The 144,179-nt window shown below is 43.8% G+C and overlaps 4 protein-coding genes across 6 annotated transcripts in view; 1 reads left to right on the top strand and 3 right to left on the bottom strand.

Annotated features, from left to right (window-relative positions):
• The window catches only part of VDAC3 (voltage dependent anion channel 3), a 13,214-nt gene extending 5,144 nt beyond the window's left edge, over positions 1-8,070 (bottom strand). The window contains exons 1-6 of one of the 2 annotated variants that reach the window (XM_032837984.1): positions 7,965-8,070; positions 5,381-5,449; positions 4,215-4,264; positions 3,215-3,217; positions 1,188-1,340; positions 385-437 (exon numbers count right to left, since the gene is read on the bottom strand). In XM_032837984.1, coding sequence (XP_032693875.1) covers positions 385-437; positions 1,188-1,340; positions 3,215-3,217; positions 4,215-4,264; positions 5,381-5,447 — 326 coding nt within the window. In that variant the 5' untranslated portion in view covers positions 5,448-5,449; positions 7,965-8,070. The remainder of the gene's footprint in view (positions 1-384; positions 438-1,187; positions 1,341-3,214; positions 3,218-4,214; positions 4,265-5,380; positions 5,450-7,964) is intronic. The other variant, XM_032837985.1, reaches the window with a different exon arrangement.
• A 13,821-nt stretch (positions 8,071-21,891) lies between these two features.
• Positions 21,892-24,816, top strand: DKK4 (dickkopf WNT signaling pathway inhibitor 4). Its single transcript, XM_032837963.1, has 4 exons — positions 21,892-22,002; positions 22,497-22,647; positions 23,116-23,268; positions 24,522-24,816. Exons 1-4 carry the CDS (start codon positions 21,892-21,894, stop codon positions 24,770-24,772), a joined length of 666 nt encoding a protein of 221 aa, XP_032693854.1. The 3' UTR covers positions 24,773-24,816.
• A 1,624-nt stretch (positions 24,817-26,440) lies between these two features.
• On the bottom strand, positions 26,441-52,776 carry POLB (DNA polymerase beta). The gene is made up of 14 exons (XM_032837962.1): positions 52,551-52,776; positions 52,154-52,211; positions 49,346-49,412; positions 45,891-45,965; positions 45,232-45,290; positions 43,175-43,224; positions 41,024-41,075; positions 39,502-39,556; positions 39,326-39,398; positions 34,686-34,756; positions 33,920-34,006; positions 28,491-28,555; positions 27,852-27,991; positions 26,441-26,684 (listed from the first exon to the last, which is right to left on the bottom strand). The coding sequence occupies exons 1-14, from the start codon at positions 52,609-52,611 to the stop codon at positions 26,590-26,592; spliced, it is 1,008 nt and encodes a 335-aa protein (XP_032693853.1). The 5' UTR covers positions 52,612-52,776; the 3' UTR covers positions 26,441-26,589.
• A 16,149-nt stretch (positions 52,777-68,925) lies between these two features.
• Positions 68,926-128,357, bottom strand: IKBKB (inhibitor of nuclear factor kappa B kinase subunit beta). 2 transcript variants are annotated; one of them, XM_032838082.1, is made up of 22 exons: positions 128,197-128,357; positions 127,436-127,558; positions 113,819-113,913; positions 112,788-112,905; positions 110,116-110,185; positions 92,261-92,349; positions 91,101-91,190; positions 88,639-88,763; positions 85,072-85,179; positions 83,775-83,904; positions 83,217-83,411; positions 82,451-82,565; positions 80,573-80,696; positions 79,858-80,009; positions 79,613-79,674; positions 78,430-78,539; positions 76,788-76,837; positions 76,600-76,699; positions 76,244-76,391; positions 72,994-73,121; positions 70,673-70,763; positions 68,926-69,615 (listed from the first exon to the last, which is right to left on the bottom strand). In XM_032838082.1, the coding sequence occupies exons 2-22, from the start codon at positions 127,538-127,540 to the stop codon at positions 69,550-69,552; spliced, it is 2,271 nt and encodes a 756-aa protein (XP_032693973.1). In that variant the 5' UTR covers positions 127,541-127,558; positions 128,197-128,357; the 3' UTR covers positions 68,926-69,549. The 2 variants fall into 2 exon arrangements, with proteins under 2 accessions (XP_032693973.1, XP_032693974.1); XM_032838083.1 differs by lacking the exon at positions 91,101-91,190.
• Positions 128,358-144,179: the final 15,822 nt, after the last annotated feature.

Here is a 144,179-nt window from a genome sequence, read left to right as displayed (position 1 = left end):
AGGGTGTAAGTTTGAGCCCCACAATGAATGTAGAGATTACTTAAACAGAAAATCTTAAAAAAAAAAAAAAAAAAAAAAGAAAGAAAGAAAGAAAGAAAAAGAAATATCTAGTCTCAAACCCCTCTAGCTCCTGAACTTTTCCTATAATGTGCCTCTGTTCTAGCTTTGTATTTTTGTTCATCTGTTCAATTTTCAAATCAAAACTTTACCCTACTTCAAAGGAATCCGATCTCTTTACTGTACACACAAGGTCCTCTGGTGTTCCTAACAGCAACCTCCTAAGTTTTCCCTGGATCTAAACGTTTCATTGCAATTCCCCAGTCTAAAGTGCTCTCTCCCCACAGTCTACAAAAACATTTCAGAAAATGGGGTTTGGATAATTACCCTGTGTTCGGTACAAATATGGTATCAAGAGTCAGTTTCAACCCTTCAGCCAACTGAAAAACAAAGATTTAAAATAAACAATTAGTAATTTTCTGGTTTTTTGACCAAATATTAAGTTACTTACTAAATTATGTCTTTATCCTTCCCCTCCCCCTTACCTCCAGGTTTCATCAGATTCTGTCACCAAAAACCAGGTTTAAATGTATAGGTCAAATTCTATCACAGCCAATAACATTAATTACAGTAAAAAAAAAAAAAAAAAAATTCCAATACAACCAAGTAATCTTGATACTCTCTTAAAATTACTGTAATGAGATAACCCAACATTTAACAAGTCAACCTAAGGAATTTATTCAGTTACTCATATGTCATCTATGGTAGTGTGCATGTAGACATACCTCAAAAAACAGTGCCCTGTACATAGCAAATACTTAACGAGTATCTGCTGATAAATTTTTCTCTGTGAAGACATGATAGAATTTAGAAACAGTTTTCTATGGAGCCAATTTTGCAACAATTACAAAATAAAATCAAACTACCTCACTATGAATAGTTTGGTTTACCCAGGAGAGGCTCAGTTATAAACAGAACTGGTCAGAACAAAGATTCAATGTGCTAATTATGCACTCACAAAGATGTATTTCTAGAAATCTAAGACATATCAAAGATGGCCACATGCAGAGAAAAAAATATGGCTATTATCTAGGTTATAAGATCTCATTCACACTGTATTTGGGGTTTACGGATCATTTTATCTGCAAGATAAATTTAACCTACAAATAACTCCTAATGCTTTCTCTTACCTTATTCTCCAAAGAGATTTCTGTTCCAAGAGTATTGTCTGTATTCCATTTCTGGGTGAAGGTAAGTCCATAGTTACAGATCTTATATTTGGTCTCTAGGTTGCCTGATGCTTTCCCTGTATCAGTATAGGCATGACCAGAAGTGGAAAATTCCTGATAAGCAAGAAAAATAATTACTTTAAAATCAACTCATCAAACAGGAAATATTTCAGAAAGTAGTGGTGAATGCATCACAAACCATTATAGTTTGTTACCCAAAGTATTTCCTGTTTTATTTCTAAAGTTTAATCAGTTTCAGATCTTTCCATTGTTCCACCACCTCTCTTACTGATACTTCTTGTTCCATAAACTCTCTTACTAAAATGGGAATCTTAAATTCTTTCCTTTAGAAGAGAAATATCTTTACTGAAAATAAATGCCTTTACTAAAAAAGACAAAAATATCGAATCTTAAACATTTTACTTTCATGACTTGAAAGAAGATTACTTATTCTCTATCATATCTTTCAAACTGCTGGTTAATTTTAAAGTCCTTAAAAATCCCCAAACACCAGAAAGGATTACCCACCCTCTTTTTTTTTTTTTTTTTAAGATTTTATTTATTTATTTGAGAGGGGAGAGAGAGAGTGAGTGAGCATGCAAGAGCAGGGGGAGGGAGAAGCAAACTCCCTGCTGAGCAGGGAGCCCCACGTGGGGCTCAATTCCAAGGCGCTGGGATCATGACCTGCACCAAAGGCAGACCCTTAACTGACTGATCCACCCAGGTGTTCCAGCCCTACCCTCTTTTAAGAGAACTTCGGTGCATTAAATTTTTTTTTATTTTTATTGTGGTAAAATACATCTAACATAAAATTTACCATTTTTAAGTATGCAGTTCAGTGGCATGAAGTACAGTTACACCGTCACAAAAACTTTATTGCTTTGGTCCACAAAACTATCGGGAAAACTTCTGGTATAAACAATCTCAATACTTCAAAGTATGGACCCATTTTTCACAACATAACGGAATGACATAACTTGTCTTTCTCCCTTCTCCGCTATCTACCTTTTAAAGTGCTTTCTATCAAATAGTTACTATGAACACCTCAAAATATACCCTCCTCCTAGGTAGGTGTCATTTTAGTCATATGACAATGAGCAATAGGAAACAGATCTCCCTCTAAAAGGAAGCAAACAGTCAACACCTGTCACTGACAATCTATGAACTGTCAAGAAATAAACCTTCTAATTGGCCCTGTTTTCAGAGAACATTTCTGAAATGCTGCCAGCCCTGAGCAGGTCTGTGTCACTGCCCGCAATATGAATCCTCCCTTTACCAAATAGCCTGTTGCCCAGCTCTAGCTCTAAGGCTGATGAAACAACTGGAAAACTATGATCTGTTTATCAACAGGAAATTTTCCAAGAGAGTATCATGCTGCACACTTTAGGGCAAGGCCTCAGCACAAAATGACAAAATGCGAGTCATGTTTAATAGTCCACACAATGCAAGCACTACTTTCTTCAGTAAATCCAACCATCCAGTGTTTTATTTTTCATATATGTCCCTCATAAACTTGAAAGTATAGCATAGATAAACCTCAATTTCAGTGTTAGGAAAACTTCACACACAAAACTAAGGTAGAAGTGTATTTAGGCTACCATTATTTCTTAGTTTGAAGTTCTCTCAAAAGTCTAAAATACCTGAAGAACAAATCTTAAAGAAAAGGCCAGAATTTTTCTAAATTAAAAAGTTTAAGTGGCTCACAATTGCTTTAGTTTTTCTCTAACTTCTTCATTAAATCAAACAGTGCAAAATACATTTATAACATGCACATACTATCTATAGCTCTACAGTAAAGGCTAGTACACAACAAAACCACCACAAAAATGTTATGTGAAGTAGATGGTATATGATACAAACATTAAGTGCGATCTAAGAACTGACTGCAATGGATGAATGGAGCAATGAGTGAAATTTATCCTAAATCAATACCAGAGACCAAAAGCAGCCATAAAAGCAAGCACACAAATATGCTCGGTTTTTCTTACCATCTGAATGAACAGTCCCACACCACAGCAGCATGGAAAGGAGATAAAATTTTAGTCGATTTTTGCAACACAAACCTAACTTGACCAAATTCTGAAACCCTATTCAAAGTTAGTATAATTTTTCTCTTTTAACAGAACCATGTAACAATATGCCATCCAGCAGTAGCTGCATATGTATTTATTTACCACAAGAAAAACCCAGGAAGAAAATGATAGTGACAAACCAGGAGTATGAGACAAAGTATCGTAAGAATTCCACATTCCTTTAGCTCCTCTAATGAAATTATTGTATCTGGAAATAAAATTAGCACTGGTTTAAACAGGTAAATACTAAAAAGATACGCTATATGCTATCAGTGAGCAGAAACCAGAGAATACGGTGAATGTAAAGTTAATCTATTTGCCAGATTTACTGAATAAAAGTTCTGGTTATTCTGGTTAATGATACTTTGAAAATATGCCTCTATCCTTTACTATATTCTTAACTTCCAGTAAAAAAGACCTTATGAACATCCAATAAAAACTGTAGATTAAGCCTTTGTATGAATTTAGTTCTACATTTGTTTTGACCAATCATGAAGGGACAGACTATAATTTGTTTTTTTAAGAGGGCAATAAAACCTACTTGAACCCATCATAATGGAAGTAAGGTTTTTAGTACCCACATATGTATTCATAAAAGTATAAAGATATGATATGGGTCAAAAAAATACATATATTTTATATCTCCTGAGAGTAAAACTCAGCATATTCTTATTATGAGGGGGAGAATTCTTATTATTATTCTTATTATGAGAACATTTGTTCTCCCCCAAAATTCAACCTGATTGTCTAAGGCGAAGGCAAAGACGCTCACTGAAATCTGAGAGTGTGATGAAACTGCAGGGAGGACAGCATAGTGCCAAATGTAGACTGACTCACAGAACTAGACTAAACAATTTTTAACAGGTTCCTTTAAGTTAATTATGCTACATCTATTAAAATTATATTGGGTACTCACCACTCCACTACAGGACTTGGTTTTCAGATCTATTTTGACCATGCCAAATCCTAGGCAAAAAGAAAAATACAGTAATGTACAAAATGTGATATTCACTCCAGTTTTGTTTTTTTTTTTTAAATTTTTATTTTATTTGACAGAGAGAGAGATCACAAGTAGGCAGAGAGGCAGGCAAAGAGAGGGGTAAGCAGGCTCCCTGCTGAACAGAGAGCCAGATGCGAGGCTTGATCCCAGGACCCTGAGACTATGACCATGAAGGCAGAGGCTTAACCCATTGAGCCACCCAGACGCCCCTTCACTCCAGTTTTTACAACTTAGAGATTATGAAAATAGTCCATATACCCTCTATATGGAAAATACACAGTATCCTCATTAGGTGAGAGTTCCATTAAAAACTGAATTATGAAATAAGTATAATTTTTAAGCTCTCAAAGAAAAAAATTATCAGAAAATATCATGCTTATGTAAGTATAGACTTAATTATACTAGTTAATAAGAAAAATCAAATGTATATAGCACAAAAATTGAAAGACTATGTTTTAAAAATAAAAAACAGAAACACCTGGGTGGCTCAGTCATTAAGCATCTGCCTTGGCTCAGGTCATGATCCCAGGGTCTGGGATCAAGCCACATATTGGGCTCCCTGCTCAGTGGGAAGCGTGCTTTTCCCACTCCCACTCCCCCTGCTTGTGTTTCCTCTCTTGCTGTGTCTCTCTCGTCAAATAAATAAATAAAATTAAAAATATATATCTATCCATTTGGGATCAAGAATATGTTACTCCAAAGAAGTCAAAAGTTCTATCTTCATGCTCATAAAAATACCCATTATTTGGAGGAGGAAAAATGTACCCCCCACTTTAACTGTCTCCAGGGCTGGCCAGAAGGGACAAAAGTATTAAAAATTTCTATTATTTCATCTTACAGATAACATTAAATATGCAAATGTATATGCACACATATTTGTATATAATTGCTTTTAACGCTTATAAGGCACTCTACCTCTAGAGAGTTGAGTCTAGTATCTGTTGATAGTTATCCCCTTAAATCTTGTGAAGTAGATTAATATTAACTTAACCTCATTTTACTAGCACTGCATCTTGCATATAGTAAGAAGCATTCAACACTAACCCTTACCCCAAACTGGAAATGTACAATAGCACACTTACCATATCCTTTATTGAAGACATCCTTCGCGGCCTTTCCTAGGTCACAGTAAGTTGGCGTGTTACACATATCTTATGAAGAAAAATAAGGACAAAGGAACAAAAAGAGCCATTTAGTATTTGCTCACCCAAAGTCTTAGTATTTAGTCCTGTGAGAAGAGGTATATGGTTTTCTCTGCCTTTGCATCATTAATGCTTACACCCTAATGCAAGCAAAGTTAGAAGAAGGCATTCTGCTTCTTTATGAAGAACTTTCCAGGGGCGCCAGGGTGTCTCAGTGGGTTAAGCATCTGCCTTGGCTCAGGGCATGACCCCAGGGTCTGGGACTGAGCCCCACATTGGCTCCCTGCTCAGTGGAGAGCCTGCTTCTCCCTCTCCCTCTGCCTGCCACTGTGCCTACTTGTGCTCTATCTCTCTGTCAGATATAAAGAACTTTCCAGAATATGGGATAATAAAAGGATTTTTTCATGAGATTCACAGAGATCATCTTTCTGACTGCATTTCAAAGAAAAATTTCTCAGAAGCTGAAGGAGAAGCTTTGTTAAATTGGACTTTTTACTTTAAAAAATATATATATATATATAAAATATATATATATATACATATGCAAACTTTGCATTGGAAAAACATTTCTTGCGCTGTTATAAAGCCAAGAGCAACTAAAGTGACAAAGTAAAACTGTTTTGAAGAACTGTAAGAATAGATGCATTAAAAATCTTCAGGGTTAACATTTTTGCCACTGTGAAACTCAGCTCTTAAAATAATTACCATACTAATTGGAATGCATTCATTCAGAATATGTTCTCTCTCAAAGCTCTTTTAAAAATAAAATTGTATAATCTTACCCATTAACCACAAACAGGATAAATTCTACCTGCAGCAATTCTGCTTACCAAAAACTGGTGTATACTCTGAAGTTAAAGCCTTCAAAAATCAAAGGTGCCTTCAGTTTTCACCTTACCTACTTGGTACTCACAAAGCTTTTCTACTGCCGATATGGCTCTCATGTTGAAGTTCTCAGAAGCTCTGTCTACACAGATAAACATACCACCCCTCTGCCCTCTTGTCCTGCAACAGCCTCAAGAGCCACGTCTAGCCAACTGTAGAACCATCTCAAGCAGTCCCATTAGTCCAATACCAGAAAAATAGCAGAAAAATCCAGAGCACCAGCTATCCCATGAAATTACTGTCTGAATTATCTACACAATCAAACTAATAATTACATATATTCAGCCTGGCTCTTAACCTGTCCCTCTACTAAGTTTCTGTCTATACCATCATATCTGAACACAACATACACTTATGATGCACTTTTTAATTGTGATTTAAAATTTGTTCCTAATCTAAACCTGTCAAATATGACAGACATAGGTTAAGAGGGTGGAGTATAATACAAAATATATATATAAAGAGAAAAGAGTATATAGTAAAGGTGAAAGAGAAAGTAACGACACACGGCAATAAAACTTTGTCCTAAGCCAGGGTTTCAGAGTTCACTTCCAGGTCAATTGTTTTACAATTCAATTTCCTGCATTCAAATTATCAATTCTAGACTATTTACACATTGCCAACTGCAATTTGATACTACTCTTTTATTATTTCAGCTGATGCTGGTATCTGATGAAATCTGCCAGAAGTCTAAACATGAGGAGGTTGGTATAGAAAGGCAAGCCCTATATAGTCAAATAAAAATGTTATGTCTTTACAGTCGATTTTCATCTACTAACAAGAGAAAAGATACACTTAACTGTTTAGAAACATCCATCTGACGACAGTCTTTTAGCATTTTGCTCTATTTTTTCAAAACCACTGCTAAAGACACTTTGCAGAAGTGTAGCCGGTTTAGTTTACTAAGTGATCGCAATTCTGCCTAGTTCAAGCTTACTTTTTCAGGCCCGTGATTCTGATGGGAAATGCACTGCTGGTATGATCAAGCAAAAAACATGTCACTGGGGAGGTCAAGCTATCATCGCACATTTCTATCAGCTCTACAAAATGCACCCGTTGCTCGTTGGCATGCACAACGCACGAGGATGCTTTAGATGCAGACAGCCGGGGAAGGGTTAATTAGGTAACACTGCTTTACACCATTACTAACTTGACAGTCAAGAGCCCCTTTTGTTCCCCGTTTCGCCGCCTTCAGCTGCACACACAGCAACCTCCCCTTGGCGATAAGGAGTGCCACAGGGCTCCCCTGATACTGGACAACAATTCCAGAGAGGAAGCTGGGGGCGGGGGGGGGGGGGGGTGGGTTTAGGGTTCGAGGACGCAACTTCCCTAGAAACCAACCTCCTTTCTGGCCTGACGCCTACAAAGTCCTGTGGGCCCACCAGCAAGGGAGAGGGCGCTCCGAGCGCCGCTCCCCACGCCAGCATCGCGGCTCCATCCCCTGAGGCGATCAGGGGAGCAAGGTCCCCTCTGCCGTCCGCAGCCAGCCGGGGCCCGCGTCCCGTGAGGCTCCTCTCTCGCTTCCGAGCCCCCCGTTAGGCTCGCCTCCCGCTGGGTCCCCTGGTCGGTGGCGGGCCGCTACCCACCCCGGCCCCACCGGGCTGCCGGCCGCCCGGCCCACGGTCTCGAGTCCCCTCACCTCCAACTAGAGGGCCTGGCTCCGCTCTGCCAGGGCAACGCTGAAGGTCTTCTTCAAACCAACGCCGTCCGCGCCTGCGCGGCCTCACGCTCCCCGCGGCGCCTGCGCGCCCCTACCCGCCCCTCCCGCGCACGGCGTTTGCGCCGCAGTGTCGCGCCGGGGTCGCGCGCCGCGGGTCTGAGCGCCGAGAGGAACTTGGGACCCAACTGTCCGGCTCCGTGTGCGCGCCTGCGCGGGAGAGCCCGGCGAGCAGGTGGCAGGAGCGGGAGTCGACGCAGGCGAAGAGGCCCGGGGGACCGCACCTCCGTCCGTGAAGGGGCCCGCTCTCGCGAGAACGCCCGGAGGTTACTAGTTACTGTTGCCATGGGAGGGGTTGCGGGGTCGGAGAGGACCTGGGACGCCCCTGACGGATGCTGTGGCCTGGCCTGTTTCGTCAGACGCCGAGAAGATCTTCATGGGAATTTCGTCTCCGGCTGACTAAAATTCAAGAATGCGACCCTTAGGTCATCTCAGCTTGAGGATGCGTCAACGGGGCCCCGAGGGGTAAGTGACGTGACTTATCCAAGATCACACAGGTAGCGACAGATTGTAATTCAAAGGGAGAGAGACGAAGGAGAAAGCTCTTCTTTAGAGAAGAAATTATAGAGAAAATCATCACTCCGGATCCACCAATTTCAGGAAAAAAGTTATCAACAGATGGTAGACATTTGAAGACAGTCACACAGTTCCAAAGCGTCAGCCTACAGACTCCTTACTAAAGAGAAAAAGAGACCTTCACATGGGAAAAGTCACCCTTCACCAAGCAATCAAACTGAACAGGACCAGGGATGGTACAGGCCATGTCACGTGCTCCCCATGTGATGCACAGAAGTCACAAAGGTATTATTCTCGCTTAAGTTGTGACTCTATTCATGGAACAATCAGACAAATCCAAATTGAGGGACATTCTGCAAAACAACCGCTGAGTCTCTTCTAAAATGTAAATTTCAGGAAGATTAAGAAAAAGGCTAATGAACTATTCTAGATTAAAAAGAAAGGTATGGCACTGCAAGCAATGTGATCCTCAATTGAAACCTGGATGATAAAAAAAAAAAAAAAAAAAAAAAAAAAAACAGGGGCGCCTGGGTGGCTCAGTGGGTTAAAGCCACTGCCGTCGGCTCAGGTCATGATCCCAGGATTCTGGGATGGAGCCCCGCATGGGGCTCTCTGCTCAGCAGGGAGCCTGCTTCCCTTCTTCTCTCTCTCTCTGCCTGCCTCTCTGCCTATTTGTGATCTCTGTCTGTCAAATAAATAAATAAAATCTTTAAAAAAAAAAAACAGCTATTGAGAACCATTATTGGCATAATTGGGAAAATTTGACTATAATGTTAGTAGTACAACAATGTATAGTTTTCTGATGTTCATAATTGCATCTGGTTATGCAGAAATGGCCTTGATTTTAGGAGATGTATGCTAAAGTATTTAGGAGTGAAATAGCATGTATCTGCATGTAGCTCAAATGGTTAAGGGGAAAAAAAAAAACAGAAACAAAAAATGTACACTTTCGGGGCGCCTGGGTGGCTCAGTGGCTTAAAGCCTCTGCCTTCGGCTCAGGTCATGATCTCAGGGTCCTGGGATCGAGCCCCGCATCGGGCTCTCTGCTCAGTGGGGATCCTGCTTCCTCTTCTCTCTCTGCCTGCCTCTCTGCCTACTTGTGCTCTCTGTCTCTCAAATAAATAAATAAAATCTTTTAAAAAAAATGTACACTTTCCTGTAAGTTTTAAATTTTTCAAAATAAAAAGTTGGGGAGAAAAAAGCCCCCCCCCAAAAGTTATTGATGTTCAGTCTACAAGTTGCCGCTTGAATCGGTAGGAAGATAATCATTATTTGCCTGGTGTGTGTAAGGAAGGCATTTCAGGCTAATAGATAAGTAAGATAAATGCTCCCAAAGGGCTCATAATGTAGGACTTGGACCAATACCTGCTGAATGAGGCAAAATATGATAAATATCATAAGCAAAGCAGTATTACTTAGCAGGCTAAATAAAATGAGCTTTGGAGTCCAAAGAGGCTGAGTTTGTATCCTAGATGGGCCAGCTCTTTGGTCTTAGGCAAGCAGCTTAACCTCTCTGCGACTCAGTCTCTACCTTTGTGTAATAGAAATAAATAGTATCTACTTCAAAGAATTGAGTGGATAAGAAATAGAATAACGTATCTATGGCATATAGATACCTGGCATGTGGGAGATGTTCATTAGTTAATAACAGATGAAAAGGAATATGCTGTAAAAGTTTAAAAGCTGTACAAAGATTGGCTCTAATATACGTGTGTGTGCGTATATGTGTATATGTGTGTGTGCCTTGGTCAGCTATGGAAGGCCATTAAAGGCTATTAAAAAGAGCACTTGAATGGGAATTTGGCAACACTCCTTCATTCAGCTTCTGTTATCCAAAGATCTTTCTTCTGAAAGGACTTGACCTCACCAGCCCTAGGCGTCTGGAGAGACTTCCTTAGGAAGGCGATGAAAGAAGGTGTTAAGGAAAACGGCTGCCACCCAGGAAATCCTTCCTTTGCTTCATGTCTCTCCGGCCCGGTCAACTTAGCCGGATCCGGGTTCATGCTCCATGCCCATACCAAGACCCTGGCCTCAACCACCTTGAAACTACGGCCAGTTCTCTTTCCCCCATTGCACTTGGGTTCTAAAGCCTTGGGAACTCCAAATCCTAGTAACATGGTGTTCTTCTCCTATAAAGTCTTTAGAAATGGGATTTTAGAGCAGGAAAGGGATTTTAGACTCCTTCATGGGTAAGACATTTGCTAAGTACTTGTTATGTGCAGGGCACCATGCTTAGAGCTGATGAGGAGGAAACAGCCCTACGTGTCAAGTGCTCTCTGGGTTCAGAGGCCCACGTCAACTCGAGGGTAAGCAGTTTCCCAGTACAGGTCACCTGCTCTAGTCAAGACAGCCTGCTGATCTGCCTCCATTACCTTTTTGAGAGAAAAATCTCAGAAGGTTAGTATAATTTTACCCTCAGAAATGAAAAACAACTGAAGAGCGGAGGCCCCACCATGAAGATTTGGTAGTTCAATTACACTAAATGTAAAAAAGATTCTGAAGCCAGTGGTATTATTTAATTCTTTTCATTAAAGCAAAAGGGCTCACTTGTTTGTTTTCAGAGACTCCAAAAGGCTGATGAGGAGTGAGGGTCCCCCAGTCTCTGAGCAACTAAAGGCATCTTTGAAGAGGAAGAGGTACAAACCATGTCCCTTGGCCTTCTATAGGGAGGCTGCAGGGCACAGAGGGACCCAGTGGTGAAAGGGCCTCAGTATGCTGGGGGAGGAGACTAAAGGCTGCTCCGAGGAAGGGATATCTCAGAATGGCTCAGGTGGATGACAGGGGAATGGCTTCCAGTACAGAGGGACAGAGTGATCAAAGATGTCAATATACTGGGGCGCCTGGGTGGCTCAGTGGGTTAAAGCCTCTGCCTTTGGCTCAGGTCATGATCTCAGGGTCCTGGGATAGAGCCCCATTTCAGGCTCTCTGCTCAGCAGGGAGCCTGCTTCCTCCTCTCTCTCTCTGCCTGCCTCTCTGCCTACTTGTGATCTTTGTCTGTCAAATAAATAAATAAAATCTTTAAAAAAAAAAAAGATGTCAATATACCATACCCCAAAATTCCGTGTGCAAAGACTTCTCTTAAAAAGCTTGAATGATTTAGAATAGCAAAAATTTTAAAACAAACAATGGTCAACATTTAGAGGATTAATTAAATAAACTATGATATACCCATGTTCCAGATTGTGGTACGGCCAAATGTTCTGATTAGCATTTGATGATCTAAGGGAAAGGTTCAGTGAAAAACAAAGAAGAGGAAGCAAAAGTAAATACAGTGTAACCCCAAACTGTGTATGTGTGTATGTGTGTGTGTTGTAATTTTACTTTAAGAAGAAGCAGTGGAGGGACACCTGGGTGGCTCAGGTAAGCGTCTGTTTTCGGCTCAGATCATGATCCTGGGATGGAGCCCCATGTCTGACTCCTTGCTCAGCGGGGGAGTCTGCTTCTCCCTCTCTTTCTGCCTCTCCCCCTGCTTGTGCACTCTCTCTCTCTCTAAATACTTTTTCAATTTTTTTTTAAAGATTTTATCTATTTGTCAGAGGGAGAAAGAACGCAAGAACCAGAGGGAGCGGAATGCTCCCGGCTGAGCAAGGAACCCAGTGAAGGACTCGAACCTGGACCCAGTAAATAAAATCTTTAAAAGAAGAAGCAACGGAATGCTGACCGTAAACATCAGTGCTGGAGAGACAGGCGGCGTGACTGACTAGAGGAGATACACATGTGGACGTGTAGGCATTAGTGATGGCTAGTTCTGGAGCTGGTGTTAGATTAATTATATTGTATATTAAACAGATAAATGCTATATGTATATGTTCATCTGTACCTGCATAGAAAGAAATTGGGAGAATTTACCAAAATTTTTATAGTGACTGTCTGCTGGGTTAGAGTATATGTGACTTTTGTTTTCTTCTTTACACTTTTCTGTATTTCACAAAATTTTTAAATTGGGAAACATGTTTTTCAGTTATAATTAGAAAGCTTAAGGTCACTCTCATAAAGTGGGGAAGTACTGAGGTTTCCAAGAAAAGAATTAGTGTTCCATGGGGAATTTCCACCAAAAATTGGGAAACGCCTCTGGAAGGGAGTACGTGGAACTTCAGCAGCGGCCTTCTGAGAGCCCACTTCACTTGACCACGAGAGGGCGCCAGGAACCAGCGTAAAAGCGAAGCTAAACCGGCCCGCGCGCCGGGGCTTGGGTTTATGAGTCCCGCGAGGAACCCTGTCCTCCTCCTGCTCCCGGGGCTTCATCCAAATTCTTCACAAGGCTTGAGCGCAGGTATGAATCCTACAGGATTGGATGGTGTGTCTCAGGGCTGCCCCACCAAAGCCAGAGGCTCCGTTGAGTGTCAAAAGGGCACCCTTAAGTCTTCGTGAGTTTTCTGAGGAAATGGGTTTTGTCAGTGTACCCCATGTAGAGTAGGGTGTAGCTGGACCCTCACAACCGGCAAGGTTTCTAATCTCAACCGCTGTATTCACACTTCCAGGAAACATAATTTAGGGGAGAGGTGACATAGTCCTACAGTTGTATGTAACCCAAATACGGCAACAGGCAGTGTTCTCTGATTTTTCTTTTCTTTCTTTCTTTCTTTCTTTCTTTCTTTCTTTCTTTCTTTCTTTTCTTTCTTTCTTTCTTTTTTCTTTTTTACGATTTTATTTATTTATTTGACAGACAGAGATGCAAGTAGGCAGAGAGGCAGGCAGAGAGAGACGGGGAAGCAGGCTCCCTGCTGAGAGCTCCATCCCAGGATGCTGGGATCATGACCTGAGCTGCAGGCAGAGGCCTAACCCCCTGAGCCACCCAGGCGCCCCACTGTGATTTTATTTCTTAGTGAATATGCAGGTGCTTTTCAAGTGATTTGGTGTTTGGGGGCTTCTGGTAGCAAGCAGTGTAGTGTGGTGTAGAGGAAAAAATAAACTTTGGAACCAGAAACCTGTTGTTCAAATTCTACCATCTATCTGCAATTCACTAGCTGTGAGGCTGGGGCAAATTACTTCAACTCTCTGAGCCTCAGTGTCTTCATTTTTAAAATGGGGACTGTGAGAAGTAAACTCCTGGTCAAATGGGGCCTACCCAGAGGGCTCCAGGCATAGATCGCTTTCTTTGGCCAAAGTTGTGAGGAGGCTTGGGCCACCTCCAGGGGACATCCAGGGCAGGATCCTGGCCAGAGAAGGCTGCATCACACCCTGAGTCAGATACACCACAACACCTGGGCACATGGAATAACCAGACGAAGAATTCCCCTGGAAGGGTGACTCTCGGGGGGAATGGATACTAGAGCTAGGCGGGCCCCCTGGAGAACACGCCAGGGAAATTCAAAGCAAGTGGCTTCCCCTCTCCACAAGGGATTCCAGAGCTCATGTGTGCAGAGCTCATGGGTGGGCATTCTTTTATTTTCTAGTGTCACTAAAGAAATAACTGACATCCAACCCTGTGTAAGTTTAAGTACAGTGTGATGATTTGATACACGTGCATACGGCAAATGTTTACCACAATCAGGTTAGTCAACACATCCTTTATCTCATATAATTTCCATGCTGCCGTTGTTATGGTGAGGACATTACAGCTCTCCAAGTACACGGCACAGTATTGTTAGCTATAAATTCGTGATAGCCATTCATTTTTTAAAATGTGCTTCTTCGGGATTGGACTCCAGGCAGGTTTGGGGTCTCCTCTTGCAGTGGGAGTCACCCCCTCCTTTTGAGGGAAGAGAATCGGACCTGGTTTGGTCTGCATTTTAGGGTCTTGATCCAAAGATGGCAGAACCTGGTTTGTCCTGGGAAGAGGTTGTAGGCAACCAAAAGGGTAAAATGGCTCAAGAAGTCAGCTGTAAACTACTCTAGAAACGTAAATATCATTCAGTTAAAAATTTTTTTTTGTTTTACACATTCTCAGTAGGCTGCAGCTGGGGAACACGGTGGCATGGATGAAAGGACGTGGCCCCCACAGGGCCAGAGCGACACTGCCACAGGTCACCGAAGTACGCACACGTCCTCTTAGCTTGCTGACTCCTTCACTGACCCGGGAAGGGCCCTGTTACCTTTTCCAACTGATATACATTGAGACAGGGTCAGCTTTTTCATTTTTTCTGGGCTTTTCATAGTAGTGTATGTTGTCACACTCGCCTGCTCCCCTCCCCCCCACCCCGTTTTGTGCAACATGGTCTGTCGGCGATGGCAGGGCATGGAGGAAGGAGAGTATGAAGAGTCCGGTCTGCCTGCACCCCTCCAAACTCCTCCACTGATAGCCCAATGCCTGATGTGGTAGATTCAGAAGGTGGAGCCTTTGGGATCGTGAGGGGGAAGCCCTCGTGAATGGGATTCATGCCCTTACAAAAGAGACCTCAGAGGGCTTCCTCTCTCCTTCTCTGGTGGGGAGACAGCCACTTGGGAGCCCGGAAGCAGGCCTGAACCCGCCCACTTGGGCTGCCTGATGTTGGCCTTCCCGCCTCACGGATTTCTGTTGTTCATCGGCCACCCCAGGCTCTGGTTAATTTCACTGCAGCAGCCGGAACGGACTAGGACAAGTTGTGAAAGTGCCCGGGGAACAAGGTAGGGTGGAGAGGCATTTGGGTTTGCGAAGTCACACACAACCTCATCTAATTTTTTTTTTTAAAGATTATTTATTTGACAGACAGAGACCACAAGTAGGCAGAGAGGCAGGCAGAGAGAGAGGAGGAAGCAGGCTTCCCGCTGAGCAGACAGCCCGATGCAGGGCTCGATCCCAGGACCCTGAGATCATGACCTGAGCCGAAGGCAGAGGCTTAACCCACTGAGCCACTCAGGCGCCCCTCATCTAATTTTGTAAGTAAAAGGAAGGCAGAGCCTATCCTTGAGGAAGGAAGCTCGTGGATGCCTGGTTAGTTAGAACTGCTCCTGGCTGGATGCCGGAGCCGAGTCAGGAGAGCTCTGAGGCTGTTGCTGCTGGGAAAGGGAGCTCCGCAGCCCCACTTCACGGGGCGGCTCCAACATGGGGGGCGATTCACAGAGACTAGCATCTGGACGGTGTCTCTGGGGGCTCTGGGTGCCCACCCTCCACTCCCACGATGCTGGCCTGTAGGAGGCCTTCGAGAACATGAGGACCTAGGCTGAGCCGAGACGTGACCAAGCCAAGGCCACACAGTCAGGAAAGAGGCCATCTCCCCGGCCTCCCCCGCTCTGCCCCCAGCGGGGGGGCTGCCCCCACACTGAGTTGCAAGCCAGCTGCCAGAGGCCTCCTAGCCTCCCGAGCCGTTGCGGGCGGTTTGCTTTACCTCCTGACCTCACAGAACCAAACCATAACATTTACAGCCGCTCTGCATTTATATCCTGCAGTCTTTGTCTTTTCTCGACATGCCCTTCTCCTCTTTTATTTTCCTGAACATTTCCTGTGAGATTCTGCCAAAGACCTGCTTGTTTCAGCTGCTTTGATTTTCTTTTAAGGAAAGCAAAATTTATGGAAATCAAACTGGTTTTGACACAGGAGCCGTAACAAATAGCAATTCCCATTCCTAAGTGCGTATAAATCACGGGCTCTGACACTCTGCCTTTGACCTGAACCAGAGCAGCTGTCACTCGAGAGGCTGCAGGTGGGGGCCTCACTCGCCAGCCTGCCCTGCTTCCTGGAGAAGCCCCGTGGGTTCCCGCCGAGGGGCAGCAGAGCGACAGAGCGGAGGCTGGGGGGGGCCCTTTGGGAATTTCTCTGGGAATTTTCACTTCTTCTGAGCTCTGTCTAAATGTTCCTTTGGCCCTGATGCTTAGTGTGGAACTAAGAGGATCAGCCTGAGATTTTCAGGGAACCCCTAATCCCTGCCAGGGGACGTGGAGATGGCAGCATCTGGGCCAAAACTGCGGGTGAGGAGGGTTGCCCTGTTCTGCGGCTGACAGAGCTCCTAGGGTCTCCTGGGAGGCTCTGGGGGGCACATCGGGTGCCCTGTGCAAGACCTTGGCCTCCGAGGCCTGCCTTTGTGAGCTTTGGTGCCCTGACTAGGAGCAAAGAGAATGCCTTTGACACAGACGCATTTGTAAAGCTGTCCTCTCCCGGCCACCCTCTGCTACCATGGCCATCTCTAATCCCCAAATAATGCAGATGCAGCTCCAGGGTAAATGCTGTCAAAGGGACATCTCCTTTCTCATTTTGGTTGCTGGTATCCTAACTGAGTAATGCCACGATTCTTAAGGAGCCAGCAGCCTTGGCAGATCTGAAAATCTACCAAAAGCCATTTTCCAGGGAGATCTCACATTCTCGTTTTTTAAAATTTATTTTGTTTAAATCCAATTCATTAACATGTAGTGTATTTTTCAGAGGTGGAGTTCAGTGATTCATAGATGTATAGAACACCCAGTGCTCATGCCGTCACATGCCCTCCTTAATGCCCACCACCCAGGGGCACCTGGGTGGCTCAGTCAGTTAAGTGTCTGACTTTGGCTCGGGTCATGACCCCAGGGTCCTGGGATCGAGCCCCACTTCGGGCTCCCTGCTCGGCAGGAAGCCTGCTTCTCCCTCTCCTACTCCCCCTGCTGTGTTCCCTCTCTGTGTCTCTCTCTGTCAAATAATAAATAAAATCTTAAAAAACAATGCCCATCACTCAGTTATCCCATCCCCCCACCTGCTTCCCCTCCAGCAACCCTGTTTGTTTCCTGGAGTTAAGAGTTTCTTATGGTTTATCTCCCTCTCTGATTTCATCTTATTTTATTTTTCCCTCCCTTCCCCTATGATCCTCTGTTTTGTTTTTTTGTGTGTGTTTTTTTTTTAAGATTTTATTTATTTCTTTGACAGAGAGAGAGAGATGACAAGTAGGCAGAGAGGCAGGCAGAGAGAGGGGGGAAGCAGTCTCCCCACTGATCAGAGAGGCCGATATGGGACTCGATCCCAGGACCCTGAAATCATGACCTGAGCCAAAGACAGAGGCTTAACCCACTGAGCCAACCGGCCACCCTGTCTCTGTTTTGTTTCTTAAACTCTACATGAGACTTCATATTCTCACTTTCCTCAAAACTGCTCTGGCTTTTTAGGAGACCTAGAAACAGTGACCCCATTGCCAAATAAGGCCTCAATTTAGGGGAGAGTTAACCTTGGTGAGTTGGCTTGAACAAAGGTCTACGGAGGGCCTGCCATGGAAGGGCCCTGTGTTGTGTTGGGTATTGAAGTTTATGGACAGTTCTGGCCTAGAAAAGAGGTAAAAGACACCTGTTTAGAGTGTTACGAGTGCCAGCTGCTCTACTAGGCCCTACACACATATTCCCACACTGAACCCTAGAAATGTAGTCATTATGGAGAAAAGGAGTGTCAGCTACTGGTTGGGACGTTGTAGCCCAGAAAGGTGAAGTAACTTGCCCAACACTCTGAAGTTACTACACATTTTTTTGTGCATCCATTTATCACATCAAAATTGTATGGAAATTCTACTGAGGGCCAGAAATTCGACACATGAGCTTATCAAGATGAATCAGCGATGGCCTTGCCCTCACGGTGTTTGTCATCTAGCGATGGAGACAACTAAGTAGACAATCACAACAGAGCTTTGCAAATACCGAGACCAGTAGGTGGATAGATGTGTAGGGGAGGTGGGTGTTGTGCGGACGTATGATAAGCCAGTCTTGGGATCCAACCAGGCCAGCCCAACCCCAAATCCTGTACTCCCTCAGTGCAGAGAGAGACAGAGACAGAGGCTTCTGCTTTTCCATCTTGTTCCACGCCCTATTTGTGACCCTCTGGGGTCTGATGTCTGTATCTTCTCATCCCCTTTGTCTGTGGGAGGCAAGAGGGAGAGCATCACTCATGGAAAATATCTCAGTGTTAGGTAGTTAGCCAGAACTTGATGATCTAGATGGCTTTCCTCATCGCCACCTGTCACCCTGTCCCTACAACCTGTTCTTCATCCCGAAATCTCTGCTTTCCTAACACCTCAGTCCACGAAGCGTGGGAAATTAGAAAGGGCCACGTTCTCTCAGCTGCTCCCCACTCACTCTCCACCTCCCACATCAACTGATAGAGTTCCACTTTCAAATCCCACCCCTTGGGGTGCCTGGGTGGCTCAGTGGGTTAAAGCCTCTGCCTTTGACTCAGGTCATGATCTCAGGGTCCTGGGATCGAGCCCTGTATCAGGCTGTCTGCTCAGGGGGGAGTCTGCACCCCCTCCACCTGCCTCTCTGCCTACTTGTAATCTCTGTCAAATAAATAAAATCTTAAAAAAAAAAAAATCCCACCTCTTGCTTGTCTCTTCTCATGGCTTCTGTGCCAAGGCCTGATGTTTGACCTCCTCCTCCCCATCTGGGCAGTTAGAACCAAGACCTGAGGGATGGCCCAGCATCCCCTTTCACCCAGCACAACCCCAGCCCCACACTGCCACCAGTCCCACTTTCTGAAGAAGCAGTTTAGGTCATGCCATTTTCAAGCTTCAATGCCTCTGCTGACTTTACACTGCACTTAGAATAGAATCCAGTTTTCTTGGCATGGCGCATCAGGTTCCTCATCGTCAAACCTCATCTCGTCTGTCCACCACCTGCCCCAGCCGCACAGAATCTCTCCCTAGAGCTGAAATGCTCTGCTCAGGACTTGAGCTGATTCCAGGTGCTTCACCCTCTGAGCCTGGGGTGAGACCATTCCCTACTTCTCAATCCAGGAAACTCCTAATCATCCCACAAAACCTAGTTCAAATAGCACCTCCTCTGTAGATGCATTTCTTTACTTCTCCAGAAGGTCTAGTTATGCCCTCCTCTGTGGTCCTCCAGCCCCGCATTTATGCCTTTATCTTAGCGCTTGTTATAATATATTGGAATCCTCCCTAGATACATTGTGTGTCTTCTGACTGGATGCTAGCTCTTCAGGGCCAAGGACTGTGTTTAATTTGTTCTCCCCAACATCTAACCACAGGTTCTATTACATACAAAGTGCCAATGAATGTTTCTGCTGTGTTACAGGATTTCCCATCAGTCCTTTTGTCTGTGTTTATTGCCAGAGGGCTTTGGTGCCCTGATATTCTCTCTTCAGTTAGGAAACAGGAAACAAAGATCCCCAGCAGAGAGGGAACCCTGGGGCTCTCTCCTTTATCCTTGGTCATAATTGTCCAACTTCAAAATAAATCCTGTAACACACCTAGTCACCAGGCTTATCATACTATCAAAGGGTGTTTGATGTTTTCAACTGAAGCAGGGGGAAAAAAAAAAAAGGAGTACTTGCAGAAGTAGCTCCCATGCACCATTTGAGTGGTGGACAAGCGGCCCCAGCCCGAGAGAGGGAACCAAGGGAAGGAAGTCTCAGGTTGCCTGTTTCTGAATGGCACCAGCTATTACTCAGGACCCAGAAGGTTCCTATGGCACAGAGGGTTGAGATGCATTTCAGTGGGATGATGTTCTGGAGGAAAACCCAGTTATACCAAGAGTGCCATTTATGGCTTAGAAACTATGCATTTTTAGATTTTATTTATTTGCTTGTTTATTATTTAAGTAATATCTACAAGCAATATGTGGCTCAACTCATGACCCCGAGATGAAGAGTTGCATGCCTTTTCCCCTGAGCCAGCCAGACATGCGGCCCACCACCAAGTATATTTAGATTTTCTTTTTGAGATTCTATTTATTTATTTGACAGAGAGAGAGACAGCAAGAGAGGGAACACAAGCAGGGGGAGTGGGAGAGGGAAAAGCAGGCTCCCCGCTGAGCAGGGAGCCCGATGTGGGGCTAGATCCCAGGACCCTGGGATCATGACCTGAGCCAAAGGCAGAAGCTTAACGACTGAGCCACCCAGGCGCCACTATTTTTAGACTTTATTTATTTGACAGACAGAGATCACAAGTAGGCAGAGAGGCAGGCAGAGAGAGAATGGAGGAAGCAGTCTCCCTGCTGAGCAGAGAGCCCGATCCCAGGATCCCAGGATCATTACCTGAGCTGAAGGCAGAGGCTTTAACCCACTGAGCCACCCAGGCACCGCTATTTTTAGATTTTTTTTTTTTAAAGATTTTATTTATTTATTTGAGAGAGAGACAGTGAGAGAGAGCATGAGCGAGGAGAAGGTCAGAGGGAGAAGCAGACTCCCAATGGAGCTGGGAGCCTGATGTGGGACTCGATCCCGGGACCCCGGAATCATGACCTGAACCGAAGGCCGTCGTCCAACCAACTGAGCCACCCAGGCGTCCCTATTTTTAGATTTTAAACAGCAGCTCACACCTGAGATACAGGTTGAGTCTATGCTGAGAACAATGAAACCAACAAGTGAGGGGGGAAAACATATTTTGACCGAGATCTAGATTGTTCTGCTAAAATACTTTGGCAGTGATAAGCATGGGTCTAAATGATTTGACTTCTCTAACAGTCTGGCTGAAAATCAAGGAGACAAAATGGGACGAAGCAGATGTTTTAAAAAATTCAAATTAGGAAAATGGAAAATGAATGAAATCCCACCTGGAATCAGCTCAAGTCCATTTAACATGATGCGATACAAATACATTACACATAAAATGCATCTGACGCTTCGTATTGAATTGTGTGAATCTGCATAAGATGGGCTTTCTGCGGTTGTCCCCACCATCAAGAAAGGGGGGGGAATTGTTATAAACCTCATTATTTTCCTAATTAAATAACCCTGGCTTCAAACAGTTCAATTTGCAGTTTAGGAAGGATTATTTGCCCATTGACACTGAATTGGAACAGGTGCTATTATGTTCCCAGCTTTTAAGCTGTTGGGATTTTTACATCTGGATGCCAGAGCTAATCAGAAGGCATTTTCTCTCTTTTCTATCTGTCTTCACGATCTGAAGCTGAGTTTAAAGCTTCCCGGGATATTTTGTAACTCATTAGTTTTTGGCATCCTCTACAGCCATTTTGGCCAGTATGATTCATTCATTCTTTGAGCACGATTAGCTGTGAAAACAGATCTTAGAACAGACTCCCTCCACCCGAGAAGGATTACTGAAGGTAGGAAATGCAGGTGATTAGCAGAGTTCGCCTTTGATACAGACATCCTGCTCTTCTGCTAACCCTTTGAACTAACTTTGATATGCAATAATTAAGAGGGATTCAACCCCTGGAGGAGAAGCCGTTGTGGCCCTGCCCCTTCTCTCTCTCTCTTGAATCCTTGTTTTGAACTATTGATCAAACAGATTTAAAGGGATTTGTTGAAGCCTGTGTGGGGTAAGGAGGAAGGAAATGAAGGGGGGTGGGGGAGAGAGATGAGGAGGCACATCTGGTATAAATAGTTCCAGAAGGAACCTGCTCATTTGGAGTTCACACACCTTACACAGACGAAGATTTGCTTCCCCTTCGAGAAAAGCAGTTCCAGACGATCTTGCGGGGTTTCTGTTTTGCTCTCTTGTGGGGTTGGAGCAGCCCAGTTTGAAGGGCGCGGAGAGGCGATTAGAGGATGGCGGTGGTGGTCTTGCTGGGGCTCAGCTGGTTGTGCGCCCCCCTGGGAGCTCTGGTTCTGGATTTCAACAACATCAAGAACTCTGCTGATGTGCACGGGGCTCGGAAGGTAAAGCACCCGTAAGGCAGCAGGGGGCAATTCACGGGGGTAAGGCTCACGGAGGGGCAGTTGGCAAAGGGATGGGACTCCCTAGAGGAAAAACATCAAATGGGAATGGCACAAACACCAACATTACAGGTACTCAACCTGTAGCTCAGCTTCTCAAGGATGTAGACCAACAATCTCACCATCTCTGAAACACACATCAGAAGGCATTTTTCTTCCATTGTCAAAAGGGCACAAGACAATGAAATCCTGAGTTTTAAAAGTAGGACGATTTTTTCGAATGCAACCTTTGCAGCACATAGGTTTCTTCATCGGAGATTTGATTTCCCCTTTGTGGGAGAAAACCAATTATATTGAAAAATTTTGGCGCCCCCAAAGGCCTTTCACCACATGCGAGGCGCCACTATGATGCGGCTTCCTCCACCTCCCACTTTGAATTCAAAGTCCTCTTCCACCTTGTTGGGTTCCCCAGCCCTGTGACAAGTTCTTCCTTACAGGGTTCACAGTGCCTGTCTGACAAGGACTGCAGTTCTAGAAAATTCTGCCTCAAACCTCAAGATGAGAAGCCATTCTGTGCTACTTGTCGTGGGTTACGAAGGAGGTGCCACCGTCACGCCGTGTGCTGCCCTGGGACGCTCTGCGTGAACGGTAAGCTATTGTAAACCCCTGCAGGATGGTGTCGCCCCAAGGAACAGTGGTTTTCGATTGAAGATAGCAGATGAGTCTCGTAGGCTAGAATATTCCAAGATGGGCACTCTCCGAAGGTCTCCTGGATTCATGCTTGAAGTCATTCATGCAGCTGCCTTTTCTTAATGCAATAAAATTTATTTCCTGGAGATAATTTTTGTCAACAACTTAGAGATAATGATTTTAAAGGAAGGGGCTCAAGAGGGGATCTTTCAAATTCTTTTGTTTTCACTTGGATTCCACTACTTAACTGCTTTCTTTGCCGTATGTGCACGTAAATATTTAGTGCATGTGTCCCAGAAATCGTGCAAGCTATATATAAACGGAAGGCAGAGGTACTGCCAAACTATGTAACAGTGTAATAATCAGCGTGTCTGTGGTCCTAATCCTTGAAGTTAATAACTCCAACCACACCTGGTTGTCCCTCAGATGTTTGCACGACAATGGAGGATGCAGCCCCAATACTGGAGAGGCAGATCGATGTGCAAGATGATGCGGACACGAAAGCAACGACTGAGCATCCAATTCAGGAAAACAAACCCCAAAGGAAGCCAAATATTAAGAAACCACAAGGCAGTAAGGGTAAGAGAAGCATTCTAGCACTTTTTTCTTTTTCTTTCTTTTTTTTTTTTCTTTAAGAGAAAAACATTTCCTGGGGCACTTGGGTGGCTCAGTCCATTAAGCATCTGCCTTCAGTCCATGGATCCTGGGATCAGAGCCACTGCTCAGCAGGAAGCCTGCTTCTCCTTCTCCCTTTGCCCCTCCTCTTGTTTGTGCTTGTGCTCTCTTAATAATAATAATTAATAATTAATAATAATTATAATAAATAAATAAATAAATAAATAAAATTCTTTTAAAAAAAAAGAAAAGAAAAACATTTTTCCCCCTCGGCTTTCAAGGATAGGCTGAACCTGACTTGATTCCTCCCCACTCCAGAGACACAGAGGGATCATGTCCTTCTAATCTCTCTCCATCCACGGCTTGGAAGATCATGTAGGGAGTAGCATAAGGCAGTCAGCCACTGAAGAGGCCAGGGGACTAGCCATGATCATGAACTGGTTGGCAGGAAAATCTTTAAGTGAATTTTGAACACATATGTTTTTATAGTCTGTAATTTAATAAATGGAGGTTTCCCTAAGTCCTGAGGATAAAAAATAAAAGAGAAATGAAAGTTGATGAATCAACTTTTTATTCTTAAAATACAAACTTCACTAAGATGAAGCTAATTCCTATCTTGGACATAAAATAACTGGAATATTTGAAGGCAGTGGATTGGCCAGTCTGTGTCTCCAAGGCTAAGCAGCCCCTTTATGAGTCATGGGCTGTGTCCATATAAATCCCATTTAATAAAACACTGATGGGGGTATTGATTTCATTCCTCAATACTGGAAATCTCATCTTTTTTTTTTTTTTAAAGATTTTATTTATTTATTTGACAGAGAGAGATCACAAGTAGAGAGGCAGGCAGAGAGAGAGGGGGAAGCAGGCTCCCTGCTGAGCAGAGAGAGCCCGATCCGGGGGCTCGATCCCAGGACCCTGAGACCATGACCTGACCCGAAGGCAGAGGCTTTAACCCACTGAGCCACCCAGGTGCCCCTGGAAATCTCATCTTTCTCTGAAAATGTTTGAACTTTATAAAACAAATTCTATTAGGTAGGGCTAAAATTCCCATGTCCTCTATTTTTGGCGTAAGAGCTAGCCCTGGGAGATCTGCGTCCTGCTTTTTTTTTTTTTTACTTTGTGGCTCTAGATCCTATACCTTCATCCCAGCTACAAGCCCCCCACATTCCACTTTGCCCCATTTATTGTGACAGCCCACACGAATCTTATTACAGGACAAGAGGGAGAAAGATGTCTTCGAACTTTTGACTGCGGAGCTGGACTTTGCTGTGCTCGTCATTTCTGGACTAAAATTTGCAAGCCAGTCCTCCTGGAGGGACAGGTGTGCTCTAGGAGAGGTCAGAAAGATACGGCTCAAGCTCCAGAAATCTTCCAGCGCTGTGAGTGTGGCCCTGGACTATTATGTCGAAATCAAGTGACTGGCAACCGACAGCATGCAAGGTTAAGAGTATGCCAAAAAATCTAAAAAGCTGTAAAGATTTCAAAATAAAGACAACTCCTTATTGTATTCAAACAAATCTCAGACATTAATTTAAAAATCTTTCGATAATATCTCTGTAAATCAAGTCTTGTGGCAACTGGGATAGACTGACCTAGAGCGCTGTGAGGTCTATTTCTGCAAAGTAATGTGACTCCTCAGAAAAGCTTAATTTGATCTACTGACTCAATTAGTTCAAATAAATCTTTACATAATTTCTGGTGAAATTCTGGTACGTGACAGTAGCTTGGGGGGAAAAAAGTGATGGTCTGTAGCTAGTTCTTATCTTACCAGTGAAAATTATCACAGTAAATTAAGGGAAAAAATTTTTCCTTAAAATCCCTCATTTATTTTCTTTCATTTCCCTCTTGTAAGGGAAATGCCCCTTCACTACAAAATAATTTGGTTAATAAAGAAATAAAATTCAAAAAGTAGTATTTTATGTGTATTATAGTCCTTTGCAAGTTATAAAGCATTTCCACGTATTTTGTTTTCAACAGCTTTAATCATTTGATAACTTTTTACATTTTATATAACTTTTAATTATATAAATTAATATCATTTATATTATATACATATGCTTTATATTTTAAATTACATATACTTATATAATTATGTGTAATTTATATATTATTAAATTATATTAATCTAGTTATATTAATTACACGGATTATATAATTTCAAAGCTAGGGTCTTCAAGGAGTGTTTTTACTTTCAATAGCTTTACTTAACCATTTTATAACTTTTTTTTTTTAAGATTTTTATATATTCATTTGAAAGGGAGGGAGACAGAGCACAGGCATGGTGAGAGGCAGTGGCAGAAGGAGAATGAGACTTCCTGCTGAGCTGGGAGCCTGCCCTGGGGCTGGATCCAGGACCTGGATATCTCACCTGAGCCGAAGGCAGATGCTTAATCATCTGAGCCATCCAAGCCCCCCATTTGATAACTTTTTCTTTTACATTTATACTTTTATTTTACATTTATACTTATACTTAATATAAGTATACAAATTTACATATAAAACCAATGATATAGAATATATAATGTATATAATTAACATAATCTATTTTATATAATTTCAAAGCTCGGGCTTTCAAGGAACATTTTTATTTATATGCTTGACCATTTGAACTTAAAAATTACCTTGGAGGAAAACTAGGGCAAATAAGTGAAAATTCTGTTTGAAGTTGAAGAGGCCATATTTTGTACATATGGGTGCATATTATAAGTGCTTTTGCTTAGGGAAGCGTTTTCTCATGAATTACAACCACTTTCAGATTTCATTTAAGAGATAAACCACACACCTAGTCTTAGGTTTTAAGTATATATGACAAAATTGAATATGGGGTCCAAGACAACCCAAGAAAAAAATTAAATTTATGAAGGTCACTAATTTCTAAAGAATACTGAATCATCGTTCAGTTCATGCCCAGTCACTGACTAATGTGTAATAAATGGGAGGAAAAGTAGTAGGGTAATATGGTTTATAGCAGAAGGGCAGAAAATGAGAAAATAAAAATTCCCATTGAACATTGCTAACATCTCAGCTTTTCTCTCCACTAAATCCTTAGTAAAGTGTGATCATGAACATATATGATGTGTTATTTGCTAATAAAATAAAACTTATTTGCTAATAAAATAAGAAGAACATCTGATAATATTATGAGAGGCTTTATTGACTACAATGCAAGCTAAGGTATGAAGAAGAAACAATCATTTAAAAACACCGAAGACCCTTACATAGCAAAGGTTAAGAAATAAATTAAGACTCCTGCTGAGCTGAGCTGCCTGAGAAGGACGGGCCTCATTCACTCCGATCCTTGGGTTCTCGGTATTTCCACTGGATGTAGTCAAAGATGTCTTTCTCGCTATCCACTGGCAGAGGCTCTCCAGCGACTCCTGCCAAGTACAGTGAGAAAAGAAATTTACAAACTGGTTTTGGAATTTAGTTATGAGGGTTTAGCGACAACAGTTGTATGGGACTCACTTTCAGAAGGAAAAGAAAATGGTAACTAAAACCACTAAACTAAACTAACTAAAGCCACTAAAACATGATATTGACCTCCCTCTCCCCTATCCTCGAACATGAGCTTGTGTTCAAGCTTTGTCACATATATTACCAGTACTACGAAAGGAACCTGAATATCCCAACGGGCCACTGAAGTGATCCTAATCCACAATTTCCCTCTCTGCTGGATCTCCACCATAGCCACCGCGGATCACAGGAAATACTCTAGTTAGTTTCCTCTGCAACTCAAAATGTGGCCCCTAGACTAGCAGTATGGACATCACCTGGAAACTTCCTAGAAATGCAGAATCTCGGGCCCCCCTCCAATTAGCTTCTGCATTTAATGAGGTCCCCATGTGGCGCACACACATATTTACATGTGAGAACCACTGCCCTCATCTACCCAGGAAGAAAGCCCTATTTTATACTTTCAGGACAAAATGACAAAATCTTTATTTTCCTAGTAGAGAATAATAAACAAACAGTACACTGTGAAATGTTAAAAAGCATAGATTAAGCAATTCTTACTCTTTAAGCTTTTTGTATTTTTAAAAAAAATTTTAAGTAAACTCTGTCATAAGCTTGAACTCATGACCCGGAGATCAAGAGTCACATGCTTACTACTGACTGAGACAGCCAGGTGCCCTAACTCCTAAACTGCGGAAGGCATGCGGCTGAAGCTACCAGGTTTGTCCTGGCACTAAAAGCAATGATACCTAGGTTCTTCAGAAGTCTTGGAGATACATGAAAAACAAAACAAACAAAAAAAACCACTTTAGACTAATAAGATTTTTTTTACTGGCCATCATTAATTCAGTCTAATAGAGCTAGAAAGAACTCTTGCCATCAAAGCTTCTAATTGAGGGCCTGAGAGGATGTATGGATTTAAAGACCCTTTTGTTGCCTGAGGGACTCACAATACAAAGAAACTACAATTAACTGGCAGAATTACTTAAAGGCTTTTGAGAGAAACCAAAGCTGCTAAACCAAAGTAGCCTTGAAAATAACTTTCTCTCAAGATGACCAGGATTATCTCTAATGCAGACACAAATACCCACCAGTGACTCCCAAGGGACGGATTGTGTACTCATTGATTGTGAAGCCCTTTTCTAGGGCATGAGCTCTCATATTCTTATTGAAAATATCACTCCCGGTGAAATAGAGAACACCGCAGTAATACTGATCCTTGGGTATCAACCTAAAATAAATAGATAAACAAATAAATCTCTCACCACACATTTCGAAATTTGGCAAAAATAGGACTCTTATAATCAATAAGGCACAAAATACCTACAATAAGTCTATGTGGTCTAATAACCTCGGGAGGAGACTATCATCAAGTAGACTGTTGAAATTACTCCAAGCTTGCAGTTAGTCTAGCTTTCAGTAAACTATGTCCTGCAAGACGTGTGGGGAAAAGAAAAGCAGGAGCACATATTACAGCTAACTTTCCTGCAGTTAACTACTTTTGAGCTGTGGAAGGCATCACGATGAGATGCAAATCTAGAGAAAATAGATGATATTCTGTAGACAGTCATTATTCTTTGCATATTTTCAGGCTAAGCATTGTCTATACCACGAACACACAGCATTTCAGAATGAAAGGGAATTCTAGACATTTAGGTGAACTCCAAGATACACAGAGGACAAGGAAAAAGGGAAAAATTAATAGGTCAGCAATAAATTTCTAGTAATACCTTATATCAATTCTCCTGTGTGGATACTCCTTTTCATCATTTTTACTGGGAAGCTGGCAAACACCCTAAAATGGATATTTCAAAGAATGCTTAAAAAGACGTTTTTAAACTTCAGGCTTAACTTTAACCGAATGTCATTAAATGTGAGGTTTTTGCTTTGAATGCAAGCAGTTTTAGACTTCTGGGAACTTTTAACTTAGTGGCTTTTCTATGCAGTATGTCTTGTCGCCACCTTCCTCTTGTACTTTGTGGTAATTAAAGAACTACAGGAAACAGCAGGCAAGGATTCTAGGTATGAGGGTTTGGCCTTGTGTGATTCCAAACAAGAGCTAATCAGGGAAAGCATCACACATGAAAGACGCAGACCAAAACAAACAGAAAAGCAATCTGGAAGAAACAATTATGATGGAGGGAGGACAATCAGCTATTGGTAATATTCTAAGATAACAGAAAATATCCCATACATGAAGGGCAGAATACTACAAAAAAAGAACACTTAAGAAAAAGGTTTAAATCAAAATTAAAAGTAGGATAGCGGAAGTAGAAGAGTTTAAAATTGAGGAAATCTCCCAGAAACGGAAAAGACAGATGAAAAATAGGAAAACTGTAAAAGAAAAGAAAATTACAGGATCATTTTCTTTCTTCTTTACAGGTGAGTTTTCATTATAGTTCTACAGTTTTCAAACAAACGTTATCAAGGTCTATTTAGTAATCTTGTTCCTTTTACAGAAAAATGGGCCAAAATTCTGGACTGGGGAGCAACCCATAAATACATAAAAAGAGCCATAAGTATCAAAAACTTCCAATTAAAAAAGTTTCAAATGCCACACTCAAAGAAAAGCACACATGTGACAGGCTTCTGGTCCTAAAGAACAGTCAACTTAGTACACAGATCACTAAACGCTATACTTTTTCACTTAGTAACAGAGAAAAATTAAAACCTAGAATCTAAAATGGGTATTTTCTTTAGCTGTTGCTATGTCTGAAAGATTGAATGAAACCTGTTTATCTTCAAAATACGAAACCTACCTTCTTAGGCATCAACAAGTTCCAACTCAGCCTTCAAATGGATCAGAAATGCTTTCCATCTGGAATTACCATGAGGGATTACCTTGCGGATATGGATGTGATCTCCCCGTTTGTCACATCAGTAATAGGATTTTGTCTAATGGCTTTGTTCCTTTCCTAAAGGCTCATTTTATTTCCTGCACTTTTTCTGAAGTGTTAATGTTAAGGAATTCCTCTGTATTATTGTAAATTCTTTATTAGATTGAGTGGATTAGTGTTGTTTGGCATTTCAATTGAGTAGCTTCATGCGGAGCGTCTGAAATAAAGCCTCTTTTGTCGCCTCAGGGTAGTCAAGGGATCTTCTATTGTCCCTTGAATCCTTACTGTAGATAGATATTACACAGAAAATCATCCTGGGCCAAACTTGCACAAAATGCTAAAATCTGAAAGGTACTCACCATATATGAGGAAAACAGGCATCTAAATGCAGAGGAAAATTTTATTCTCCTTCCAAAAGCTGTTTTATTCATAGGAAGGATACTCAATTACCTAAAATCATGGCTTTACAAGAATATCTGAAACATTAACCCTGGCTTTCCTGAGGTTTGGGGACTATTAGTTTACAGGAATTCATGTTTTGAAGAGTACTTGAAAAACACATGAATGGTCATGTTTTAAACAACAGTCAATAGTTACGTTAATAAGAGGTTTTGAAACCAAGTGGATATAGAACAAGAATGGTTTATTCCACTCTGATATTTCTGTTTTTTGTAATCTCTATGCCCAACATGGGGTTTGAAATCACAACCCCAAGATCAAGAGTCCCATGCTCCACTGACTGAGCCAGGCAGGCGCCCAGGTTTATTCCACGTTGTAAGCTGAATTCATTTTGTGGCCAATTTCCTTTCAGAAACTGAGATCCCAACTTCTTGGGCTATCTCTGCTAATGATCTCACCCCCTCATCACTGCTCTGACTCCTGCCATGCTCCCTGATAGGCTAACTCTCTTACCTCAAGTCCTTCCCCAAGGCTCCGCCCCTCAAATAGGCAGTTTCCAACCATCCTAGTCAATGGGTTTCCTGTACATCCATCTCCCCAAACCCTGCTCTTCCTCTTTTAAAATAGTACTTGTTATCTTAACCTAACATGCAATTTACTTATTTATTATGTTCATTGTTAACTACCAGTCCCTTCTCAAACCCCCAAATATAAATAAAGTTGAAATTCACTGGTACATCCCAAGCTCCTAGAATAGTGCTGGGAACGTAAGAGAAGCTTGATACATAGTTGATGAACTAGCCGAACACACCTCCTCATCCCACTGGTGCTCACTCTCCCTGTCTTGTTCTTCCACCCCGCCATTCTCCCTCACTTTCTGACCCTTTCTGTTTCCCAATTTACTCCTTACCAGTCGCTTTCACGGACCTGCTTCCAAACAAATATTACATCTACATTATATTATATCATATTATATTAGCACAGCACCGTACAATTCTTTGGGGATCCAGTCATATGAAGATACATGTACAAACCGTTTCAAGTTTCCATGTATATTAGTTAATTTGATCTGCATAATAGTCCCTTGACACAGGAGAAGTGTATCATTTTAGATGAATTTATTAAGGCCTTGAAGAAGCAAAGCAACTTGCCTAACATCATACAATTAGTAATGGAGACAAAGATTTGATAGCTTCCGTATGCAAGTCTATTCCTTCATAATGCAACACAGCAATACACACTCTTTCCTCTGCAACTAGATATAAATCATCTCTTATTGCCTCTACAATAAATTGATTTGAGAGCTAATCTGGACTGCTCCTCATCCCAACAAATACTAATTATAAATGTCAAAACTGCAGGCTCAAACACGGCATTTTTTAAGCTTCAGAGACTATATGAGCCACACGCACAGTACCTGAACTTTATACACAAACCATCCATCCACTGAGATGGATTCCTGCATCACAACATAAAGGCCTTAGTTTCCAGCTCAGTCAAGTTGTCTTGCTCAATTGTCAAATCAAAAACAAAAACTGCTTTCTATTTTTTTAACCTGCTTTCTTCTGGAAATAGATGTGAGGGATTCTCTTTCTGGCAATAGCTGTCTATGTGCTGCTAGGAATATGAGTAAGAGATTGGGAAGGCCAGATAGTGCAAAGCTTTCCACAAGTCCAGCCCTGTCCTAGGACTGGTGAGTGGCTCTAGTCTTTCAAGCATCACACACACAGTAAGGTCTGCATCAGCCTGGTTGCAGCAGTCACTGGAATCTAACTGTGAGACAAAGGTCTTCTCTGCTAAACTGAGCAGCTACTACTGGGATAACCCCATTCCACCACTGCCAGCAACTCTGCATGTTCACATTCACAGGGCTACCCACCTTTCCCTTTCAGCTTATATGCAGCCCACCAGCTTGCAATGTTTCTTTGTATTCTTGCTAGCTGGATTAATAGCCTCTGATGTGTAAGGCTAATATACCTCTGGATTATTAGCCTCTGTGTTTCTTCTGGATCTCTCTTTGAGCACAGCACAATACTATTCAAACTGCAAAAAAAAAAAAAAGCTTCTGCTACCACATCGCATAAATACCTTCCTGGTTGTTGACTCTGGAAAGAGCTGATGGGCTTCTCCAGTATGAAGACTGAAGGCCTTTCGCAGAGATGACTATTGGAGGTAGACAGGGCAGAAGAGGTACCCAGAATATGCTCAGGCATACCAGGACACTTTGTTAACAATGAAAAAATTTTTTCAACTTGTCTAGCATGTGTTATTTTTAGGATTTTATCTGAGTGTTCTTTAAATGTAAGATTTGTGCACATTAATTTTAAGAATTGAAAAAATCAATCTCAGTTTAAAAGGGATACTCCTAGAACATATATCAACCCTATTTTGAATAACATCTCATGTGTCTAGGGGCGCCTAGGTGGCTCAGTTGTTAACCCTCTGCCTTCACCTCAGGTCATGATCCCAGGGTCTTGGGATCGAGCCCCACATCGGGCTCCCTACTTGGCGGGGAGTCTGCTTCTCCCTCTGCTTCTGCCTGCTGCTCCCCCTGCTGTGCTCTCTCTATCTGTGTGTGTGTGTGTGTGTGTGTGTGTGTGTCAAATAAATAAATAAAATCTTCAGAGTTTAAACAACAACAAACATCTCATGTGTCTATTTCTGGGCATAGAGTAAAAGCTCTGAATCTGATAGATTTGGGAGAACAGTTCATAGATTTGATTCCCAAAGACTGACTAGAATTTTTATTTTTACTTTCCCCAAAGTTCTTTTGAAAACATTATAAAATGTGGTTAACTTGGGCGATACAGTTTCACAGCCAATTAAAATCACCATATTGAATTTAATGACATCATTTTTTGGGTGTCTCATAAATATACACAACATAAAGTCTGCCATTTTAACCATGTTTAAGTGTGCGGTTCTACAGCGTTAAGTATATTCACATTGTTGTGCAACTACCACCAGCATCGGCCTCCAGAACTTCTCATCCTCCCCAAATGAAACTCTGTATCTGTTATATAGTAACTACCTCTTCCCCTTCCCCATAGGCCCCTGGCAGGCACTATATTCTACTTTCTGAAAGACATGATATTTCAATCATCTATATCAACCATCTTCTACTTTTAAGTCATAAGCACTGTCAAATCCATGCAGTAAGACTCAGGCTAATATTAGCATGTCCGTTCAACAAAGCACAGTCTCTTTCTATTTCATGCAAAGAACTTGGGAAAATGGGGACTCAAAGTATCAATTTCAGTGAGCGGTAGAAGAAAGGTAACTATTAGCCATAGTCCTAGATTGCCATTTGCCTTCCTGTCAGTTTTTATGCAGGGACATTTATTAACCTTTTTTAATGCATTTGGCATTTGTCTTGAATCTTTGAAGCTTTATTTCCTAGGAAGATTACAGGATTTTAACAGTTCATCATGACATGTGTCACTGGGAAAATCTCGGTGAGCATCCCCCTTCTATTAATTCCTCTGCTTACCGTGCCACAGAACTCGTCTGTATCACATACCCCGATTTCTTTTCTTTGGTGTTGTAACAGATTAATAGTCTTCAGACAATTCTAACCTCGTGTACTGAAGAATTCTGAGTCAGAGAATATGACAACATTTGCTATTTTAAGGAAAACTTATGATGCATCAAAGTCATTTATAGAAATTTTAAAAAAGTAGATTATGCCTAATTATGTATTCCAATGGCACAGATTATTTACAAAGTGGGGCATTTAAAACAAAATTCTTTACTAAAGTATTCTGAGATTAGCATCCTGTTAAGTCTTCTTTCTATAAATTCTCATGGATATCCTATTTATTGACTGTAACGCTAAGATGTGGTGAGGTCACATACTCAGAATAGGTACTGACCAGTTTCCAAGGTTTTTTTTCCCAGAAGTGTTAACTCAAACGAGTACTTACCATGAACTTTGTTTCACCTTTTGACAGGGTATCTGTAATAAAATGGACCTTCTGTAACTGCTCCACAACACGATGTAACAGCTTTGGCTGTGGAAAAATAAATAGGAAATAAGAAAAAGAACAATTACTCTTTTATACCAAGAAAACATTTTTAACAGGAGTTTTCTGATTATCTATGGAGAAATGCCTAGTTTCCCTGTAAGTACTTTTTTCTTTTAACACAAAATTCACTTATCAAATGAAACATCTTTTTAGGAACCATCCTTTTTCACCAATATCATGATACCCCCAAATATACATCATCTGTGTTTATCTGTGTCATTAAATCAAAAAGTTAGCTGCTTCATCTTTAAAAGATATATATTCTAAAATCAAAAATGTTTTGCCTGCATGGGTTTTTTAATAGGAATAAAGTTTCTTAATATATTGTTTAATAGAAAAATATCCCCTTAATGAAAACCTGAATATTATACTGGATATTTCTAAAATATCCATGAAAGACAATAAATACTTCTGGAAATGTTTTACTAAATCTCATTTTGTTTTTCCAAAATCAGACTACTCCCTCCATTCCTTGTAGAACACCATTGTATATCCCTGTCAACCACTACTTTGCCTTTTACAAAATTCAGTCAGTACAAAGCACTTACAATGACTTCAGAAAGATTAAAACAAAAATTCACTCGAAAATATCCAATTATCATTTTGAAAATGATATTCACTGCTGTGTAACACTTGGCACATTTGATTATAAATTCTGTGGTACCTGTTTGGTTGATTCAGAGGTAAAGCTTGGATGGGTCAGAAGAACGTCCATGTCACCACTGGACTCTGCGCCTATGATAATAAAACATATGAATGGAATTCCCTCCACATAAATCTATCAGTTAGGCAAACGGAGCCAAAGTGATGTCACATTGAGAAGCCTTACTTCTTATAGCCTAACTTTTTCACTGTACTTCATATTCACAATTAGTTACAAGATTTCAATTTCCTGTCCAACTATTCAGGTATACTGATGTCAACAGAAGAATCTGGGATAATAACAGTGATTGGCATTAGATATGCATTATATACAATTGCTAAATGTATTAAAAATGCACCTAAATAATTACTCAATAACGGAATAAAACATTTAAAAACAACATTCTTGCAAAGATGACATTCAAATGGCCAATAGACACATGAAAAAATGCTCATCATCACGGAAATGCAAATTAAAACCACAATGAGCTACCACCTTACACCCGTCAGAACAGCTAAATCAACAACACTAGAGCCAACAGGTGTTGGTGATGAGGCTATGGAGAAAGGAGGGCCCTTCTCGTGCTGTTGGTGAGAATGCAAACTGCTGCAGCCACTCTGGAATACAGTATGGAGGTTCCCCCAAAATTAAAAATAGAACTACCATATGATCCTGGAATTCCACTACTCCATATTTACCCAAAGAAAATAAAAACACTAATTCAAAAAGATACATGCACTCCTATGTTTATTGCAGCATGATTTACAATAGCAAGACAGGTGACCATCTATCCATGGATAGATGAATGGATAAAGATGATGTGGTACATATACACACAACGGAATATTACCCAGCCATTAAAAAAAAGATGAATCTTACCATCTGCAACAACATGGACGGATGTAGAGTGTATTATGCTGACTGAAATAAGTCAGCCACAAAAAGACAAATACCATATGATTTCACTCTTATGCGGAACTTAAGAAGCAAGACAGACAAAGAAAAAAACCAGACTCTTAAATATAGAGAACTAACTAGTGGTTGCCAGAGAGGACGTGGGTAGGTGGGGATGGGTGAGACAGGTGAAGGGAATCATGATGAGGTCTGAGAAGTGTATGGAATTGTTGAATCATTAAATTGTACACCTGAAAATAACTGTATATTATACTTGGACAATATAACATTTAGTTTTATTATATAATATTTAAATATTAAATATAAATATTTGAATAACATTAAATATAATAATAATATAATAAAATATAAATTTAAAACACTTTTTTAAAAAATACACCTATGAACACTATATATATGAAAACTTCAAATTAAACAATATGTCCTAACTCTGTGAAGATTCATCAGAAAATCCATTTCAATTCTTACGACCGAATTCATTTAATGAATACTGGTAAAAAATTACTATTATGGTATCATGGATAAGAATATAGTATTTGAGGGGCACCTGAGTGGCTCAGTCAGTTAAGCATCTACTTTCAATTCTGGTCATGATCTCAGGGTCCTGGAATGGAGCCCCACATCAGACTCCCTGCTTAGTGGGGAGTCTGTTCTCCCTCTCCATCTCCCTCTGTCCCTAGCTCTATCTCAAATAAATAAATAAAATCTTACAAAAAAAGAATATAGCATTTTATAATGACAGATTTTTGTTCTGATCCCCCACTCTACAATCACATAACTTTAGGAAGATTATATAAAATTGTTTATACTTTCTTTTATTATAATATTATGAAATTTTGTCTCCATTTTAATAGATCTTTTTCACTTTAAATTTTTTTTCAACACTGCAAATAAGGACTGTATATTCCTCTAGATCTCAGTTTTTCTGTCTATAAACTAGTAAAAACCATTCTATAGGCCATTGTGCAACTAAAAACATATGTGAAAGCATCTAGAATAGGACCTGCCGCACAGCTGGCATAAAATAATACTATTTCCTTTCTTTGTATTTTTAGAAGTACAATACATGTAAAACATTTTTTTTTTCCTTCCAAGATTTTACTTAATTCAAGTTAGCTGGGGTGCCTGTGTGGCTCAGTTGTTAAGCGTCTGCCTTTGGGTCAGATCATTATCCTGGGTCCTGGGATCAAGCCCTGCATCAGGTTCCCTGCTCAGTGGGAACCTGCTTCTTCCTCTCCCACTCCCCCTGCTTGTGTTCCTTCTCTCGCTGTGTCTGTCAAATAAATATATAAAATCTTTAAAATAAATAAATAAATTCAAGTTAGTTAACATAAAGTATAGTCTTAGTTTCAGGAGTAGAATTTAGTGATTCGTCACTTACATATAAGTAAAACATGTTTTTGGTCACCGAAGTCATGGCAGTGTCTCTAGACCACCATCTTATGCATCAATAATGTTTAACCAGATATTTAAACATAAAGAAGACTAGATTCAATGTGTACTGATCCCAGCACATTCATGGAAGCTATTTTAAGAAAAAAAATTTTGTCTTCTTTTCATTTCTTTCTCTTAAAAGTTGTGTCTTTTACCATCTACCTATCACCAAAAATGTATTACTCTATCCATTTAAAAAGCAAAACAATTATTCAGCAAAAAAGGGAAAATAATCCAAGAATCTATTAACAAAGGAACAGATAAAGAAAGTATGGAACATCCATATAACCAAATATCATGTAGCTATAAAAAAGAATAAGGATGCTCTCTACATACTCATGTGGAAAGATCTCTAAGATGTATTTTTAAGTGAAAGAAATAAAGTACAGTACTGTGTTTATATTATGTTACTTTTGTGAAAGAAAGGGGGAAGAGGACAACAAGAATGTATATGCTATATGCACTGGATAAAGAAGATGTGCTACAAATTTACAATGGAGTATTACTCAGCCATAAAAAGGGATGAAATCTTGTCATTTGTGACAACATTTAGGGCAGGGGGGTACCTAGAAGGTATATTGCTAAGTGAAATAAGTCTGACAGAGAAAAAAAATAACACATGACTCACCTATCTGTGGAACCTAAAAAACAAACCAAATATAAACAAAACAGAAACTGGCTTACAAGTACAGAGAACTAGTCGTTGCCAGAGGTGGGGGTAGGTGGGGAATGGATAAAACAGGTGAAGGGGTTAGGAAATACACACTTCCAATCATAAAATAAGTAAGTCATGGGGATGAAAAGTACATCATAGTTAACACAATATCACATTAACATTGTATGATGACGGATGGTAACTACATTTATTGTGGTGGGCACGGTGTAGTGTACCGAATTGTCATCCCTATGCTGTACGCCTGAAACTAATGTAACACTAAGTGTCAACGATATTTGAATAATAAAAATTTTTTAAATAAATAAAAATTTAAAAATGGGAAAAAACAATGTATATTCACATTTATTTATGTTTACATGTAAAACCACTGAAAGAACACACAGGAAAGTGATCCTTCATAGGACAGTGGTGGGAGGGAGTGGGGAGAGTGAACTAGGACAGGGGAGAAGGCAGATTCTTTGTGTATACCTTTTTTATATTAAAACATGCAACCATATAATAATAAATAATAAAAGTAATAATACAGTAATAAAATAATAATAAAAGTAAAAATGATAATAACAAAATAATAAAAGTAAAAATGAAACAGAAATATGGAAATCCAGAAAGGCAGTCATCTTCAACTGAGCATGCTTTTGGCTTGCTGTATATCCAAGTCTGTGTTTTGAAAAATTTAGATTCCAAGGCCCTACCCTAAGAAGATTCTTATTTAGTAGGTTTGTAGCAGGATATAACAATGTGTATTTTTTTTTTTAACTTTCTAGGAATTTCTGATGCACAGAAAAACTTGACAACTGGTTAACTTTAATCCTCTCTTTTGCAAATATGTAAAACAGGATGATATGGAGAGAGAGCGTCAATCTACAGTGACAGTAGATTTGGCCTCAGGACCCAGTTCCTTAAGCCCCAGTTCAATGTTCTTTCTACTTATCAGCAATTATGGATTTAGCACTTTTTCTCCCTAACTCCAGATTCTTACAGCAGCTACCCCGGGAATTTGTGATAGCTCATCATCTACTGCCTAAGTGAAACTCCAAAGGTGGCCAGAGATTCAGTCAGATATCTATGCCAAAAGTTTTAAATCAAGTTTTTGTATTTCAATTTTTAAAGTTAATATTTTAAAATTATTTTACCCTTCCAAATTTTGAGCCAGTAAGAAACCAGGATTCTCTTGGTTCTCACTTAGCTTGTATTTACATATGAAAAGGATATCTTCCGAAGGACCTGGTTGTTGAGAGAACTGGTTTGGAACTAGGGTTTCAGTGACATTATTTTTAGATGCATTACAGAAAACTCAGAAAATAAAAGAAGTTAAAGAAAACCACAAAACATCCCACCACCTACCCACAGCTCACTAGCATCTAGCCAGATAGTCACTCTTAGGATTTTAATATACATAAAATTATTCTATAAAATTTATTAAAACTAGCCATTAAAATATCCTATAATAAAATCAGGATGAATTTCCTTTCATTTCTAATACATATTCCTATCTATAGACAAATAAACTTAACACGCTACTGGGTCTTAGAAATACGAAGTAACACAAATTACATCTCTTTGATCCATTTTTTGGTACACATTAGGCAATTTTAACATCAAGGCATGAATAACCTAAGATTAAGAAGTATGTTACCTCTTCTGAAACTGCCACAGACTGTAGCAATGTATTCAGAATCCACTTTTTTAACTTCATTTAGTACAATATCCTAATAGAAAAAAAATTAAGTCAGTATTCTAAAAATGGCTTTTCACAAAGTGACATTCTCAATTCTAATCAGAGAATACAATTTAAATTTAGCACACTCTTACTTGCATTTGTAACATCTCTTCCCGAGGAATTCTTTTCTCAAAGTCCTCAAAATATCTATAAAGACAGAATAAGTAGACAAAAGATTTTTGTGAAATTTAAATCTTCTTAAAAAGTAAATTGCCTACTGTATCAAGTGCCCTTATACCAGCAGATCATTCAAAAATCAAGACTGAAGTTCAGCAAGAAGATAACAGTAAAACTGGGGGATGGGAATAGGTTTATTTCTTAACTTAGAACAAAATTTTTAAGTGTCATCCTTTATGATATTCCACATACTCCATCTAAACTTATTTTCAGTAAACTTCACCTTCATATACCAAGAGTAAATAAATATATTTAAATTAGTATCTTTCCAAATTTAGTCTGCTCCCTACTGGCAAGTCAAGGGCTTACAGTTTATTGCTCTTATATCCTGCAAAATTTTATTTTAAAACATTATCCAGATAACATTAGGCCAAGTCAAACAAGCCAGTCAAAAGACTATATATTGTATGATTTCATTTATATGAAATGTCCAGAAAAGGCAAGTCTATATTGATAAAAAGTACATTAGTGCGTTGTCAGAAGCAGACAGGGGCAGAGAAGGGCAGCTGGGGAGAAATGGGGAGTAAAGGCCAACAGATATGACCTTTTTGGGATAAACAAAGATGTTCTAAAATCAACTCCAGTAATGGTTGTACAGCTCTATGAATATACTAAAAACCATGGAACTGTACACGTTAAATGGGTGAATCGTATGATATATGAATATTTCAATAAGGCTATTGTAAAAATATCTCAGTATGAAATAACTAAAATGATAAAGCATTGGATCAAAAGTCATTCTCACAACAACCAAGTTCTTCAGAAGATCTCTATTACGTAAAATGCAAGGACAGTGAGAACATCCTAGTCCCCTACTGGTTCCATGTCTTAGAAGAGTAGTGTCTTAAGTTTAAGGTACATGTTTATGTACAATGCATTAGAAAAAATCAATTAGAAAAGGCGTTCCAGATGGCATCCAACACATGAGATAATTATAGATGCTGAGATACAACATTCCTACTAGTTATTCCCACACTGTTATTTAGATGTTTGGGTTTTTTTTTTTCTTTTTCTGTTTTTAATTTAGCATTCCATGTTCATGTCCTAGCTTCTCAGGGAGACTCTAAACTTAAGAGCTTTATTGACCCTGTTTATTTCCTTACCCTGGATCTAATGCAGTGCTTTCTACAATGTTTAAGCACAAAATAAACACCCGCTGAATGACTGATGTACTCAGCCCTATATGCTTTAAGAGGAAGTTCTTCAATAAAATCAAGAGAATGAGGGAAACACTCAAGAAAACAAACAGAAGGTAGTAACAAAACGTGTGAAAATAGGCATATCATCTATCAAAGTCTGCAACAAATCTTAGCATTCCTAAATAGAGAAAAGGTCATGTTTAATTAAATTTGAAGAATTATTGTGGTGTATGGAAGAATGGCTATAAGGAATTTTACTTTTACGTCTCAGGCGTCAAAAGAAAATTTGCTATCTTACTTCAACCCAATTCGTTGATGATGGTTCAACTTTTCTTCATTTTTTCTGAGATCTGTACAGAAGACACATAAAGTTGAGGTGCTAATTTAAATATTTTTGGGAAAAAGTAACTGAATTTTGTGATTCTTTTTACAAAGAACTACTAGGAAAATACGCTGAAATGACTTTGAAAAGATAAGAAAAAAAAAGAAAAAATTCAGATATTAAGAACTAGATAAAATGTTCTTCAAATCAATGTAGTTAAAATTGAACAGTTGATTTCATGATCATTTTTACTTACTGAATCAAAATTTCAATTACAGTTACACAGAATAATAGATAAAACATACCAGGATCATACCACACTACACTAACTATAGTAAAAGGCAGCCTTGTAAGAACTCACATTGCTAACTTAGTGACAGCAGCAGTAGCAACCACAACTTTTGAATGTTTTATGAATAAGTATTTATATTGCCCATCTGCTGTTCATTCACTCCTTCATTCGATTAGTATTTATTGAGTAATAACTTGTGCAGGCACTGTGCTTAACATTCTGTTGAAAGGAGAGGTATTATTTTCATTATTTAAAAACCATTCATATCAAAACATAATATCTTAAATCTAAAAGTGACTTAAGGATGCCTGTATGGCTCAGTCGGTTAAGCCCCCAACTCTTGCTTTCGGCTCAGGTCATGATCTCAGGGTGCTGAGATGAAGCCCCATTTGGGGGCTCTGTGCTCAGTAGGGATCTGCTTCTCTCCCTCTGCATGTGCCCCTCCCCCGTTTGTGTGCACTTACTACCTCTCATTCTCTCTCAAATAAATAAAAATACAAATCTTTAAAAATAAATAAACAAAAGTTACTTAATTCCACTTGGATGTTCCTTTACTGGGCATGAGTATGGGAGTAGCCTGTATGCTCCCGAAACAATTCCTATCTGTGGTCACCTTTACATATTCACAAACATAAATTCTCTCTGGAGATATAAAATGGAGAGAAATAAGCATCTTTATGATACATGGAGCACTTAATATTTCTCAGAGCTGTATATACACAGTAAACACTAAAAATGCAATGGAAATAATGACATAGATGTTGATGGTTATATTATGTATCCGTGAATTGTTAAATAATGTAAAAACCGTTACAGCAGATCTCTGACACTTCCAAGGTATGCAACTTTTGGGAAACAAATTCTTGACCCCTTTGGCCAGTATTTCACTCAGATAAACCAAATATGCAACAGGCAGAAAAGACACAAACCCTTTCTGAGACACAAACACAGTATAGAGCTCATTCTTTCTTATAGGACTCATACAAATTCTTAACTTTAAGTATTACTAATTAATCACTCCTCTTAAGGGTCAGTTACTATTTGTAAGTACTTACTAGGTACTTTGTAGTACATTGTCCACTAAGTGCTTCTCATACATTACTGCATTAAGCCACGTGAGGCAGAAATTATGATAGCATTTTGTAGCTAAGAAACCAAAGCATCCTAGTCATCCATTCTAATCAAGTGTGGTGGAGAATGGATTCAAACCCAGATCAGTCCCTAGAATCTGTCCACTTAACCATGTGGGTACAAATAATTCACAAATAAACCTCAAATGTCACAGATATACTGCAACAAGTCTCTATTTCTATCTCCATCTATAGTAGACCCTTAAAATTATGAAGAAATAACTTATATTCAAAGGATTGCTCGGTTTAAGGAAAAGGTTTTATAATTACTTGACTTAGACTCTACTTTTATCACTTTTTTGAAAGCAAAAATTCCTTTAATAAAAATTGCAAGCCTCTTACAGAATCTTTTTCAATATGTATCACTTGGCCTTTAGGCTCAATGTGTAGGATTCTGTTGTCCAAAATTTTACTGGAGAAATGAACACAATTCAAATCTAAAAATCTGCAAATGAAGTCATTCTAAACCAAGAAGCCACATCTTGCTCTTCTTGATTTTCTTCTAAGTTATAAACATAAACATGTTAAACACAGGAATAAAAACTACACTTTATACCTATTCTCTACGGTAGAGTTAAAAAGAAAATCTTAGCATCCTTTTTTATTAGTTGAGAAAAGGTTTCTCAAGTTCTAGTTTGCTAGAGCATTAACCGTCCTTCAGGAGCATATCTGACTTGGAATTGATGACCTATTGTACATACTCACCTTCTAATGTTTTAATTCCTTCATCTACAAACTTCCTTGCAGCAGATGGACTACAATGAAAGAAAAGCATTATCTCAATATCAAGTGAAACTCAGTATCAATGAAACTCAATATTATTACTGTCTTCTCTTGTCAAAGAGTTACTATGGAGCTAAACAAGACCTGCTAAAGTGTTGTGGTTATTTTGGTGACTTTATCCAAAAAGAAGAATTCTTGAAGCCCCAATCTAGGAAGACAACCATAAACCTGGACATGAAAAAGACATCTAAGCAGCTAGGTGTCATAATGTACATGTACTTTATTCATAAAACAGACATACACAGGAAAACAGATCATCCATTCAAGTGAGTTTAACTGAGGGCCTGTTATGGGCCAGAAACTCTTCTAGGCATTGAAAATACAGCAGAAATAAGACGAATAAGTGCCTTGGTCTTACCTACTTACATTTTAGTGAGTAGAGAGAAAAAAATAAATAGGTATATAAACAAACAAAAAAATATCAGGTAAATGAATTAAAATAGGGTAATGTGACAGAGTGGATGGGTAGCAAGGGAAGGCCTGTAAAATGGTATTTAAACTGAAATTTTATTTTTATTTATTTATTTATCTTTAAATATTTATTTATTTGACAGATAGAGAGAGAGAGAGGGAGAGACAGCAAGAGAGGGAACACAAGCAGGAGGAGTGTGAGATGGAGAAGCAGGCTCCCCACCAAGCGGGGAGCCCGATGCGGAATTCAATCCCAGGACCCTGGGATCACGACCTGAGCCGAAGGCAGATGCTTAACGACTGAGCCACCCAGCACCCCTAAACTGAAATTTTAATGGCAAAGTATCTTTGTACAGAAACTGTGATACAAAAGCAGATACTCATAGCAGAAAGGCAATGTGGCACAAAAGAAGTAGAACTGAATTGGGAGTCAGCAAATATGGGTTCTAATTCTGACTCTGACAGTTATCCCACTTTCTGTATTCAGTGTTCTTGCTAGAAAAGAAGGATAATAACACAGAGGCTCTCTGAAACAACTTCTAACACTTTAGAATGGCCTTAAGTCCCTAAGGAGTCATGCTCATTTTTAGTATACGAAGTTTAAAAATTTAGTATATTTTAGAATAACTTTCATCAAAATGTTGCCATTTAAATGAAAAATCACCACATATCTAAAAGACTGCCTCGGGGTGCCTGGGTGGCTCAGTCATTAAGCATCTGCCTTCAGCTCAGGTCATGATCCTGGGGTGGGTCCTGGGGTCGAACCCCACTCAGCGGGAAGCCTGCTTCTCCCTCTCCCACACCCCCTGCTTGTGTTCCCTCCCTCTCTCTGTGTCTCTCTCAAATAAATACATAAAATCTAAAAAAAAAAAAAAGACTGCCTCATTCCATAAAGATAAGACTTAAGTAAAGCATTATAACCTTAATGGTTTTTTTCTAAGATTTTATTTTTTAAGTAATCTCTACACCCAACGCGGGGCTCAAACTTACAACTCCAAGATCAAGAGTTGCATGCTCCACTGACTGAATCTGCCAGGTGCCCCACAGCCTTAATGTTTGAATATTAATCTTTATGTTGTCAAGAAGTCTCCAAGAAGCCTGCTTTGGTGCTAACTCAAATTTTAAGATAAAGATTCCTTCATTAAAAAAAAATGCTTGGGTACTTGTTCCAAAACTATAAGGCACTATGTGAGGCGCTATGAAAAAACAGTTTAAATGCTTAAGATAAATGTCATGCTCAGAGAGGCAAAAGAGGCATAATCTGCAGGGAGTGAGAAGCTGTACATGTTAGTGGAGTTCAGAAGGAGATTATTTCTGGCTGGGGAATCAAACTGGTTTTATGAAGGAGGTAACATTTGCCTTGAATGGGCTTTTCAAGTAGAGGTAGCACCAGAAAGACCAGCCTCAGACACATAAGACATGGAAGAGTGAACTATATGGTCAAGGACAAAGACAAAGACAAAGAAAAGGTACAGGTCTTGAAGAGAAATAGCACGTACTTATTTTGGCTCACATAAAAAAAATAAAACCAACCCTACTACTGTGTCTGCTTAGAAAATATTTCTTACCCAATGCCACTAACTCGAGTCAGAAAATTGATAGATGAACTTGTGTCATCCTGCCGAATCTTTAAGAAAAAAAAAAGTCTAGTAATGATTTAGGAATGCTTTGAGGGCTTAAATGATCTTATTGGAAATGTACCCGTCTGCGAAGAGACATGAAGAGCCATTTACATTTGCCTGGATAAACATCAATGGTTCTAGATAAGTAACAAAGCAGATGAAGATGTCTCATCTCTACCTTATCCCATACTTTAAAAAGGCTTATTTATAAAAGACTGTAAGTAGTAGAATTTATTATTAGAATTATTTATTAGGATGAAATAAAACCATAAAAATGCTTCAGAGAGTATAAGAATAGCAATTCTAAAATATAACAATGTCTTATCAAAGCTTATAATTTATCTTCTGAATGATACTGAATATAAGGAGCTAATTCTAGCACAGATGTTAACAATCTCTAAAATGCCACATAAAATAACTAAGTATTTTACAGGAACAATATTCAAAGTTTTTTAAATAGAACACTTAAAGCCATAAACTCCACTCTTCTTTTCCCTCCTAGTCTCACCAGGTAAATAACATCAGTCACCCTGCAATGATGCTACATGACAGCTGCTATAAAGGCAGACACTATAATTGAATAAGCAAACAAGTTAAAACTTTACCTTTTCCAGCTTACGCAATTTTCCAGTCGCTAAAAATTCATCAATCTTTTCAGCAATCTTTGTTCCTACTCCAGGCTAATGGAAAATTAAAAATATAAAACTTATATAAATATATGCTTACCAAATCACTCAAAGATAAAGTAAAAAATAAGAAATGATTAAAAAAAAAATGATAGTCACATGACCAGTTTTAAAACAAAGGACACAGAAAATTGAACTATGGTGAAAATACATATTCTCCCAACAAAATCTTTAAATGATGACAAAAGAGAAGGCCTAATAAAACAATTCTAAATGACTTACTTTTTAAAAAATTAATTTTTGTTGTAGAAAAATTAGAAAAAAGTTGCATATAGAAAAAATATAAATCATTTGATAATTTCATTGCCCTGAAAATTAAAATAAACTGTAATCTCATCACCTAACATCTGCTATATACACTTCTTTTCTGCTTATATACATAAGCAGTTATATGTGCATATACATATATATTTGTATATAAACCTATTTTATTTTTCTTACAAAAATAGAATCATTCTGCTTTGTACATTTTTTTAACTTAAAATACATCACAAATTTCCATATCAATATATAAATACAACTTCAATATCTTTAATGGCTGCGTGGTATATCATTGTATGACTATACCATAATTTACTTAACACATACCCTACTACCAGAGACATTTAGATAGTTTACAAGTTCTAATATAACAATATCATGAACTTCCTCTAGAGCAGAGGTTCTTAAGCTTTTGCAGTGTCATCACCTAGGGGATGTGTTAAAACACAGAATGCCTAGAATTTCTGGCTTAATAGGTTGCATTCATTCATTCATTTATTCATCCATTTATTTATTTATTTTAGGTAAACTCTACACCCAGCATGGGGCTTGAACTCATGACCCTGAAATCAAGAGTCACATGCTCTACTGACAGTCAGCCAAGTGCCCCAATAGGCTACATCCCAGGTGATGCTGCTACTGTCTAGGTAGGGCACTTTGAGAATACTGCTCTAGAACTGCACAAACATGACAGCCACCTCATGGGACATTTTAAGTTTACATTATTAAAATTAAAAAAAAAATCATTCCTCAGTCCCTTTAACCACACTTCAAGAGCTCACTGGCCAAATGTCACTCATGGTTACTGTTAATTGTCAGCACTGCTCCAGAATATAGGCCCTATGAGAGCAGAGATCATGTTTTTACTGGTTTACCCCCAGCACCTTGGCATATTGGTGCTCAAAAATTATGAACTAATGAATCATTGTATACATATATCTCTACTGGTTTCCTCAAAATAAATTCCTCAAGATAAAGTGGAATTGCTAGGACAAAGGATATATACATTTTGCCAACATTCTGCTAGATTATCCTTCAGCAAAGCTAGAAATAACCAAGATTTCCATCATTAGTAACTGAATGTCTTTTTCCACATCTTTATCCATACTGTATACTGTATTTGATACTTTGATAGCACCATACAGCATCTTGTTTTAATTTGCAATTCTGATTATTAGTGAAGTTGAACTCTTTTTCACGTTTTTGACTTTTTATTTCCTTTTTATTTTTACTCTTCTCCTTTAAATAAGGGCTTTTTTAGAGTAGTTACAGGTTCACAGCAAAATTGACCACAAGTACACAGTTCCCATATACCCGCAGCCCCCACACATGCACAGCCTAGCCAATTATCAACATTTCTCACTAGAGTGCTACATTTGGTATAACTGATGAATGTACACTGAAATATCATCATCAAAGTTTACATTAGGGTTCGTTCTTGGTGGTGCTGGCACTCTCTAAATGTTCAAATGCATCAATATGTCCTACTATCTCTTAGTCCTAAGTTCACCCTTCTATATTCTTGATTTATTTAATGTTTAAGTGTTCCAAGACTACTTAATGCACATTCAAGTTCTAAAAATAGCAATTACCAGACAGAAATGAACAAGACTTAGCAAGAAAAATCGAGTAGAAAATGGAAACTGCTCAGGTTTCTCATTTCCTGTATCAGAAGATACATACTGACCTAAAGCAATTTAGGCCCAGGCTATTTTCTATAACCTAACATTAAAGATTAAAACACAAACACTCATTCCGGAAATATCAGATTTCTAGAATTATTGAAAAGCACTCTCATGTGCCAAAGAGTAGGTCAGTGATTCTTAATAAAATAGTAGAAAGGAATAATGATGAGATTTTTCATATTAAGTACAGTGTTGTGCAAAAGGAATTTTGGATATTTTTGTGTTCTTTTTAGGGATATACCATAGGCTCAGATTTGCATAAAGTGCATCAGAGCTTGTAAAAGTTTGACTCTAATAAGTGCGTATGCTACCTGCAATTAACACAAAAAGAAAATCCAATTATTGATAAAAGGAGAACAGAATGGAAGCAGAAGTGGCTCTGGAGGTTAATAATGCATGAGTTCACCAAGCTCAGTAATCTGGTGACACAAGACAAAAACTCAGAATTAAAATCCCATGTATTTATATCTTCCTTGGCTAGTCTATTTGGAGAGGATATACTGATGTTGAGAACTGTTTATAGCACAAAGGATTTAAAACCTATATACCAGGGCATGATTAGCATCGAGTAATAAATTCAAGATGAAGATGTGACACATGATTAATGTGGATAACCTGTACAAGATTTATGGTAATTTTAAGATCCTGAAAGGTGAAAATACAAGGATATTTAGGGTTCATACTCTGAAGTATACATACATACCCACTTGTGAACACAAATGGCTAAAGAAAAACAGAAGAAGGCAGTAACTATCAGGACCTAGACTAATCAAAAGCCACATCAGTTTGACATGTTTAACAAAAGATAAATAAGACACAATCCACAATTTTAAGGAACTTAGAATCTTTTAGTGAGATTTAGATGAAAGAGAATAATCTATCAATAGATAGGCTTTTCTAGGATATCCTTAGCAATATTAATGTAAATTACCAAGACATGTGACCCTCTAGGAACCATGACACTGTGACACAGCATACAGGGCTTTAAAAAAATTACAAAGAAGAGGGCTACATGCAGTAATATACAAAGGGGCTTAATTATGTGATTAGTAGGTAAGATTTCTTTGGGAACACCAATTCTCATTAACTCACATAAATTCCTACACCTGGGGATCAGAAAAAGAAAGCTAGAGACCAGACATGCCAATACCATTCTGTCACTATACGGTTCTTGAGGACTAACACTCAAGCTGAAATTCAATGTGAGTATATGTATATATGGCAAGATATAGAAAAAAATTGTAATTACATATACTTAAAGCAAATTTCAATCCATATCCTTCCCAGCGGTAGGTGTGGTGAAAACAGGAGTGGTGAAATCTGCCTGTGTGGGTCCAAGCAGCTTCAGAGAGGCAAATTGAGTTTTGTGGGAATCCACCAAATTTGTGCATGTGTGAACTCTTCCATCACCTTGCTCACTCAACTTACCAATTTCTTAGCTTCTGCTCCACTTTTTATTTTGTGTGGGTACTTCGCTATCACAGATGCTGCTTTTCTATAAAGAGAATAAAAAAAGAAACCCAGGGAGGTCTTAATTTTTCTTAAACTAGAATACACACGAGCAACTACGCAGCTTCAATTTTTATCACGATCACTAATGTTCCACATTTGTGTCAAACTTAAAAAAACTCAAGAGGAGCTGGCAGACCACTTGCACAACTTTCAGAAGTATCTTGAAAATCCTCACATGTGAGGATAACATAACTTTACCTGCATGTTTAAAACCAGGGAGATTCAGCAAACCAGTAGCCTTTCCTTTTTGGGATGAAGCCAGTTTTTAGATTGTTCCTAACTCTCATAAAAAATGTGCCACCTAGTGATATTTGGACTACTAGATACCAAGCTGGCTTAAGGATGGTGTTTTTTAAGATTTAGTTCTTTATTTTAGAGAGGGGAGAGAGAGCAAGAGACAGAGAGAGAGCAGCGAGTGGAGAGGGGCAGTGGACAAGAGAGAATCCCAAGCAGACACCCCTCTAAGCTTGGATCCCTAAGCAAGGCTTGATCCCATGACCAAGACCAGAACCTGAGCAGAAACCAAGAGTCAGACACTCAACTGACTGTGCCACCCAGCTGACCCTGGATGGCTGTTTTTAAATTTATGGCTTAAAACTGCAACTGCACTCCCCTGCGTCCTTATACTTATGTTCTTTTTCTTCCTTGCTCTCATTTCCGTGCCACATAAAGCACTGACCTGATTCTTGCCCATCTCCACACACAACCAGTTCAGTAATCTGGTGACACACTAGGCACACCCTGGGAGCTCATTATGGTCTCCTGTCTATAATTTCCACACTAAATGTAGTTCAGCAGTGATGCTGATAAAAGCCAGGGCACATCTAAGTCTCAAGCATAAATACTGGGTAGTCTGTTCTAATATATATAAACCTTTAGATTTGGATTTCAACTTCTCATATTACCATTGATGAGTCTGGAAAAGTAGGTTGAGGGCAGTTTGTTGAGGGAATTGTTTCAGTAAAGACAAGTAGTTCCAGACAAATGGTATCATGAGGCAAAGCCTAAAGGAAAGAATTAAAGCAGGAAGGCTTTCTGGATGTCACAATGCATTTGGGCTTTACCATGGTAAAGAGGAAATATTTAGTTATCTGACATGGAAGAATGACAGGATCAGATAACTATTTTCAAAAGAATACTTCGGCCAAAATTAAGAGAAATGTATAATCAGGGTACATGTAGGCAACACCTGCTTTTCCAGACTTATTTCCCACTCAGGCAAAGTGAATTACTGATTTCCAGGAAAATGTTATACTCCTTCAGGTCTCAATGCCTTTTGGCACATTTTGTTTCCTTTGTCTAGACTGTTCTTCCTTTCACTTATCCCCTGACAGCTTCCTTCAAACGAAATACCTCCTCTCTGAACTTTTTTTTTTATAGGTTACCTTTTTTTTTTTTTTAAGATCTTATTTATTTATTTGACAGACAGAGATCACAAGTAGGCAGAGAGGCAGGCAGAAAGAGAGGAGGAAGTAGGCTCCCTGCTGAGCAGAGAGCCAGATGCGGGGCTTGATCCCAGGACCCTGGGATCAGGGCCTGAGCCCAAGACAGAGGCTTAACCCACTGAGCACCCCTCCTCTCTGAACTTAAATAGGATACAGAGTTGACTATCTCTCTTATTTCTAAATCAAATGTGTGGATGAACAGTACAATTACTTTAAACAGGCAGTCAAGACAGACAAAGAAAGGAACATAATCAGTTTTTAATTATGTTGAATGGGAAGGGAAGGGGAGAGTTGAGCTCAATTTTGAAAAGATTAAGATAAAGGTAACATTGGCCTAAAAATCTTGAGAAAAGCCCAATGAGATACAGATTTGGAGTCAATGACATAACCAGTATCCAAAGCCAAGAACGGTAAGATTGCCAAGGAAACTATGAAAACAAGAGGGGGGGGAAGGACTAAGGGCAGACTTCCAGGAACTACCAACATTGAAAGGAAGATATAAGAGGTCAAAAAACAGATATGAGTGCCATCACGGGATTCAAGAGTAAGACTTGAATGGAATGAGCTAATGGTAAATGCCAGTGAGAGTCCAATAAGGTGAGATGTAGGTGAGAGCATTTTCAGAAGAATGGCAGGATGGAAATTATACCACAGTGAGATAATGAACAACTAGGGCCGAGGAAACCGAAGCAAGAAACAGATAATTCAAGCAGTTTAACTGTAAAGTGGAGGAAACAGACAGGAGCTAGCTAGAGGGCAGAGGGAAGTTAAGACTGCTTTGTTTTTGCTTTCAAGAGCTGAGGGACTTAGACATGCCTGTAGGCTAAGGGCACAAGTAACTGCTGTGGGAGTCATGACTACCGTGAGGGCGCTGGCGAGTTGGAAAGGGAGCGGATCCAAGGATCAGCCAAACACCAACCAGATGGAGATATGATTTCTTGAATCACATATATTTCACAGCACAGACCTCATCCGCTGTCTTTCACTGTGGCTTAAAATCAAACTGTATGATCAGCAATTCATATTTGATCATGGGAAAAATACACATCAGCTACGCCTATTTTCAGTCAGATCTGGGAACGCATCAGAAATGACCCTACATTGTTCTGCCCAAATTATCCCTGAAATATTGCAATAAGGTACCACCAGAGAGTCAATACCCTCAGTTCTTGCTTTTTTCTCCTCTTGCATATGGTCCAAATACCCACTAACCCCTCGGCCCCGTTAACTGCCACACGTCCCAGGGCTCGGGCTACCCAAGAACGCTGCGCCGTCCCACCTGTAAGCATTGTACTTGTGGATTGCCTGGTTCACGTTCTTCTCGAAGTTTGCGAGTTCTGCAAAGGCAACAAGAGGCTGGGGTGAACAAGAACCGCGAGTAAACCAACGAGAGCTGAGTTTTCCAGAAGGGGATCTAGCACCTTTGTAGGAGACAGTGAACCCCCGCTTGTACACGGGCCAGGCCAAAGACAGCCCAAATGGTGACACAGGAATCCCCCGCCGGACTGACATTCAGCCGCCAGCAATGGGCGCCGAAGGAAGACCCGCACGGAAGACTACCCGCCGCAGCCAGCCGACCCCATCCACAGGGCTGAGGGGACGGGAGAGAAGCAGGGGAAGGCAATGAAGTGGGAAGAAAGGAGAAGAAAGCCAGCGGCGCCCGGCCCGGTGCTAACCTGTGAGCATGTCGGTGATTCCCCCGTTGAGCGTCTCCTGCGGCGCCTTCCGTTTGCTCATGGTGGCTCGCACCCGAGGACCGCAGAGTGCTCAGAGCCGGGGACTGGCCCCCTCTCCCAGCTTTAAGGAGGGGCCGGGACTTGGAGAGGGGGGCAGGACCAGCCCGGCCCCGGCAAAGCCAGCCAGACCCACTGAACAATGGCCGCCTCTGACAGGAGGCGCGGCGCACGGCGCGCGGGGTGACGTCACGCGCTCGGGGCGTGCCGGGGGGCGCGGCTGGAGCAGGGCTCCCGCGGCGCGTGAAGGAAGGGATCGCGAACGTGAGGGAGACCTGGGAGGGGAGGCTGGGCCAGAGCTCGGGTTGGGCAACCGGTTTTTTTGTGGGAAGACCTGGGTTCTTAACCTAAGACGTGATGTCTGTTCTCCCAGCACGTTGCTCCGGATTCCTCTTTCCAGGAGGGGAAGAACGAGGAGTCGGACTGGGAAGTCCCCGCTTCAGGTGGCGGGGTGCGAGACAGCGGCGGCGGAGACGGCTTGTGTGCGCGTCTCATCCGTGCGCAGGGATGGTTACTGAGGGCACGACCTCCTGTCTGATGGGAGGCGAACGCCGGTGTCGTACTTACTGACCGAGGTTTCTGTAAGAACAGACGCCGGGGCACATTGCAGTGGCGTTTCCGGCAGGCAGGAGGGGGAAAGGAAACGCGCCGGTTATAGGAAAGCCTCCTAGACTAAGTTTTTAGCAGATAGGCCAACCAGCGTCAAAGGTATTTTATTTTTTATTCCCTTGCCTTTTGCGGTAGGAGCTAAAGCAGAAAAACAAAACAAAACCAAAAAACCCAAAGCAAAACAAAAACAGTAGGAAGGGGAGAAGTGCTTAACCCAGATAATGGACCATGAAACTGTCGTTAAAACACGATGGATGCTTCGCTGGCCGCGTCGGCGACTGTGCACATACCGCTCTTGTCCTGGGAGTTGTCCGTTCCGGCCCCTGTTTGGATGTAAGGATTACTTGAAAATAAAACTTAGATGGAAATGTGACATCAGCATATTTTATTTTACAAGTGTATCTCCTGGGTTCATACTGAACTGCCAGTTCCAAGCAATCTCTTTGTATGTAAATAAAATTAAAAACTTATTACAAAATAATACATGGGTGTTGTAGAAATATTTGAAAAACGTAGAAATGGATAACAAGTGAACGATTATTTCACTATCCAGCTTAATCACGATTAACTTTTTTGTGACATACACCTCTCGTCTTGTAATCCAGTTCTTTGAAAATTACCATTATTTTTCAATAATGGGATAATGCTTTAGATACAAGGAATTTCTTTGATTAGCAAGGTTGTGTTCGATTGTTTTTTCATAATATCAGTGTACATCTTAAGTTAGGCTTATTGGATACTTGTATTTCTTCTTTTGTGAATTTCCAATCTGAATATCTTTTGTTCATATTTCTACTAGGATTAGTTGTCTGTTGTTGTTAGCTCTTTTATTTGTATAAATACTAATCCTTTTTTGCATATTGTATTTGGGTTTTTTTTATTGTTGTTTGTTTTGTTTTTTAAAGATTTTATTTATTCATCTGTCAGAGAGAGAGAAAGTGCAAGCAGGGAGAGCAGCAGAGGCAGAGGGAGAAGCAGACTGCCTGCTGAGCAGTGAGCCAGGACTCATCCCATGACCCTGGCATCATGACCTGAGCCGAATCAGATGCTTAACTGATCGAGCCACCCAGGTGTCCCTGTATATTGTATTTGTATAGTTTTTGTAAATATTTGTGTTTTCCCAACTTGTACCTTGCCATTTTATTTTTTTTTATTTTTTAAAGATTTTATTTATTTTTCAGCGACAGAGGGAGAGCGAGCGAGCACAGGCAGACAGAGGCAGAGGGAGAAGCAGGCTCCCCGCCGAGCAAGGAGCCCGATGCGGGACTCGATCCCAGGACGCTGGGACCATGACCTGAGCCGAAGGCAGCCGCTCAACCAACTGAGCCACCCAGGCGTCCCTACCTTGCCATTTTAAAACAGTGTCTTAACACCTTGCTAATCCCTTTGTTTAGATATGAGGTGTCTTAGTATTTTTCTTAGTTCAGTTTTTTTCTTACTTAATCCTTATTCCAGGCTCTGTTCATATTATTTTGTTCTGAAGAATGATCACCCCTCATTAAATAAAAAAAAAGTTTTTAGGGGAACCTGGGCAGCTCAGTGGGTTAAAGCCTCTGCCTTCGGCTCAGGTCATGATCCCAGGGTCCTGGGATTGAGTCCCACATTAGGCTCTCTGCTCGGCAGGGAGCCTGCTTCCCTTCCTCTCTCTCTGCCTGCCTCTCTGCCTACTTGTGATCTCTGTCTGTCAAATAAATAAATAAAATCTTTAAAAAAAAAAGTTTTTATTCAGGGGTGTCTGGGTGGCTCAGTCGGTTGAAAATGTGACTTCGGCTCAGGTTCCGATCTCACGATCGTGCGATCAAGCCCCAAGTCAGGCTCTGCCCGGCCTGGGACACTCTCTCTCTAAAAAAAAAAAAAAAAAAGAAGAAGAAGAAGAAAAAAAGAAAAAAAGTTTTTTATTTACCTTTGAAAAATGAAACAACTTTAGGGAGTTGTGGGATCATTTTTTAAATAAGTATTATGCCATTTTTGTATGAGTATAAAATACTTTATATGGGAGTGATATGAGGATTATACTGTCTAAAAATCAGTGCCAAAGAATCCAAGGCAGGTGATCAATTCTCTGTCCTCATCTTCTTGGACCAACCAGTAACATTTGATCCATTTTAAACCACTCTCTTCTTGAAATAATTTGTTTTTAATTGGCTCTAAGATAGCACATGCTCTGCGTTTTCCTTCTTCCTTCATACCCACTCCTTAAGTTTTTTTCTGCATGTTTGTGCTGGTTCTTGGCTCCTCCTCCACTCTCCAGCCTTTCTGGGAAAGTGCCTCAGGCTTTGCTCCTCTAACCGGCTTTCCCACTCTGTCCAGTTTCACCGTTTAAAATGTCATGCCAGCTAGAAGACTCCCAGATTTGTATTTCTAGCCCTGAACTTGAGTTCTACTCTCGTATATCAAACTGCCTGCTGGATGTCTGTATTTGTCCATAGTAAGCATCACACTAATAAATTTCCTAAAGAACTCTTGATTTTTGCCCCACTAACTTCTTAACTTTTTCCCAACTCAATTAATGACATTTTAATCCACCCTGCCATCAGGTCAAAACCCTAGGAGCCATTCTTAAAGACTCTTTTCACACCCAACATCCAATCTGTCAAGTCTTGTCTGCTCTGTCTCCAGAATCCATTCTCTGAATTGAATTGCTCTCACCCACTCTACTGCCACTACCCTAGTCCAATCTACCATGATCTCACTCCCGGATTGCTGCCGTAGCCTCCTCAGTGGGCTTCCTGGTTCTGCTCTTGTCCCCTACAGGCCATTCTCCAAATAGGAGAAAAGTCGTCTTTTAAAAACGTCTATCAGGGATGCCTGGGTGGTTCAGTTGGTTAGGCGGCTGCCTTTGGCCCAGGTCATGATCCCCAGGGTCCTGGGATCCAGCCCCACGTTCGGCTCCCTGCTCTGCGGAGAGCCTGCTTCTGCCTCTCCCCCTGCCTGCTACTCTGCCTACTTGTGCTCTCTCTCCTCTCTGTCAAATAAATAAATAAAATCTTTAAAAATATATATTAAAAAATGTGTATCAACACGCCATTCACTTACTTAAATATACTTTCATTGCATTTAGAATGAATTCCAAATTCCTTCCAATGGCCTAATATGATCTATCTCCTTCCAATTCTCCTAATTGAGTTCTCACCATTTTCCCCTTTGTCAGTGCACATGTATTGTTATGTAGCACACACATGTACCTGCTTGAGAGCTCTTTTCTCATTGTTCAGGGCTCTGCCTGGCTACCTTCCCATCGTTCAAGTCTCAGCCATGTGGTCATATCCTTGTCACATTCCTGAGCAGCCCCCATGCCCTCTCTATTACTGCGGAACTACTCCATTCCATGAAAATGATTTGAAACGTACGCATGTGTTACTTGCCTATTATCTACTCCCTGCTCTGTTTTCCCTCCCCTAATGTGGACTGTAAGCTCTAACAGAGTAGGGACTTAGTTTTTGTTTGCCACAGAATAGGGGCTCAGCAAATCCGTCATGAATGAATATCCTAAATTGCCATTTTGCTGAAGTATCAAATATTTTAAATTAGGATATTGACACATCATGATGTAAGGTGGCTAACTGCCCAGGTTGGCTAGGACTGAGGGGCTCCTGGATACAGAACTTTGAGGGCTAAAACCAAGACAAGTTGGTCTACCCTTAGATATGCACCCTTAGATATGTCACTAACAAAACTTAAGTTGGAAAACAACACTGAGTACTGTTTAAGGGCTCCTAACTGGTTAACATTTTTTTCTTAGTAAACATTTATTGCATGAGATTGAGCATAGTAGGGGAAAAGGAGAAAGAATGATGAAAGATACATTAAGCAACACTACATATTGTGAAAACTGGAAAGATTCCATGTAATACAAGGGAGTAAGCCAAGCTGGTTGGGGGTAAAGCTGGGTGGAGTAAATCAAGTGATAACAGACCTTAAATTTCCATGAGAATAATGTTTTGCTTTGACAAAAAAAACCCTTAAGAAACCAGGGGCGCCTGGGTTTGGCTGCCAAAGCGTCTGCCTTTGGCTTGGGTCATGATCCCAGGGTCCTGGGATTGAGCCCTGCATTGGGCTCCCTGCTCTTCAGGAAGCCTGCTTCTCCCTCTCCCACTCCCCCTGCTTGTGTTCCCTCTCTTGCTGTGTCTCTCTCTGTTAAATAGATAAAATCTTAAAAAAAAAAAAAAAGAATCCATTCTCTGCTTTAGAACCTACAAGTCTGTGGACTCTGAGGAAAATGAAAAGTAAGAACTGAGTTGGGCGATTAGATTTTTGAAATATAAACTGTCAGTTTCCTCATTCCTTCTACCCATCCCAAGCAAAAAAATTTACTTGTTTCACTTCCTCAGCATAAAGAGACAGAGCTAAACAAAATAATAATAAAATAAAATAAAATAAAATAAAATAATAAAAGATAAAACACACACACAAAAGAAGAGACAAGTGTCTCATTTCAGGATTCCAAAAGCCTAAACCCTTTAAAGAGATAATGTTAGGTACTTCTGACAAAATATGTGTGAACTAGCAGTGCTCATTCAACCAACAAACATTGAACACCCACCAAGAGCCCTGCCCAGCAATGAATGGACCAAGTCCCATCTCGTGGAGCCTTTTAATGGATGTATAGAGGGACAAATAATATATCAGGTGGTGACAATGACATAAAAACAAGTCAAGATAACAGAGTTACAGGGACATTTCCCTGGGTGGCGGGGTAGGAGATGGGTACCAGTATAGAGGATGTCCTGATAGGGCTGCATATGAGAGATGTAAGCAGAGAGAAAAGAAGCCACTAGGCTCTCTGGGGGAGAGAGTGATCCAGGCAGAGAACGATGTTCGATGTTCGTGTCGACTCTGAGGCTAAAAAGTTCTAGGCAAATGGGTATAAATTATGTGACCATTCCTACAAATGGTGATACCAACAAAAGCTCATCTGAAATGAAGTCATTTTCGTTCAATTCCTTTTGTTAAGCGAGGAAGATAGTGCAGGTAGGCCTGGATGAGCAAGGATGAGAGCGGCCGGTGATGGTACCAAGGAGCACGGAGCACGCCCAGTGGACAGAGAGGGGACCAGACCAGTAGTAGCAAAGTGAGAGCGGAAGGCGATGCTGAAGGAAACAGGAAGCATTCAGGTTCTGGATATATTCTGAAGGTTGAACCAGCAGGACTCATTGATAAATTGGATGTGGGGTGTGGGAAAAAGAGAGTAGGCGGGGTGAGTCCGTGGTTATTTAACTGAATAACTGGAAGAACAGAGCTGTCGTTTAAGGTGTTAGGAAGACCGCGAATAACAATTTTGGGAGGGAAAAATCAGGAGTTGACTTTTGGAATGTGAGATGCATATCTAGTTAACAATTCTGAAGGGACAGTGGAATATATTATCCTGGGGTTCAAGAGAGAGGTCCGAGCTGGAGGTATGGTTTTTGTTTTTTTTAAAGATTTTATTTATTTCACACAGAGAGAGAGAGCACGTGAACATAAGCAGGGGGAGCAGAAGGCAGAGGGAGAGGGAGAAGCAGGCTGATGGATGAGGGACCATCCCAGGACCCTTAACCACTGAGCCACCCAGGCGCCCCTAGCGGTATAATTTTGAAACCATCAGCATCTGTGTGGTATTTAAAACCATGAGGCAGGAATAAATTGCTTTTAAGGAGTAAGGCTAGATTAGAGAACTCCTTGTGTGTGTGTGTGTAGTGGGAAGGGGGGGATGGGGTTGCAGCTAGTTCAGAGCTCAGGGAGAGGTCACGGAATCAGCTTAGAAACAGGAAGAGCCACCCGTGAGGATGAACAGGATGAGGTTAGACGAGGCATGTAAAAAAAATTTTTCACAGAGAAGAGTAGGGTATATATTAGGAAAATCGAGCACCGCATAGAAGTTGGTGGAGTACGAGGTTAGAAATCAAGATGAGTGTCTGCTGGACTGAGGAGACCAGACATTAGTCTTTGGTGCTGGAGAGTCCCAGAGGGTTTCAAGCAGCCAAGTGACATTTTCCAATTTTCACTCTAACAGGACTGTAGAGGATGAATTCTTGTTAAGTGGGAGATGTTAGAATCAGGGAGACTGTTTAAGAACCTAAGGCAGGAGAGTGTGAGAGGAAATTTTTTTTTTTTTTTAATTAAGAGGTGAAGAATAGGTAGGTCTTGGAGGAGAGGAGTGAGGACAAGTCTAGCATGGTCACTCATCTCTGCCTGTAGCACTTGGTGGATGGCAGTGTCGTCACCTGAGCTCATAGTGATACAAATGACAGGTTTGGGGGGTGGGGAGAGAATCAATTCCGTATTTTTGAGGTATTTAGGTATGTTTACCACAGAGGTAAAGCTACATATTTGAAGGTTAGGGATATAGATACAGCCATCAACATAAACATGATAGGTAAGGCCATGAGCATCAGCCATGGAAAAAGTCAACACTTCCATCAGTTTCATAGAAGACATATTCTCTTTTGAATGCCCATGAGGAAAGCATAGGGTCATTTCAGATATAAAAATAAGTGTAAACATCTCAAATAAAATATTAAGTAATTGAATTTTTAAATGTTTTTTAGTTTAATATAATTTAATTTTAGAGCAAGAGAGAATATAGTGGGGGGAGGGGCCGAGGGAAAGGGAGAGAGAGGATCTTAAGCAGGCTCCATGCCCAGCTCTATCTCACCACCTCAGCTGAAATCAAGAGTTGGACGTTTAACAGACTGAACCACCCAGGCGCCCCTAGGTGACTGAATTTAAAAACAAACAATTACAGAGCAATGAAACTATTTTGTATGATACTATCTATAATGATGGGTACATGTCATTATAAATTTGTCCAAATCCGGGGCGCCTGGGTGGCTCAGTGGGTTAAAGCCTCTGCCTTCAGCTCAGGTCATGATCCCAGGGTCCTGGGATCGAGCCCCACATCGGGCTCTCTGCTCGGCAGGGAGCCTGCTTCTCTGTCTCTCTCTGCCTGCCTCTCTGCCTACTTGTGATCTCTGTCAAATAAATAAATAAAATCTTAAAATTTGTCCAAATCCATAGAATGTACAACACAAAGCTGAACTCTAATGTGAACTATGGACTCTGGATGATAATGATGTGTCAATGTAGGTTCATCAGGTGTAAATAATGTATCATTCTGCTCGGGGATATGGGTAGTGGGGGAGGCTATGAACTTGTGAGTGCATGGGGTGTATGGGAAATCTCTGTACCTTCTACTCAATTTTACTGTGATCCTAAAACTGCTTTGTTTGTTTAAGATTTTATTTATTTATTTGACAGAGAGAGAGGGAACACAAGGAGAATGAGTGGGAGAGGAAGAAACAGGCTTCCCTCAGAGTGGGGATCCCGATGTGGGGCTTGATCCCAGGACTCTGGGATCATGACCTGAGCCAAAGGCAGAGGCTTAACGACTGAGCCACCCAGGCGACCCCTAAAGCCGCTTAAAAAAATAAAGTCTATTGGGGCATCTGGGTGGCTCAGTTGGTTAAGCGTCTGCCTTTGGCTCAGGTCATGATCCCAGGGTCCTAGGATCAAACCCCTGGGATCGAGTCCTCTGTTGGGCTCCTTGCTCAGCAGGGAGTCTGCTTCTCTCTCCCTCTGCTGCTCACCCCTGCTTGTTCTCTCTTTTCCTATCTCTCTCAAATAAATAAATAAAATCTTTTAAAAATAAAGTTTATTTTAAAAATCATGAGCATTTAGAGTTTATTCTATGAATGCAAGAACAGTTGCATCAGGAAAATCTAAAAGGATTCCTCACAGTAATAGGAGAGAGGAAAAAATACATCACATTATCTCAGTATACAAATAAAAAAGCATTTGACAAGTTCAAACCAATTTGTAATTTGATTTGACTTGATTTCTTAAAAAGTAATCTCTACATTCAATGTGGGACTTGAACTCATGACAAGTCAAGAGTCACACTCTTCCAAATGACCCAGCCAGGTGTCCCCCAATTTGTGTTTTTTAGGGCTCAGAAAACTGGAATAGTAGAAAATATCCTTTACTTCATAAAGATGCTGCCAGAAGCCCACAGGAAACATAATTTTTGACAGAGAGGGGCACCTTGGTGATTTAGTTGGTTAAGCATCTGCCTTCTGCTCAGGTCATGATCTCGGGGTCCTGGGATCCAGCCCCATCTTGGGCTCCGTGCTCAGCTGGGAACCTGCTTCTCCCTCTCCTTTTGCCCCTCCCCTTGCTCAGGCGCTCACTCCCTCTCTTTCTCTCTCTCTCTCTCTCAAATAAATAAATCTTTAAAAAATTTTTTTTTTATAGAGAAACTTTAGTCTCAAAAGAAAGCAAGGATGTCTGCTATTAACACAATTGTGCAAACAGTAAAGGCATTAGTATTAGAAAAGACAAAACCATAATTATGTGCAGCTAAGAGTAACTCATACAGGCAATGCAACAGAATCAAGATAAACTGTTGGAACTAATAGATGTTCAGCAAGGTTCCCAGACACATGATTGACTTACAAACATTAATTCTTCTCTACCAGAAACAACCAGTGAAAAAGAAACTGTAGAGATAAAACATTTTGAAACAATGACTTAAGTAACAATATAGGAAGGTCAAAGAGGTAAATCAAGTGTGGCGATAGAGGTCAGAATCTTTGTCCTCGTTGGCGCGAAGGGTAATTGGAAGAAGATCCAAAGGGGTGAGTGACTTACACGAGCAGGTGGCCCAGAGCCCTTCAGCCCTGGCTGATGTTGCTGTGTCCTCTCTCTCAGTCCACGTCTGCGGCGTGTGGGTGATGTCCTTTAGGGCAAGTTACCTAAAGAAGAAAAACTGCAGCCTGGTGTATCAATGGCTTTATGTGACGTGCAGGTGTACCCTGAAAGGAGAGAGCTACAGCCCTACCCCCCATTCGGAGGGTAACAGCACAGGAAAATCCTCTTGGTGGGCAGAATTTTGAACAGTACAGTTTTTGTCCACTTTGTCTGCAGTAAGAGATGGCTAGAAGTATGGCTCTGCTCCGGTTCGTGGGCTGTTACCATTGGATTGGCTGGATGGTGAGGAACTTGTAGAATAGGCTTGGAAGACTGCCAGCAGGGAGGACAGAGAAGAGGCATGGGGATGAGCCTCTCACAATGGACGCAAGGCTGAAGACACCTGCGTCTCACGTGACTGCCCAGCAAAGGATGTCTACTGTCCAGGAGGCTCTTGATAATAAGGCTGACAGCATTACACGGTGTGTGGATGTCAGTCAGTCTTTTGGCCCCACCATCTCACTGTTTGCTCCCTAGGCTATGACCACAGTGGCCATGGAGACGGGGAGGGAGGCTCAACAATGCACAGGCTCAACAACAAGGCTCAAAGTCCTCTTATGAAGTCTGACCAGGTAATGCTACTGTTGACCTGCCAACAGAGACTAACACTAGCCCCCAAGATGGCACGACTGCCCTGGGAAGCAAGGCAGCCAATTAATGGCAGTTGGATGATATTAGAAGCAGCAGATGTTCATTCTTACTGTGATTTCTTGCTGGAATAGATACATAGTCTGGACGTGGAGTTGCCTTCCCTGTCTGCTTCTGCTTGCATCACCGTCTGTGGACTCAAAAGAACTGTGATCCCTAAAGCATTGCTTCTGATCAAAGAACTCATTGCACAGCAAAGCCACATACCCATCATCCAAAAGTGCCTGGGATACCTGAAATTGGACTAGTTTAATGGAAGACATGGTTATGAGACCAGCTGGCCACAACATCCGATCGAGATGGAGTTCTATTTCACAGGATGCAGTCTGTACATTGAATCAGAAAGCATTACATGATGCTATCTCCTTATAGTGAGAATGCATACGTCTGGGATTCAAAGCGTGAAAAGTAGGAGGGACTTCCCTCACTGCATATATAAAAACCCACTTGCAAAACTTGGGCTTCCCACATTGGCAATCTTGATCTCTTCTTGTCTGGAGCACTTCAACCAGCAGCACCACAGTGATTCCATTGAATTGGGAAATTTCGGGTTCCTCTGACATTGAGCCAAAAGGCCAAAAGAGGTTACTACTGATTAGAATGATTGATCCTGATTGCCAAGGAGAAACTGAGTGATTGCTACACAATCAGGGCAGTGAGGACTATGTCTGGAACCAGGGGATTTTCTGGGGCTTCTCTTGATGCATTTCACATGCAATAGTTAAGATTAATGCAAAATTATGGCAAAAAAAGGGAGTCTGTACGATTTTGGACTTGGATCCTTTAGGATCACTACACCTGACAAAGAATCCTGACTAGCTGAGGCTGTGGCTGTGGGCAGGGGAAATATGGGATGAGGAGTGGGAAAATAAACCTGTAGCCATCAGTTCCAGGCTCACGGAAGACAGAACCACATGTAGATGCAAGGACTTCTATAGCTTTGTGTATTTTTTCTCTTATGTGTATGCTTATTTGCATGTGCTGCCTGTTTTTTTCTTCTCTCTCCTTCCCAATACTATTTTATATACAAGCTGTTGAAGATACACTGTACAGCTTAGGTGTGCTGGAATTTGGGGAGCAATTTATATGGTTAGTGAGAGATACAGTGATTGTTGGGTCTGTGCATCTTTTGATTCAGGGGGAAAGGTGAGAGATTTTTATGAAGGATAGCTGTATCCTGGTAGGTGGAAACAGTTATTTAGTTCTTGCATGGAGGTTTCAATGTACGGAGAAGGACGCATATGGAAGCTGACGAGTCAGCGGGGCGGACCGTGCTGATTGCTGATCTATTGCTTCTTAATTCCAAATCCATCCTTCGTTGTCTTGTTTTTGCTACTGGACCTCTCTCTCTTGCCAACTGGCACAATTTCAAGCTCCGTCCTAAGGGACATTAGAGGAACACTGGAAGAGGAAGGGGCTCTTCTTCCTGGTTCCGGTGGGCTCCTACCAGCAGCTCCCAGCGTGTGTGGCAATCAGCAGGAAGATTCCCCTTGCACCTCAAAGGTGCCATACCACCCCTGTTGGCAGTTTCTCGGTGAGTTGCGCGGTGCAGCTCCTCCCAATGGACAGCTTTCTATAGCGCCTGGACAGCAGCTTCCCAGTGAGTTTGGCCAACTCAGCACCAAACTCCCTCATCACCCAGTGGCAAGCCACAGCCACAGCCCCTCGATGCAGTCTGGATCTCAGCGGGGGTGGGGGGGGCGCGGAGCAGTGGGGTTGGGGGGTGTGGAGTGGAGCTTTTTCAGCTATTGGGGTTATGGCTACTCTCTTTTTCTGCTATTCCTGCATTCTTAGTTTTCCTTACCCTTTAGAAACCAGTTTTATAATTGGCTTCAATAAAATCTTTAAGTAAAAAGATTATTTATTTGACAGAAAGAGAGAAACAGAGCAGGAACACAAGCAGGGGGAGTGGGAGAGGGAGAAGCAGGCTTCCCAGAGCAGGGAGCCCAATGCAGGGCTCGAGCCCAGGACCCTGGGATCATGACCTGAGCTGAAGGCAGACACTTGATGACCGAGCCATCCAGGAGCCTCAAGATTCCATAAAATCTTTAAAAAAAATTAAAAATTAAAAAAAAAAGGGAGGGTGGCACCTGGATGGCTCAGTTGGTTAAGAAGCCAATTCCCTGTTATATTAAATTTTCCTTGTTAAATCTGCTGTGTAGTTTCATTCCCTTGCCTGGACCCTGAATGAAAGAATTATGATAATAGTATTATAGTTATGATGAAAACAACCAAAAAAAAGGGGCTACACTTTTAGAGATACATGCTGAAAAGCATATGGGTGAAATATTTTAATGTCTGAAATTTTCTTCACTAATAGAGCAGCTGGTGAGGAGATAATATGATTGTCCAGTATTGATAAATTTGAATCTGGGTGACTAGAATACAGAAGTTTATTACAATACTCTGTATATCTGTATATTTGCCAAATCTTCACAGAACAAGTTTTTTAAAAACTCTGAACATCCTGATGTTAGGGCACAGTAACTAAACAACATTCCAACCAACCGGGAGGCAGTTTGTGTTAAGAAAAATTAGACTTCTGCCCATTCCTCAACACCTCCAAGAAAGAGGTCACTGTTGAGACACCTCTTAGCCCTCTCAAGATGGTCAGATTTAATTTAACCTTAGTAAAACTCTCCATGCCTCAGTTTCCTCCTGGATGAAATGAAGATAATGAAAGGACTTACCTCATTAGAATTGTGAGGACTGCAGGCAACTACATTTTTAACAGTCAAAAATCTACTGAATTGTAAGAAACACCCTCATTTTATGTACCACTAAGGGAAAAAATGCTATCAATTAAACTGTGGCACAATGTCTTCACTGTAATCCTGGATGACAAATGGATTAGTCACACCAGCCTCTTGTTTTGAAATTTTCTAGCTCTTCTGAGGGATTTGGCAATTTCTCTTGCCTTCTGCGGCATTGCTTGACACGTGATAAACAGTTCTTTTGCTTATAGTTTGGTGACAAATGGACAGCTCTCCTACTTCGAGGCATATTCCTTTCTTAGGACCCATAAAAATTTGACTGTTAACTTTGAAAGAAAATATGGAATTACAGTCATATAGCCTCAAGAAGTATTTATTTGGCCAATATCAGATTTATGTTCACTGCTTTGTTTTTATGCCTTTCTGGGTACAGTCAATTTCTGTCTCAAATCAAACCAAAAGGGTAATATTTCTGAAGAGATTTTAAAAAGGCAATTAAACTCAACATGGGTGGTACCAAACGGATACAGCTCCACTGAGTGATGGCCACGACCGAGTTCACATGTGTAATTCACAACCGACAGTGATCCCTATAACTGTGACCTGCTATTGATTAAAGATATAGCCCACTGAGAAAAAAATGTGTTGTAGAATTGATGAAACACGCATTTCAAGCAAAGTTAGTTCACTGTTTGGCATATAATAACCAATTCATACATGTTGGTCCTATTCCAAACACATCTTGTAAAGACAGTGTTTTTCCTCTCAAATTGCTCTGTCCTATATAGTAGCTACTTGTCACATGTGACTATAAATATTTAAAAGGAGGGGTGCCTGGGTGGCTCAGATGGTTGTATGTCTATCTTCGGCTCAGGTCGTGATCTCCAGGTCATTGGATGGAGTCCCACGTTGGGCTCCCAGCTCAGTGGGGAGTCTGCTTCTCCCTCTCCCTCAGCCTCTCCCCCTGCTTGTGCTCTCTCTCAAATAAATCTTTAAAAAAAACATTTAAAATGAAATTAAATAAAATAAAAGTTCAGTTCATTAGCTGCCCTAGCTGCATTTTAAATGCTCAACAGTCATATGTAATTAGTAGCTACCTACGGGCCAGAACAGATTAGAACATTCTCATCATCACACAAAGTTCTATTGAACAACGGTTTTCTAGGAAATTCTATCAATTATAACATCAAATTATATGCCATAATATCTTTATTTAAAGTTTTGAATCTTGCTTAAATTGGGGTCAAGATGACATAGAGGGAAAAGGAAATGCTACCTCATTTATTCATCAGGATGGGTCTAGAATAAAGGATAAAGATAAAATTAGCCTTGCTGACTAGCAAATAGATTACTGTCAATTTGCAAAATTTCCTATAACAGGTGAGTGGTTAAACAAGCTGTGATAGATCCATAGCCAGGAGTACCACTTGGCGTAAAAAGGACACAACAACTCAGATGGAAACAAGAGTGTTACACTGAGTGAAAAAAAGCTAATTTCAAATGTCATACACAATCTGGTTCCATTTGTATGACATTCCCAAAAGATTATTATAGAGATGGAGAATAAAGAGAAATTAGTAATTTCCAGGGATTAGGAATCTTGGAGGGGAGGACGGTGGGTGTTTAAAGGGAAAACCTGAGGGAGACCTGTGTGGTGATAAGTCAGTTCTGTATCTTGATTCTAGTGGAGTTACACAAATCACACATGAAAAAATGGCGTAGAACTATAGGCACTCAGGAACCGGCATCACTCACCTGCTTTTAATATTGTAGTGTTGTTACATAAGATGTAACCACTAAGAAAAACCAGGTGAAGGAGAACATTTGCAACTTCCTGTACATCTGTAATTATTTGTAACTTCCTGTTAATCTATAATATTTATATTAAAAGAAATTTAAAAGAACTTAAAAGAAATTGTTTTGAAAGAAAAAGCTAAAACAACAACAACAACAACAAAAAAAAACCAAACCAAAAACCAAGACTAAAGAAATCCCTGGAGGTAGAAGCCCAGTTTTGTGCATGGGTGCCAGGTTGGGGGGGTGGGCACCAGGTTACGCTGGATTATCCGGATCAGCCCCAAATTGAGTCACAAGGATTCTAATATTAGGCACACGGGGCGGATTTGACAGGAGAAGACAGAAGGGCAACAGGATCCTGGAGGCAGAGATGCAGCCACAAGGGAAGGATCACCTGGACTCCCCAGAAGCTAGAGCAAGCAAGGAAAAGACTCTCCTACAGCCTTCAGAGGAAGCGCTGTCCTGTCAGCACCTCAGCCGGGACTTCTGGCCTCCAGAACTGAGAAAGAACAGGTCGAGGCTGTGGTAAGCCACGCAGAGGGTGGGAATTTGCTCCGGTGGCCCTGGGAGTCTAACACCACTAGAGGGAGCAGGCTCTGCAGTTGGGCCTGTGGGTTGGCCTCTCCCCACCCAGCTGGGGGCAGATGAGGCAAAAGGAAAACCCAGGGAACTCACCACCCGTCACTGCTCGGGTCCAAGTTCTCCAGCCGGTCTTTGGCCTTCTACCTTTCAGCGACTACTTGTACTTGTGTAGATAACGCGGAAGGATTTTAGTTATACTCAAAGGGAGGACTGGGGAAGGTACACCTACTTCATGTTTTTGGGAGTCCTACCTCGAGTTTTCACCCAATTAGCATATTCCATTTACACTGGTCTTTTTAAACCATTCTGTTGGCGATGTCATTTTCTTGTTCAGAATTCTTCAGTGACTCCTGAGTGCCCATAAAATAAGCCCATAAACCCTTAGCCCAACATTCATTCCCTCCCCAGTCTGGCCCCATCCCAGCCTGTCTTTGTGGTCTGACTTCCTACTATGCTCCTCACCGGTGTTTCCAAAATCATGCTGTCTCCAATTCCAGCTCTCCGGGATGTTAAGAAATGTGACACTCACATGGGGCGGGAAGGAGAAAGGCTCTATTGTCCGATGTGTTCCGTGAACAGATCGACAGGGTTAAGGCAGTTTATAACCACAGGACTCTCAAGAACTTTAATATGCCAGTGTACAGCGTGACTCTCCAAGAGACAAGTAAAGCCTGAAGGGTTTCCCAAACTTCCTTGACCATGAAACCCTTGCACTGCTTCCATGGAAGCCAGTTTGTGAAACTCCTCTATTCCAACTTCTTTCTCCGACCAAACTCGCCTATTTGTGATCATCCGGACTCGTTTTGCTTTCCTGCTCTGATGCACAGAAGTCTGGTGAAATGTCGAAGAAGCCGTGCTAAGTGCAGCCCCGCACCACATGACCCACGTGCTACTCGGTTTTATGACATTTTGCGTTAAGTTGGTTTTTGAGTTCCCAAGTCCTAACCATAAATATTGTAAAAATAGATTGTGGAGCCCGGTGCAAATGTTTGAGTTCTGTTACAAAATATAGAAACTATTTTTTAAATAAGTCAATTTAATAATACTGCTAGATGACAGAAGCAGGAGCTCCCCTGGCCCAACGCCGCCCCACGCAGCTGCGTCTGAGCAAGGGCAGGAGTGGGCACAGTGTCGGCAGATGTGGGGTTGACAGGTCCCCTCTTCTTCTTTCCTTCTTCCCCACGATGACTCACCCCCAGGTGGTCTCAGGGACCCGAGGGAAGGAAGCTGCTCGTCTGCGCTGCTCCTCTGCACTGGCTCTCGCGAGCCACCCTGTGGTGGAAAGGATGGTGGCCGGGGAGAGCTAGCGTGTACCTAGGAGGGAGCACGACCACTAAAGTTGTTGGGGAAAGGGACGTTTTAGCAGCAGTGAAATGAAAAGAAGAAGAGAAAGAATGGGGCCAGGCAAGTCTACCGTTTAAGTCTGGCTGGTTCCGAATCCAGATGAAACACTAGCTGTGAGGACAGGTGGATCAGGGCCTCTGGAGATCGGGAGGGGTCAGGAGAGGACAGGCTAACAAGTGTCATTCATACTTTGTCCTGAAAGAGTCCCATTAGACATTTGTCCAGCGGTTTGTGGGGCAAGTACCTCACGCACATTTCCAGAGCAGGGGAAGCAGCTCATGCCTGGCCTCAGTGTTTGCTGAGCCTCTGTGAGGGAGGACTTTCCAGTGTGCAGACGACGTTGCTGGTAGTGCCCATGGAGGGCCACACCCCTGGCCCGCGGTGAATGTCATAATTCCCAGGGAAAGTGAGAGGATCCTTTGTCTGGGTGCCGACGACTTCTGGGACGTCGTTAGAGCAGGGGGCCAGCATGGGAGAACCTCAGGCCAGGCAGCCCCATCAGGTGGTCAAGGCCACCCACACAGTCAAGAGGCCTGTTCCAAGCTGTTCTGTTCTTCTTCCTCTGTCTGTAGCCAGCTCCAGTCTAGAGACTGAAAGTCAACAGGCACGTTAAAAATACAGGGCCACCACTACACCCCGGGTTGTTTGTCTTCCTCGGGACAGCACAATTTAAACCAGCACAATTTACAGGGAAATTTCAATCCTCTCATTAATAGTAATTTTCTTATTAACGGCTACTCTTGGGCTAAACCTACGTTTTCAAAACCATACAGGAACTTTCCCTTGGCCTAGTGAGAAGTCCCTCAGATGCTGGGACCACGGAAACTAGACGGGGAGTTTCAGTATTACCGGAGGCTCACAGCACTCACTTAGGCTCGCTGTGGGTAGGCGGTTCTGAGAGCTACCTCAGCCACCCATTTCCAACCCTACCAGATGAAACGGCCGGATGAGACTTCCTTTTCCTCTGGCAGAAGTGCCCCTCGGCCGTGAAATGCTCAAAATATGCCCTGTCAGGAGGAGGACACACAGCGACGCAGAACAGAGAAAGCCCCTCACCGGAGATAGACACTCGATTAAGTAAGAGGTGATTACAATCACCAGTGGTGTCCCGTCTGATTCCTCTGACAACTGAGAAGTCAGGGGGAAGCTAACAGGTCACAGTCTTGGCAGGAAAGGGCCTTTCAAAAGCTGAGGAATGACTTTGGGTTCTCTCAGCAACGTAAGCTTTGCCTTAAAATGTACCTGTGTCTTGACTCACTTTTTGTCCGGTTGGCTTCCCTGTAACTAGTACTACCTACCACTAAGCCCCCTGAGAGGGGGTGCTGTGACAGGGTCTGGCCCTGTCCCCCGAGTTTTGCACAGTACTCCCCACACACAGACGCTCAGCAGGGAGAGAAAGACCTTCTCAGAATGACGTCACCTCCCTTATAAAAACGGAGTGTTGCGAGGGTTAAATGAAATACTGCACACCAAGTGCCTGTCCCCCTTCAGTAATTGTTAGCATTGCTGTGAGTAATAACATGTACTGCGAAATCGTTAAGCGTAGACTGAGATAGAGGACATGCTGGATTGCCTTTCCGTTTTCTTTTTCTGGTTTGCCGGGGAAAAGACGGACACGGAATAGCGAGGATTTACGTAGCCCGTTACCCTCAAACTCTGGTCCTGTTCTTTGATGGTGTCTTGCATTGCATGTTCTAGCTGCGAACACAGGGTGTGTGCTTCAGTCACCAGCTCTCCACTGGAGAAAAGGATCACAGTATTAGAAAATGCTCGACGTGGTTTTTCAGAGATAACACTCTTGTTTAGAAAAGAGGCTACAGAGCTTTGGACAAGATTTTAAAAATTAAATTCCAATTATTTTGACGCCGAGGGTCTTCAAGTGCCAGGTCCTGACAAGTAATCTCACTGACCTTGCTAAGCACTTTTCAGAAGCCCACACCCAGCCATAAGTCAGCATTACCGTTCACAGTGGGAAAAAGAAAATCTCTTTTTAATTTAGAAGTTAGAAGTCAGTGAGCACGCTCTGACTTAACTAGATAGTTGAATTTAATTCTCTCCAAACTGCCAAAATCTGAAGATATAACACAAATCACCTGTTTTCCAATTTTTGAAATAGAAAAAAAAAAAATTATGTAGACCAAGTAATTTCACAATTTCCACAGTTTCTAGAGATCTATGAAAAAGCAAGTCCTGGGAACTGATTGAATTTGATCCATTCTCTCTTTTCTAGGATTAGACATGCACCCGTCAGTTCAAGAACCTCGGTGGGGAGAGAGGGGAGAGTACAATAAGCCACTGTCCTGTTCCAACCTTGGCTCCATGACACATACAGACAACCTATGCTCCTGGAATGACTTCTCCAGAGCCTCCAGGATATCACAGGGGGACTATGCCCAGTGCAGGGAGACAGTGCCCTGGAACCGCTCACCTTGCAAAGCATGATGCTCTGCTGCAAGGAACACAGGCCATGTTTTTGCTCAGCCCCTTCCGTGTGGCTACTAACTAGGTAGAAGGCTCAGTGCCAGCTCCAGAGGGCAATGGAAGGGACACATGACCTGGTTACCATCCTTAAGCTCACCGCAGGGTGGGGAGAATTAAGAATCTAAGGCCACATGTGATTTAGTACCACAACACACAGGCTAGGAACTCCCCAAGCACAGGAACAGGACTTTTAAAACAGCTTTATTGAAATGTAATTTACATGCCATAAAGTTCACCCATTTAAGCTGTATTAATTCGATGGTTTTAGTATATTTACAGAATGACACAATCTTTACAATCTAGTTTTAAAACATTTTTATCATCTAGAAGAAAGCCTTGTACCCATTATCAGCCCTTTCCCATCGCCCCCCCTCCACCTGCCCTAGGCAATCATTAATCTATTTTCCATGTCTGAAGACTGGGTCCCGGGAATGATTTTAACCATTGCCAGTGCCTAAGGCCTGACATGTAGTAGAAGGCGTTGAGGAAACTGCAGGGGGCTGAATTAGAAACAAAAACCCACACAGGCAGTCCAAGAAGAGAGAGCTCTCTGCGTGTGAAATGGTCAGGGCACTGGAGGAGGGGGAACCAGATTGGACAGCAGATATGTCCTGCAGATGGGAGGACCACCCAGGGCAGGAAGTTGGCCAGAGGTTCTGGAACCTCAGCGAGCATCAGCAACGAGCTCAGGCTTCTGAAAAGCTGCCTGCTGGGCCCACCTCTGAGCTGCTGACTCAGCATCTGCATCTAACAAGTGTCCAGATGTGGCTGCTGCTGCTGGTCTGGATCAGACTTCCAGAACCATCGGACTAGGCCAAGAGTTTGTATGGGAACAGCAGATCAGCCTGGAGAGTGGCTCCAAGGTGGCTGTTTAAGTCTGAAAAAGCTCAGCTTGGATCCTCTAGGGGAGTGGGAAGCTGCTAATAGTTACCAGCCAAAAAAACAACTTGATCCAATGGCATTCTGTGAAGATTCACTCGAACAGAAAGGGCTTGGAGGTGGTACTCAACAGGAAGCAGGGAGGGGAAACATTCTGTTCACCACCTCGTGGCTATGGCCCAGGAGAATGGAGAGGAAAGCAAGGGAGGAGTGGGGGTTGAGGACAGGCAGGAGGAGGCAAACTGTAGCTTGGTAACTCAGAGTGGTGGGAGGTGAAGGAGGAGGCAAGATGACAGTGGTGTGGCCACCAGAGCATGCCCTGTGGGGAATACAGTTTTGAACAACAGATGATGGCTGACATGACTAGCACTTTCCATATCCTCATTAAGGAATTAGAAATCCAGTCCTCAGACAAGAAAAGTACTTAGCTAGCAAATTACATGGGACAGGGAGAGTAAAATACATCTGCCTGGCATATGAACCAACACAAAGAAAAACATGCACGAAATCATTAGACAGATGAAATGATCTCTCAATGATAAACAAGCATTTCCATGCCCTCCCGATACACCCGTGGCTATCACGCCTGGCATGGAAGAGTGACCCACCTTTTCTTGATGGCCTCGGGTAAGCTGTTGGGGGCAGCAGAAGGCTGAGACAGCAGCTGACCCGAGTGACTGAGGCGAGAAGCATTCATGCTGTCTGGGCTTCCACTGACAGGACCACGGACTTTGCTCTGAAGGACAAAATCAAAAGAAAATCAACAGAATTTTGGAGCAAATGATCACAACTTTGCATTCCCACCATGGGAATGTCTCATGAAACAACTGGTCACCAGACACTAGCTAGTCCTATAAATTATGACTCAACATCCCTTCTCATGACCACAGTTTGCATTTCGGCTTAGAAAATCTTTGTCTATAGGTGTACTTTTTAAAATGATTTTATTTATTTATTTGACAGAGAGAGAGAGAGTGCACACACGTGCAGAAGCAGAGGGAGAAGCAGACTCCCTGCTGAGCAGAGAGCCAGAATCCTGAGATTATGACCTGAGCCAAAGGCAGACACTATAGGTGTACTTTTTGATAAAAGATTCTAAATACAGGGAAATTTGAGTACCTGTATTCACAGGTTTAATTCATTAGTTTGACTGCTTAACGAACTCTAACAAAGAAATTAAGACAGGGTTTTGTTTTTCCAAGTAGAAGACTGAGACACACGAGAAGCTTGTAAGTGGCTTTCTGTGAGTCGCACCGTCTGTGGGACAGCCGAGAAGAAAAGCACAATGTTTTGACCCCCTCCGCCCCGGGGCGCACTGGCTGCTGCAGCCACTCCCCCTCAGTCAAGGTTAAACCAGCGGCTGGGGCTCTAGTTGCTTGCAGCCCGCAGATGTGACCTACTGTCAACCTTCCCAGCACCTCATGTCAAGCCTCCAGCCAAACACCCGGTCCAGTGGCCTCGCCATCTTCTCATGGACCTGGCTCCTGCCCTTGCTGCAGCCCATGTGACTTCAATCCCACTCAGCCCTGCGAGCTGGAGGACCAGCCCTGGTTCCACATCCTTCCTTCCAGCTGAATGTCAAGGTCCAGCTTTGACCTGTCAGTCAAGCACCCAGTTTCACCCTGCGGCTTGTCACCCATTGAGAGAACCAGCCATCTGCCTCCTCTGCTCTGCCTGGGCCTGAGAGTATGGCGGGAGGGCAGCCCTTCCACTGCCCTGTCCCTCGAAGCACAGGGGCTCCATGACTCCAGCCCCCACCCCCAGAGTGGCCCCTCCCTCTCGGAGGCTGAGGTCTGTCCAAGCCTCAAATCGGTTCTCTAGCTGCCACGAGGGATTTCTCTAGAGCCCAAATGTGATCATACCATTCCCATACTTAACCTCCTGCAGCACAAAAGATGAAGACAAATTCTGGGGTGTTTTCTATGCCTTCAGAACAAAGTGTGGCCTGCATATGCGCGGCCCTTGCCTGCCTCCCCATTTCGTTCCACACGACACCCTGCCCCCCACACCTGAACACTCTGCGTGTAGCACCCAGAACACAGCCACTCTTTCAGGCCAACGTCCTGGGCCTCGGAGAGAGCCAAGTCTTCGCTCTGGAAGGTCCTCACCACCTACCCACCTAACTCCTACTCATTCTTCAGCCGAAGCAACACATCCTTGTGGATGTTCCCTGTGCCTCCCTCCCTTTCAAGAGGCTCTTTTCGTTCATGCTACAGCCCAGCTTACAGCACTCGAGCTGCTGAACAATACTTACTGCCCCCAAATTCAAATTCACTTCCCTGTGCATGTCCCTCACCAAATTATGAGCTGCTGGGTCAGGGCCCATGCTTCTTTCCTCCTTTACCTATCTTCATCACATTCCTAGGCTCCTGCGCACATGGTCAGGGCTCAGTAAACGTCACATGAATGCAGATGGCAGATCAGGCCATCCCCGGGAGTACCTCAACTTCCCTCTCCTTCCTCAACTTGTCTCCTTGTCATCTTTCCTTTTTTCTTTTCTTCCTTTCTTACAGGAGGAAACATCACCCACACTTTCTCAAGGCCAAGGCAGCCATGCACACTCATCTCGCTGATACCCCGTTGTTCTCACGACTTGCAGACTCCACTGTCTCCTGCCCCTTTAACACTGTGACTGTCCCGGTGCACTGTCCCCTTCTGCTTGGCCTACAGATCCAGCCCATGATCTTAGAAACACCACCCTTGCATCCTGCTTCTACCTGAAGCAACTATCGTCCCATTCTCCCCTTTGCTCTGTCAAACAGTGTCAGTGACTAAACTGGTCTTCGTCCCAGGCAACCTCTCTGCAGCCTGCACGGCGCAGGTCTCTCTCCCATCAGCTCTGGTTTCCGTGGCCTTTACCTGGCTCTTCTCCTTCTCTGTCTTAGGCTCTTTTTTGTGTCCCATTTTCTCTCTGAGCAACATGCAGCGCAATCTCAGCTACAGCAACAGTGGCAGTTGGGGGAGGGTGCCTGGGTGGCTCAGATGGTTAAGTGTCCACCTTCGGCTCAGGTCATGATCTCCAGGTACTGGGATTGAGCCCCATATCGGGCTCCCAGCCAGCGAGGCATCTACTTATCCCTCTGCCTGCTTCTCCCCCTGCTTGTGCTCGCTGTCTCCCTCCCTCTCAAATGAATAAATAAAATGGACAGTAAGTCAGCGGGCACAGGAAGTACGAGGGACAGTACTGAGCAGCACAGACTTGGGTGAGGGTGACCAGTCCTGCAGACATGCCCTGTAGTGAGCTGCACGGAGGTCCCCCAAAGATCCGCCCATGTCCTAACTCCAGGAAGCTGGGAATATGACCTTAGTGGAAAAGGGGGTCTGCACAGATGAAGTCAAGGATCCTGAGAGGAGATCATCCTGGACTACTGAGAGGGGACCCAGATCCAATGGCATGGGTACTTATACGTGACACCCAGGAGACAGACACAGAGAGAAGGCCTTGTGCAGACACAGGCAGATACTGGAATGATGCGGCTGCGAGCCAAGGAACGCCTGGAGCCCCCAGAAGCTGGGAGAAGCAAGGAAGGATTCTCCCCTAGAGCTTGCAGAGGGAGCTCAGCCCCCCCCAACACCTTGGTTCCAGAACCGCAAGGGAGTGACTCTGGCGACACCTGACTACAGTGGCCTCAGGAAACACATGCAGTCGGAAGTTAGAACACCTGGCCTGGCCTGACCCCACCCCTCCCTGACCTCTCCCAGCCAGAGGAAGGCGGTGAGAGAGGAGCGGCGGCAGCAGAGGGCTTGGCTATTGGCTCTGTGGTCCCCCTTGGAGGGTGGTGACAGCAGCAGAGGTGGAAAGGGCCCAAGAGGCAGGGGTTACTGAGGGCTAAGGGCTGGGCCGTGGGGCTCACGCACACAAGCGATCTTCAGAAGATTCCAGAGCTCCTTCTGCCGCTTCTCCTGAAGCCGGACAACAGTCTTCTCATCTTCATTCATTAAACTCACCACCTCTTCCACCTGGGGCAACAATTCCAGAGCCTTCTGCTTGCATACCACAGTTTTACTGTAAAGAACAAATGTGACAAGCTCCAATGGCATTGGGGCTGGAGAAAGCAGGAGAACATAATCCTTAGGAATTATGAATCCAACAACAGCTGTGGGTAAATTTTCTGCAGGTTAAGTGAGTCAGAGGGGAGTGAGAAGATGACCCCACGGGCAGCCTCACTGCTCTTCCAAATTCCACCCTTCGGAAGGGAAGTTGGAGCGAATACCTGAGCTGCGTATAAATCACTCTCACTTTCTTCTCAAAGCCTTGGATGGCCTGGAGGAGCAGCCGGACCATCTCCTGACTGTCGCCATCCGTTCGCTGGTCTGGAAAGAGGGAAGGAGTCCACAGTTCCTCAAGGGGGCCGGCAGAGAGCACCTACATCGTGCGCTGACAAAACAAGGCCCCACATACCTCTGGGTTTCTCCCGAAGCCTCCTGTAAAGCTCCCTTGCCTGCTCTTCTCTGAAACATATAAAGGAGAAGCTCTGTCAAGATGCAAGGTCAGGGGCGCCTGGGTGGCTCAGTGGGTTAAAGCCTCTGCCTTCGGATCCGGTCATGATCTCAGGGTCCTGGGATCGAGCCCCGCATCGGGCTCTCTGCTTGGCGGGGAGCCTGCTTCTTCCCTCTCTCTCTGCCTGCCTCTCTGCCTACTTGTGATCTCTCTATCAAATAAATAAATAAAATATTAAAAAAAAAAGATGCAAGGTCAAATAAGCACATTTGAAACACTGCTTAGGGGGGCTGCCTGGGTGGCTCAGTCGTTAAGCGTCTGGCTTCAGCTCAAGTCATGATCCTGGGGTCCTGGGATCAAGCCCTGCATTGGGCTCCCTGCTCAGTGGGATGCCTGCTTCTCCCCCTCCCGCTCCCCCTGCTTGTGTTCTCTCTTTCACTATAGCTCTCTGTGTCAAATAAATAAATAAAATCTAAATAAAAATAACAAAAAACCCAAACCATTGGTTAGCTAATTTCTGCCAGAACAGTTACTGACTTTTAGAAACAAGACTGACATTGTCTTGACTGGAGAAAATTATCACCCCTGGAGATGGCACAGGTGATGCCTCCAACAAGGAAATAATGGCCCCGTCACCAAACCCGAACCATCGCTAAGGTTTAATGAGAGAGAGTCTCAAGGAAGCGAGTTTCTACTCTGTCCTTTGGAATTTCCTGTCCATATGGCTTCTGCAATAATGACCCCAGTACCATCACTGGGCTGGGTCTAAGCCCAGAGAATATGGGCGCCTCCTTGAAAACTCAAGCCCAAAGGCAACACAAACTTCTATCCCTTTCCAGCTTCAACACTGAAACTGGCTGATATTTTCAGCAGTGACTTTCATTTGAAAACTAAAGGAGAATAAAGGGTTAAATGATTGGCGAAAAGACAGACTCCGAATCACCAGATTTCTGATATTTGAGCTTCTGAGCCTGAGAACCCTAGTAAAGGCATCGGAGGGACCCGGCTGAGCCCAAGCCAGAGCTCCTGTGAGTCTGAGGCCGCTCGCCTGCTTCCCTTCCCACCTGCAGCCTGGGAGCTCCCCGTGATTCCCTTCGGAGTCAAGGCCAAATTCCTGATAAAGATACAAATGAACGGTTTCTGGGTTCAAACTCTTAAGACCGGCCAGGCTCCTTCTCTGTTCTACTTTCTGGTCTCTGAACCATGCCTGGATCAGTGGGGGCCGCACGGACAATGACTTCAGTTAGCGTGGCGAATGCAGCCTCTGTCACAGCCTTTACAGTTTCTGAACGCCTGCTCTATCAGAGTCGTGTGATGTGACCTTCACGGCTCTGTGAGGTCAGACAGTTCTGCTCGCCACTCGAGAAATGCGTAAATGAAGGCTGCGGTGACAGTGGTTTGACTGCGCCCATCTCCGGAACTCTCCATGTGCCCATCTCTGGAACATGCCATGACGACGCTTCGCCAGAGGCTCATGGGCCCCACGGAACAGTGTCGCAGAGTTGCCTGGGTAACCGCACCCGCACCCCTGGCTGTTGGCAACACCCATGCAGAAGCCTGTCTGGGGTGCCTGCGGGTGGGCCCGCCGCCCAGGGCTACTCACAGGTCGTCCAGCGTGCCGCCCTGCTTCCGCCCCATGGGGCTTCTCTGCAGGTCCACGATGTCGGTCTGGAGCGCCATCATCCGCTCCACCAGGAGCCTCACCTCGTTCTCCTAAGGAAAAAGCTGTGCTAATGTCAACTGAAGTAATAAGGGCCTTCTGAGGCACGCGATTTCGGGGGCAACACCCTCCAGATGCACTGAAGAGTCTCGACTGGCTGGCTCGAAGGGATGCAGCTTTGGAGTCCGATGGCCGGGGTTCTGAGCGTGCGACCCTTACTTTCTAGCTGTGTGACCCAGGCTGGAGTCTCCTCCCTCCGCCACGCAACAGGCTTCTAAGGGGCCACTGCGGGGTTAGGTAAGATACGGCAGGTAAAGCACCCGGCAGCAGGCCTGGCACAGAGAAGATGCCCGAAGCACATTCCTTTCTCTTCCCTTCGTTTGTCCATCCTCTATGGGGAGGCCCAGGCTCCTGTTGCAGAGCTTAAGGCGAGTGTGAGCCAGGGTGGGACACAGCACTCACTGTCACTGGGGCAGGGGTGGTTATCTACGTCATACCCACCTGGAAGCACACATGCCCGTACGGATTCATGGAAACTGTTGTTAGGACACAGAGGTGAAGGTCCCTTCCCAAGTTCACAGCAGAAAATGGAGAAAGGTCCAGAAAAGGCCTTGGAGCCTTCAGTCTTCCATTTGTGTGGGGTTTACCAAAGCTAAACTTACCTCCCTTACCTCACAATTAACGTTTTTCAGTGGTATTGGATTTATGTTGTCCTACGACTTTATGCTTGGGCTTTTTGTCCAAGTCGATTTTTGTCCTATCGATTTAGTGTCTCAACAAAACTAGGCAAAACCCCTGGTGGGATGGAGTGTCGAACATTCATCCGAGGCCCTTTCTAAGAGGAAGGGGTCTGGGCTGCCTGCAAGGACGCTGCCCATTTTCCCTTACTCAAGGCTGCGCCAGGTCTGGGTGGTTCCTTCATCTGCCCTCGTAGGGCCCGCTTTACTGGCTACCACCCTAGCCTCTTTCTAGCAAGGCCCAGGCAAGGTCAGAGAGCACGACGAGGACAACCGGATTTCGGACTCACGAACTGATCCAGTGTTCGAGGAGAGAGTGAGAAAAGGCAGTGAGAAGCCTTAGCCCCCCTCTCAGTAAGGACAGGAATCTAGAAGCAGGAGTCTCCTACCCGCCCACAGAGCTCCACAGCCTGTTCCATTTCCCTCCAGGCCAGCAGCAGCTTATCTGACGCTGGGGAAAAAAAAAAAAATAGGGAAAAAAAAAAAGAAAAACAAAATGAAAACACCACAAAACCAAAATAGAAATAAACAACTCAATTATAAGAGGCAAAAGAAACCTCAGGAAGAAAAAAAAAAAAAAAAAAAAAAAAGACAGGAATGGTCTCTCCAAGCGGAATGCAGAGAGTTTACTCACTGATCCCAAACTCCGTTTGCTCACTGTACTTCTCCAGGTCAATCTGGATGCTGGTTTTAAAGAAGTCCAACTTGGCTTTGAGCTGCTGAGACATGGAAGCCATAGAATTCTTCATCTTGGAGAGGCAGCTGTTATTCCGAAGGAGATTCATCCTGCAGGGACCACAAGAAACAGAACCTTCTGGCATCCTTGGGATCCAAACAGCTTTTCCTGGACAATACTGAAACCACCTCAAACGCCAAGGCAGGCCCCTACTGTAATTATTATTGTCATAACAAAAGCAGCCCCCTCTAATCATAAAGACGATCTCCTAGCCCTCAGCGAGCACGAGGTTCTGCACCAAAACTGGAATTCAGCCCAGTGCCATGCCAAGGGCAACAACCCGGAGAGGGAGTTGGGCAGTCCCTGGCATGAGTCAGGGGAGTTTTGCTGACCCAAATTCCAAGGAGCTTTTCCAGAGTCCAAATTCAGCCCCTAGTTCAGCCAGCCCGGCCCTCGGTACCCTCCTGCTCCATGTGCTGACCTCCCTCACCTCGTAATGTCTAAAAGGGCCTCCCCCTCAATCCTGCCCAGCCAACCACTTCCTGCCCGTCCAAACCAGTGTCTCCCTCTTGTCTCTCCTACCAGTGGCTTCTGGACCCCTGCCTCCGCCACCTCCCTGTGGCAAAAGCCACCAAGCAATTTAAAATAAGTCCCAAAACGCCTGGCACAGTACATGGCAGCTCGCTGTCCCTGCTGCAGCCGGTTACAGTCCTCCTTCAGGGTTTGGATGCTGTGCCAGACCTGGCCCCACACCTTCCTCAGCTGGAAGAAAGACAGGTTCCTCTTGGGCTCTTGAACTGGAACAGAGACATATGTGACTGTCAGAGAATAACGCCCTGAGGTTAACCATGTCCTGCCTCGCGACATCACTGGTGTTTTTACATTTTTTAGTGACTATGCAGGGCGCCTGGGCGGCTCAGTAGGTGAGGACCCCAGGTCCTGGGATCGAGCCCCAATTAGGTTCCCTGCTCCGAGGGGAGTCTGCTTCTCCCTCTCATTCTTCCTTTGTGTTCTCCTTCTCAAATAAATAAAGAAAATCCTTTAAGAAAAAAAAAAAAAGAAGAACTACTATGCTATTGCATAACTTTTTTGGGTGAGAAGTCTGGTTACTGTCACACTTATTTTTTTGTACCCCATTAATAGCACCAGCATGGACCAGTCAATAAATACCTACAAGTATCGATTTGAAGAAACAGTTTGTGACCCATGTACAGACACTCACATGTATATAAGCTTGTATGCTTTTAATAAACCTTTATGTTTATAACATTTAAGGTCATATGAAGTTTTCTAAAAATTCAGCTTCAACCAGTAGTACTAGAACATGTTTAAATAGGCAGGAAGTCTGGAACGAAGACTTTGGACTCCTGATCTGTTTATTCTAAATGTGTGTGTGTGAGTATGTGTGCGGTAGCAGGAATGGGGAACGCAACAGTATGTTCATCTAACACTCATACAATGGAATACCACACAAGCATTAGAAATTAGGGAGCTCAGGGCACCTGGTGGCTCCATTGCTTGAGCAGCCCACTGGGTCTTTCTTTCTTTTCTTTTTTTTTTTTTTAAGATTTTATTTATTTATCAGACAGAGATCACAAGTAGGCAAAAAGGCAGGCAGAGAGGAAGGGAAGCAGGCTCCTTGCTGAGCAGAGAGCCCGATGCGGGGCTCGATCCCAGGACCCTGAGATCATGACCTGAGCCAAAGGCAGAGGCTTTAACCCACTGAGCCACCCAGGTGCTCCAGCCCACTGGGTCTTGACTCAGGTCATGATCTCAGGGTCCTGGGACTGAGCCTTGCTTCGGGTTCTGAACTCAGTGGGCAGTCTGCTTGGGGATTCTCTCTCTCTCCGTCTCCCTCCACCCCTCCCCCTGCTCCCACGCACACATGCGCTCTCTCAAATGAATGAATAAATCTTTAGAAAAAAGTTTTATTAAAAAAAAATTAGGGAATGCTATATGAACCAAACGGGAAAATATCTCTAAAATATATTATTAAGTGAAAAAAGTAGGGGCAGAGCAGTATATGTCATATGCTACGGTTTGTTGGAGAAAAAAAGATATATATATGTGTGTGTATGTATGTGTGTGTGTGTGTGTGTGTGTATACACACACTTTATAAATGAGTAGTAAATGAGTAGAATACTCCTGGAAGATATACCCAAGAATCTGACAGAAGCAGTTTCCCTGGAAGAGACTGGGAATTGGGAAGAGAGGATGGCTTGTTTTTCACAGTTTATTCTTATCATACCTTTTGCTTTTTTTGTATCACATACATGTATTAATTATTAAAATATAAACAAAACTTCAAAGATCTGATTTGATCAAGTTCAGAGAGCTGCAGCGGTATTCTCTGTCCTGTGTTTAAAGTTCTACAGATCACGTTGAAGTTGAAGACTTTCTTTCCTCTCTTTTGGCTGGACTACTCATAAGCCCCAACTAAAGAAGGCTGCCCTGGGGACCAGGTAAGCTCATCTTCTTGGTGCGGACCCCTCCCCTGGTCCATTGTCTCTCCCTGTGATTATTTTTTTAAGAAAACAGTGATGTTCTTACGGATACAGCTGACACTTTCAGGTTGGGGCCGGGGGGAGATCTGAGTCTCATAGGCAATTTTACTGTTGTCAAAGAGAAAGACGAGATCCATGTCCAGCGTGCGGCCCTCATTCAGCTGCAAAGGAACGAGAACAAGATGAGATCTTGTGGATCCCACCCCTGCTTTTTCCAAGGAAAAACACAGGGATTTCAGAGCGTTTCCCGCTGTTCACCAATGGCATCATCTTTAGCCGGCAAGTACCGAGCACCCACGCAGCCTTTCTTAATGACGCCAGCCTGGGCTTCCCTTTCCTGTTCCTTTTACATTTATCCAAACATAAGCCTTATTTACAACTTACTACTTTCTGTCTATCCTCCATTGTCTTTACCCTGCACATAGATGTTCGCCATCTCCCTTCCTAGCCCATGCTTGTTTCTCCTACATTGGCTTTCCCAGATCCTTGGGGCAGGGACTGTGGCGTGCACAGCGGTGGCTGTCCGCACGGTTCTGCACACGAGAAGTACACTGGAAACAGCTTTGGCTGACACGGGGAACGACGCATTGCTTGGCAACAGAGGCAACAGAGAGGCGGCTGTGAGCGGTCTGGAAGTAACAAGTCAAGCATGGAGGGATTCAAGTCTCCCATTAGGCCACACAGGGGACTGGACGTTCCAACTGAAAACACAGGCAGGTGTGTACTCCGTGTGACAAAGCAGAGCTGAAATCCCAACAGCTGGGCGGCGCAGTGCGAGGAGCACAGGGCCTTCAGTGAGGAGCGGGGCTCACCTTGCCGTCTGAAATACACTGAGCGGCAGGCTTGTCAGGGATCAGCGCCAGCCCAGCCTCCTGCAGCAGCTCCTGGTCCTTCTCAGGGATTCCTGTGTCCTGCTGGATTCTGGCCTGCAAGCTCTGCAGACTCTCGTCCTCTGTCACTGGATAGGTGTGAATGATGCCTGTGACCATGTTCAAGATATGAACCAGCTGCAACACAACCCAAATGTTACTGGAAAAAACCCCATTGTTCCAGAGAGGCCCACCTATTTGCCTGGATCGTCTGCTGCTCCCAACATTTCCCACAAAGAGAGGGGCCGGGCTAGCGGGGGGAAGGGAGCCCCAGTGCCGAGCTTCATATGTTCTGGTCTTCAATACTCCTGTTTGTCCACAGCTACCACCTCACAGCCAAGGTCACCTGGCCGGGGGGCAGGCACTCTCGCGGGGCCTCCCTTCCCACTGCTTGGATGGCCTAGGACCTGCTCTTTAAGGCGCTCTTTTTTTCCCAAGCCCTGCCACTGCCCATGGGGGACCCAACCTGCTGCCTCGAGGCTGACCTGGCTCTGCACTCACCTTCAGGTTTAAGATGTCATCCAGGGCCTTGAAGCAGCCGTTGGGCCCATACACAGGATCAGTGCCCCTCTGTCGTGGGTGCCACATCAGCATCAGCTGCAGCCACTTCTCTAGTCGCTGTGCCAGGATGCTGCGGAGAACCAGAGCATGGTGTGAGAGGGGACGGCTCCCTCGCCCTTCTCAGGCGGCCTCCCGTACGTGCATTGCTATACACAGCTGCGGCAGCTGACATGGGATTACTGAAAATGAATTAACCTGAGGGAAAGCGAATATTTTCCAGCCAAACTGAGGATCTGGGTGCTCATCCCTTCTTGTCTGCTACAATATCCTCTGAAAACCAAGACTGCTCAACAGATGGGTCAACAGACTCATCTCCACTGGGCTGCGTGAGAATGATCTATCCATGAAGCTCTTTAAATATTGCAGGCATGTCCCACCTCCAGGCAAGCCCCACACACAAGCTAGATGCCATCCTGCCAGATTTGTTAATCTGCCACCCCCCACCCTACCACCGAAATAAACACTCATGGTCCCACGACAAAGGTCACGCTCCTTCCCAGACACAGGTCCACCTCGTGCAGGTGTTCTCAGCCTCCGGAGAGACCAACTCCCTACTCACGTGCCTTTGTTCCCCTCACTCCTTCCCCCTCAAACTTCGCTCCTCTTCATCTATCCATGTTCTGTACATCTTTCCATATCCTTCCAGAAAGTTCCAGTGCATCTAAAGTCATTCCACAGAGTTCTAGTCCACACGATACCTTGCTCCCCATTCACTAAATACTCAGGGTAATTGTTATCCATGCTACTCAGTTGTGCGTGACTGCCCTGCTCTTTCTTTTGTACTACTACCAAAGCTGATCTTACTATTTAAGTGTTCACATTCGGGCTCTAAGACTAGATTGTAATGCTGTTCAAACTACAAAGACTTGTTGACTGTGACACAGTACAAGGCTACATAAGAGTACAAAGAGAAGTCAAACATAATTCCCTACACCGAAAAGGCTTCCAGTTGACCAGTAGATAAACCCTATGCAAAACTAGATGTAATACACAAGGCAGAAGCCAGTATGGGTGGTAAGAGGTATAGATAAATTGTTATGTGAATTTAGGAAAGAGGATTTCTAGATAGGGTGAGGGGTGGGAATCCATTCTAAGTTGAAGACAGAGATGGTTATGTCAAGTCCTTAGTCATGGGAGGCTATCCTAATAACCTATTTAAAAGCTATTTGGTGCCATTGCAGATATTTATTTGCACAAGAGGATGAGAACTACGTAGAGAAGCACCACTGGGCCTTACCTGTTGAGATTATTGGGGTAGGGTAAGGAGCTTGAAAACTTCACGGCTCCGTTCAGGTCCTCACTGACAACGATGTCCATCTCACTCTTCTGCCGGACTTTGGAGTGCCTGCCAACGGGTCATCTCCTTAATTAGAGCCTCTAAGTCACTTAGCGGGCAAGACACACTTTACATCTGTAACAAATCCACTTTACAACGGTACGGGATACCCACAGGTCGCGATTTGTCTTTGGGTGACAGTCAGTGCCTCAGTATCCTGCTGGGGTGGATTCTTTCGGAGCCAGAGGCTAGTCTGGATGATCTTCGGGGGTGGCGGCAGCAACCATCCCGCCCCCAGAGCGCCACAGCCAGCACCGCCGACTCCTGACCTCACCCCTGGCACGTCTTCATCATTTCCCCTACTTTTCATTTTATCGCCGGCAAAATTCACGTTTTGACAGAGGATAAAATGAGAACTTCTGAACCAGGCTCACTGCACGCGGATCGCATAGATGGGAAATAGGCGGGATGCGTGCCCGCACAACGCACTTCCCTCTAAACGCAGGTGGCTCCACGCTACCTCCTGCGGGGAAGGAGCTTCTAAATTTCCCAACTTAGAGAACTCACAGATGTGTGGACGCATCCAAAATAGTATTTGAAGGGACAAAGTGTTAAACCCAACTAGTTTCAAAGCTTTTCGGTGATGAGGAAAAGAAAGTAAGTGTGAATTATGCTTCAAAGAGGACCAAGTACTTTGACACTGAACACGGACTCCTTTCCCACAATTACCCCATATGGGAGAGCCTGTTTCTCATCTCCCGTTCAATGGGAAGGAAACGGAGATCTGCAGGGTCACCCAAGTTCACACAACTACAGTGTGGCAGAAACAGGAGACTCGAACCTCCTATCTGCTGTTCTTTCTACTCTGTCTGAATGTCCCAGTCTTTCCTTTCCAAAAACACCTGGGAAATTCAAATCACAAATGTTTTAGTCCTGAGCGCTTCTCATCGGCAAGGGGTGAGCTGGCCCGGGGGGAGCACGCAGGAAAGGCGCCAGCGTGAGGCGGCAGCTGCTGTTCACAGCTCCGGCTGGAACTATGACTGTAAGGCAGAGGCACCAAGAGTGTCATGACGGACAAGTGAGACAGACGATCCTCTAACGGCAAACTTAGTCTGTCAGTGGGAAATTATAAACATAAAATAGTAAATAAGATGCTTGTTGCTTAGTTCCTGAAATGTATGTCAAAGTAGCATTACAAGAGAATTACGAAGCTCAGATTGCATCTGTCCCGAAATTACTATCCACCGGCCACCTGCGATGAGAGAGTGAAGTTTTTAAAAAGTCGTCTGAGGCATTACAAGGCAGATGGGACAGACTTTTCTCACAGACTAGTCCACTGAACAGCTCCTGGCTGGGGGTCCAAGAGGGCTACCTGAAAGTGTCACCTGGTCTTCAGCACTGGTGAGCGGAGTTCTAAGAAGCTGGTTCTGCAGACAATGCACTTACCATAAAGATGCTGAGATATTAGGGATAATGTTTTCAAATAGCACTTGTCCTTCCAGTTCAAATGGATTTTAACTCACCTTGTTAAAAATAATGGAAAAACTCAACATTTGAGGTGCAGAAATGCAGTAATTCTTTGGTTAGTTAAAAACACTACTGATGTACAGATATTTAATGTTATTTTCATGATGGTTACAGTATCAGGTGTGACTATAAATGAATGAGCTAATTCCTCAATATTCCAGAGCTTATGCAGGTCAACGAGTATTGTTTGTTTTAAAACCAATCACCACAGGAGGGCATACTTTGCCATTTCGCCAGACTCCTTAAGAGCAGGGACCCTGGCTGCAATCATCTTCCCACTGCCAGTGTTTGGCTTATATATGTTGACTAAAATGGACTGCCATCACAAAAACCACTTTTCTGGAATGGATCTCCAAGGCTACATCTTATAAATAAATAATTCATGATGCAAATACCTATCCTTTGAAAAAGTTAATGTTTTCATTACTTCCAGAAAGGTATATAGAAAAATGGTAATAGCCAGTGCTGGCAGTGGTGTGGTAAAAGAGGCAGCTTGGTATGTTCCTGGTGGAAACATTATTTATATAGCCTTTCTGTTGAGCATTCTGATACACATCAAAAACCTTTAAAATGTGCATAGTCTTTGACAGTTAATTCCATTTCTAGGAATTATCCTAGGGAAATAATTATGGATATATAAGTATTTCCACACAAGGACACTATCCTTGGTGTTCTTTTAAGAAATAAAAATTATAAAACACCCATGCTTCCAGTCACAGGGGGATAAGTTAAAAAAAATTCCAGTATAGCCACTCAGCTGAATGCCAAACAGACATTACAAATAACGGAAAAACATAAAGCATTTTCAATAGCCAGACTGAAAGGCAGGTTATATGAGGATGTTTGTAGTAATTTATTTGTGGGGTTTTTTTGTTTGTTTGTTTGTTTGTTTTAAGGTATAGCACACACACTGAAGGGCCTGGAGACTCACACAAACATTCATAGTGGTTGTTTCCAGATTGTGTGAAGGAAATTCTCATGGTGCAGAAATGCTTTGGGAGCACATCCAAGACAGTTCACATTACACTATCACTGATGGAAAAAAGGTGTGAAACCCATAAATGAACCAACAGACAAACAGAGGCCAATTTGCTTGTACCACCCCCAAAGTACACCAAAAACCAGTGCTATCAGGTGCCTGGGGAGGGGTTAAGGAAGCCAGGTGGCTGGGAGGCCGGTCAGAGAGGACTTTTCAGTGCATATTCTTTTATTACTTTTGGAAGCTCGAACCATGTGAACTTATTAACTACTTCAGAAGGACAAAAACTGGAAATCAAGACAAAATTTGGAAAAACAGTAACATTATTTAAATTAGCGTGTGGCCTCTCAAGGAACACTCTGAGTGAAACTTGATTCATGGGAATGTCAGTTTTTGAACTGTGCATTTTGGTAATGATGAGCCGTCACATATACCACAAACCCTCATTTTTGTAATAAAAAAAGGTAAAGATAGAATTTTTAAAAAACTTAATTGTCTCCTTTAGTTTTTTTATTAAAACATCTTTTTTTGGGTAACTTATTTATGTACATATTGGTTCCTATTTTAAGCCACTTTCTTGTGCTTTTGAAACAAAAATCTCTTTCATGGTACAGTAAAATGTGCCCATAATACATTTCTGCGTAAATATTTCTCATCTGTCATGTGTGCACGTCCTGTATTTGTTTACTAACACACAGCATCCTCAGTGGAAGTGCACCAATGTGTGCAACAGGCTGTGAACACGGCCATGCTGCTATTGCACACACACAGCAAACATTCATCTGGTGTTACATTTAAAGACGTTAAAAACTGCTCTATTTTTCTAGGACTTCAGAGCCTGGACCACCCGCATGCTGAGTCCTAATGGGACATCCTCTATGGGGGACAGATGACAGATGTCTCGGGCTGGGAGCACCCAGTGAGATGGGAACAGGTGAAGGGCATGACAAAGACGGAAGGACACACTCCCCCCTTCAGGGGGCACTCCTGGCCCCACCCTCAGGCCCCAGTCCCTCACTCACCACTGCACGGGCTGCCAGTTAGGGAGAAAAGGGCGGAAGCCGGTGATGCACTCGAAAGCCAAGGTACCGAAGCTCCAGTAGTCCACGGTCACCGTGTACTTCTGCTGCTCCAGGAGCTCTGGGGCCTATGGGAGAACAAGTGCTGGGGAAGCACTGAGGGGCTCCTGCTGCTAGGGGGCCTCTGCAGGAGGGGGCGACCGGTCCTTCTCATCACGTCCCCGTCTTCCCCCGACTCCATCCAGAGGACATGGCGTGTCCACTTGAGTGGGGAGGAGGTGACCACACGTATAGCTGGTGGTATCTACAAGTTCTCTGTACCTTATTCACTCCTGACGCCGATACGAGGGCTCCCAGGGGTATTTTTAGGTAGGCCAGAGCACAGCATACACCCTTTCCTTGGGTGCCATGTCCAGGTGGGAAGGTAGGTTACATACCACAGAGGAAAAGGATACCAGTCTAGGCACACCGAATGCATAACACACATGTTAAATGATGACTGCATCTCCTAAACCAATGTACCTCAGGACGTGTGGTCATGCAATGGGATGGGATATTTACAATTGGGCAGGAAAAAAGCCGGATGCAAAACCGCTGCCCAAGCAGAAAGAGCTGAAGGACCAAGCAAAGCTTTGAAGCACGGTGGGAATGGAACCTGCCTCAGAAGAAGGCTCCTCACATGAGGGTTTGGGAGGAGACATTTTAGGAAGGAGCATCACAAGCAAAGGCAGGGAGACTGGGCTATACACAGTCTAGCTAGACAGTGTCACTTATGGAAGGGCCAGAGAGTGCAAAGCATGAGGAAAAGTTGGGGGATGGGCAGATTAGTCTCTATATCTGGTTATGGACATAAGTTTTAGTTCCTGACGGTGAAGGATGTGACTGAGCATCCTGGTCAGAGCACGGGCTCTCCCACTTAACTGTTGCTGAGCCCATGAGGATTTCAGAGGATGCTCAGAAGGACCTACATAATTATGTCATATAGACATAGGACTTGAATCATAGCGCCCCATGGGTCACCACTGTGAAACCTCTATTCCATTGAGCAGGTCATAAAGCAAGGGAGCCCAGTCCCCTAGTTGGTGGGCTAAGCAGGAAGCAGAAATGAACTCAGACTTCAAAGAATCTTTCTCTTCTTTATTTAAGAACTAGATAAAATAGGGGTGCCTGGGTGGCTCAGTCGGCTGAGCAGCTGCCTTCAGCTCAGGTCATGATCCCAGGGTCCTGAGATCAGTCCCACATCAGGCCTCCTGCACAGTGGGGAGCCTGCTTCTCCCTCTCCCTCTGCCTGCCACTCCCCCGCTTGTGCTGTCTGACAAACAAAATCTTTAAAAAAAAGAAAAGAACTCGATAAAATATTTAAACTCATTTAGCCCAGTGGCTTTCAACCTTTTTTCACTTATTAAACTGCCGACCCTTTTTTCAATCAAAATTTTACTGGTTGTTACCATCCACAGGCAATCTATGGCCAAGTCTAACTGAGTCTCTTGCTAGGCATTTCTTGACTTATTTTCTACACCCTCACTGCTACCAGCGGCTCTGAGCTGCTTGTCACAACAGCCTCCTTACCTCCCCCATGATTTACTCTTGTTCAGTGCAATTCACCCTCCATGCTGCATCAAGGGTGGTCCCTTCAAAGGGTAACCCGGATCCTTCTCCAAATTAAAACCCTTCAGTGTCTTTCTGGCCCTCCACGGACTACATCCTTTGCTTCAATTTCCTCTCCCTTCCTACCTCTGGCCCCTTGCATCTACACATCCTTCAGGTCTCAGACGAGGTGAGGGCCTCCTAACACGTATTCTTATAACACCTTGCGCTTTCCCTCTGTAGCACTTGTCACAATTTTAACTTCTTAGTTCTCTGTGTAAGCGTGGGGTTAATGCCTGCTTTCTCGCTAAACTTTGAGCTTCTAAAGACCAGGGAAATGCTGGTCATCTTTCCCATTGCATCGCCAGCTCCCAGCGCAGTGCCTGGCAGATAGAATAGACCATACTCAGTCAGGACTTCCTGAATGAATGAGTGACTCACATAGAAGCCCAGTATTCAGACCAAGTAATGTAAAGAAGGGGTGGGGGTGTGGGGTCAGAGCTCAGCTCCTTCTTGCTGGCCCGAGACATGTCATAGAAACTGAGGCTTCTACAGACCAGCATGAATCTAGTCTAAACTCTTTATTTTCAGATAAAATACTGAAGCCTACGATGTTACAGGATGTGTGTGAGAGCACATGCTAAGCAACGCCCTTCTGACATCAGAGAAGATGACCCCCTCCTTCCACTGGGCCTCCACTGGCAAAAAGTGCCGACTTGAACAGAGTACGTCTCTGTCTTACGACAATTCCTAGACATCTGGACGCCTCAAGAGAGCCAGTAAGATTTAGATGCTACAAGGCAAGGACAGAGAGGAGCCATATGCAGACAGCCATCAGGGAACAGCTGAGAAGCAAACATGTAAACCCCATTTCTTACCAAGTACTGCAGGGTGCCCACAAAGGATGTACAAAGACTGCCCTGATCCAGTTCCTTGGCATATCCTAGGTCAATAATTTTGTGTATTAACTGAAAAAAAAAAAAAAAAAAAAAGGAAAAATCGGGAGGATTATGAGGATACCCTGTCCTCCTGTAAGAACTGATCGCTGACCAGAGCAGAGGATACTCTGAATTCCCAGGTTGTGTTAGAGCCTGAGTTCCTAAGAACCAGCCAATACACAAGAGACCACCTTCAACACGGCAGATAGAGGGCAAGAGGAAATGTACACGGTAAAACTGCTCCCAAAAGGCACATGTTCTCCTTTGCTCCGGAACTACTAACCAGAGGAAGGCCAAAATGAACGGACTCTGCATCAGCCCTCAAGATTGCTAAACCTGGCCTTGATGATGTGAAAGACATGCTCAGTGAATGCCCATAGTTCTCAAATCTTAGAACCACTGGCAAGAATGAGTGTGAACCGGAACTAGTGTGAGCACTAGGTCAGTCATGGGTCAGGCCCAGAATGCCGAAAGAAGCTCCCCCAGAAGAGACTAAGTGGCCCACAGGTTGGGTTACTACATCCCACTTGGCTGAGCCCTTGTTTGTCACCCCCAGCTAAAGGAACAAGGCTGCAAGAGGGCACGTGCCAAGCCCCATGGGGAGGTAACTGCCACACCCAAGCAGGAGGGCCCCTGTGGAGGGTCCCCAAGAGCTCTGGGGAGACTGCAGGCTGGGCCAAGCCCTATGGGCAGGTACCAGCTCCAAATGCCTCCCCTGCATCACAAGCAGAAACAGCTCAGAGCTGGTTTCCAGGTTAGCGTCAAAAGTTGCGCTCTCGAACACACAGAAAATGAAAAGTCGATTTCTCGGAGGGGCTGATCTCAAGGGGCAGAGGAGGGAAGAGAAACATTATTTTCCTTATCAGATTCCTGCAACTGGGGAAACTAACAATGTGACCCATTCAAACTTGCCTCCACTAGCCAGCAAGAGCTTTTTGCTGAATTCTGTTTCAAATCAAAAGTGTTCCCACAGAATCAAAGCGAATACAAAGTCAAGGAAATGCAAATATAAACAAAGACACAAAGGGTGTTCTTTCTCTAAGAGAGCAGCTCCCCTGAGGCAATCCCCAGGACTTCCCCTTTCCCGGAAGGTCACTCACTCTTTGCTCTCCTTGCTGCAGGACGATGTTTTCTGGCTTTAGATCCCGATGGATGATTCTGTTTTCATGAAGGTATCTAAGTGCAGAGGCTGAGAGGGTGGAAAGGGGAGTCAATTTTCATTAAGCCTAAAAAATGTGCTTCACTTCAAAATCGCCTATCCTGTGAAAGATTGTGCCCTGACACGCACTCGGAGGGAGGGACAGGGCCTGGGGCAGAAGCTCCCAGGGTGACACAAAAGGAGTCCTGGTTACTGGAGAATGTGGAGAACAAGAATCTGACTTTTTCACACAAAGTCACCAATGAGTCTAGAGCAGTGGTCCCCAACTGCATTGCCCAAACCAGCAGCGTCTGAGCTTGTGAGAAATGCAAAATTCTGGGATCCCACCCCAGACCTACTAAATCAGAAACGTTAGAGGTGTTTTAACAAGATCTCCAGGTGATGCTGATGAAGTCTGAGAAGGGGAACATCTCTGGCATAGAGGCTCAAAAGTCTAAATTCCACAGGGAGGGTAAAGGCGAAGGGCCCTCTGGGCAGAGACCACTCTGCTCATCGGATCTGAAGTCCACTGATGTCCGAGCCGGCTTTAAGGAAGAAGTGGAAGAAGAGACTATGTGCGCACTCCATGCACCCCACAGTTCAACATGGCTTTACTATGTGCTCAGTTCTCTGCTAGGCTCTGGGAGGTACATAAAATAAGAGGCATGATACCCAAGAACTCAGAATCCAGCTGGGAAGGAAGGAAGGAGCCTGCGCGACCCTGGCTGTGTGGAGATGTGAGCATGTTGTACGGGAAGGTCATGGCACACAGCACCGGCTCCTGCTGCAGCCGGGCTCCAAGCCCGATGTCATCTGCACCCATGAAAGAAGTTTAATAACTTCAACAAGGTCCTAGCTCATTGCACTACAAAAGACAAAAATGAGGAAATATGTGAAGGTGATAAAATTATCATTATTGGAGATGGTATGACTCCGTACTTAGAAACTCAGTAGAGGAGGGGCACGTGGGTGGCTCGGTCAGTTAAGTGTCTGCCTTTGGCTAAGGTCATGATCCCAGGATCCTAGGATCAATCCCAGAGTCAGGATCCCAGCTTAGCGGGGAGTCTGCTTCTCCCTCTGTGTTTGCCTCTGCTCACAGGCTCCCTCTCTGTATCTCTCTGTCTCAAATGAATAAATAAAATCTTTTCAAAAATCTTTTAAAATGTTTAAAAAATAAAGCAAAATAAAATGCCCTTTTTCACCTCTTCAGCCAGCAAGAATTTTAGATGAAAAATAAAGGGCATTTTCGTACATGGCTGGAAGGAGGAAAAATTGCTGGCCTTTTTGGGAAATACGGTAATATCTATTAAGTCTTAAAAATGTACATATTATTTGACCCATTATTTCTACCTCTAGTAACCTAGCTTATAAAGTCTAGTCATCTAGCTTATAAAAGCTCCATAACATACACATAAGGATGCTTATTGCATAGCTTGGAGTAAAATACTTAGAAATAAACTGGAAGTCATCAATTAGGAATTGCTGGACAAACGAAGACAGAGCCACGTTATAGCATGCACTGGTCTCAAAATCTTTTAAGTTTATAGAGAATATAACTCAGATATAGATAATTCGAGTCAGAAGGATGACAAAGATGGTGGTTTTTGGTTTGTTTTAAAAAAGGTAGTAAACAATGGGATGCCCGGATAGCTCAGTCAGTTATGCATCCAAACCTTGATTTCGGCGCAGGTAATGATCTCAGGGTCGTGAGATTGAGCCCTGTGTCGGGCTCCATGCTGGGGCTGGAGTCTGCTTGGGATTCTCTCTCTCCTCCTCCCCTTGCTCCTCCCTGCTTACACTTTCTCTCTTAAAAAAAAAATAATTAAAAAAGGTAATAAGAGAAGACAACACTAAGATGTTCAACGGTGAGGCTTCCTGTGCTGCCAATCCCCGCCACCTCTCTCTCTCTCACTCATCACACCAGACAGAATGTAGGCAAACCAGGGATGTGGGCATTTCCTGTCTTCTCTGCAGAGCGGGAGAAGGCCTTCCACAGAAACCAAATTGTCAAACACGCTGCATAAAGACTCATGTTGCAGGTTTCCTGAAAACACATCTCAAAGTCCAACCCAGATAAACAAGTGACTTCCATCTTACTAGGGGAGTTCCATTGCAAAATATTAAGTTAATTATGAAATGTCTAATTACAGCTGCCCTTTTAACCCAGGCTTTGACCACACAGTTGCAGTATTTCATACTTGTTCCCTATTTTTCTTTTCTTTCATAACTGAATACAGAGGACCAGCTTAGGTCCAATGAACGTCCGAATGAAGTGAAAGACACGTTGCACAACATTCCACTCTGTCTTGTTCCCAATTGTATTAACTTTTAAAGACGGATGCTTCTGGGGAGCGCCTGGGTGGCTCAGTCAGTTATGTATCCACCTTCGGCTCAGGTCATGATCTCAGGGTCCTGGGATGGAGCCCCACATCGGGCTCCCTGCTCAGTGGGGAATCTGCTTCTCCCTCTGTCTCCCCTCGCCCCCCTATTCTCTCTCTCAAATAGATAAATAAAATCTTAAAAAAAAAAAAAAAAGACTGATGCTTTTGACCAGCACTTTCATTTGTTTTACTAATTTTTTTCCTTAGAGAAAAAGAGAGTGCAGGGGTGCGGGGGAGCCTGCGGGGAGAAGGGGCAGAGGAAGAGAGAGAGACAGAATATTAAGCAGGCTATACTGAGCCTGGAGCCTGACTTGGGGCTCGATCTCACAACCCTAAGATCATGACATGAGCCCAAATCAAGAGTTGGACGCTTAACTGACTGAGCCACCCAGGTGCCCCTGCGTTTCCCTAATTCTTATTACAGGATCAAGACAAAGGATAGCCAAACATTTGAATAACTGTGCAAACAGAATAACTGTGCAAACACAACCTTTCTGGCAGGGACGGGGCAGCTGAAGCAGATCTCGTGGCTGGCCGCCAGCCCTACGTGCAGCAACTCCACAAGTGTGCATGCTGACGGACTCACAACAGGCCCATTTTGGAATCTGACCAGCGTGTCAAGGCATGGTCTCTAGATGTGTGGGCTGGTCTGCTCCAAAGCAGAATGTACGGAAGTTAAGAAGACTCACTGTGTTTTGAGCAAGTACACACACTCTGGCTAACGAAACTCCTCTGAAGTCAAATGTGCATGTCTCACTGTCTATACCGCAAGCCACAAGCTGGGGAGACGTCCCAAGGAGCCCCCAGTGATGAAGGAGAGCATTCAGATCGTCCTGCAAGCACCACTCCGTACACAGGCCTGATAGGGAATTGTCATCTGACTCTCAGTGCGGACGGACGCAAGCTGCTAAGTGAGCCACGTTAATAGCTGTCAATTTGCGTTTAAGCCACTGTGCCCAGCAAACTTTAACCCTCGTCTCAGGACATTTGTTCTCAAATACTTTTGTCAACTTGATATTGCGTCTGGAAATAGAGAATGCTTCAGGTATTATTACATGTAGTTTGCTGGAGTGAATGAGATAGTCAAAATTTCGATTGGCAACAACCGGAACAGCTCCCTTTACTGAAGCCGTCTATAAAAGGCACAGCCTGACTGTGTTACGTTTTACAAAACAGAACCTGAGGTGCAGTGTCACAAAATGAGTCCAAGTTGTCTTGAATTGGGAGAACCTAATATAATTGGATGGAAAATGAGAATCTGAGATGAAGAAAAATACTTTCGCATCTGAAAATCTGTTAAAACTCTAAACCCTTGGGGCACCTGGGTGGCTCAGTCAGTTGGGCTTCTGCCTTCGGCTCAGGTCATGGGATCGAGTCCCACGTCAGGCTCTCTGCTCAGGGGGGAGCCTGCTTCTCCCTCTCCCTGTGCTACTCCCCCTGCTGTGCTCTCTCGCTCTCTGTTGGATAAACAAAAAAATCTTTTTTTTTTTTAATCTAAAGCCTTAGTGATAGTGATAATACAGGTGTATAAAAATTGAAAACCACATCATAGAACATAAAGCCTAAAAGTTACTTTCTCACATTCTAATTCTAGAAAAGAGTTATAAGAAGCACTGACTCTGTGAATTTCTAAGCTACACAGTGACACTTCCTAGGATAGGCTGCAGAGAGGATCCAGGTTAAGGATTTGCCACAGGAGAACAACCTTCTTTGTTATCCTTGTCAGGAATGGCATCTGGGTAGTTACCCCAGCTTTCCCTTAGCATCTGCCTTCGGCTTGGGTCATAATCCTAAGGGTCCTGGGATGGAGCCTCATGTTAGGCTCCCTGCTTGGTGGAGAGTCTGCTTCTCCCTCTTCCTCTCACTGCTTGTGCCTTCTCTCTCAAATAAATAAAATCTTAAAAAAAAAAAAAAAAAAGGAATATTCTTGTTTGGGATACATTCCATAGAAAAGAAATGGAAGGATAAATGGACCCAAAAACAGAGAGAGAGATTAGATTAGAGGAAAAGATCTAAGTCACCAATGACTATAGAAGTACAACAGGATGTTCGTTCACTCAATAAAAATTGACTGTGTTAAAAAGGAAACAGGGGGCTCCTGGGTGGCTCAGTGGGTTAATCCTCTGCCTTTGGCTCGGGTTGTGATCTCGGGGTCCTGGGATCGAGCCCCGCATCGGGTTCTCTGCTTAGCAGAGAGCCTGCTTCCCCATCTCTCCCTGCCTCTCTGCCTACTTGTGATCTCTGTCTGTCAAATAAATAAATAAAATCTTTGAAATTAAAAAGAAAGAAAGAAAGAGGTCCAAAATGGTGCCCCTGGTACTAAGGCCACATCACCAACAGGGACTTAATGCCTAACCTAACTGGGCACTTGAATGGCTCAGTTAACTAAGCGCCTGCCTTCAGCTCAGGTCATGATCCTGGGGTCCTCGGATCGAGCCCTGCATAGGGCTCCTGGCTCAGCAGGGAGTCTGCTTCTCTTTCTGCCCCTCCCCCTGCCTGTTTTCTCTCTCTAAAATTAAAAAAAGAAAAGTAAGATCTTAAATTAAAAAAAAAAAAAAGACCTAACCTAACTGCATTTTCAGCCTATCTTAGAAATATAATCTTAACTAGTTAGTCTAGAACTATCCGGTCAGCACTAGTGAGGTAATCTGCCTGACAGACCCCTGCTATCCCCCAAAGGAGGGTGACCTTGCCTGAAACAATCCGCTCTTTGCGAGTGCCTTCCGTGTCATTCCCCCTTCTGTCTATAAGTGTTTCATTTTGTACAGCTCTTCGGAGCTCCTTTCTGTTGGCTAGATGGGAAGCTGCCCAATTCATGAGTAGCTGAACAAACCCAACAAGATCTTTAGAATTTACTCAGCTGTCTTCTGTTCTTCAACATAATTGGTGACAACTGTGGGATCTGAAGGAAACTTCTGATAACTTTGGGAACAATAAGAAACACAAACATGATACCCTCGAACCCTTCAAGTTCTCCTCTTGCAGTCCAAGGGCCATTGGTAAGTCCCTCTTGGTTGTGAGTTTGACTCTCTGTACTAATGGGCAGTAAGATGGCTCCCCACCTCACTGGCTTTCCACAGATCCCCCATTTGATTGGCAACCCCAGCCCTTGGCTCAGTCCCCAGATTCCACGATGGGAACTGCTGGCGGTTCAGTTCACAGTTCCCCATCTGTCCCCATTCCTTGGAATCTGCTCCTTTTGTCCTTACCCAGTCCCCAGTTCCATGTGAGGAATTGCTGGTGGTTACTCAGATTGGGTCCAAAGTGATTTGTGCTGATGAAGGCTACTGTTAATCTCAGAGGCCCAAATCCACGAAACTAGTGAGCACAAGCAAGCATGTGAAAGCTGTTAGAATACATGCTACCTAACTCCTAGACTCCTATGTCTTAGGCTAGTCACCTAACTTAAGAATAAATTGGTTACAGGTTGGGTCGCATTGACACTAGGGCACCTGCAACCTCAAGAAAATGTCCACGTGATGAGGTATCCCGTACAGCACCTTATAACTACCAAACCAGCGGCAAATTCCCCTTAGGTATTAGGTTGGCTCCAAGGGGATCAAAACCTTAGCTTAAACAAACAAACAAACAAACAAAAACCCTTAAATTCTGAAGAGTTGAGGGCACTACCTTCCAGCAACCTGCTTATTTAATGGTTAAGAAATATAATTTGGGAAGCTATAAATATCTACAAAAACAGTAAAATCTTACTAAAAAACAACCTAGAATTACAATGGCCAATGTGGGAAACATTCCAATTAAACAAGATCCTTTATTTAAGAAGTACACTTAAAAGTAAGGGTTCCCAAATCAAACAAATAGAACAGGATACCTATTTTAACAGATGTACAGAAGCTTCCAAAAGGTTTCAAGATTCCAAAATAGCTTCATTGAAAATTTCACTGAAAAAAGGCTAATGAAAAATCAGACACAAAAGGTACCTAAAACAACACCTAGGGGCACCTGGGTGGCTCAGCTGGTTGAGTGTCTGACTCCTGAGTTTGGTTTGAGTTGTGATCTTGGGGTTGTGGGGTTGAGCTCTGCAGTGAGCTCCATGCTGAATGTGGGGCCTACTTGGGATTCTCTCTCCCTCTGCCTCTGTCCCTCCCCTGCCATGCTCCTCTCTCTCGTTCAAAAAATACATAAAACAGGGGCGCCTGGGTGGCTCAGTGGGTTAAAGTCTCTGCCTTCGGCTCAGGTCATGATCCTGGGGTCCTGGGATCGAGCCCCGCATTGGGCTCTCTGCTTAGCGGGGAGCCTGCTTCCTCCTCTCTCTCTGCCTGCCTCTCTGCCTACTTGTGATCTCTGTCAAATAAATAAATAAAATCTTTAAAAAAAAAAATACATAAAACACCTAGGTCTTCCGCACTGGACCCTTCCAGGGGCACGTGATCAAAAAGCTGGCCTGGAAATCAATGCTTTATTGGCAATCAACTGGGACACTGGAAAAGAGGTTTTCTCAAAGGTTTGGGGCATGTCCTTCACATCTCTGCCTCCGAAGGAAGGCCCCCAGTGACGCGACTCTGTGGGATTTTCTGGTAAAGTGCTACGTTATTCCCTTAAACAGCTAAGGGGAAACTCGAATTAAAACTAATGAAAATCCTTGCCAAGTTCTGGTAGACACTGGAGCTATACTCTCTTCTTTAAACCCCACTCAGAGTCTACAGATGGGATCCTCAAAGACTGGCAGAAGAATTCCTAAGAATTCCTATTAGAGTCAGCTCTTCCTGATAGCTGTCTCTAGCATCCAGTAGAGAAAGAAAAAGAAAGTATCTTTCGCATCCTCCCTGGGGAGGGCTCTTGATTCCAAAGGATTGTTCAATACTGCCAGAAATATTTACTGTTTGTTCCAGCTCCATCTTGACAAGATATTTGGAAGAACTTTTTTTTTTTTTTTAAAGTAATCTCTCTACACCCAACATGGGGCTTGAACTTACAACCCTGAGATCAAAGGGTGTAAACTCACTGTGGTCAGTAGGTGGCCAAATTGGAAGCTGATACTCAGAGGCTGATAGGAATTATTTTTAAGGCCTTCTCCCCTAAATGAAAATAAAACTATGTATCAGAGTGAAAGTAAAAAATTTCTGAAGTCTTTGTAGAAGGATTTGCTAAAACATTCCAAAGACAAATGGCTCCAAATCCAGAACACAGCAATCCTCTGACTTTGATTAGAAATCTTTTTCTTGATATAAAAAAAAAGCAAATTAGAGATAACGTGGTTTAAATGGGGAGATCAGCCTATGCTATAATTTAAGTTACAGCCCAATTCCTTGAGAAATTAAGAGAAACTGTCCTTTCCTTACAAATCTTTACAAAACCAGAAATGCAGCTCTGCAAACAATTCAAAGCCCACCTGTCCTTTTTACCAATACTAAAACCTCCCCTAGTTTTCTCAGAAGTTTTTTAAGGAGTGGGAAAATTCGGACTTTAGGGAACAAAAGTACTTCTTTTAAAAAAAATTTTTTTTTAATTTTTAATTTTTTAAAGATTTTATTTATTTGACATAAAGAGAGCGAGAGAACACAAGCAGAGGAAGTGGCAGAGGGAGAGGGAGAAGCAGGCTCCCTGATATGGGGCTCAATCCCAGGACCCCAGAATCACAACCCAAGCCAAAGGCAGACACTTAATTGACTGAGCCACCCAGGCACCCCCAAAAGTACTTCTCAGAGGAACTTGCATTCTTTCCCTGAGCCTTTGAGAGAGAAGTGCTCTACCTGGTTGTCTCCAGGAAGGCTCATCTAGACCTTCCCCGATTCCTGGGACTGAAGAAAGAAGTGGGGGAGGCTATTTACAAATACAAATTGCTGTAGAGGCCCCCTTGTTCCAAATCTGGTCGGCGGCTTCCACACGTTTACTTTTAAGGACAACTATAAATCTTCAGTGTATTCCCCACAAATATTGGTAGAAAAAGCTTTAGACCTCTAAGCAGATAACCTTATTTTATCTGCCAGAGACCTGATTTGGATCCAAATGCTCTTTTATAAACTAGTGAGTTTCGCATTCTCATACCCATCTTATTGCTAGAATTTTAAAGTGAAAGCTCTAAGGGCTCTGTTGGCATATGCCTGTATGTTTACAGGGGCCTATACATATGTGTGTCACAGATATATGGTACATTCTTCCTCTGAACGGTATTGCCAAAATTCATGTGCAAAAGGGCTCTATTTAATCGGCTTAAAAACAAACCGGCATTTATATGAAGTATTCCTAAAATTCTCAGAAATATAATAGAAATTAACCCAAATGCCTTTCAGGTTCACATGTTCTGGGAAAATATTTGGAATTAAAGTTAATTTAAGTTTGTTGACTCAATTAAAATAGACATGTCTTCAGTGTTGTCAGAATTAAATATAATGCTGACATACATTTAGTCTACATAGGTTTACAATGAAAATAACCTGATATTATCTACACGATAATATGATACGAACATATAATAGCTATATTATATCGTCAACAGGAAAAATGACAGAATGAAGACTGACTTTGTCTAATGTCTCATGAAGTTTCCTTGGGTCATCGAAACAAAAGTGTATGCTTCTAAAAATTATTAAATAGATTCATAGATTTGCCAACGTAATGAATACTGGTGTAACAGGCAGATCACCACTGCTTACGTGTTAGTTTTCACTAGAAACTAAAGTTTCTAAGGGTTAAAAATTCTAAATAATATGTAATCAAAGCTACTGGAAATAATAAGAGAAATATCTCTATACGCAAGGAAAGCAGGGTATGGTTTTTGGTAAGAGAAGGTATGAGGAACAGAGAGACATTTTTATTGAGGGAGAAGACATTTTCTCCTAAAGTAAGGCTACTTATTTCAGAATGGAAAAGAGGAAAAACACAGGACAAAATCTGAATGTAGAAAAGATGTAGAAGGTTTGTAAAAAAGGAAATCTTGGGGGAAGGAATTTTATGTGTGGTCAAGTTGGCTAAGATTAAAATGAATTTATTTGAACAAAAAAGCAGTTTTAAGATAAAAAATAAGCTGGTACAAAATTAGAATTTGGTTTTCTCTCTGTTAAAAGGAGAAAGTTTTCTTGTACTATTGGTCTAAACGAAGTCTTTCTGACCTTGAACTACCTGGTATTTAGCAGAGGGCTCCTGGAATATCTCAAAAAATTTATTCTCTCCATACAAAGGGGTATTGGAAAACTAACTGGGCTTATTTGCTATGTTAAATTACATGGAAAGCATTGTCAAACGAGGAAAATCCTAAGCTTGCTTTATTCTGTACTTGTGTAGGTATACAAGTGTTCTAGAAACTGTATGAAATGCCTGGAAATCTACATGTTCTAGAAAATTATCAGTAATAATTCCAGTTACTATCCTAAAATGTTGTTTATCACAGAAATTACTAAACTTCCTTATCAAATGAACTCTCATCAGATCTTCAGCAATGCACATTTTTAAGTCTTTGTCACTCGCAGAAAGTTACTGTTCTACTCTGATGCTCTTCTGATGTGTTTCGGGTGCCTGGGTGGATCAGCTGGTTAAGTGCCTGCCTATGGTCAGGTCATGATCCTGGAGTCCCGGAATCGAGTCCTACACTGGGCTCCCAGCTCCACGGGTAGTCTACTTCTCCCTCTGACCTTCTTCCCCTCATGCTCTCACTCTCTCTCACTCTTTCTCTCTCAAATAAATAAATAAAATCTTTAAAAGAAAAGAAAAAAGAAAGAGTTTCTGCTCAGGTGCTCCATCTTCAAAGAGAACAGGTTTGTATTTTGGAAAGAACCTTGGCAAGTACAGGTTTCTGATTACTTTAAGATCATACAACTGTCCTCAGTAAGAATTTCCAGAACTAACACAAGAACCGGATTCAGGCAGAACAGATGTTAATTAAATGACTGGATGACTGGAGGAGGATCACGGCTTTTTGTTTGAGACACTGCTGGTTCCTCAATGTTTTGTTTTTCCAAATTTTTTAGCTACCTCTGACTTAACGGCAGTTTGAAAAGCATACCTTTGCAACAAAAGTATGAATGAAACATTTCCCTTTTCTCCCTACCTGATACCTCCAGAATCCAGAAGCTCTCAAGCATTCTTTTCATGGTAATAGTTAGGTATTTGTGTAAGTTCAGTAAGACTCTGTTCTTGTAACAGAACAAAATTAAAAACATGGGCTATATTACCGAGGACTTGACTGAAATGTCACATTTAAGAGCGATATGTATAGACTCAGATATGACAGACAGTTTAAGGAACTGCTGGGAAAAATCACTTGGTATCTTGCTTATAAAAGGTTCCTAGCAGCCTTATCAGATGAGTAAGAAAGGTCACTTCCTGGCAGGCCCAGAAACCTCAGGATATTTGGGGGAACCTTACAAAGAGAGAAATTCACCGAAATTATTGGTACTGCTGGTAAATTCTGATGGTAAGTCCTTGGAGTGGCTTCCTGGCCTCAGAGGCTATTAGGAGTTCAATCTGATTCTTTATGAAAAGTTCCACAAAGCAGTCTTAAACGGAGCTTATATGACCAATCACTATTCTTGTTGCATTTATCTAAGTAATCAGGCCAAGTTTAATGAAAACAAATTAGTTTTGCTGCAATTATTTTTAATTTAAAAATGGGGGTAACTGTAAAGAAAAATGGTTTGCCCTTTTGTAGATATTAGATTCTAATCCTATTAATTTTCTTTGAGCTTCTGTTATATACCCGTAAACTGAACTGGATCCTGAATTTCTTCCAGTATCTAGCGATGACTCTCCCAACTAACATTTTTTTTTTAAAGATTTTATTTATTTATTTGACAGAGAGATCACAAGTAGGTGGAGAGAGAGAGAGAGAAGCAGGCTCCCCACCAAGTGGAAAGCCCATTGTGGGCCTTGATCCCAGGACCCTGAGATCATGACCTGAGCTGAAGGCAGAGGCTTAACCCACTGAGCTACCCAGGCACCCTCCAAACTAACATTTCTAATTTTTCTTCCAGCCTTCTGATTTGGAATCAAAAAGACAAAGACTGCCCTTGAGTCTCCTTGGAAAGGACTCCAGGTCCTCCTCACCACCCAGATGGCATCCAGACCCAGGGGCAGCTACATAAAATCACTGAACTAAGCCACCTGGCTTAACAAAGGGACTCAACACGGTCTCTGATTTTGATTTGGTATGGATCTTGGGGACCATGGCTTGAAGTCCACTCTAGACATTAGAAATCATCCTGTGTATAATAATCATTGTAATCTCCCTGGTGAGATTTTCCTCAAAAAGTTTTAAACGCATGTTCATAGCCACCAACCACCAAAGATCTGCCTAAGACTGGAATGTCAAAAAAGGAACAAGGAGAGCTACTGATTGAAAAATGAGAACCTGAAGTCGTGATCTGTGAATACCACAGAGATTTGGCAAGAAAACTGTAAGAACTTGAGAGCAATAGCTGGGAGAGGCGCTGATGTCTTAGAATTTGATCACATCTCTAGGTTAAGCTGAAAGTCTAACCAAAAGGGAGGAATTGTTAAAAAAAGAGATAACAGGCCCAAAATGGAGTCACTTGTGCTAGGCCCACATCACCAAACCGAGACTTAATACCTAACCTAACCATAGATTCAGCCTCTCCCAAGAATGTAATCTTAGTCTGGAATTACTGGGTCAGCACTAATGGGGTAATCTGCCTGACGGGACCCCTGCCATCTTCCAAAGAAAGGTGACCTTACCTGAAACAATCCAGTCTTTGCTAGTGACTTCCTTGTCCTGCCCCCTTCTGCCTATCAAAGTCCTTCATTTCGTACAGCTCTTCAGAGCTCCTTTCTGTTTGCTAGGTCAGATGCTGCCCAATTCATGAATCAATGAATAAAGCCGATAAGATATTTAAAATCGATTCAGCTAAATTTTGTTTTTTTACATTTAATACTACTATGTACCAGTCACTCTGCTATCACTGGCCTTTCCAAACAAAACATACTAGAAGGCCAAGTGTGAACATGTGGAGAAAGATTTCATCCAGTTAAGGGTTTCTTGGCTAAAAGAGCCCCTAGGACTAATCAGCAAGGTAACAAGGCAGTCACACTGAGTGCTGGAGAAAAGTGCACAACCATTCTCGTTCTTTCAGCAAGTACTGATAAGGTAGCTTATACTGCCTAGGTATCGTGGAAAATGGGTCACGGAAGCCAAGGTATTTTCTTCACTCACTGCAGAGTCTGGCCAGCAGCTCCCCCACCAGAAGTCAGTCTCCACTGTCAAGCATGGGCTGAGATCCCATGGCAAGAGCAGAGACACCAAGTACCAAGTCAGTGCAGGAGGCAGCAGGGGTGAGGCAAGCCATGAGAAGGAGAAGCACCATGAGTGACGGGTCAGGGCAGGTCTAGAGCTGTGTCCTGGAAGCCAGGAAGGCTGAGGGTCATCGGGGAGGTGCAGGAGCAGCATTCTAAAGGGAGCGGCCATGAGTGCAGGGTAGCAGGATGGCTGAGGATCAGGGGCTTTTGAGAGCCATACAGATGCTAAATTGGCCACAGGGGATTGAGAGCAGTGTGAGGTAAGAGGTCTGGCCTTGAAGGATGACAACAAAAGTGTCCTCTTCAAAAGCATGAAAGATGGGTGAGTAAGAAGGGGCTAAGGAGGCCAGGTGAGGGGTCATGACAGTGATGTGCTCTGACACTGAAGTAGTGTGGGCAGCGGGAACAGAGAGAAAAAAGGGGATATGTGACACGAAGGAGGGCTGAAAGGATCTGGAGCCTTTGATCGGGAGGGTACAGAGCAGGAAGAGGGCAGGTTACAAGAGATGAGATTCGTGTCTGGGTTGCCGATGGCAAGATGGGCTGGTGACACAAGAAAGGGATGCTGGTAAGGGATCTGGCTTAAGAAAGACGTCTAGGATATCCATTTGGTAATGACTTTGCGAGAAGTATATAGACACGGGTATGGAGTTGAGGCTAGACCTCAGGGTTGAATACACAGACTTTGGAGGGAATACGGTTGATAAAGATGTCATGAGAACAACCTGGCAAAAGAATACTGGAGAGCAGTGGGCAGCCAGTCCAGGTGCAGAGAAGGACAAAGGGGATGGAGCAGGAGTGATCAGAAAGCATTTGGGCAAAACTGGGAGAAGATGATGCATTAAGGGAGAGGTGAGAGACATCGGGCACGCAGTCAGGCTGGGATAGTGGAGAGGGTGTCAAAGACATTCTCAGGCGCCCATTCTGAAAACCAGCCTCCTGAATAATAAAAATGGAATATTTAGTTAGAAGGGAACTTAGAGACCACCTAGCTCAAACTATTCATTTTAAAGTTGAGGACATGTAGGCCCAGAAAGTTACCAGAGTTTTCCATAGAGAAGAAACAAAGGGATAAAGAAGAAACAAAGAGATAAAGAGACCAAAAGGTGGGGTGCCTGGGTGGCTCAGTGGGTTAAAGCCTCTGCTTTAGCTCAGGTCATCCCAAGGTCCTGGGATTGAGCCCCACATTGGGCCCTCTGCTCCGTGGGGAGCCTGCTTCCTCCTCTCTGACTGCCTCTCTGCCTACTTGTGATCTCTGTCTGTCAAATAAATAAATAAAATCTTAAAAAAAAGAGACCAAAAGGTCCTTGCCCATGGTGACAGAGCTGGGAACATGGAGAAGCCAGGACCGAAAGCCAGTTGTCTTCTTTTTTATTATTGTAAAGTTCATTTATGCTTTCCAACATACTTTATATACCAATGATCGGAATTTCTGAAATCAGGTAATCCTCTTGTGTCATAAAATCCACAGTTACAGAGAAATACGAAATAGAGAGGTCACTTCTCTGATTCATAGGGTGAAGTTCTCTTCTCTAGAGCTCTGTGTTCTCTCTGAAATCTCTCTGCTTTTTAGCGTTGATGTACTGCTGCTGCGAGGAGCAGCTCCAATAGGGACCAGGATGGTGACCCCGAGAATACAGCACAGATGAGATGGGGAATGGGATTCCTGAAGGTTCAGAGGACAAGATGGTCAGTCCCCACAGTGAACTGGCCATCTGGAGGATCAAGGAAGATGAACTCAGACTTAAGACCTGGTAAGGTCATTAGATCACACAACTGGGCCGCCCACATGACCAACGGCCCAGGCAGGTCCCCATTAGACACTGTGTGTATCCATCTGTCCCTCAACCTCCAGTGCTCAGGAGTTTGTGCCTCTGCCAGCAGAAGGACACACACTCCAACATTTTCCAAAGGATAATGAGCAAGACCATTTAAATAGAGTCCACTTAGATGTAACTTTGTTGTGCTATTTTAGGGTTATGTGGAAATCCAGATCATTTCCGGCTGCTTCTGACCTGTCTTCAGATCTCTTACCAGCATTAAGAGAATTTGTCTACGGGCAGCTGGGTGATTCAGCTGGTTAAGCATTGGGTGCCCTGCTCAGTGGGAAGTCTGCTTCTCCCTCTCCTTCTGCCCTGCCCCCCGCCCTGCTCGTGCTTGCCTGCTCTCTCAAATAAATAAATAAAATCTTAAAAAAAAAAAAAAAAGTATTTGTCTAATGGGTCTGTCCAGGCATATGCTCACCGAGCAATGGCTCGTTTTCTCCTGTGTGCTCTGTAGTCTCTTCTTAGCCAATGTAAAGTTCATTGGAAAAATCTTTTCTGCCCATTATCTTGATGCTGCTCTCAGTGGGCATCTCTGTAAGGTTAGTGGCACAGAAGAGGCTATGTTAAAACAGGTTTAGGGCAGAGGAGAAGGCGATGGATTCTGGACCCAGGGTCAAGGGTGCGGCTCAGCCGCTTATCTGAAGTGGACCCAGGAGAGAACAGCAGTGGCAGCTCCAACAACGGAAACGTGAGGCCAGCACTTGGAACAAATTGGAACAAAATATGCTCAGGAAATGTTTCCAAATACAAAGAGTTATGTTAGATGAGCTCCAAGAAAAGCTTTTGAACTCTGAGTGGTGAGATCCTTGCAAAACAAAGAAATTTGATAAATCTTGTACACAAGTCAGAAATGGGAATGAAAGTAAAATACAGGCTTATCAACCACCTCCACCACAACCACAATACCGGGGGATGTGACTGCCCCCCCCCCAAAAGTGACTGACACAGGAACAGGTCTGACGGGTAACCATTTCCAGGAAGGGAAGTTTCAACAAGGCAACCAGTAGCCTGGCTTACCAGATCCCAAATCAGGGTGACTGAGGTTTTTTAAAAGGGATGCTATTAATCCAAATTAATAGCAAGGGGAAAGGAAATGAGAATGGAACAAACTTGCTGACTGCACATGATGCTCAGAGCAGAAAACACCATGCTGGCCACTTTTGGGCTCACCTCATTTGATCCTCATAACAATTCTAATGAGGTGAGTGCCAAGCTCATTCTACAGCTAATACAGAATGTTCCAAGATGTTCTTAAAAACTAGGTAATGTGCCTAAAGTCACAATGCCAGTAAGTGGAGGAGTGAGTATTTCACCTGGGACTGTGATTTGAACCATTCACTTGACAGATATTTACAGAGAAGCCGCCACATAAGATGCCACTATTGCAGATGAAGGAGATCCAGTAAGGACTTGAGTCTCTGCCTTCAAGAATTTAATTCTAGTGTATCTGTACTTCAAGGCTGCATTATATCCAACTCAGGGTCACGAAGAGGAAAGATAAGGGACTCAGTGACCTCAAGAATTCGAATGTTTATTCACCTACGGGAAAGCGGAACTACATACGCACTTGGGAGTTTACCAGCATTCATTATTCTGACCTACGTACGACTTAGACACACAACTACAACTTCAGTGCATGATATGAAAGCTGGCACACCAGCCAATGGTAACTGGATACAAAATGTGCCCAGACCAAAGAAGACGCAACCAGTAGAAGTTCCATTAATATCACTAAAGAATCACTTGAGGAAGTAAAAGTTGTAAGAGGAAGTAGAAAGGTCTGTGTACTCCAGCCAATAAAGTTGAGACTTTCTTAACTATTTGCTGAATGCAAAATAATCTCATCAGTGAAAGAAAAATATCTGGGAGAACATTCTAAAAAATGACTCAAAGCTCTAATCAGAGAGAAATTTAAAAAATAAATAAATAAAGTTTCCCTTGAAGAGTAAAAGAATATTCCCCAACCTACTAATCTGCCATTAATGGAACTCAACAGAGAATAAATGAGTAATCCAGCCACTGGGGTAACAAGACAAGTACTGTCTAAGCAAAATGGCTTAGCGAGCTATGTGGCAAAGCGTCAGAAGAACAGGTAGGATTCTTAACCTATGGACTAGACCCACTAGGCAGACAAAGAGGGCCCTTCCATAAACCCACCCAGGCCAACTCATGCAGGAATCAGCCGGCTAGTGGTGGACGCCATTCAAGTCAGATAGAACCAGTGCAATGTCAACTTGTCCGCACAGTGCGCTCCATCCAGAGGACAAAAACATGGGAAACAGAGGGAGATGGAATTTTCTATGTCAGATTGTTTGGATCCTAATTGATGTCATTGCTCTCTCTACCTTCATTTCCTTCTTGCCCACCCTCTGTGAAAGGAGGCACAGGGTAAGGGAGAGGCGGACCCACACTAACGAGGCAAAGTGTTTGAGAGACTGGAGGCCCACCCACCCTTCCAGGACAAGAGTTGGAAAACACAGGTTTACAAATGTGGCAAAATGGTAATGACTGGTGAATCCCGTTGTGGGTTTCACTGCACTACTCTTTCAACTTTTCTGCACACTTGACATTTTCCTAAAAAAAAAAAAAAAGTTTGAGCCAACGAAAAGAAAAAAAGCATGCAGCTTCAAAGAGACTGCAATGGAGAGGGATGAAAACTGTACCAGCTCCCATGTCTACGGGCAAACACTCAGTGGTAAGCTCTGGATAACTTTAAACTTTAAATCTTAAACTATCAACTTGTACCAACAACCCTGGAGATCAAAAAAAAAAGGAGGCTTGGTCAGGCCCTCTCTCATGTCTGATCATCTGTCTCTCAGCTGGGGCCATGTGCTGACCAGTGGAGATCGTCCTCTATGCTCCCTCCCAGAGCAGGCACCAGGGTCCAGAAGACTGCATCTGAGTTCTGTGACCTGAGGTCACTCTTTTCCCCAGTGTTCTCAGAGACAGTGGCAGACACCCTTGTCTGAGGACAGTAATGGCACCAAAGGATTAAATGGGAGCAATGTTTCCTATGCCTATAATTGGAAAAAGAACTGCCAACGTGGAAGTGGAAAAATAAGTTGCCAAGGGACGAAATTCATTCAGATGACAACCTATTCCATTGCTGGCCATTCCAGGAAAATAGGGAGTGGAGCTTTTTAATGGGAAGGAAATCTGTTATTCTATATACACCATAATTCACTTCATGACTTAATCCGGAAGGAAGGGAAATCTATTTGAGTTCAGCACCTGCCTGACTAGTCCCCTGTTGACCTCCCCACTCCGTCTGCGCCCCCTCCATCCCTCCCTCTGTAAGGAACAGAGGACCAAAATAGCTCCCGTCTGTGCTCCGCCAGGACTCACAGGCACACCACACTCTCCCCAGAGGGCACGGCCCCACCTCCAGGGCTGGGATTTACCAATGTCACTCAGCAAGGTAAGGATGGGTCCTTCCCGAAGGCCACAGCAGTTCTCAAACTGGTTCAGGTACTGTCAAGAAGGTGAAAAGCAGCATCAGAGTGAGCGGTCCCCGGCCACCAACAAGCCCATAGTGTGTTTTCCCAGCTGAAGTCATCTGGGGGCTCACCCTAGGCCCCGGCTCTGGGGACCTGGGCTAACAGGTGGCCTGCATAGCAGGACTGGCAGGAATTGGCCCAAGGCGGAGGAGGAGGAAGCGGTAGTGAGAACGCCCAGAAGCGCTCAGGCACTCACAGGTGAGGTGTCTGAGTCATTCTAAGAGGAGGGCTTTTTAGGCTCACCTGGGCTGCCGTTCTGAGGGAGGCAGGCCAGAGGCCTCGCTCCGCCACAGGGGGACTGCTGCTCCTGAGAGTCCCACGGAGGGCGGGGTGGAAGGCACTCAGTAAACGCCACGCTCTGACCACTCCCCCAGCATGGCCAGTGGGATGATGATGGGGGAGTACTTAATGAGTGCTTACTACGTGCTTGGGACCCAGCAAACCTCTGCACAGTTTAGCTCAGTGAAGCTCTACCTACATAGAGGCTGAGCTCCCACCGCCACCAAGGGAGGTCGGCATCTGCACCTCACAGGTGAGGAGCCCGAGACCGGACGGCTTCCATGAGGCCTGCTCACACGGCCACTCCAGCGCGGCCCTGGGATATGCAGCTGAGGTCTGAGCTCAAACACTCGCCCTCTCTGCCCTCCCAGCCCCGGCTCAGTCCACGGCTGGCGGCTGGCCTCAAATGAAAACAATGGAGAAGATAACTTCCCAGCTGAGGTTTATAGTCATTAAGGAACATTTATATTCAAGAACACTGAAGAGCCCGTTTCGTGAGCTGGGCATACAGACTTCACTCTTTTCACAGGTTTTGGCTTCTACCTTTGCTCGAGCGCTGGCCTAGCTGGTCCCTTGGTGCCCAGGGGAGGAGGCTTTGAACTCTTGAGAGGAGGGAAAGATAGGCTCCCTCATTTGGAGAACAGAGGTCCCAGGCACTGTGGGCAGCGGTGCCCTCCCTGCGCTACCCACCCTACCCCTCGCCATGGGGGGCCGGCCCTACGGACAGAGGCCCCTCAGAGTGCAAGGGCTTCCTGCCTCCCCCAGGTCATCCTGTGCCCCGTGGCAGGTCAGTCATGCTACAGTGTGCGTCACCTTCTTCCCTGGCTGACTTGGCTCTTTGCTGCCTGCAAGATCAAGTCTCAAGTTCTCTGCCGGGCTTCTGAGCCCTCCGTAATCAGGTCACATCCCACCAACTCCCATGCTGCCCTCCAAGAACCACCCATTCCACTGCAACAACATGACGCTATCTCCCATTTTAAAGAACCACATTCAGTAATTGGATGGTTGTCAAAGGTTAGGAAAATAAAGAGGAAAAGCGAAGCATTATCAACTTCCCCATTTCTCATCCGTTATCAGTCCCCAGCTTGTCGGTCATGCCAATGACTGTTCACATCCTGCTGTGCCACTCCTGCGACCTGCCTAGCTCCCGTGGCAGGAGAAAGCCACTCAGGCAGAAGAACCCTTGTGGAAAGTTTCCTCTACAAAAAGAAAGCGGAAGGGGCCAGAATAGTAATGGAAACAGCACACGAAGCTAGGTCCAAGAAACTGCCATGTCAAGACAGAAGTGCCTGGGTATCCTGCTTCCCAACCCCCGACCCCCCCTTAATACCGTGACCCTTCTAGAGTGAAGAGTTCGGGAGATGTGCACTAAGAGCAACCTCTTTTTCAACACAAAAACAACTTCGCCGTCCAGAGACAACTTTTATTTTGCTTCCTCCTATGTGGCATTCTTCAGCGTCCTGGGTGGAGAGGGGGCCTGCAGTCGGCGTCCCGTGGGCTGTGACCCAAGCTCTTATACACTGCAGCTGCACCAGGCCTGGTAACTCGCCTCACCAGCCTGGGCCATGGTCTACAGCCTTCACGTGGTACCAGCATCACAGGGATGTGGAAAATCCAACAAGGCCAAGTACGAAAGCAGGCTGTATAAATGCGTTGGAGGCCACGCTAGGGAGGGAGCCAGGCACGACCGTCTCTGAGACAAGGAAGGGCTGCAGGCACCGACCCTGCAGGACGTGCTCTGGTAAGGAGAAGTAAACGCACTAGAGGGATGAACCGCCAGATGGTGAGTCAGTGGTGGCTCTGGAACATCAGCCCAGTTCCCTGCTTACTAAGCCGGCTCCCTTCCTGCTCCACTCTGTGACCCTGTCTGCAGTGGGGCCACATCTGGGGGACAGAACCCCTCCCCATAAGCACAGTGGTGACGTGTACGCTGAAGGATGGCGGTGGCCCTAACATGCCCAGGGAAAGAAAGTTTGTTTTGGAACTGGTCCAGTCTTTCCCCATCCTCCAAACCTGGTGACTTTTTCTTGTCATTTCAGGAATCACCGTGCAGGACATACATTCAGAGAGCCCCTCCCTGACTTTCCCGTAAGAGCTTCTGATTCAGTCCCTTGATTCACATCACGCACATCACCCCACCCTGAGCACAGAAGAGGGGCATCTGGGAAGGAAAAGCAAGCCCGCACCATGGCTGCCCGAGCTTCCTGACAAGGAAGGGGGCAAAGTCATCCCCGCTGCTCCCTGCCCAGACGGGCTGCACCCAGCCACCCTGCTCCCAGCCACCCCGGAAGCCTCACCTTGCGGAGATCTCCTCCCTGGCAGTACTCCATGGCCAGCAGGGGCAAGTCATTGGGAGCCAAGCTCTGCATCCCCTCGGGGACGTCCCGGGCAGCAACCACATTGGGGTGGTTCAGCCTAGGAAGGAGACAGCAGTGAGGGAAAAACCCAGGCTCTGGCTCAAACCTGCTCCCTGCTCCCTGCTCCGTCCGTGTCTCAGCAAAGCTTTACAACAAAGGCCCGGACTAGCCGAGGTCAGTCCTAGCGGAGGTCAGGCACGGACTAGTCACCTCGGCGCTGGGTCCGTTAGCATTCACCCAGCTCTACTTTCAGCACCGTGAGCTCAAGGACTGTGAGGGCCTCAGGTGCAACTAAATTTTCTTTAGAGTGCCCCATACCAAGTCCTCACTGAACTTCAAAACTGCTCTGAAAAGCACAGAAAGTAGAAGGACTTCCAACCTCAGGCCATTCAAGCAGGGATGGGGTGTGTGTGTGTGCATGTGCGCGCGTGTGGAAACAAGGCGATGTCTCTTAAGAAGTTCACGAAGGGAGCACCTGTTTGAGGCCTTAGAACAACTAGGTTGCTAAATGCTTACCTAAACCCCTCACTACCTGGGAGGACAGTGCCCATCCAGGGCCTGACAGACCACCCCTGTCCCCACACTGGGGGAGTAAGTATCTGTCATCAGTTCACAGCAGTGGAGAGCCACACAACGCCTTGGTACCGGAAATACAGGGAAAAAGAGCATCTCTGCCATGACAAAGATAAAGTCACGGTGATGGCTATTTTAAATTATTTAATATAAGAAATAAAACTGAGCAAAAGCCCTCGAGAAAGCCCAGAGTTGGACCCTAAGGGCCATTCCTCTACAAGTCATCTGTTAACCCTGATTGAGCTCAGGACTGAGATTTATGACTTTTCCAGATGCAGCAGGTGCGACTGTCGCTCCAGATCCCGAAGCTCAGAGGGCTTCCCTCCACTTCACAGCAGTGTCCCAAGGCCCCTCAGCTCCCGCAGTCTCCTCGTCCCCCTGCAGTGACGGGCCTTCACCTTCTCATGATCTGGATCTCCAGGCACCACCGCTCTCGATTCCGGGGGCTGAGCTCCTGCCGGCACTGCTTGATAGCAATCTGCTCACCTGTTTCCTGCAGAGAGAGCACGCACAGGGAGGGGATGAGCAGAACTCACGACCAAGCCCACCGAGAAAGCCAGGGGTCGAATACGAAATTGTCTCCTTAGGGCCTAAAGCATGGATCGTGGGACCTCCGGGATCCTGAGGCCCACTTATGTATCCTCTGATAGATGTCCCCAAGTCACTTGCCAGCCTCTGAGGCTGGCCTCCACACCCCCACCTCCTCCTGGACTTTCCCCCTTCTAGCCAACCAGAGTCTACACCAACGCCTTGTTTGGTTTCCACCTCCTCCGTGAAACCTCTGCTCACCACTCCTGCCGAAGAGATCTCTCACTTCTCTGAGCCCCGGCTGCTAGACAGAACCACAGGACACTGCCGGTATTGACCAGTCTGACCTGATGACACTTGCCATCAATGGCACTTGCCTGTGATTCAACCTACCAGTTGCTGCCACACTGCCTTCATAGATCACGCAAGAGTTTCGTCTCTCTAGAGAGAAGGCAAACCTAGCATAGTAGCTAGAACACGGAGGATGATTCAATTTAGCGTTTACTAGCTCTGTGACCTGGGGCAGAGCATTTGGTCGGACTCAGTTTCTTCATCTGTAAAATAAGAATGCCTACAATCACCTTTCGGGGCTATCCTGAAGCTCAGCAGCCAGCAGTGTCCAGCCCTTAGCAGGTGTTCAGTAACACTGCGGAGAGCAGAGCAGACCCAGGTCACGCAAGAAGCCCGGCGTTAAGATCCCCTGCAGCTTGGCTAACCCTGGCTTTCCAGCCACTCTCCCGAGAGGCCCCCAGCCATCGGACACTGCAGCTGGATCAGACCGCCTGTCCAGTCCCCTGCTTCTCGGGTCTGTGCTCTTGCTTGTGTGGGAGCGCAGGCGCTGCGGGGCCCACCTCAAGGGGCTGTTGCTCTGCTCTCCAAACAGGCCACTCCTTCACACACACAGCTACCAAAGACTTATGTTCTGTAGAGTCACAGGGTTATCTTCTCTTTTCTTGGTTAAATTACAGCCTTATCTTCATGCACGTTAAGCTCTTCTCCAGTAACTAGCACGATGCCCTCAGTGGAGATTTTGTAAATGGAAGGGAAGGCAATCTGTAAAACATTTCTGAATAATTCACTGACTGCCTGGGTCCTGAGGATAACTCATCCCTTTTCCTTGGTCCTCTAGGCAGCACCAAGGAGCCCCAGGGGACAGATTGAAAGGGGTGAGCCCTAAATCTACAGTGCTGGAGGCAGCAGGGACAGTGGCTCTGGCCTCCAGTGCTCAGCCCATCACAGGGGGCAACCATGCACTGCTGCTACCTCCTCAGGCCCCCAGGGGCCTCCAGGATGGCTGAGGCATACTGGGTGGCCCTAGCCATGCCTCTGGTGGCAGGGGCCTGGAAGCCAGGCCTGCTGTCAGTGAGCAAGCAGACTTTACCAGCATCTGTATATTCAGTGTCCGCACAGCGGCGAATGACCTCCCTCACAGCCCTATGACTAGGGGAGAGCCACGCCTGCAGGATCCTTTCACTAGAAAAGACAGCAGAACAGTACCAAAATTCTACTACTTGCCCAACTGAAGACGGATATCCTAGAGGCTGTGACAGACCATTTTCTTAGTTTTGTCATTTTAGGAAAATGCATCCCAAAAAGAATCCTCATTCTTCTAACTGGAGCAGTTCATACAGTGCTGAATGGGACTTGAATGAGACACGCCAAGGGCCACCGAGGTGGCTCAGCTGGTTGAGGGTCCGACTCAGGGTTGCCTCTCAGGTTATGATCTCAGGGCTCTGAGCTCAGTGGGTAGTCTGCTCAAGATTCTTTTCCTCCCTCTCCCTCTCCTCCACTTCCCCTGCTTGCATCTCTCTCTCCCTCCCTCTCACCCTCTCTCTAATGAATAAATACAATCTTGGAAAAGACACACAGAGAACTGTGGCAGCCCTCCCGCGTGCACACGGCGGTCTCACAGCAGCAGAACTGCAATGTGGGCACGCATTTACCAGACTGGCCGTGATCCCTGCAGGAACACACACTCACCCAGTAAGAAAAAGGAAAACAAAGTCTCCAACCATGAGCACAAGTTGTCAAATAAAACCACCAAGCCACTGCTTGATAGACCAATCCCTAAATCCGACATGGGCTAAAGAGAAGCTTCAGAAACGCAGTGGAACCACCTTCTGCCTCTCCCAGCTCGGATGCCAGAGAACAGAGGCAATACCTCCACATGCTCACAGAAGGAGCTTCTACCGAAGCCCAACACTCCTTCGCAGGTCACGCAGTTACCTCGCGCGCCTACTTTTTCCTTTTTTTAACAGCACTACTGAAATATAATTCATGCACCGCACGACTGATCCATTTATGGTACGCAGCGCACAGGTATGGGGGTATGGTCAGCGTAGCGCGACCAAAGCCACACATCAATTTTAGAACATGTTCATCAACCCCCCCGCCCAGGAAACCCCATATCCGCGAGCAGTCACTCTTCCCCCAGCCCCTTGAGCAAAGGCAACCCCCTACCTTTAAGGATTCTCCTGTTCTGAACATCTCACAGATGGAATCCCACGATATGGGGACTTTGGGGATGGCTTCTTTTAAGGCCCACCCACGCGGCAGCCATGTGCCTGCTTTTGTAATGACACACTCCTTGGTGCAGCCCGTGGCAGCGCGCATTGGTAACCGGGTCCTGACAGACGGTTCACACACTGCTATCAGAACCCCGATATTTGCCCCAGATCCGAGGCACTTTCTGAAGAGCTGACCTCTTCAAAACTCATAAATCCTGTTGCTAGTGAACCAACCAGTACAGCTGTAACAAGTAAACTCAGTAGAAAGCCATCTAGTACTTTTCACAAGTTAGGGAACATGTGAAAATTCTGTTTCTTCATCGATGTACAGACTGGTGTTCAATCTCACAAAATGTTACACCCCCTACATATGAACTTCCCAATTCCTGTCGGTTCTCAAACAGATTTAAATTTGCTTTCAAGTTTCACTTCCCCCGAGTGTTCAGACTCAAACATTTTCTCCCAGTTCTAGGGTAACTTCATCAGTAGCGGCACTGACATGCCACTGGACATGCTGGTGTCCGGTCAGGTGGGATCACATGGAAACTGAGACTCGACTGCACAGTTCTAAACTGAAGAGCCAAGTGTCAAACAAGGTCACAGGGCCGAGGGAGTCCCTTCAGCAGGTAATGTTTTGATGGACAGTCTGATAAGTAACAGTTTAGAACAAGATAATGCAACTCTTGGTCTGTTATCTCAGAATGACTCAGAGCTTAAATCAAGATATTTAAAGATCTGCACTTATTTTAACTTCAGTATACAGAACAGTGTGTTAGTTTTTTGCTTTGTTTTACTCCTGCTATTAACAAATTGCCACAAACTTAGTGGCTTAAGACCCAAATTTATGTCCTTACAGTTCTGGAGGTCAGAAGTCTGATACAGATCTCACTGGGCTAAAATCAAGACGTCAGCAGGGCCGTGGTCTTTTCTGGAAACTTTAGGGAAGAATACATTTCCTTGACCTCTCCAGCTTCTAGAAGCTGCCTGCATTCTTTGGCTCAGGGTCCCTCCTTCCATGCCCAAAGTCAGCAACGACCAGCTAATTCCTGTCACATTGCATTACTTTGACACTGACTCTCCTGCCTCCCTCTTCCACTTTTTTTTAAAGATACATTTCATTTTACTTTATTTTATCTTATTTTATTTATTTGATAGAGACAGTGAGAGAGGGAACACAAGTAGGGGGAGTGGGAGAGGGAGAAGCAGGCTCCCTGCTGAGTAGGAAGTCCCATGCAGGGCTCCATCCTAGGACCTTGGGTTCATGATCTGAGCCAAAGGCAGACACGTAACGACTGAGCCACCCAGACACCCCTTCCACTTTATTTTAAAGACTTTATTTAAGGGGCGCCTGGGTTGGTTGGTTAAGCAACTGCCCTTGGTTCAGGTCGTGATCCTGGAGTACCGGGATTGAGTCCCGCATGGGGCTCCCATCTCCACAAGGAGTCTGCTTCTCCCTCTAACCTTCTCGCATCTCATGCTCGCTCACACTGTCTCTCTCTCTCAAATAAATAAATAAAATCTTAAAAAAAAATAAAGACTTTATTTAAGAGAGACAGAGATAGGGACAGAGACAGCAAGAGGATAGCAGGGAGGAGGGAGAGAGGAGGTCACTGCTGAGCAGGGAGCCCAGTGCTAGGCTCAGACCTTGGGATCACGTCCTAAGCCAAAGGCAGACACCCAACCCAGTGAGCCACCCAGGCGCCCTTCCCTCTTCCACTTTTAAGTCCCTCATGACCACACTGGGCTGACCCAGACTGTATGGGATAATCTTCCCACCTAATGTCAGCCAATGAGCAACCTTCATTCCCCTTTGCCATGGTGCCCTAACATACTGACAGGTTCAGGGGTTAGGATGCAGCCATCTTTGGGAGGAGCCATTATTCTGCCTACCACAGACAGTATGCTTCCTTCATAAAAAAGGACAAATAGACCCCAGAGGTAGATTTATTAAGTGATTTAGAACACATTTTAGGTAATCTATCTACACATTGGATAATTGTAGACAATTGTGATCTGTTCAACACAAACATTGGATCTAACACATAGCTGTTACCCGGCCCAACCCAGAGTCCAGGAATAGATGTCGATATCGAAGACTGATATTAAAGATTGAAGATTTGATATCAGCCTTAGTATCCTGATGCAAACTAAGAAGTGAACTTCCCAATATGAATACTAAACACATTGTGGACTAAATGTGCACAGACACCAAAAGTCACTTTCTATTTGTGGACAGCTCAGCTTAGTCCTACCGTTGCAGGGGAAATCCTAACAATTTCCGGGGCTTGGGAATGTCTCACACAGATACAGACACACTTAAACTTTTCTTATACAGCGGGTCTTGAGGCAGTATTCTAAAACATTCCAGTTTTCCATGAGTAATATTTCACTTGAAACAGAAACCCAAACACAATGACTTTCTGTTGCTAAGAACATACCGGCTCTAGAAAGCAAAATTCAATTAAACAGTTCAAAAACAGACTAAAAATACCGGTTTTGAAAGCCTGGGGAGTTTGATCTTCACTAGCAATGAAACTCCAAGAGCAGCGGATGACTTTCTTTATTTGGGTTGGAACCTCCTTGAGTCTTAGCTCAGTTCTGTGGAGACCTAGACTTGGCCCAAACTGTATCAGCCTCCAACTTCTGGTAAGTGGACTCCTGGTGTGCGACAAAATTTAAAATCGGTTTGTATTTTGAGAAAATGCAGACAGGGGGCAACGGTGTTAGCCACAGTGAATACAATTTATCATGAAGGTCCCTCAAGTCTGTGATTCTTTTGTACAGGAAAACATAAAACTTGTGTATAAAATGTGTGTGTGGGGGGGTACCTCCTCAGAGGGCTGAGAGCCACCAGAAGGCATGACAGTACAAGTGAGCTGGAGGCCAGTCCACTCAGGAGCTGGCCCAGCTTCCCAAAGCTAGCCTTTTTCACACGAAGAGGGGAAACCGGCTGGAAGCCAAGAGGTCCATTCAAACTCTTGGCTGGGAAACCTGTCTCCTGTTACCGTGGCAACCATCCAACAGGCCACTGTGGTAAAAGGGGCTAATTAGTAATAACCAGCTCGTTCCTTCTCAGGCCCTGCCCTCCAAGATGAACTTCAGAGAGGAAGTACAAAGCTAGGCCTAGAGAGATCCTCAGGACAGAACTCAGGCCTGAGAGTCAAAAGGTACAGGGTCTCTGACTATAGCTTCACCCCTGACTCAACCATACTGACCAGTCTATGCCGAGAAATCTCTGAGTTCAACCCACTCCCTTTGGTGTAAACAGCCAACATGCACAGTGGCCTCCGAACTCACCGACAGGGGCTTGTGGGGTGAGGTCAGGGTGTAACTCCTTCATCCTTCATGTGTATGTGGGACACTGAGCTCACTAGTTTAGCTTTTGGGCCTTTATCCAGAAGAGGGAGAGGGGACGCTACCCTTCTGTCAAAACGGGATGGAGTGCCCGATACAGCATGAGCCTTGAGCAAATTACAGCAGCAGCATTTCCCTTCTCTGGCCTTGTGTCGATGTTACTCTACCCATTTGATTTGTCTTCTCTTCAGACTCTCTACAGTCCATCTCCTTCCAAGATTCTGCTCAAGTTCCATTTCCTCAAGAAGACTTCCCTCTCCCCTGAACACTCAAGAGAGAATATGGATAAAGCAGCGAGCAAAGTTGACACAGGACACTCTCAATAAACAGCAGTCATTCATATCTCTGCACAATTTGGTGCCCATATAGACCTATTTCATAGACGGCGGAGCATTCATTTTATCTCCTCAGAGCATAAGCACACTGAAGACAAAGTCATTTCTTTTTTCCCCCAGTGGACCCTGGGTCTGTGCACAATAAATTCTTAGTGAACTGAATGAGGTCTTTACCACTTCCAAAACACACACATAAGCTGAAGTGAGCTTAATCTTGTCCAGTGAGGAAACAAGTCAAAGTCGGTACCACTTCGTAGAAGAGATCATTAATGACACCGTGCCTCTTAGAGCTTTACACGAGCTACTCCGTACATTAGCTCATGTCATCCTCACGGACGTCCTTTGGGAAACCAGGCAGCAATTCCCGGCCTCTTTCACAGCAAAGTGCACAGAGAATAGTGCAAGGCATCCTGGGACATGTCCAGTTCCTTTCAGAAAGCCGTGGCCCTACTTCATGCTTAGACATGCTGAGAGCCAAGGAGATCAATATCTTAGCATCCTCAAAAATCCAAGGGGGGAGTTGGGCTCAAAGTCATGAAGCTGGTAAAAAACAGAGCCAGGACTGGAACCCAGGTATGGGTGACTGGGAGTCATGTGGTTTTCCCCCTTATTCCCAAAAGGGGCTGCAGGCTGAGGTCACCCGGGTCATCTTTTTCTTCTTCTTCTGTATTTAACAAAGGTCTTGTTGAAAACATCAGCCTATCTAGACCATACTGATAAATGGTTTGTGCTGATCCCCGGGCTGAGGATTTAAGGCAGTTCAGACACGGCAAGGACTGCCAAGGCCCATGCTTGGTAACAGATTCCAAAAACTCAGGGAAACAGGGATAAGGGCATTTGGTACACTGCCCTTCCTCACTAAGAAATATTTGTTTTAGATTTATGCATCTTGTCTTCCAAATGAGAGTTTTCCCCTTAGCGCTTCAAAATGGTTTAAAAGCAACTTTTTTTTCTTTATTTGACAGAGAGAGAGATCACAAGCAGGCAGAGAGGCAGGCAGAGAGAGAGGAGGAAGCAGACTCCCCACTGAGCAGAGAGCTCGATGCGGGGCTTGATCCCAGGACCCTGAAATCATGACCTGAGCCAAAGGCAGAGGCTTTAACCCATTGAGCCACCCAGGTGCCCCTTCAAAATGTTTTAGACTGATTGAAGAGAACTGAAAATGTTCTAGAGGTGTCCATACGCTTCGATCGCCTGCCATGGAAAAGCCACAGGCCACAGTGGGGAAAGCAGGAAGTTGGGATTTTCAGATTCCAGCTCTTCACTTCCTAGCTTAGCCTCTTCAGGTAAATGACCTAACCTCTCTGTGCTTCAATTTCCTCAGGGGTAAACAGAAATAAAGACAACAGGCAGGCTCAGTTGGAGGAGTGTGGGACTCTTGATCTTGGATCGTGAGTTCAAGCCCCGCTTTGAGTGTAGAGATTACTTAAATAAACTTAAAAACCATAAAAGGTAACAGTTCTTCCTTTTAGGGTTATGCAGACTGAAGATAAAACATGTAAAATACCTAGCCCATTGATGGCACATGGTAGGTTCTCGATAAATGATAGGTCTGATTACTAGGCATCATTTATGTGACTGAGGATACCAATGCCTAGACTCTTTTATGCAATTGTTCTTGTGATAAACTAAAAAGTCTCTCTTGTAGACAAGATAAAGTATATGGACTATTAGGAAATGTACACTGTTGAGAAGTATAATTATTATATACTGACTGGAGTTGAGTTGTCAAAACCACTTATCGCAGTAGCTTTCTTTGAGATTCTGAACACTGGGACATCCACCAAAGAAGACACTACTCCTGTTCTGATCTTGGACATCAGCTAAAGAACTGCACCCACAGGAGACCAAAGAGTTTGCCCCCCACCACCCCAGGAACAACCCAGAAGGGTGATGGAGAGCTTCCCCAACTGAGCCAGGCTCATCAGCAAGGTTTCACTAGGTACTTGTGAAACTTGACTCCTCCTGTTCCCTCAGCCCTCACCTTCCACTCCCCCACGAAGTCCTAAAATAGCTCTTAGATCTGCCCACTTCTCTCCATCGCCAACCACCATCAGCCCCATCCAATCCCTCACTTGTCCAATCTCCAAAACCCACATGATAGGGGGTGCCAGTGGTGTCCTGGTACCAGCTCTTCTGAGAGCAGATTGTTAAGTATTCGGGAATTCGGTGAGACATGCTCATTACACTGTCAGTGGCTTGAAATAATCCATGGTGGGAGTAGTTACTCCGTGGAAACAGGTAAACCCTACCACTCTGAATGATATTTTGGAGAGCCGACTTCCCAGCACATCACTGCCTGGGCCCCTTCCAAATTCTTCCCACAGTCAGAGTAGATCCCCTTCCAACAGCTTCCTGTTGCTCTTCAGATAAAAACCAAAAGCTCTTAGCAGGGTCCCACTGTCACTTTCTACGTAGCAGCCTCCCCTGCACCTAGCTCCCTTTGTCCTCCCTTCTGGTCCTGCTGACCTTTCTATTCCACCTGCTTGCCAAGACCTGCCCCAGCACAGGGGTTTTGAATAGGCTGCTCCCTCTTCCTGGAACTCTCCTCCCACGTTCTTAGACCGGCAAAGCCTGGCTACCTTCTACCAATAACTCAGGTCTGCACTTAAGTGCCACTTCCTTGAAGAAGCCTCCCCCTGCCCCCGCCCCGACCTCCAGACTGATCACACCTTCTGGTATAAGGTATCACTGCCGTGAGCCCCTCTCCTGTGTCAGACTTATGATAGTTAGGAGCTTACATTTGTAATGAATGATTAATAGCTCTTTCCCTTTTCCAAAAAGATCTTTAAGGAAAGTGAATGACTTTATGCACTTAACTCATGTATAACATAAAGAAAATTGCTATGGGGGAACTGAAAGAAAGCCAAAGCCAGACAGGGCCCTGGCTGACCAGGAACTTAGAGCCATGACAAGATACAGTCCTATACACAGACGAAAGGGCAGGATATGAAGCATGCCAAATGATTGGAGCAGGGGAATTCAACGGAAGAACTAATTTTTATAGAATGAAGGAGTCCATGGGAGGTTTATTGAGGAGGTGGTCTGGAGCTGATCCTGGAGGAATGGGCAGAAGCACATAAAGCTGTCCAGGAAGCAGAGGCTTGTCCCAGAGAAGGCTCAGCCAACCAACTTGTTGGGAGTCAACAAGAGGTGGTAATGCTAGAAAGACGGGGTGAGGCCAGACTGTGAAGAGGCCTCAAACAGCAGAATGATGTGAGTTTGGCTTTTAAAAAATACAGATTAAAGAAAAGAAAAAAGAAAGAAAAATGATCAACAGAATGAAAAGGCAAACTAGGGAGAAGATATTTGCAAATGATACATCCAATAAGGGATTAGTATGCAAAATACAAAAAGAACTTACACAACTCAACACACAAAAAAACTAATAATCCAGTTAAAAAATGGGCAGAAGTGGGGCGCCTGGGTGGCTCAGTGGGTTGGGCCTCTGCCTTCTGCTCAGGTCGTGGTCTCAGGGTCCTGGGATCCAGCCTTGCATTGGGCTCTCTGCTCGGCAGGGAGCCTGCTTCCCCCTCTCTCTCCACCTACTTGTGACCTCTCCTTCTCTGTCAAATAAATAAATAAAATCTTAAAAAAAAAAAAAAATGGGCAGAAGACCTAAATAGACATTTCTCCAAAGATATACAAATGGAAAACGGACACATGAAAAGATGCTCAACATCACTCATCATCAGGGAAATGCAAATCAAAACCACAATGAGATATCACCTTACACCTGTCAGAATGGCTAGAATGAAAAAGAGAAGAAATAACAGGTGTTGGCGAGGATGTGAAGAAAGGGGAAACCTCGTACACTGTTAGTAGGAATGTAAACTGATGCAGCCGCTATGGAAAACAGAGTGGAGGTTCCTCAAAAACTTAAAAACAGAACTATCACATGATCCAATAATTCCACTGCTATGTATTCAATCACAGAAAACAACACCACCAATTTGAAAACACTAATACATGCACCCCTATGTTTACTGCAGCACTATTTATAACAACCAAGACAGGGAAGCAACCCAAGGGTCCATCAACAGATGAATAGATAAAGAAGATAAAGAAGATGTGGCATATATGTAGAGGGATAGATAGATAGATAGATAGATATACACATACACAATGGAATATTACTCAGCCATAAAAAGGAATGAAGTCTTGCAATTTGAGACAACATGGATGGACATAAAGAGTATTATGCTAAGTGAAATAAGTTAGAGGAAAAAATGTCACATGATTTCACTTCACGGGGCGTCTAAACAAAACAAATGAAGGAACAAACAAAAAAAAAAAGTAGAAACAGACTCATAAATACAGAGAACTGGTGGTTTCCAGAAGGGAAAGAGTTGGGGGATAGGTGAAACAGGTGATGAAATTAAGAGACACAAACTTTTGGTACCATAAGTAGTCATGGGGGGATGAAAAGTACAGCATTAGAAATATAGTCACTAATACTGTAACAACACTTGGGGACAGATGGTGTTGATATCATGTATGGGTATGGGAACAGATGGTGACAATACCACAGTGAGCACTGTATAATGTACATAATCACCAAATCACGACACTGTACACCTAAAACTAATATAAAAGTGAGTGCCACTACTGGGTATTTACCCTAAAGATAAAAACATAGTGATCCGAAGAGGCATGTGCACCCGAATGTTTATAGCAGGAATGTCTACAATAGCCAAACTATGGAAAGAACCTAGATGTCCATCAACAGATGAATGGATAAAGAAGATGTGGTATATATATACAATGGAATACTATGCAGCCATCAAAAGAAATGAAATCTTGCCATTTGCGACGATGTGGATGGAACTAAGGGTATTATGCTGAGCGAAATAAGTCAATTGGAGAAAGACAACTATCATATGATCTCCCTGATATGAGGACATGGAGATGCAACGTGGGAGGTTTGGGGGGGTATGAAAAGAATAAATGAAACAAGATGGGATCGGGAGGGAGACAAACCATAAGAGACTCTTAATCTCACAAAACAAACTGAGGGTTGCCGGGGGGAGGGGTGTAGGGAGAGAGTAGTGGGGTTATGGACATTGGGGAGGGTATGTGCTATGGTGAGTGCTGTGAAGTGTGTAAACCTGGTGATTCACAGACCTGTACCTCTGGGGCTAATAATACATTATATGTTTATAAAAAAATCTAAAAATTATTAAAAAGAAAAAGAGGAAAAAAGTGAACGCCAACTATACTTCAATTAAAAAATAAAATAAAAATTAAAAACAAGGTTTTTGAACAAGGGAAGGAACTTGAAAGTAGTAATTTTAGAAGACCAATCTACATACACACACACACACACACACACACACACACATTTTTTGAGACCCGTATCTATAAACCCAGGAACAAATTCCATCTGACAATAGCTCTCCAAACTCACAGAGCAGACAGAGGCCATTTTAGTTGGAGATGACAGACACATGGCACAGCTGGACAGAATTCCTTTTGAGGGAAACCAAACATCTAGTTCAGCTGCTCCAAGACAGTTGCTGTGGTCAAGAATCTAAAAGCTGTGGCCTCTCTAGAAGCAGCCCGGCCCAGGTATGTATGTATGGCCATAGAATGATCTAACTCTTATGTTGTAATGCTAGGCCCATGGTTATACTCAGACCAGAACACATTTGAGCCAGTTGTGTTTCTGTGGCCCGCTCGGCCATAGGGTTTGCTGGAATTCTGGTTTCCCAGTTGAATGTGGGAATGACCACCTCCAGAACTGTACTCTGCCCTCCAGCTCTGGCTCCCACATTCCTCGAGGGGTCATTCCATCTACTTAGAGCTGACAAGACTCAGGGCAGGGCCTAGAATGTCTTCCAACTAAGTGATGAAGATTGCTATCTGGAACGACATTCTCCTGTGGCTGGCCAGTAGCCTTGATGACTCTCCCGCGGGCTGTTGCAGCTGGCTCCTGGGAAGCGGTGCACAATTTGCCATCCCTTCAGTCCAACAAGAGCTCACCAGCCCCTGATCAAAAAAGCAGGTACCTTCCATCAAGTACTTCACAGGTCTTATTTTGGAGTCAGGAAGCTAACTTTAGTGATTTGGTGACTGAGGGTTCCCTAGAGCAGTGGTCTCCAAATTGGGTGTATGTGCACCACGGTGACCCAAGACTGGAATCCAAACAAATTAAAAAGAAATTACGCTTTTCTGATATTAGCTTTAGGACAGCCTCCTGAGTTTATTTCTCAGAAGATAACACATCGCTTGTGGCCTCGAGGTACACAGAGGAAAATGAGCATTCCATAGGCACTGGTGGACAGGGGCTCCGGCTTAGGTAGATCATGGACTGTATTACCCAGTTTCAATAAAATGACTCTCATAAAATGGACAAGTACCTAAAGAAATTCCTGTGGAGAACTTCGGGGCAAGCAAACAGGAATATGCAAGAACTAACACTTCTATATTGTACGCAACTCATTTCAGACACAGGAGTAAAACAATGAGGATCTAATCAGATCTAAAAAGAAATCAGCCCAAATAACTCCAAATTATAAAAATTCTTTGAAACATGGGTTTTCATCCACTATTCTTAACGATAAAATTCTCACTTTCTCTTTTTTTTTTTTTTTAAGATTTTATTTATTTGACAGAGAAAGAGAGATCACAAGTAGGCAGAGAGGCAGGCAGAGAGAGAAGGGGAAGCAGGCTCCCCGCTGAGCAATTTGAGAGAGCCAGATTTGGGGCTCAATCCCAGGACCCTGAGATCATGACCCCAGCGGAAGGCAGAGGTTTAACCCACTGAGGCACCCAGGCGCCCAATTCTCACTTTCATATAGATCTGTATATTCTGCGCTGTGCAGTACTGCAAACAACACCGGGAAGGCATCATAATGAGTACATATTTGAAATATTTTTAAACCGATTTTTTAAACACTTAAATATATTTTACTACGACCATCCTTTAAACTGTTCTATTTTTGTATGTTTTGTAACATGCAATGTATTAGTACATGATAGCATGATGGTAGCACAGATATAATTTAAGATACATAAAACTGAGTCTGAAAACAAACTATTTTTACTATTTACTTGGGGAGCATAGTCAGTAAAGTTTGGAGATCACTAACTTAGAGTCAGCTCAGAAGCTGGAAGGCCCCTTTCCAGTTCCCGGTTCTCACGCTCTCCCAACAAGCCCATGGCCAAAGGTGAGGCCCATCCCCCCCACCCAGCAGCGTGGGACAGAGGCGATTGGAGGGAAACCTGTCTTCTCCGCCTCGCCTACCACCCCTGCTCGCCTTTGCTCTTCCCAGCCCCACGGAGGCCCTACCTGATTGTGCCACCGGATGACGTTTCCAAATCCCCCTGTCCCGAGTCGTTCTTTCATCTCCCAGGCCCCACACGTCTGGGTTGGCAGAGAAGGTGACCAGCTCATACTGGTGCCGTGCTAACTCTGTAAGCAATTTGGTGTGGGGGACAAAGATTAATTAATATTAAGAAAAAAGTGAAACTCAAGGAGATGGAGAAGGTAAGAGAACATGCGAGAGACCGTTTTCTTTTTGTAAATAAACCAGGGTGTCTGGTGTGCGGGTTTTGGCAGCGAACTTTTGTTTTTCTCACCTTCCCGCACCCCCACCTCAGCTGTGGTGGAAGGAGACGGGGAAGAAAGTCACTCGAAGGAGATCTTTCTCCACACCCCCTGAACTCGGAGAGGGCGGCCCAGCCTGGACTCCAGCAAGGGGCGCCCTGCCCCGCGCCCATTCCACTCAAGGCGGCAGGGACAGAGGCTAACACTGGGTTTCCTTACGGTCACGTGTGTCTTCACACAGTCCAAACGCATCGTGACTCTCTCCCAAAGCCACCACCTCCAAGAGGCCACCTGGAACCACCCGGGCAGGGGCTGTCCCGGGCCTCCCCACTCTAACCCGCGTGAGAGAAAGGCTTGTACGCCCGGAAACCCCGACTTTTAAACTCCACAGAAGTTTCTTCGGGAGCCACAAGGGAGGAGGGAGGCGCGAGCTCGCCGGTGCAGAGCAGACGGGGGTCTGCAGGTGTTACCGCCCCCCCCCCGGGGCCGCCCGGGGGACTCACCTGTTGGCAGGAGTGCGGGGCAGGGGAGCCGCTCCCCCGGGAGGGGGAGGGGGGGGCTGGGGCGGCGAAACCGGGGGCTCTGGCACCTCCCCGCAGACATTAAAATGCGGGAATCTTAAACCTGCCAGCCCAGCGCGACTTCCTCAAACACTTCCTGCTCTGACGTCACGGAGCACGTGGGCCGGGCCGCCCTTAAAGGAGCCGCGCGGGGCGCCCTCCCAGACCACGCCCCGCACCCGCCGCCCGGGGTCCGCCCCGGGGCAGCTCCTCGTCCTCGCCCAGGTGACCCTGGGAGGGCTGCGTGCGGCTTCTAGACGGACCCGTCACCTGGGACACGAGGCTCTCCCTGAGATAAGAGAGTGCCTCTGAAATGACCCCGAGCGCGCCCACCTCGCTTTACGCAGGACTTGAACCTGCTGCGGCTTCTGGGACGGGGGAGATGGGGATTTCCTCACCAGAGCCCTCCCGGGGTGAACTCCACACCGCTTCCTAGACTTCTAACGGGGTGGAATTTCCCGTGCCCCCGCCAGGATTTATTTAGGGACTGTTTACAAGAATTGCCGCGCCTCCTCTCCTCGGGCTGCCTCCCCTTTATCTGGAGGATTTGGGGCCCGGTGTCAAGAAGGATAAATTACAGCCGCACTCCCTGGAAGTGTCAGCCCCCACCACCCTCTTAAAAAAATGAAGACAAGCGGGCAGGGGGGCGGGGGGAATCTCGTAGTGCTAACGCGAAACAGCCCTGGGGGTCACCGTTCAACTCCTACCTACTTGACATTATAATAAGGTCTTTTGCTACGGAATTTCTCAGTTCCGTGGCATTATGCTATCACACAAAGGTGGTGTGTGTTGGTAGATTTACTCAACCAGGAAAAAAAAAAAAACACATTAAAGGAAACCTGAAGATAATACCCTACATTTATAAAATGTTCTCTGTACTTAGAATTCCTCATTCAAATACTCAGGGCAACCCCTACACATGGGATAATAACTGCATTTTTAAAAAAACATTTTATTTATTTATTTATTTATTTATTTGACACAGAAAGAGAGAGAGCAGCAAGAGAGGGAACACAAGCAGGGACAGAGGGAGAGTGAAAAGCACTTCCTGCTGAGTGGGGAGCCCAATGTCTCTGGGCTTCATTCCAGGACCCTGGGCTCAGGACCTGAGCCAAAGGCAGATGCTTAAGGACTGAGCCCCCCAGGCGCCCCTGCATTATTGTTATCCCCATTTTGCAGATGGGAAGAGGGATGTGCAGAGAGGAAAATATGTCAAAGGCATGGGCTAGTAAGTAGATGAACTGATATTCCAAACCAAGTGGCATGTTCTTAGGTCCAAGCTCTTAATATCTGGTTAAAAGTATACTAATTTCAGAAGGAGGCAAACTGGATTTTGAATCCTAATACTGCTATTGACTACTCTGAGATTTTAGGGCCAATTACTTAACCATTCCAAGCATCCATTTCTCTTCTTTAAAATGTGGGCAACATTAGGTTGAATCACATGAAATTGCCTTTTTTTAAATAAAACAGAAACGGTTGAAACACCAGCAACAAACATCAGTGGTTTCATCAGGTTCAGCCTAAGAGCAGCAGGGAAGACAGGAGGGCACGCAAGTCAGAGAAAGGAACCAACAGGGTTGTTGAAGCAGAGGAGTGAATGGTAATAGCCATGCCTGACACTGAGGACACTCCCGCCTTCACAGAACCTGTGGCCGAAGTTAACTTTTAGGAACATATTGATGTTACTTGAAATGGTGGGGCCCGGAGTACACAGCAAGAAAGATTCTTGAGACATCTTCGATGCCAAATGTGGTTTTATTGAAGCATGGGGACAGGACCCATGGGCAGAAAGAGCTGCTTCCCTGGGATTGTGAGGGACAGCCAGTTATATACTTGGGAGCTGGGGGAGGTAAAGACCAAGGGAAGTTTCCAAAAGGACTTTCAGATTCTAAAGAGGACTTACAGAATCCTGGAGGCCTTGCATATTGTCAAGCCAAGGTTGTTTTTCCTTCTAGCAAAACATTAACATTAAGACACCTGGGAGTTTCCTGGAGGAATGTTATTCTCTGCCTGTTTCAAGTGTTTGTCAATAGGCTGTAGGTTATAAGGAACTTTAATTTTATCCACATTTCCTTCTGCCGTTGTTCTCCTCATCATACCCCCTGAACAGTTCTGACCCTTAAATCTTTAAGGTTGTTGAGGGTGGAAGGGCTTACCTTCTGTAACTTCTTTCAGCTAAATAGGGTCATAAAGATATCCCTACCTGTGGGTCAACATTAGTCAGATGAGGAATTTATATGTATAGGAGTTACCAAAGTCAGAGGCAACCAATCCAAGGTAGACAACATACACGAACCTCCTTGAGTAGAAAGGATTATTTGTCAGTTGGAGGTTATGGCAGTGAAGAAGTTTTGGCACCAAGCAGGGAGACACCAGAAAAGACAACAAAATAAGGTTAATATTATAATGAGAAAGAGGAGCCCAATAAAAATGACATTGATGGGGTGCCTGGGCGGCTCAGTTGTTAGGCATCTGCCTTGGGTTCGGGTGGTGATCCCTGGGTCCTGAGATTTAACCCTGCGTTAGGCTCCCTGCTCAATGGGAAGCTTGCTTCTCCCTCTCCCACTCTCCCTATTTGTGTTCCCTCTCTCACTGTCTCTCTGTCAAATAAATAAATATAATCTTTTTTTTAAATGATATTGATAGTTAACTAAAATTTTACTCCAGTACTTTATTGTCTTTTAAAGAGAAATTTGAGATCTTCCACAGGTTCACAGGAATAAGAAGGCACGTTAGTTTGCTCATTGGTTTCCAGTGAAGGAGGTACAGGTTTTATTCTAAATCTAGGAGCCCATGAAGAGTGCCCCTCTAATTGTATTGAAGTGGGAGTACATAATATGACCCGATAGGGGCCCTTCCATTTTGGAGTTAAATTTCCTGCTGTATTGGACTTCCAATCCTTTAAATAAACCATCTCTCTGGGGTTTATATGAAGTTGGTTCCTAGTGACGATCAGGTCAGGTTTAGGGAGGATATAGTTTGTGTATTCATTTAGAGATTATGAATTAACCTGACCTCAAGTGAATAACTTAACAGAGCATCATAGTTTCCATCTATTGATAGGTGTTCAGTGAGAAAAGGTTTTTCATATAGTAACTCAAAGGAACTTAACCCTATTGGTTGTTTTGGGGCTATCCTCACTCAGAGAAGCCCTAACCAAAAAGATTAATCCAGTTTTCTTAAATCACAATGCTTAAAATAGGATATCTACAAAGATGTGTTATTGAAACATTTTCTCTGTAGTCTATAATCACCCTCCTTTTTAAAATCAGAGATAGCCAAATCAAGACTAATTCCTTTGAAAAACAAGTCCAGTTGAAACAAACTTGGCCTTATTATTTACATAAGCTCAGAAAGAATAGTGATTGGCGATATAGATCTCTTAGAATCTGCTTTGCTGGAACTTTTTGTAAGGAATCTCCAGGTTGAATTTTAGTAGTGTCTCTAGGCCAGAAACCAAGCCAAATGCTTGCCATCAGAGATGCAGTACCTGTAGATGTGGGCAAATTCCTCTTGCTGAGGTCCCCAAGGAATCCTGCAGTTCCTGCACCTGCCAGGAAGTGACATTTTTTACTCACCTGGTAAGGCTGCTGGAAATTCTGCAAGCAAGGTATCGGGCCAACATTTCCATGGAGCCCTACTGGCTTCATGCTTCATAAAGTCAGCCTTAGTTCCTTAAAGCTGTCAGGTCACATCTGAGTCTATGCAGGTCTCTCAAATGTGACCTTCCAGTCAAAGCCTTGGTCAAATAACTAATGTTTCTAATGAAGTCCTATAACAAGGAGAACAGATTCTTTTTTTTTTTTTTTAAGATTTTATTTATTTACTTGACAGAGATCACAAGTAGGCAGAGAGAGAGGAGGGAAGCAGGCTCCCCTCTGAGCAGGGAGCCCCATATGGGGCTCAATTCCAGGACCCTGAGATCATGACCTGAGCCGAAGGCAGAGGCTTTAACCCACTGAGCCACCCAGGTGCCCCATGGGAGAACAGATTTTTAATGAACCCATGCAAATGACTAGGATTGCCATGGAAGAAAGAACACTTACTGAGACCTTTTGAATTTTAGAGGGTTCCACAAGAGAGAAAAGTTAAATGCTTCAATTTGTTCCTCTGTGAACAAATTTTATCCTATTTCTGTACGTCATGGATATCTTAAGAGAAAGTTTCCTTAATCTGGAAGAACAAAAAGTACAGAACCAGGAATGTTTCAAACAAGAGTCACAAAAACCATAATCATCTTCTTCAGTTAATTTAGTCTCATGTTACTAATTCTTGGTTCCATGTGAATGAGGCTTTTAGCTAGTTCTGGACATTTTTGCCAATTTTAGTTTTAGGATTTTAAAGATCAAAAACTTGTATTTGTCAAAAGCCTTTTTTATGAATCTCCTTAAAGATGAAACACATTTCACAAGAGAATAAGAACAATAACTATCAGTGATAAAAGACTGAAAAATGGACATGACTAACTATCTGACGAAAGGTTACAAAAGAGCTGACAAGGAAATCTGGTCATTTCTGGGACACATAGCACATCAATAATCAGAATATAAAGTGATGGCCTTATACCAGAACGTATTAATTTGGGAATTGCATATAATCTCTAGAATATATAGCATTTACCCAAGCAATACAACCTAAGTCTTTTTATTTGTTTAACACTGCTTCCAGAGAAAATTAACATACCAAATAAACAAGCCTAACTGGTAAAAATAAGACTTCATTTATCATTTAAACCTTAGGACGTATGTAAAAAAAAAAAACCTCAGAAAGTTATAAAGCGCATGATTGAATAGTGGATTACAGATCATTACAAAGCTTATAACTTATTTATTTATTTAACCTTTAACCAAGGGACAATAAGAGAGTCAAAACGGAGATATGTAATGTTATATATGTATTAACAAAACTTACCTCCTTTAACACTGAGATTTCTGTAATCAAAGACCTGCTAACTGGCGCCTGGGTGGCTCAGTCGATTAAGCCTCTGCCTTCGGCTCAGGGCATGATCCCACAGTCCCGGGGGATGGAGTCCTGTGTGGGCTGCCTGCTCAGCAGGGAGTCTCCTTCTCCCTCTCTGCCTTTCCCCTGCTTGTGCTCACTCTTTCTCTCAAATAAAAAATAAAATCTTAAAAAAAAAAAAAAAAAGAAGAACTTCTAAAGAGAAAACATAAGTTTCATTTTTTTGGGCAAACAAAAAACAAACCACAAAAAACAAAAAACCCTTTATTTATATTTTCTTATCAAGTGCAAACCAACATCCAAGAAAACTTTTTTGAACAGAGAAAAGCAGAATCTCAATCTTCTACCAGTGTACCTTTAAAATCCTTTCATTTTAACTTTAACCCTGACCACATATAAAATTCCTTTCCAGGGTCACCTGGGTGGCTCCATCAATTAAGCATCTGCCTTCGGCTCAGGTCACGACCCCAGGGTCCTGGGATCCAACCCCACACTGGGCTCTCTGTTCAGCAGGGAGTCTGCTTCTCCCTCTCCTCCTCCCCCAACTCATGCTTGTTCTTTCCCTCCCGCTCTGAAATAAATAAAAATCTTTTATAAAAAATTCCTTTCTGGGGCGCCTGGGTGGCTCAGTGGGTTAAGACCTCTGCCTTCGGCTCAGGTCATGATCCCAGGGTCTTGGGATAGAGCCCTGCATTGAGCTCTCTGCTCAGCGGGGAGACTGCCTTCTCCTCTCTCTCTGCCTGACCTCTCTTGGTCAAATAAAGAAATAAAATCTAAAAAAAAAAAATTTCCTTTCTAAAGATTTGTGTATATAAACTTCTACAACTTTTTTTCTTTCAGAGTTGGTTCCCCTATTTCCATCAGTCTTAACTACACTTAGCAGAGTTTTGCATTCTTGGAAAACTTAGTCTCTAGTAAAAACTAAATAGTAACCCATTGTGAACTGTTATGCCAGAATTTTTTCAAAAGCAAATTTAAAAATACATTTTACAATTTTAAAAACATCATTTTTTTAAATAGTATAATCTTTTAATAAAGCACAAAGCATATTTACCAACAGATCCAAGTATCCTCAGCAATATGAAGTCAAAAGCACAAACCTAAGTTCGGTAATTAATACTTCAGTATTTTATCCCATTTGGAAAAAGCCTAGATGTCCAATGAATTCAATCCCATTTATTGTCCAAACAAAACTTTAAATTTTCAGTTTATCAAAGACTCTCTTATCACTTATCCATGAAAACTTTGAGACAGACAAAATTAACCATCATTTAAGTCCTCTTTTTGCTGACAAATTGCAACAGAGACAATGGGAGCTTATCTGACCTTCAGCAAACCTTCACTTCAGAGTCAATCAATTTGTTCCCCATTTTCAGTTTTCACCTGGGGTGTCAGGGGGAAAATCGGAAGTGGTTGGCGAATGCAGGCCGCACCTGAGATGGGGCAGAGACAGGAGGAGGAGGGGGAGGGGAAGGCAGAAGAGGTGAAGGGCTGCCAGAAGGCAGAGAAAAAACGGCTCCCCGTTCTAAAACTTGTCAGCTCAGGCAGATGAGCAGACACCATGTTTTTCTTCCCACCGAAGTGCAAATAGGTAGTCCATGTCAGGCCAGAGTAACAGTAAAGATAGAAATCCACCATGGTTTAAGTGACACTCCAAAACATGTAGTCATTGCAGCCAAATTCTCTAGGAAACAGTCTCTGATTGGACTTTCATTCCATTGGGTACTGGTTTCGGCTGGTTCCGAGTGGAGTTCCCTCGGCCAGAAGCAGCTAGACCAGGGATGTTGGGAGGATCACTTAGACCAATGAGGAGGAAACTTCACATGGGAGTCTTAAGATTGGCAGCCATCCTGATGACTTAGGTGACTGTCCCATGCCCAAGACAGACAATTGTGTATAAAGACAGAAATGAAGAGAGGGCATCAAGTTTCTGGGTCTCCTCCTCCTCCTCCTCTGGCATTCTGGCCAGGGTACTAACATCCAGGCAAAAGGTAGGCTTTCTCATCCCCATAGAGAAGCCACAGGCTAGAGGATTTCAGACTGAGAGATTGACATGAAAGTGTTCCAGTAAGACCACACTCCTTGAAAAGTCCCTGAAATGAAAGTAAAGGGAGAGGAGAGGAAGTACTCACTAAGTTTTCACCAAGGCTCAGAGTTCAGATGAGAAGACCTGAAGCCCCACATAGGGCAGGAGTGCTGTGGTTTGAATTGGTGGGGTTCAGGGTTCACAGCCAAGAAAGAATTCTTGAGACATCTTTGGTGCAAAAGTTGGTTTTATTAAAGCATGGGAACAGGAGCCACAGGCAGAAAGAGCTGCTGCCCCAGGACTGTGAGGCGCAACCAATTATATTCTTGGGATCTGGGGAAGTAAAGACCAAGGGAAGTTTCCAAAAGGACTTTTGGGGCACCTGAGTGGCTCAGAAAATGTTCAGTAAACTGCAAACAACTTTATGTATTTGAAAACTCAGGGGCATCTGGGTGGCTCAGTCTGCCTTTGGCTCAGCTCATGTTCCCACGGTCCTGGGATCCAGCCCAGCTTTGGGCTCTATGCTCAGCTGGGAGCCTGCTTCTCCCTCTCCCTGCTGCTTCCCTTGCTTACTCTCTCCTTCCATCAAATAAATAAAATCTAAAAAACAAACAAACAAAAAACATTCATATGCTAAAGAAGACTCACAGGATACTGGAGGCCTTGCTATCCTCAACCTAAGGTTGCTTTTCCCTCTAGCAAAGCATCATTAAGGCAGCTGAGAGTTTCCTGGAGGAATGTCACACTCTGCTTGCTTCGTGTTTGTCAATGGGCTGTGGGTTACAAGGAAATTGAATTTTATCTACATTTCCTTGTGCCTTTGTTCTCCATATCAATACGTCAAACCAAACAGGTGGGTCATCAGGCCATAGGTGGCCAGGCCCACATACCCCAGTATTTACTATTTTGTGCTTATTAGCATCCTCAGTTTCAGAGCGGGAAGAGAAAGGAGCATGACTAAATCCTTGTAAAGTGCTTAGAATCATTCCTGACATATTCCAAGCACAACATAGGTGCTTGTTTAACAAATAAACTAAGACGTATTTATTGAGCACCTAGAGGTTCTGGGCCCTATATAAAGTCCGCTTGCTGTACGAAATCATAAAAAATTTCTCTTTAGGGGCACCTGGGTGGTGCCTGGGTGGCTCAGTGGGTTAAGCATCTGCCTTTGGCTCAGGTCTCAGGTCATGATCTCTGAGACCTGGGATGGCACACCTGCTAATGGTGGGTGTGGGGGGGTGTCTGCTTCCCACACCCCACCTCCACTCTCCCTGCTTGTACTCGCTCATGTGCACGTGCTCTCTCTCTGTCAAGTAAATACATAAAATCTTTTAAAAAGATAAAATAAAAAATTTCTCTTTAATCCTGTCACTTCTGCAAATCCCTATCCCTGAGAAACTTAGCAAGACAGCCACAGCCCTGCCAAAGACTTATTCTGCTCCATTATAATTTAAGAGTTCTCAATTACCCAGCTCAAAATAACTTGATTTTCTTTTTTTTTTTTTAATTTTTTTTTTTAAAGATTTTATTTATTTATTTGACAGAGAGAGATCACAAGTAGACAGAGAGGCAGGCAGAGAGAGAGAGAGAGAGAGAAGCAGGCCCCCTGCTGAGCAGAGAGCCCGATGCGGGACTCGATCCCAAGACCCTGAGATCATGACCTGAGCCGAAGGCAGTGGCTTAACCCACTGAGCCACCCAGGCGCCCCAATAACTTGATTTTCAATGGAACATCAATCTCCCTGATAAGGTAACATATATTTAGATCTTTAAATTTTGGTGATGGCCCAGGAAGAGGCCCCCAGATTTTATCATATCCCACCATATTTATCATCTTAAGCCCTGTTTTCCCTCAAGATAAGACATGTCCACTGCCTACGTCTGGTCTATCCTGTTCTAGAGACATGAGCATACCGTTTATAAAAAATTATTTTCAGATAGAGCAAAAAAAATCACCCTTTTCCTTGCTGCTTAGTGTGCTTTTTAGCAATGACTATAGGCTAATCAAAAAACACCAAGCAGCTTGAGTGCCTGGCACAGTTCTGGGCACCACTAACCCAGGAGATACAAGCAATGTAACTCATCAGAGGTACCCAGAATCGTATTGAGGACGTAAGATACACGGAAAGCCATCAACTGATGAGTAACAAGGATGAGGCAATAAAAAATCTGTCCTAATTAATTCTGTGGAAACAGAACCATACTAGCGATAAGGATACCTTTTCTAAAGGGTTTATTTTAAAAATAAAATCTTCTTCTGATGATAAATCAAAGATAACTATCTTCTTACACAATCTTTTTGTGTCGTCAGTTGAGAAAATTGTTCTCTCCCCTAATAGCAGCCAGGCAAAGCAGCACTGAGCTCTTTTGAATGAGGAAAGAATTGTTTTCTGAACAATCTGGGAGCTGAGTCATACATAGTAAGAGAAGACAGATTAACAGATAGGAAGCCGATGAAACAGACCACTCAGAATAGGAAGGCTTTCCCCAGCAACCCCCGCGCCCCCCCCGCCGGCCCCTCATCCAGCCAGCTCTGGTTCAGTGATTTCAGTAACTCTCATTATCTTTCCAATTTTGTTATACTCCAGCCCTGCAGAGAGAAGACTCTGCAAGTCCGAACTTGCTCCTTGAACAAACAAAAATTCTTCTGCCAGAAAAGTTGGAAAACTCATTAGTTGAAGAAACGGCTTTTTTTTCTAGGGGAGCTGATGGGAGATGCACAAGGGCTGGTGGAGAAGGAGGGTGGGCATGAACTTCAACAGCCAGCACCCTCGGGGGTCAGCACAGAGCTCACTGCAAAAGAAGGAAAGAAAAAGCTGCTCACTTCCATCTCGGCGAATAAGATCTGAGCCAACAGCGAAACTTCAGAGAAGCCAGAAGCAGAGCCTGCCAGGTCACCGTGCCTCAAATCTTGCATGAAACACAGAAAGCTGAGGATTTAGGGCCCTTGAGTCACCCTTTCTGGAGGAAGAGAGCTGGGGGGAGGAAATCACTTTGCCTGCTCCCTTCATTTTTACACGCACGTGTTTTTCTTCCAGTAAATCAAATGAAAGAGAAAGAAATAACGAAAGGACAGCTGCCCAACCCTTGACAATGGTGGCAGGGAAAAATGGAATGCAGGCTGTGCTTGCGTGTTTATACCTATTAAACATACTTAGCAGGTGTGTTTCTTATCTCACTTTCATTCTGAGCTTTTACTCCATGGAAGGTACACGATAGAGATGTAAAGCAATGTAAATTTACTGAATGAATGAATGAATGAATGAATGAATCGGCCAATGCAAAGACACTGTATTCTTCAGCACTTGATTATCCGAGGTGAGCGGAGTCGGAAAGACATGAGTTCTAATCCTGACTCTGCATTTTCTTGGCGTTGAGAACTCAGGCAGTTTACAAAATCTCACTGAGCCTCAGTTTTCTTATCTGTGAAATGGGGGCTAATAAAACCTATTCCTCACAGTTCACAGGTATAAGTGAGATTATATACATGAGGCGCCTAGTAGAGAGCCTGGTGCTTGTTAAGCCCTCTCTGAATGGTAGTTATTAATACTGTTACCTTTAAAATGCAATCATCCTGATCAGCTGAGATCCCTGTCTTCTGTGATTCACAATGAAAGGGTTTCAAACATTTCCCTGCCCCTTACAGTAAAAGGGCAGTCCTTTCACCTTTCACATTTCTCCAGGAATTTGGTGTAGGAGATGGTGGTGTATGATGGTGGGTGAGGTGGGTGGCATATATCTTAGTTAACCTCTGATTCTGACCTCCCACTTTTATAAAATTCTTTTTTAAGATTTTATTTTTAGGGATGCCTGGGTGGCTCAGTCATCTGAGCATCTGCCTTTAGCTCAGGCCATGATCCTGGGGTCCTGGGATCGAGTCCTACATTGGACTCCTTGCTCAGCAGGGAGCCTTCTTCTCCCTCTGCTTCTGTTGCTCCCCCTGTTTGTGGGCTCTCTCTCTCTAATAAATAAATAAAATCTTTTTTAAAAATTATTTTTAACTAATCTCTATGCCCAACGTGGGGTTCAAAATCATGACCCTGAGATCGAGTTGTATGCTCTACCAACTGAGTCATCCAGGCACCCAGCAAAATTCTTAACCCCCCTTTTTAAATAGGTCCCCCTTTTAAATAGTATTTAAATAAATACTGGGTATTTTGTTCCTACATGTCTAGTGCAGTCCTTCAAGGCACCGCTAATTTTTTTTAGAGAGTTCGTCTGTTTATGGAACATTTTACCAAAGAGATCTAATCATAAAGAACAAAGCCTCTGTTATCTATCATTGGACCCCTTGATTGCTTCTTTCCTTGCTTCCAGTTTCTTCTCTGGTACTGAGGCAGCAGCCGTAGAGGTGGTTGGATCTCCTGCTGGGGCAAAGCACCAGCCCTTCTCCTCACCTGCCTGATATTGACATTGGCCAGTGTGAGTCACCAGGCAATAAGAAGATCAAATGTTTGGTAATAAGAGGTTTACACTGCCATCCAGATAGGTCATTCAGGTAAGTTTTCTCTGGTAATAGCTGTCTCTCTCTCTTACTGAGCTAGGTTTCCTATCTTAATTTTTTTAATAGTTAAGGGGGTGGTAAACGTTTTTCTTGAGTCAGCTGGGTCCTGATTGCCTTCAGCTCAAAATAATCCAAAAGTCAAAGTGGCGTATTTCAGGGTCACATATTCCAATCCCCGCCAAGGGCTGAGCGGATGCAGGTGAACTCAGATCGAGGCCGTAGTTAGCAGGTGAGTGCTAGGCTAGCCGGTGCAGAGCATGGTGCTAGCTTCCAGAGGAAGTGAGGGCCTTACTCCAAATCAGCCTTCCTCGGGAGGTCTGAGCACCTTAGCACAGCTGCAGAAAGGGGGTTCCCACTAATTTTGACACAATATTAATTCATTGTTTATTACCTGCCTCCTCCAATACTGTTAGCTTCCTGCTTGCCTCTTCGGTGCCCCACATCACCGAGTACAGGCTTCCACGTAATAATTAATAATAGTACTAGTAGTAATAATAATAATAATAATAATAATAATAATAATGCATTTATAATTCTTTCTGTATTGGAGAAATTGAATCAGTTTCGGGCTCAGGTTGCCATCCTGGGCTCGTGGATCCCGTTCTTTGCCCAGGCATGGAAGTCAGTTCTTTCCTTCCCATTCATCCAAATGATCATTCACAGAAGGAGTTGGTATTTCACAGAGTTCACCAAAAAGTCGGGAGAGATGAAAGAAGGTCCATCACAGAGCCACAGCAATTTGAAATTAAACATCGGACAACTTCTCTTTAGAAGCTCCTATTTCTACCACCTGGATTTTAGTCCCCCACCAGACCTTCCCGCAGCTTCCAGACCTCCTGCTCTTGAACCAAGAACAGATCCTTCCTGGTTCCTGAGCAGTCAGCTCTCCTCATCAACAACCTCCAACCTCAGCTCAGTCCCAAAGAGGAGCCTGCAACCAGGGACTGTGAGATACCCAGCACAGCCTCTAACTTCCATTCTGATTCCCAATGCCTTGGGCTCTAGCCCAAAGCCTGTCCTGTGTCGCTGCTGATGCCACATCCACCAGCTCCTAGCTGCAGCTTCTCGGGCTGACATGATGTATGCAGACCCTCTGTGACCCCTGGAAATCTTCCCCTTGGCATGAGCAAGTTCTGAGCTAAACAGGCCATGTATGTGGTATCTAATATCTCTCTCTGTCCCAACCCAGCCTCCACTTTCGGTAAGAAAAATGGACTCAGGGGCGCCTGGGTGGCTCAGCTGTTAATGGTCTTCCCTCCGCTCAGGTCATGATCCCAGGGTCCTGGGATCGAGCCCCGCATCAGGCTCCTTGCCCGGAGGGAAGCCTGCTTCTCTCTCTCCCACTCCCCTTGCTTGTGTTCCCTCTTTCACTGTGTCTCTCTCTGTCAAATAAATAAATAAACTCTTTAAAAAGAAAGAAAAGGAGACCTGTAATGATTTGCTATGAATTATGCCTCCCCTTAGAAGCTAGAAACGCCAATCTGAATCAATTCACACTGGTCCCGTGGGCAGGTCTGTCAAGTGGGCAAAACAGCATAACCCAGAGGGATAATTCCTTGGAGTAAAAAGAACTGTAGACCCCTATTCATTTTATTATCAGGAGATTTCAGATAATTTAAATACACAGATAATAGCTCTATTTTATTTTGGTCCTTTTAAAAAATTAGATTTATAGAGGTATAACTTACATATAATAAAATTTACCAACTTTAAGCGTACCATTTAACAAGTTATTTTTCAAGTGTATATAGCCTAGTCACTATCATGAGAAAATCACTCTATAGAACATGTCTATCACCCCAGAAGATTCCCCCAGACTTGCTTGCCATCAACCCCTCCCCTAGCTCCTGACCCCAGCCCCTGGCAATCACTGATGCATTCACAGTAGTTTTACAGTCTGGTCCATTTTCACTTAACTTCTTAGCAATTTCTAGAGAACTGCTAAGGTGTGGTCAGAATGATGGGTTGGGCTGGATTTCTCATGCTGAAGAGTCAGAGGCCAGAGATGACCAAAAAACTGACCCAACAGGGTAGGGCTCCAGAAGAATGCAGGGCTGAGCTCGCTGAGGCGGGAAAGACTGCTAATCACGGAGCCTGCAGAGCCTGTGCCAAGAATGAGAAACAGAGAGGAAAGGGAAAAGCCAGTGCACAGTCTGGCCAGGCAGGGGGTGGGGGTGGGGGGTGGGGAGCACGGAGGAAGGCCACACAGCCCTCTGAGATGGGAAATTTAATCACAGACCCAGGCTATGTTGCAATTCAACTGTCAGACCCAAATCCATCCGGAGACCAGGCGGCCTTCAGCACTTCTCTTGTCAGGCCCTGGCCCCACCGACCTGCCAGTCCCAGCTTCTCCTTCCCGCAGGAGGCTGCCAGCCACGCTCAGGGCCACCAGATGGCCAAATAGGCAAACTGGGTCTTGGTCCCCGGGTCGCCCCACTTCCTGGCTCAGGAGCCCCGGGGCTCTGAGTGCTTTGCACCCAACCCCTTTCTCCTTTCTCCCCTGGGCCTCCATCTTCAACTTCAGGCCCAAGTGGGGCCCTTTGTTGGAGCATTTGAATTTTAATTGGAGAAGAAGGAAGTAAATTAACATGTATGGAACATCTTTTACCAGAGGGAAGGAAAAATTCGACAAGAAGGAAGATGAAAAATGAAAAGTGAAAACTTCTCTCCAGGTCTTGATTTTTCCTATCCTGTCCCCTAAGAGCCAACACTGTCAAACATCATTTGTATGTCCTTCGCACAACGTGGAGAGGGGATATTGTTTAAAAGCAACATAATATACACGTGGTTCTGTACCATCCCTTTGTCACCCCAGAATTCATCTTGGAATGTTTTCCGTACCAGCATATATATTAATTTTGATATAATTTCAAACTTACGGAAAACCTACAAGAATAATAGAACTCATGACCCAGAGTCACTAATCATTTGCATTTTACCCCTTTTATTTAATCATTTTCTCTGTATCTATCTCTCCATTTACATATTATTTTTCCTGAGCCATTTTAAAGCATGTTGGGGACACTGTATCCCTCCCGCTCATTTCCAGTGTGTATTTACTAAGAATAGGAACTTCTCTTACGTAACCACAGCTCAATTATTACAATCAGGAGACTTAACATTGATACTGATCCCTGATTCACAGTCTGAACTTAAATTCTGTCAGTTGTTCCACTAACATTCTTTTTAGCTGTTTCCCTTATCCGGGATCACACATTGCATTTAATTTTCCTATCCCGTCATCTCCTTTTATCTGGAAAAATTCCCCAGGCTTTCTTTGTACTCCTTGACGTTAGCGTTTTTAGGAAGCACATGCTGGTTATTTTGTAGAATACGGGTTTGTCTGACGTGATGTTGTGCCCGTATCAGAGTAGTATCTCAGGGGGTTCAGGATGTCATTGTATCTCACCCACTACTGGTGCCCTTGACTTTGCTCACTTGGTTAAGGGGAGGTCTGCCAGATTTCTATGCTTGTAAAGTTATTATTTTCCCTTTGTAATTAAGGCGATTTGTGTAAATGTCCAATTCCTCATCAAACTTTCATCCATTCAACTCAGCATCCACTGATGACTTTGCTACTATCATCTTATAGATGGAATTCTACGTAAAGGAGGTGGTTTTTTTTAGCTGGCATTCTAAAAAAGAGCTTTCCCTTCTCTGACATTTATATATTTGTGTGTTTATATTAGTGTGAACTCTTAGATTCTTTTTTTTTTTTTTAATGCTTTTATGAAGCATAAAGCAGGGTGAGTGGCAGGCAGAAGGAGAGGGATAAACAGACTTCCCACTGAGCAGGGAGCCCAAGGTGGGGTGGGGGGGTAGGAGGTGGGGGGAAGGGGGGGTGGGGGGCTCCACCCCAGAATCCTGGGATCATGACTCAAGCCAGCCAAAGGCAGACGCTTAACGACTGAGTCACCCAGGAGCCCCCAACTCTTAGATTCTTATATTATTCAATGTGTTATAATCCAATGCCATTATTTTTATTTGTTTTGATAATCAAATTGCTCTGGACGGCCAGTGAAAGCCACTTCAAATTTAAGTGTCCTTTTGATCTGTCCCCATCAGATCAAAGTCCCCATTCTTTGAGCACTTTTTTACATTCTGGCGTGAAAAGATGTTTTAGGATCATCTTATACTTTCTAGACAGCAGCCCTGGAATCAGTCTTTTCTCCCAGGAGTCCTGGCTCCCTTTGGTGGAGAATGATGTTTGGAAACCGAAATCGGGCTGCCAGCAGCTTGTACATTTCCACCTAATTGACATATCAGCTGAGCATTATTCTATGGTGTGTATGTAACAGGATTTATATGACCTGTCCCCTCTCATGGACATATTTGGAATGTTATCAGTTTTTTGCTAATACAAAACTGTGCTGCTATGAGTGTTCTTGAGTGTATATCTTGGCTTACATTTGGGAATATGTCCGTAGAGCAAATT

This window comes from Lontra canadensis, unplaced genomic scaffold (genome assembly GCF_010015895.1).
Source record: "Lontra canadensis isolate GAN:19392208 unplaced genomic scaffold, GSC_riverotter_1.0 scaffold101, whole genome shotgun sequence".
Lineage (NCBI taxonomy): Eukaryota > Metazoa > Chordata > Mammalia > Carnivora > Mustelidae > Lontra > Lontra canadensis.
This window is presented reverse-complemented; position numbering and strand designations above follow the sequence as displayed.

Coding starts and splice junctions, on each gene's coding strand:
- DKK4 (XM_032837963.1), top strand. CDS start 21,892: ATGGCGGTGGTGGTCTTGCTGGGGCTCAGCTGGTTGTGCGCCCCCCTG. Junction 22,003..22,496: donor ATGTGCACGGGGCTCGGAAG/GTAAAGCACCCG, acceptor TCTTCCTTACAG/GGTTCACAGTGCCTGTCTGA. Junction 22,648..23,115: donor TGGGACGCTCTGCGTGAACG/GTAAGCTATTGT, acceptor GTTGTCCCTCAG/ATGTTTGCACGACAATGGAG.
- POLB (XM_032837962.1), bottom strand. CDS start 52,611: ATGAGCAAACGGAAGGCGCCGCAGGAGACGCTCAACGGGGGAATCACC. Junction 43,225..45,231: donor ACTCGAGTTAGTGGCATTGG/GTAAGAAATATT, acceptor CTTTCATTGTAG/TCCATCTGCTGCAAGGAAGT. Junction 39,399..39,501: donor AAGAGATGTTACAAATGCAA/GTAAGAGTGTGC, acceptor TTTTTCTATTAG/GATATTGTACTAAATGAAGT.
- IKBKB (XM_032838082.1), bottom strand. CDS start 127,540: ATGAGCTGGTCACCTTCTCTGCCAACCCAGACGTGTGGGGCCTGGGAG. Junction 112,906..113,818: donor GAGATCCAGATCATGAGAAG/GTGAAGGCCCGT, acceptor TCTCCTTCCTAG/GCTGAACCACCCCAATGTGG. Junction 91,191..92,260: donor TGCAGCAAGGAGAGCAAAGA/GTGAGTGACCTT, acceptor TTTTTTTTTCAG/TTAATACACAAAATTATTGA.